The sequence below is a fragment of the Schistocerca nitens genome, chromosome 8 (genome assembly GCF_023898315.1).
Source record: "Schistocerca nitens isolate TAMUIC-IGC-003100 chromosome 8, iqSchNite1.1, whole genome shotgun sequence".
Taxonomy (NCBI): Eukaryota; Metazoa; Arthropoda; class Insecta; order Orthoptera; family Acrididae; genus Schistocerca; species Schistocerca nitens.
The window spans coordinates 331,452,960-331,597,138 of record NC_064621.1 but is presented as its reverse complement, the minus strand read 5'-3'; the positions used below and the strand labels follow the sequence as shown (position 1 = coordinate 331,597,138).

The window sequence follows — 144,179 nt, the reverse complement described above, 5'->3', positions numbered from 1 at the left end:
GGTGTCTATTTAATTATCATTTCATTTCTAGCAAAGTTGCATGGTCATCCACGGTATGTGTTCTTTCGGGAACAGATACTACCGTCATATATAGTTAAAATATGGCTTCCCGGCCATTGACCTTTTGTGTGAACGCACACGCTATGCCCGAACTCGTACGGGATTTGGTAGATTAATCTGCCACGAGTAATGAGTATGATGGGCGAACATCTATTAGGCGCACTACGAATGTAGTGGTGTGGACATGTTGGGAATGTGGATCTCACGGGGAGCGTGCAAGGGATAAGTCCCTGCAGACGCACTATCCTCTGTGCCTTCGGTGGCTCAGATGGATAGAGCGTCTGCCATGTAAGCAGGAGACCCCGTGTTCGAGTCCCGGTCGGGGCACACATGTTCAACATGTCCCCAGTGAAGTATATCAACGCTTGTTTGCAGCTAGGGTGTCTATTTAATTATCATTTCATTTCTAGCAAAGCTTCATGGTCATCCACGGTATGTGTTCTTTCGGGAACAGATACTACCGTCATATATAGTTAAACATAAAGTGTGCTTTATTGTTTTTAGATTTTTATAAAGCGTTCGATGTAGTAAATCATGAATATCTTCTACAGACATTGAAGAAAATAGGTTTCAACGATAGGGTCATACAGTTGACTAAGAACATAGCAACTGGAATAAATGCTAAAATAGCGGTGAACTGTCAATAATCCAGGCCGATGCAAATACAACGAGGTGTTCCTCAAGGAAGTCGTCTGTCCATGTCGCTCTTCACCATTTCGCTAGAACCTTTCCTCCAACATGTCCATGCTACATTAAAAGGCTTAACATTATCAGGAAATAAAACAGTTATAAGAGCCTATGCTGACGATATAGGGGCCATTATAAGGAATAATGACGAGGTAACCACGCTAGCAACAGTGATTGATTCGTGCTGTAGAGCATCTGGAACCAATGCAAACGAAAAAAAAAAGTAAGATGTTAAATCTCATAGGTTTTGATAATATCAACGTCGAGTGGGCAAAATTAGTCCGACAACATAAAACACTTGGGATCACCTGACAGCATGCCCCATGAAAATGGCGGCTCTGAATTGTAAAGTTACAGCAGATAAAGTGCAAGATATACGAACCAAGTTCAAAGAACACAGTATATCAACTCATGCATCCTTGCTAAAGCTTATTATGCTGCCCAGCTGTTTATAACTACGGATAATGATAGCGAGGAGAATAATGTGCAAATCACCAACTTTTTGTGGAGAGGTGAAGTGTTCAGAGTACCTGCTAAAGTAGACACTTTAGATCCTAAAGATAGTGTACTAGGCTTAACTGATATAACGGATAAAGCCTCTGCACTTTTTATCAAAAGGCAATTCAATTTAATAAGAGACTCGCGAGAAAGCATAACCAGCCAACTTTTCGAGATCATTAAAGCTCGAAACCTGCTTCCCCTGATTGACGTGCAAAATATCAATAGTCTTCTACAGCATGTAAGAATTTTCTATGTTGAGTTTAGTTATGTAAGTGTCGAACTCAGGCAGTCACGACACTTAACATCAAGAGCCTTAATGCGGGAACGAAAGAAAAGTGAAGGAAGGAACAAAACGACAGTTTCCAAACATTAAGTGAACTGAGATTTGGAAAAACATTAGTTCTAATGTGCTCACGTCTAATATAAAACGTCATGGTACAAGACAGTTAACAACATAGTTAGCACCAATGAAAGACTGCGCGCAATCGGACTCTGAAACAAATTTATGTCAACTATGCCATCTACTTGACATAATAATTCATTGATATACTTGCAGTGGTCGCATGAATAGTTGGAAGTGGACTGTGGAGCAAATAGCTCTGATTACAAGAACATTTCCTGAGTATATATCGCTGTCATTGATACACAGGCCTGAAGCACGCTATTTCCCAGAAGCAAAAAATAACGCTTAGTACTGGTTGCTGGTAAATTTTGTTAATTACGTCCTTAAAAAATTAGTAACCGATAGCATCATAGAGATCAAGGTACACATGCTGTGTGAATTCCATATTATTAGAAGGTATTCGAATCACAAGAAAAAGTTCGGTAGTGTATTAAAAATTGAATTTGAAAGAATGGGCATTGGTTAATATAAAAAAGAAGACTGTGTTGACAGTGATGTATTGTAGTTACCTTAAGGATATTATTTAAAATTTTGCTGTATATTTTTGGTGTGTGCTTTTGCCACTTCAGAGAGCAGTTTCTGAAATTTGTAAGCTAATGTGCAGAACTTATGTGACGGTCAGATTTTGTGTCTAATAGTGTCAAAACACAAAACATTAAAGGTGCACTATTGGCTTATATGAGAAATCTGGAGATTGACAGTTTTTATGGAAATGTCTTTATTGATTGGTTAAAACCATAAGATTCTATCTGATATAATGTAATATTCAATGGCTGGCACATTGCCCTGTTCACTTTTGCACTGTGATGTGTAAGTCAGTTTTGCTGTGAAAGACTTATTATATAGGTCTGATCACTTTAGATACATAACCTTCAATTAATGTCCACAAAGTGTAGTTGGAAGACTAGCCAACTTTATAATATCTCCTTTCCGCCATTCTCAAGTATTTCAGAAATTGTCTAACATGATTATTAAATTGTTTTATATTTAAAATTATCCCACCAACTTGCTGATATCCTTCATAAAGAGCTATTTATGTTCCTGTAAAGATTGGAGCACATGTAATTCAAAGTGCAGATTTTATTTCTTCATGTTGAAGTGTGAATGTCTTTTAAAAAAAAATTCTTGATGTTTAATTCTTTCTGGTAGTTTAGTCAGTAAAACAATCTTCTGTTGTCTTTTTTTAACATCAGCATAATTGAAATGATCAAACTGTTTTTGTTTAAATCACTTCATGTATAACATGTGTACATAGTTAGTACATGAACTTAGAATGTATATGGAAAATGTAACAATGTTTTTTAATAAATGTTTTTATAAAAATAAAAGTGGTTAACGCGCGCGTTAATGCCATGCAAAAGGACACGAGTTCGTCGCGCACGGATGGGTGAAAAAAATTTTTTTTTCCTCTTCATATATGCAACATGTTCTGAGACATTGTTATTCGTGTAAGTTAAGATTTTTCTGCAATATTCGTTATTACTTACATGTAAGAGCGCACTTCCTCAGTAATGATTTCGTGATTTCTGTGTGCTTAAAAAACTAAATATGATATTGCTGGAGATGAAATTGCTATGAGTGAAACAACCAACAGTGTATTTCACATTTTTTTTTTGTCAGAAATAATTCTCCATTTTTTGCGAATATGTAGCGATTTCCTAGTTGCGGTTAGACAGGAATCTAAGAGCACAACATTGCTGGGAATGTAACTAGCAGCAATCATCTTCATTATCTTGCTTGTCACAACTGTTTATCTGCGAACGAATCCTCAACAACAGTAGACAGAGATGAAAGATCTTTGGCGTAATATTTTTTGACTGTTGCACCATATACGAAACATTTTCATTCATGAGATGCATGTTATAAACTTAGACGAACTGCAGGAGCACTCGAAAATGCGATTTTTCAATTTCTGTTTTTAAGGCCAAAATCGTTGACGTATCATATAGGTAAGTGGGCTACTTAATCATTTGGATCTCTAGGAGCGAGTTACAACCACATTCTGTTTATCTTCTTATTCTTTTAAACTCTCAGAATCATTTTTTCGGGTGTTTTTATAAATGAATTAGTACAATGTGGTACTACACACTATTACTAACTCTAGAATGAAATCCAATCTGCCAGGAAGTTTCATATTCCTAACTTATTTTCCGAGACGTAAAATCCAAAACACGATGTCAGTGTGAATGAGAATAAGATGACATAATGCGGGATTTACGACAATCTGCAGGACACAGTCAAATACGCTGTCGTTATTATGCATACATGGAAAAATGTGGTCAGGGAAATTGTAAAAATTTCTATGCATTTCAGCTGAGAATCATGGAAATGAGTATACTGGGCCTGATACTGTTAAGGAGGAGGCAAGAGCGATGAAGGCGGGCACGTCAGCTTGATGAAATGCGGTGTCATGCGTTATGGCAACGTAAACGCAGTTTTCGGTACTTGGAAGAATAGCGCGCCTGTGTCATCTGCTAACCGCTTTGTGTTCATGGTGCTGTGCGCGCTGCAGTGCGCATGCGCGGATCTGCGACCGCTTGCTTTTGATTGGCTTGCGTGACGCGAACCGACAACAGCGCTTCGGTTCTCTAGACCCGAACGGTATCTCTACCGAAATGCATACTGAATAATGCAGGGGCTCTAATTCGAGTACTAGATCGTTCAGTGCTCTTGAGTACCGAAACGATCGGCACAATGGCGGAAAGATACAGAATGGGCACCCTGAGGATGGGCGTATGAGAGCCCAAAACCGTAAGGACAACAAAGCAAATTTACAACTGAAGCGGTTTTTTCAACCTCTAGTACAATGCTCAGTTGCGGATGCTCGGCCAACAGGATTGTTTTACTACGCAGAGGACTGTATTTAGAGTGATGTCATTACCAGGATGCATGGGCTGTTGATGAATGGTGTCATATTGTGTTCAGCTACGAATTGTGGTTATGCACTACCCCGACGACCATCGTTGGCATGCAGGGCAGAGACTTCAAATGAGGTGAGGTCCCACACTTCCAATGTTTTGGAGAAGCACAGTGGTATCACTCCTAGCTTTATGATGAGGGGAGCCATGGGGTATGACCTCAGATCACAGCTGGTAGTGGTCGAGGGAACTTGGACAGCCCAGTGTTACGTCATGGATATCATACATCCTCATGTGTTACCTGTTATGCAGTAGTATTGTGGTGCCATTTTTCAAGATCATTATGTCTATCCACATATGGTACGTGTCTCTATGCACTGTCTGTGTGCTGTTAAGGTTCTCTTATGCCAATAAGGTCCCCTGCTTGGACTCTATCCGAGAACTAGGATCAAAGGTATCAAGAACCAGTGCCAATAAGGTCCCCTGCTTGGACTCTATCCGAGAACTAGGATCCGAGGTATCAAGAACCAGTTACAACAGTTGTAGGTTAGCTTACATCAGGGATGGATACAACCACTTTATGACATCCTTCTGAACCTAATCAGTGCATACATCCAGGCCAGAGTGGGTGCAATGACCTACTGATAAGTTGCCCATACTGCAAAATTATTTGTAAATTTGACCGATGTTGTAATCACTGCAGTAACATTACACACCCCATCAACACATAAATCCATTTCTCTTGCTCCACCCTTCTGGGTCCTTCATATTCTTTTTTTTTCTTTTTTGTACATGTGTTTAAAAACTAAGATCGATATAGAAAGCAGCAGAAAATTTCAATCAGATTTAATACATTGGCCGAAAATGCCTTATTTTATATTAGAATCACATTGTAACAAGTAGAATTTAGAGTAGAATGAACAAACTATTTTCATATGAAGCAGTCGATCTCAGATTTATGAAGAGAGTGGCGAGTTCAATATAATAATATCAGACAGTGTACTAATAATTGTTCGACAGTATCCGTACAATATCATACCTGTCTCAATCTAGTATACTTGATTGCAGCCACTGACGTGCAATTAAAGTCTGACTTCAGGAACGTTGCGGCGTATCGTAGGCTAGTCACTGCCGTCGTGGGGCAGCGAACAGCCATATGGTGAGAAGGGTGGCTGGCGGCTGCGGCTAACAAAGAAAGCAGAAAGTAACTCGACACAAGCGCTGAGGAGGCGCGCGCACCCCAGAGCGGCCGGGCGGTTATTTATAGAGAGCGCCTGGTCTGGCAGCAGACACACGCCGAGCATGTGTGCCGCACAGCCCCCTCCCCCCAGACACACGTGTGCCAAGCACCCTCGGCCACCCCTGCGATGAGCCACACGTCTCCCCAGGTGGAAGCAGCCGCCCACGTCCCCACGCTCTGCCGTGATATTCCCCACAGGGCTCCACCATCCGGAACCCACATACCTGCGCAACAGATGTGTCGCTCCGTCAGTAAAAACCGATAAATGTTATGTTCCGTATTATCATTTGGATGGCATATGTAAGTATCTCAGTCAAATTTCGATCGTTAACGTCGGAACTAATCTGTTTCCAAAATATTTCTTATAGGCATTGTTGAATAGCAATTATTAAGGTTGGGGACTACTTAATGCTACACAAAACTGTTTTTAGTTTCATTTGGATTATCGATTTCGTTCACATTCTGAGGACCCTTGGGTCATTTGTACTAAAGGAAATGGCTCTGAGCACTATGGAACTCAACATCTTAGGTCATAAGTCCCCTAGAACTTAGAACTACTTAAACCTAACCAACCTAAGGACATCACACACACCCATGCCCGAGGCAGGATTCGAACCAGCGACCGTAGCAGTCCCGCGGATCCGGACTGCAGCGCCAGAACCGCTAGACCACCGCGGCCGGCTGTACTAAAGGAAAACAACTACAGACATTGGTGAGCAAAAATTAAGAACGAAATTAAATTTCGCATTTTGATCTAGAAAACAGCCAAAGTAACGAAATTCAGTTTTTATTTTATTTTATTGATGATCGATTTCGGGTATTAGAACCCATTCTCAAATCATCCCACCAGGAAAGTTTTTGCATTCCGTGATAGCACGCAAATCATGTTAATATTGTATATACGAGGGTGAGTCAAATGAAAACCTTAAATATTTTTTAAAATATTATTTATTGTGCAGAAGTGGTACAAAGCTGTATCACGTTTCAACATAATCTCCCCCACGCTCAATGCAAGTCCTCCAGCGCTTACAAAGTGCATAAATTCCTTTAAAAAAAATTATTTTGGTAGACCGCGCAACCACTCATGCACCGCCTGGCGTACCTCTTCATCAGAATGAAAATGGAACTTCTTTCCTCCCATTGCGTCTTTGAGTGGTCCAAACATATGGAAATTACTTGGGGCAAGGTCTGGTGAGTATGGCGGATGAGGAAGACACTCAAAATGCAGGTCTGTGACTGTTGCAACTGTTGTACGGGCAGTGTGGGGCCTTGCATTGTCATGTTGCAAAAGGACACCTGCTGACAGCAATCCACGTCGATTTGATTTGATTGCAGGCCGCAGATGATTTTTTAGGAGATCTGTGTATGATGCACTGGTGACAGTGGCCCCTCTAGGCATGTGCTGCTCCAAAATGACGCCTTTTTCGTCCTAAAAGAGAGTCAGCATAACCTTCCCTGCTGATGGTTCTGTTCGAAACTTCTTTGGTTTTGGTGATGAGGAATGGCGCCATTCTTTGCTCGCTCTCTTCATTTCCGGTTGGTGGAAGTGAACCCATGTTTCGTCCCCAGTAACTATTCTTGCAAGGAAGCCATCACCTTCTCGTTCAAAGCGCCGAAGAAGTTCTTCACAAGCATCAACACGTCGTTCTCTCATATCAGGAGTCAGCTGCCGTGTCACCCATCTTGCAGACACTTTGTGAAACCGGAGCACATCATGCACAATGTGCTGTGCTGACCCATAACTAATCTGTAAACATGCTGCAATGTCATTCAGTGTCACTCTGCGGTTTTCCTTCACTATGGCTTAAACTGCTGCAATGTTCTGTGGAGTCACAACTCGTTGTACTTGACGTGGACGAGGAAGGAGCATCTTCCACAGAAGTCACACCATTTGCGAACTTCCTATTACATTCGTAGACTTGCTACTGTCACAAACACGCATCACCGTACTGAACCTTCATTAGTCGATGCATTTCAGTAGGTTTCACACCTTCACTACGCAAAAACCGAATAACAGAACGCTGTTCTTCCCTGGTGCAAGTCGCAAGAGGGGCGGCCATCTTTATACTGATACTGCTACGGTATGTGTGCATCTGCAGTGCACTGCCACCTGCAGGCCATTCTGCACGCTGTGTGTAGCACGCTTACCAACTTGCAGGATAACGGCGCGAAATTTCGATTTCTTATTACAAATTTAAGGTTTTCATTTGACACAAACTCGTACTTGCGTCTAAGTCAAGTTTTTCAATGGCCGTTGTCATGAAAAAGTATGTTTATGATGTCAGTGGCCACTGAAAAACTTGACTTGGACACAGGCCCGTACAGTATTAGCGCGGTGTGCGTCCAACCACGAAATACACCATTTTTTTCTGGTTGGATGATTTGAGAATGTGTTCTGATGCCCGAAACCCATCATCAATTAAATAAAAAGAACTGCATTTCGCAACTTGGTTGTTTTCCATATCAGACTGGTAAACACAAATTGCTGTCCTGGTATTAAACCAGCATGCTGGAAGTCCAAAATTTCGCATGGTGTGTCGCACCAAAGCAACATATCTCAATGAAACTTGGGCCGTACTCAGAAAGAACTGTTACAGCTTAGAATAGTATAGTAAAATACACTACATTGTCGGGGGCAATGTTCATGGGGACTTAATGTGTTTCCACCTCTCGCCATATGAGAGTATGTCGAGCATTGTCGAACATGATTGTTTCGGTGGTCCAGGTGCTATCGTTTGAGAAGAGATAATTTTGCGTGGACGTACTGATATGCAAACATGGTACATGGTGCACTGTATACTAACCAGTCAACATTATTGTGACACTGTACACGTACCCCATGTGTGTCTTTTCATGGGTGCTTTCGATCCAGACTTCAATTTTATTGATAACTATGTGCCAGTGCATCGAACAGCGGAGCTGGACGAGCTCTTGGAACGAGAGGATATTCGACGAATGGACTGCCCAGCCCGTTCCCCCGACTTAAATACCATCGAGCATGTGTGGGATACGTTGTGGAGACGTACTGTAGCGTGTCGGCATGCACCATGTCATCCAGCAGTTGTCAACCGCGATCGTAGAGAAATGAAACGCCCTGCCACAAGAACTTCTTGCCGACCTTGTGGCGAGCAAGGGAGCACGTGTCATGGTTACCACACACCCGATTAAGAACCATGTCCCGCTTTTTGCAATGGACAGGAGACCATCACGAATCTAGGCGACTTCAGCGTAGTGATCATCTGTGAATAACTGTGTCATTTCTGTTGGTCTTATTGCGTACTTCTTTCACAGAAATGAAGCGTAATAACATAGAGATTTTAATTATGACTAGAATACATGAATTTTTTAGAAAGTCACGTTTTTGTGAACGGAACAGGGTCAAATTATATTAAAAAATGAAATTACAATGTTAATGCTGTTTTTTTTCAGGATTCTAGTACAGTGTAGTCAGCAAACAATCGCAGTTAGAAAATAGTAAATACCGACTTTGTTTGCTTCACGCGTCAGCACGAACTTGACGAGTGCTTTAGATTTGGAGGAAGAAAGATAACTGGTACTTCCTGGCATATTAAAACTGTGTGCGGGCCGAGATTTAGCCACAGCCTGGGGTAATTTCCTAATTTCCAGAATGGGATTTTCACTCTACAGCGGAGTAGAGGACGGGGCGTGGGTCGTGCTTGGGTAGCTCGGTTGGTAGAGCACTTGCCCGCGAAAGGCAAAGGTCCCGAGTTCGAGTCTCGGTCGGGCACACAGTTTTAATCTGCCAGGAAGTTTCATATCAGCGCACACTCCGCTGCAGAGTGAAAATCTCATTCTGGAAACATTCCCCAGGCTGTGGCTAAGCCATTTCTCCGCATTATCCTTTCTTTCAGGAGTGCTACTTCTGCTAGGTTCGCAGGAGAGCTTCTGTAAAGTTTGGAAGGTAGGAGACGAGATACTGGCAGAAGTAAAGCTGTGAGTACCGGGTGTGAGTCGTGCTTCGGTAGCTCAGATGGTAGAGCACTTGCCCGCGAAAGGCAAAGGTCCCCAGTTCGAGTCTCGGTCCGGCACACAGTTTTAATCTGCCAGGAAGTTTCATATCAGCGCACACTCCACTGCAGAGTGAAACTCTCATTCAAGATAACTGGCCTTCGAAAATGGTTTCCAAAATACCAATCATGAGATTCTACACAAGCTTCCAGTCAGCCATGTGAATACTGATGCAGTAGTTTTAGCTTTTCGATGTTTTTGCAATAGACTGGAAGCTTTTACTGACCCTGGTGCTCGGAAATTTAAAAAGAACCTTTGAATAACAAATAATATTTCCGATCCGAATTCAAAATATTTGTTAATTTACTTTTACCCCGTAAGTTAGTTCAGACATGTGGAAAGCAGACGAGTACCGGTATCTACCATTTTCAAACTGCGATTGGTCATGGACTGCTTGCTGGCCTACTAGACCCCTGAAAAAATAAAAAATAGGACCATCAGCATTCAATAAGGGGCATTCGAAAAGAAAAGAGCCGGTAGCTGTAAAATGAAAGTCGCTGAATGGACCATAATGTCATAGCATACAGTGGATTTGGTCGCTATAAGAGCGCTGAGGCCCCAGACTAGCCGCTAGAAAAAAAAATGGCTCAAATGGCTCTAAACACTGTGGAACTTAACATCTGACGTCATCAGTCCCCTAGAACTTAGAACTACTTATACTAACTAACCTAACGACATCTCACACATCCATTCCCGAGGCAGGATTCGAACCTGCGACCGTAGCGGTCGCGCGGTTCCAGACTGTAGCTCCTAGAACCGCTCGGCCACTACGGCCGGCCTAGCCTCTAGAGGGACATGGTTGCTCACCCACGTGCACGCGTCCACTGTACTCAGTAGATCCGAAAACAGCGAAATGGAGGCTTCACGAGAAGAGCTACGGGATTGAAATGCGTTTCCTTATAAGGGAAGGAATGTAGGGAACAGAAATTCATCGAAGCACGCCACAAGAGTACGGAGGACACTACATGTCCGTTGTAGCCCTAACACTTAATCCGATCTCGGAGCAACGATAGTCACGGTAACACCCGGTCTTCAATAATTAGGGCATCGGCCTGCTGGAAAATGGTGTTGGTAATACGGTGTGGTGTTCCAGATCTTGTTTTATTGACCAACGACGTCGATCCTTGCTTAAATCCCTTGTGCTACGCCTTGATCCTTGCAGTGGAGATGCAATGTTCTTCGTAACCTTGTACCCTTCTTTAATGAATTTTCGTTTTCTACACTCCTTCCGATGTCTGAAAACGCACTGTACTTGTTTGCTCATCTTTGGAACCTCTACTTCACCTATGTAAGCAAGACCGAGTGCAGTTGACACTTGCACGTGTTTTCTTTTCCACCACGTGGATGTGCGTCCGCGACACTTTAGCGGCGAGCTCCGAATCTCAGCGCTCTTATACGGACCACACCTTCTACAGTATGCAGTGGCAGTACGACAAACCTCAGCGGTTTTGATTTTACAGTGTCCGGCTCGTTTATATTTGAATGCACCTAATATAAAGGTATAGATGTCCTCTTTTAGACTGACAACAGGGGTTGTACACTTATGCAAGAGGAAAACCCTGTCAGGAAAAGTCGAAAAAGTTACTAAGAGACATTCGTCAAAGGTGGGCCTTGTCTGTAATTACAGGTTACGAATATTTTAGGTAGTAATACGTTGTCTTTATTCATGACATTTTATTTTTCTGTTTCTGTCGAACGCTTTTCCGAGCTACAACTCCATTCTCAAGAGCTTCAGTGATGCTTTTTGGGAGTTACACCTTCTTCAAACTTGAAAACGAAATGTTCATCTTCTGCATTCGTGAAAAAATTATGCATTTGCACTAACATTTCATATAATTAAATATGTTTATGTATATGCAGCCATGATGAACATTTCGTGTCCGAAAGAAGGAGATAAACTGAAGCAGACACAACACCCTGAATTGCCGTTGTTGTCCTTGAGGATGAATTTGGAGCTGCGAGACACATTGGACTAAAACAGAAAATTTAAAATATTGTGACTCAAAAAATGGTTCAAATAGCACTAAGCACTATGGGACTTAGCATCTGAGGTCATCAGTCCCGCCGGCCGGAGTAGCCGAGCGGTTCTAGCGCTACAGTCTGAAGCCGCGCGACCGCTACGATCGCAGGTTCGAATCCTGCCTCGGGCATGGGTGTGTGTGATGTCCTTAGGTCAGTTAGGTTTAAGTAGTTCTAAGTTCTAGGGGACTGATGATCTCAGCAGTTAAGTGTCATAGTGCTCAGAGCCATTTGAACCATTTTTTTCATCAGTCCCCTAGACCTAGAGCTACTTAAACCTAACTAACGTCACACACATCAATGCCCGAGGCAGGATTCGAACCTGCGACCGTAGCAGGTGCACGGTTCCGGACTGAAGCGCCTAGAACCACTCGGCCACAGCGGACGGCTTATTGTCACTCAAAATGACGTATAGTAATAAAAAAAATTTCTTATCTCATTCGAAAAATTAGCTGATCCAGATACACACACATAACTCCTCGACAGGCATGCGGATGCATAAAATCTTTCGTCCTCTTGCGCGGAATACAGTAGGGCTGCGAGTAACGAGGAAATTGACGAGGTTACATCAGTGGTGAGCAGCACTTGGGAATATCGGTAGGACGAGAAGCTTGTCCAGATGGCCGAGAAAGCTGCCGGCATGGTAGATCAGCGTGCTCGATCAGACAGCACGGTACCCTCCAAAACCAAAACAAAATAAAAATAACCAGCAGTTAAGTATTCAACCACAACTTTGAAGGGATGTCATGTGGCGTCCGCCCAGAACAAGTGACGAGAAGATGACAACAATCATAAACAAAATTAAGGAAATAAAGGTGGTTAAGGCAGCCTTTCTAGGCAAGAGGAGCATCCGATTCGAGTCCCAGTCTGGCACAAATTATCAGATGAACTTGTTGAATTATTTCAATGCCCAGAGCAACTATATCACACAAATTTCCCTTTAATTATGAATGTAAGGCTGCTTAAGTCGATCATTGGAGATGTCCAAGAGAACAGACTCTAGTTTTGTTGAGTTGTTATAGTCTCCAATCCGAAGACTGGTTTGATGCACCTCTGGCCTGCTAGAGTCTCTTCTTCTTCTTCGAATAATTACTGCAACCTACATCTTTCTGCATTTGCTGACTGTATTCATCCCCCCACACTTCCCTTCAGTGCTAAATTGGTGATCCCTTGATGTCTCAGAATGTGTCCTATTAACCTTTCCCTTCTTTTAGCCTAGCTGTTCCACAAATTTCATGTCTCCGCAGTTCTATTCAGTACTTCCGCATTAGTTACTTGATCTACCCATCTAATCTTCAGCGTTATTCTGCACTACCACATTTTGAAATTTTCAATTCTCTTTTTACCTAAACTGTTTATCGTCCATGTTTCAATTCCATACATGGCTATACTCCAAACAATTAGCTTCAGAAAAGACTTCCTAACATGTAAATCTCTACTCGATGTTAAAAAATTTCTCTTCTACAAAAATGCTTTTGTTGCCATTGCCACTCTACATTTTCTATACCCTCTACTTCTATCATCAGTTATTTTGCTGCCCAAATAGAAAAACTCATCTTCTGCTTTAAGTGTCTCATTTCCTAATCTGATTCCCTTAGCATCACCTGATTCAGTTTGACTATTCATTATTCTTGTTTTGCTTTTGTTGATATTCATCTTATATCCTACTTTCATGACACTGTAGATTCCATTCAACAGCTCTTGCAAGTCGTTTGCTGACGCTGACAGAATTACAATGTCATCGGCAAACCACAGAGTTCTTATTTCTTCTTCCTGACTTTTACTTCCTACTCCAGTTTTTCCTTTGGTTTCCTTTAATACTTGCTCAAGGTACAGACTGAATAACATCGGGGATAAGCTACAATCCTGTCTCACGCCCTTTTCAAGCACTGCCTCCCTTTCATGCCCTCGTCTCTTATAACCGCCATATAGTTTCCGTACAAGCTGTAAATAGCCCCTCGCACCCTGTATTTTACACATGTTACCTTCATAATTTCAAAGAGTGTATTCCAGTCAACACTGTCAAAGGTTTCTCTAAGTCTACAAATGCTATAAATGTAGGTTTGCTTTCCTTAACCTATCTTCTAAGATAAGTCGTAGGGTCAGTATTGCCTAGTATGTTCCTGTATTGCTCCGGAACCAAATCGTTCTTTCCCGAGGTCTATTTCTACCTGTTTTTCCATTCCTCTGTAAAGAATTCGTGTTAGTGTTTTGCGTCCATGACTAATTAAACTGATATCTCGGTGATTTTCACTGCTGTCAGCAACTGCTATCTACAGAATTCGAATTATTACTTCTTCTTGAAGCCAGACTGTTTATCACCTGTCCCCATACGTCTTGCACACCGGATGGAAGAGTTTTGTCAGGCTTGGCACTCCCAAGGCTAACAGTAGTTCTGAGGGAATATCGTCTACTCACGTGGCCTAGTTTCGAGTTAGAGCTTTCAGAGCTTTGCCAAATTCTTCTCGCAGTATCATCTCCCACCTCATCTTCATCTACGTCCACTTCTCCTTCTATAATATTGTTTTCAGTTTCATCTCCCTTGTACAGACTCTCTATATACTCCTTCCATCTTTCAGCTTTCCCTTATGTGCTGGGACTGGTTTACTATCTGAGCTCTTGATATTTATACAGTTGCTTCTCCTTACCCCAAAGGCCTCTTTAACTTTCCTGTTGACGTTATCTATCTATCCCTAGTGAAATATGCTTCTAAATCCTTACATTTGCCTTCTACCCATTGCTTCTTTGCGATTTTCATCTTCCTGTCAGTCTCATTTTTTAAACGTTTGTATTCCCTTTCGCCTGCTTCATTTTCTGCATTTTCAAATTTTCTCCTTTCATTAACTAAATTCAATATCTCTTGTGTTATCGAAGGATTTCTACTAGGCCTTGTCTTTCTACGTATCTGATCGTCTGCTGCCTTCACTATTTCATCTCCTACAGCTACCCATTCGTCTTCTACTGTATTCATTTCCGCTATTCTAGTCAACCGATGCCTAATGCTCTCTCTGAAGCCTTCAGCAAAAAATGGTTCTTTCAACTTGCCCAGGCCCCATCTCCTTAACTTCCTACCTTCTTCCAATTTCTTCGATTTAAAACTACAGTTCATAACCAAGAAACTGTGATCAGAGTCCTTATCCGGCCCTGTAAATGCCTTACAATTTAAAATCTGGTTTCTAAATCTCTGTCTAATCAATATATAATCAACCTGAAATCTTCGCGTGTCTCCAGGTCTGTTCCACATATACAGCCTTGTTTTATGATTCTTAAACCAAGTGTTAACGATGATTAAATTATTCTCTGTGTAAAATATCTTACCCGCATTCCTATTTTCTTATTCATTACTAAACCTACTCCTGCGTTATCCCTATTTTACTCTGTATTTGTAACCCTGTATTCACCTGACCAGAGTCCTGTTCCTCCTGCCGCCGAACTTCATGTATTGCCACTATATTTAGCTTCAACCTGCCCATCTCCCTTTTACAATTTTGTAACCTATCTGCCCGATTATGGAATCTAACATCCCGCGCTCCGATCCGTATAATGCTAGTTTTTTTTCTGCTGATGACGTCATCCTCTTGAGTAAACTCCCCCGGAAATCCGGATGGGGGATTATTTTACCTCCGGAATATTTTACCCAAGAGGATGCCGACATCGTTTAACCATACAGTAGAGCAGCATGTCCTCGGAAAAAATTACGGCAGTAGTTTTGCCTTGCTTTCAGCCGTTCGCAGTACTATCACAGCAAGGGCGTTTCGATCGATATTACAAGGCCAGATCAGTCAATTATTCAGACTATTGCCCCTGGAACTATTGAAAAGGCTGCGGTCTCTCTTCAAGAACCGCACTTCCTTCTGGCCTCTTAATAGATGCCCCTCCATTGTGGTTGTACCCACAGTACGGCTATCTGTATCGCTGAGGCACGCAAGTCACCCCACCGAAGGCGTTCATTCCATTATTTTATAATTACACATTGTAATTATTACTGTGTGAATGTTAACGTTGAAAATAAGTTGTAGCTTTTTATTTCGTAAAAGTCAGAGAATTAATTGAAATACCTTGAGTTTATATAACAGCGTGAAACAAATATGTATTCATTACGTTTTCACTGGTGGCGTCAGTACGACGTACATCTCGACACAGATAGTCTGGTAGTTTTGGAGTGCACCGCTGCCAATTACAGCCTTGTACATACTAGCCACGAAATACGTGTATGTTGCCCCCATGTAACTTCATCACTGTCTGAAGTGTGAGATAAAACTATACCAACAGAAACGTATTAATAATGTGATATGAGGTGAATTTCTGTTTTTGTTTCTCCGTGTAAAATACGTTTTGTAATTAAATCATTATAAAAACGTTTGGTGATAAACTTTTGTTAAAGAGGCCTAACAGAAACAAACTCTGTATATATTTTACAGTAAAACAGTTAAAACTGTAGTTCATTTCTTCTCGCCATTCTGTTGTATCTTTTTTCAGAGGCCGTAAAAAAGGAACACTTTACGTGTTCTCTCGTTACATTTTCAATATCGCTGAGCAGAACCACACTCAGATCGAGTTTCCAATCATTTCCATTTTTTCTTTACGTATATTTCTTTCACTTAAGTTTCATGTTAGATTAATCGATTAATTACCTTCGAACAATGAAATCTGCATTCGCTCATTGGCTTCATGTATCGCACCTCACGATATTAGTAGTGGTAACCCGATAATTACGTGAATACGTAATTTTCATCTTTAGACAGTAATCATTAATTTCATTTATCTATATTTATTGCTCTTGTTCGCCGTCTTTGAACGTTTCTCTCATCCATCATGGAACCGCATAACAACTAGTCTTTTATTTGCCGTGACGTACTGGGAAAAGTTTTTATTAAAGTAAAATCGTGGCTCTTTCTCTTGTACTATATATTCTACAGCGAAAGGCTTCACAGCTGCTGTTTTTGTAGTTTTGTCATGTCATCAACTTGGTCTACAGCCACCTGCATTTTGACACTAAGCTCGGTCTGCTGTAAACTCATAGCTTCAAAAATTTCGGTTAAGGTACGGATCTGTTCTGGCATATCCTTAACTGTGGACTTTAAGTTGTCAATGACTTGGCTCATGTAATTTAAATCTTCGCGTACTACCTCTATCGCCGGCCGCGATGGCCGTGCGTTTCTAGGCGCTCCAATCCGGAGCCGCGCTGCTGCTACGGTCGCAGGTTAGTTACGTTTAAGTAGTTCTAAGTTCTAGGGGACTGACGACCACAGCAGTTGAGTCCCATAGTGCTCAGAGCCATTTGAACTACCTCTATCACTTGATCCGCTACCTCTCTTCTTAACTGGGTCAGTTGAGTCGTCAGGTTGTTTTGCATGTCGGTCAGGTTCTTCACGTCATTTTCTATTTTGTCCATTTGTGTCGTAATATTTTCTACAAGCGTATTTACATTACCTATTTGTGCTGCAACATTATCTATCTGCGTGGTGACATTTTCTGTGTGAGCGTGCATTTGTGCTGTAACATTTTCTATGTGAGCGTGCATTTGTGCTGTAACATTTTCTGTGTGAGCGTGCATTTGTGCTGCAACATTTTCTACACGTGTGTTACCAGTACCTATCTGAGCTGTGACGTGACCTGCAAACTGTGACATTAAATTCGTCTGCATCTCACTAAACACGCGCATGAGGTCTGGTTTTACTGGGTCTTGTTTATTGTCAGTATTCGTGTCTGTTTCTGTAGTCGACATGTTGTCGCCCGTCGCTTGCGACTGAGCACTGCCGACTGTGTTTTTAGTATTCGCAGTACTTTCTGCCTCAAGGTTATGTAAAGGTTGGACTATGGTTTCCTCATCTGACGAACTATCCATGGTTTTGGTTTGAGATCTGAGTTTCAGCATGCCGATTCACAACTCAGAACAGCGTGCAGTCGAACTTAACTATCACTACAGCTCGTACTACACGTAAATAATTCACAGATGGCTTTGCGCTCGTCCGTGGAAATTCACGTGGTAAAATATATCTCTGGCAAAACCGAAGACTGATAAATGACTCTTTTCTTTTTCGCGCGCAATTAATAAATTTTATCCGTCATCTTGTGATGCATTTACATATAATAGCAAATGAACTATTGCAATTTTTGCGTAAAAAAATAGACAATAATTTGGAAAAAAGGAACTGATGCATTCTACGCAGTGGGTGTCGAAAAAATGAAAAAAACAATCCCACATTTACTTTCAACTAAAGCGTAGTGGTGCTGCTGCTCTTACCTTACGTGTTTTTTTTTCGGACGGTTTTGTAGTCAGAAGAATTAACATTAAATGGTCCAACACTTTTCTCTCAAAAATTGGTAATTTCTATGGGTTTTTTCTTTTTTGGTACGCAGCTCGCGTAATATGCAACAGAAACAATGAGTTGCAATAGCAATAATGGATGGCAAAAATGGCTTAAATATTTCAACTAAAATTTCTACTGATTTTTACTGAAATAATCGTCATGGCACTCGGTCGCCACTGTAACGTACCCTCTCTGTTATTGTTCTTTTCTTTGTTATTGTTTTTTGTTTTGTTATTGTAGTTGTAGGGATATGAAATTATTGTAGCGGTTTGCTTATTCAGCCGTCCTTCGGAATTTTTTGTTATTAAATGGAGCCTGTAATTTGCGTAATAAATATTTCGCATGAAGTGCGATTTGCGGCATAAACAAAAATTAATTGCGGAGATGCAATCCACAGAATATTAACAGAGAAGCTTTAGAACAATGCGCACGACTGACTAGACACATTCAGAGGGTACATACATTCGCGTACGAGTGGTTGCGATCTGATGAGAAAGAACTATCTTAAATTTTTTTGTGTAAAATAATTACGTCGTAACACACTCGGAGATTGCGAACGTACAATCAGGGTAGAGGCACGTACTTTCTATCATTCCCCGTGGCCTGGGGAAAAGAATTGCAATTATTTAAATTTAAGAATATTTCTTTTTCAATCGGACTCCTATTTTTATACGGAAAGGAAGATTGCAGGTTCTGAATGTCTCGGTAAAAACACATCGAAATTAATCTTAGCGGCCACCAAAGGGTAGTAGTGAGCACAATCACGTACCTCTACTGTTGAGCAGCGCCGTCGTAAAGATCGTCGCCTCCATCTAAAATTCACCTTCTCGAATTAACAGAATAATTTGTACTCCATTGGTATGGGATTTAGGCTTGATCTCGACAGAAATTATAAAACGCATTTTTCATCATTTAACACCTTCATTTAACACACACACACAGACATGAAACTATACAGCACGTCTTTACGCCAGCACATCAGAACAAAATGGTAGTTAATACTAGAAGTAATAAAAGAATCTCGAAATTAGTCCTTTGTCTCTCAATGATAAAATTGTTTTTTAGAGTATTCCTCTGGTATGGCAGTCGAACAAATTTTCTTCTTGTATCTTTGAGATTAAATTACAACATTTTTTAGTTCCTTTTCACGGTCTAGGGCCTTGCCACGGTTCGCGCTGTTGCCCCCGTCGGAGTTTCGAGTCGTCCCACGGACATGTCCGTAGCTTAAGTTACTTTAAGCTAGACTATGTAGTGTGTAAGCCTAGGGACCTATGATCTCAGCAGTTTGGTCCCATAGGAACTTACAACAAACTTCAAATTTTCATATTCTCTTCCTCCCTTTGGTCGACTGTGTAATTTTAGACGATAAGTAAGTGTAGCCATCTTGGGACGGCTCTATACGCACTTAAGCCGTAAGCTGGCCTCTGTGGATCACAGTTTTCCTCTTTACTGATGAATGAGCACCTTCCATACTCATACTTCGATTTGCCTTGCAGATTGGAAGCATCCTGTTTTTCTTTTGAGTTCATATTACATGGAAATATGTCTTCAGAGACATGCTTCGAAGGACGTGTACTGTTCCACACAAAATTTAGACCAATTTAATGATATAATTATGGTATCTGGCTATACTTCTTAAAGGAATTCAACAAGTGAAGAACAGTAATATCTCACTTTACGACACGTAATACTAATGGGCATAAATAGCCACTTGAACAGATTTTGTGAACGAACTAAGGTGTGGAGGTGTGGAAAAGTGGACATTCAACCGTATAAATAATTTTAAATTAGTGGCAAGGAATATTCATACATTCGATAATATCCAGTCACTTTAAACATTTATGTAATTTGGAATTAGTGACCTGCATAAGTCCTAGATGGCAAGTGACTGTGTTAGATACTTGTCTAACAGTGATTCGAAATTAATGAATGAGTTTAATTATAAACTTCAAGAATTATAGTTAGCGTCAGTAAGTGATAATTGATATTTTTATACCACAGTTAATAATGCACTAGTGTCAATGACCTCTAACTAGCAAAGCCGTAGTAAACCAATTATTTTGTAAGTCCACACAACCATTTCCTGGTTCGATATTAGAAATCACACATGAAAGCTATGTACCAGTTCTTACACATTAAAAAGAAACATTAACAAGAAGCAGTTTGTTACGAAAGAAAAAACCTCGTACAGCAAAAGTATATCTTCGTTCATATCAGTTGACTCTCCTATGAACTAATAACTTCATTAACTTCAATAACCAGTTCTCTCAGTATGCGAAACCAGTGTGTTTACAATTTGAAAATCAAGTGTTCGAAATGTATTGTAATTCGGCAGCTTCAGTAATAGCTTCATTGTAATTATACGATGACTGCACATTTCTTGTTTATGCTGGACACACGTTTCAAACTCTCTCTCTCTCTCTCTCTTTCTTTCTTTCATTGTTTTCCACACCTCCCGATTAAACAATTAATGTATTTAGGTAGCCACGTGTGTTGTAGTACGTATATAAATTGGCAGGTAAACTGAAAAAGTTCCTTTTTAGTTCTTGACAATAAAAGAATACCAATTGTAAGACAAAGGACAAGTAGTTACTATTCCGTTTTTAAGCACTGTGTAGAGAGAGACCACTATGAATATAAAACAGTACAGCATCCTGTTTATCAATCGATACACAACTGGTGGATATCTAGTCCAATAATTAATGCACAATACATACCGTCAAGTTCATGATGTTGGTGACGCTTTTGTTTTACACGGTGGTGTATATCCTTAGACCCTTCCTCTTGATCGTAGGTCTGTTTGTACGATCACATTATTCTTATTCAATGGCAAGCTCTTAACTCCTGGCTACTAACAACATTTCAGGTTCACCTCCCATTAAAAGAACTATGCCAGAAGAACTATTCCTCACACCATTTATCCATTAATAACCATGGATAGTTCGTCAGATGAGGAAACCATAGTCCAACCTTTACATAACCTTGAGGCAGAAAGTACTGCGAATACTAAAAACACAGTCGGCAGTGCTCAGTCGCAAGCGACGGGCGACAACACGTCGACTACAGAAACAGACACGAATACTGACAATAAACAAGACCCAGTAAAACCAGACCTCATGCTCGTGTTTAGAGAGATGCAGACGAATTTAATGTCACAGTTTGCAGGTCACGTCACAGCTCAGATAGGTACTGGTAACACACGTGTAGAAAATGTTGCAGCACAAATGCACGCTCACACAGAAAATGTTACAGCACAAATGCACGCTCACACAGAAAATGTTACAGCACAAATGCACGCTCACATATAAAATGTCACCACGCAGATAGATAATGTTGCAGCACAAATAGGTAATGTAAATACGCGTGTAGAAAATATTACGACACAAATGGACAAAATAGAAAATGACGTGAAGAACCTGACCGACATGCAAAACAACCTGACGACTCAACTGACCCAGTTAAGAAGAGAGGTAGCGGATCAAGTGATAGAGGTAGTTCAAATGGCTCTGAGCACTATGGGACTCAACTGCTGTAGCTATCAGTCCCCTAGAACTTAGAACTACTTAAACCTAACTAACCTAAGGACATCACACACACACCCATGCCCGAGGCAGGATCGGAACCTGCGACCGTAGCAGCAGCGCGGCTCCGGACTGGAGCGCCTAGAACCGCACGGCCATCGCGGCCGGCGATAGAGGTAGTACGCGAAGATTTAAATTACATGAGCCAAGTCATTGACAACTTAAAGTCCACAGTTAAGGATATGCCAGAACAGATCCGTACCTTAACCGAAAATTTTGAAGCTATGAGTTTACAGCAGACCGAGCTTAGTGTCAAAATGCAGGTGGCTGTAGACCAAGTTGATGACATGACAAAACAACAAAAACAGCAATTTGACGAATTTTTAGAGGAAAAAGACAAACATATCAACCATACTTTAGAGACGGAACTAAAAAAAAGCAATAACTCATACTGTAGAACAGGTGTACACTACCCAGAACACGTCCGTAACTAAACTACAAACTGACCTAGCTCAGTTACAAAATACTCTGACACAGGACTTACCCGACTGGAAAAAACATGTAGACGAGCAACTAAAGAGTAAACACCCTACACAGAACGAGAGAGAACAACAGCCAGAAGAGGAATTTGATGACAGACGCACAGGTAAGAGTGACGATGCGGCAAACAGTTATCTTTATCCCGATGTACCCGTGTTTTCACCTAACCAAGGTCGCAACGGTAACCGACATTACCGCGACGAACGAGAGACACCAGACAACCGAACCAACTTTGTCGGCTGTTCTGTTAGAGGAAAGCCTTATAAAACACAGGCAGTTCCAAGTGTTTATCCCCGAAAAAAATCCGTCCACCCGATAATTTTTATAAAGTCATTTAAGAATGTGTTGCCTAAGACCTGGTCTGTAAAGCAAAAAATACCGTATGTAACTGGATATATACAAGGCGATGGTGCCCTATGGGCAATGGAAATGTCGGAAAACTGTCAGACTTTAGAACAATTTGAAGGTGCATTTTTATCTAAGTATTGGTCACAAGGTGTACAAGAGAGATTAAGGAAAGCTTTGTTCAACCTGGAGCAATACAATCCAAAATTTGGATCACTCCGGAAGTCTTTTGAAAAATTCTTAAATAAAACGCGGTTCTGGGACGAGCCCGTCACACACACACACACACACACACAACCTGAAGGCAAAATTACCGTTCAGTATCCGAGAAAAATTAGTACAAGTACCAGAGAGCAATCTCGAATATTTCCTATGTATTACATTCTATCGATTTAATTAATGAGGATGCCAGGCAAAATCAAGCCCACCAAAACAATTTTCGTCGCAGCGGTAGCAACCAGCCTGCGCAGCGCCAGCCTCATTTCGGCGTCAACAGTGTAGCGTGCGCGGCTGAGTCGCGACCGGCTTTTGTCGATCGCGCCCCGACAGCACAGACGCCAGGCCCGAGTTCGGGAGGAAATTACGGCAACAGCTACAGCCAGACATACCATCCACAGTACAATAGAAAAAGAAAAAACGGTGATAGGAATTTTTCTGGTTCCAGAATGAGATTTTCACTCTGCAGCGGAGTGTGCGCTGATAATCTGCCAGGAAGTTTCATTTTTCTGGTTATTCCGATTACCGAAAACGTAACTGGAACAGAAATGGCAATGAACCAGTGGGGAAACAGTTACAATAATTTCCAACCTGAATTTAGCCGCAACCACACGGGGGATCATCAAAGTAGACAGTGGCAATATCCAGTTAACAGCCAAGCCTATCAATCTCAAACACTAGGTGACAATATGCCGCTAAACTCAGGGCAAAACCACGACAGCAATACTCAGCTAAGGAACAACATGTCAGGGGTAAATGTAATTGAAGTCGCAAACGAAACACAAACAGATGTGACCGCGGAGCGTTAAACTGAACATGCCCTCATTATGCTCCCCAATCTTGGCCATAGATAGTAGTGGGGGCGATCCATACTGTCATGATAGTAAATTATGATAAACAGCTACATGGTGTTACCAGATTTGCAGTCAGAGAAAAGGTGTTACTCGAAACTCATGTGAAATCTTCCTTGTGAGCTCAGAAAAGCGCTAAGTGGCAAATAAAATATACTGGTCCGTACGTAATTGTACATATGCCGCACGACGGATGTTATTTACTTGCATATCCTCACAATAGCAAGATCAAAGGACTGTATGCACACATACTTAAGAAAATTCTACTATAATTAAGCACCATACGCCATACCTATTAATGCAGACGTATAAAATAAGTTACTGTGGAAAAGAGAGCGAACACGATTAGGATAAAGAAAGTACATCTTATGCAGCTAAGTGAATAAGAACTTTTCACTATTATTGCTTATATTTGTCAGTGAACGTGGACGCAAGACACAGGTAAGCTAGGACATACGCGTCAGTTGGTGACTAGCGATGTTTAACACGAAGTGTACTTGTAAGTTTTGACGGAATGTTTTTGTTTGGTCACAGTGGTATTTTAGTTTTAAGTTTATATACGGAGGTACCTGGAGCGAACAATTAGCACAGACCTAGGAACAATATAGATGTAAATTTTTTTTATGCCATTTGTGTATCAAAGCAATAAGGTACAGGGTAAATTACAGAAAAATATTGGACTCCCTAAGGTGCAAAGGATAAATGTGTGACGCAAGTACACTATAGGTTGCTGAGAAAGTATTGTGTGTTTTCGACGTATCCACAGCACGAGGTTTTATCTATAAACGTATCGCATGGAAAATGATGTTAATTTTTTTGGATGCTGCAATTATAAAAATGATTTCTACCTGTTAATGAAAGTTTAGCGTACTATATATTATACGCACAGTAACCTAATCTAAGGAAAGTGCAGCTAAAGATAGGATTCATGAATAACAACTTGTGTGATCTTACTGTTATACAGATAATTTTTTTTTCAACTTTATATACATGTTTGAATGCAAGTACGATGTTGAGATACGATTAGTGAATGTTAACTGAGGCAAACATAACCCCGTCTCTTATAACAAAATAAAGGAGTATGTACAAGGTAAGTTACGGTAAACCAACTAGCCGAAACAAATGAGGTAACGCCGAAACAAACAATTAATTACAGGTGGCGCTCGGCGAGATACTGCGAGATTTCAATCGGCGGAGAAAAGCCACTAAGTTCCATTAATGTCACTATGACTGACGATTGACGTAATAAAACATTACCAAGATCACTGAGAAATACACTACGTGACACTAAGTAACGCCAGAGGATTTTAATAATCTATTTTTTCAGTATGAAAACACTATGGATGTATGCTTACTTTAGAGGGATGCAGTACACTTATTTTTTTGCTATGTTTATAATATTTTGTCCAGTCTGAGCAGAAGATATTTGATGGAAGGAAAAAGTAACACAAACATGAACTCAAAGAAACACCATAACGCAATAACAGACTTTAGAGGCAGTCGCGCACAGCAGCCAAGCTTCATTATTAATCTGTTGTTAGTACTACCTAGCAATTTAAGTATAGTGATTTATTTATGTATGTATTTTTTTATTATTTGTTTGTTTATGATGTGTGTAGCATGCGTTGTTACAAACTTGGGTGACGAAAGGACGAAAAAAAAATCCCCCCCCCCCCACATAGTAAATCGCGGGTAGAAAATGAACAGATTTTGCCTCATTTGGGGACAACTTCTAAAAAACTCTTATAGTGCGTTCATGTCCTAGTGTTGTCACTTCAGTACATAAGTGCATCAGTAGTACGACATAAACTTAGAAAGTGCTGTTGTTCTCAAGCGTGTTCTCCTATGCTCTATGAGATGTCAGGCAATGTCGTGAGCGCAAAATGTAGTATTAGAGGCACGTACTCTCTGAGAACACAGTCACCTACCAATTTATGTAATAAAATGTTGTGAGCAAAAAGTACGCCGACGTAGTTCCGTATAGAAGCACAGGAAAAATTAACGAACGTGGGCATTTATCATAAAAGCCAAGCTAGTGGTATCATGAGCTACAGTTTTGTTTCTGAACGAACTGGATAATGAACAGGACAGTGTATATTTACCCAGTGACAATGAGTTATTCAGTGTCAGTGACTTGTGAGTTATACGCAAATAGACAAGCGAAAATACTTTTCATATGACAAACCTTTTTCTTCGAGGTAAAAGAGAGATACTGAATCGAGGAAGCCTGCTACGGTACGAGTGTTTGTGCACTATATACTTTAGAGCGGTGGGCCCACGCAACTACTGAGCTCCAAACGGCGCGCAGCGTGCCATCAAACTGATTGTTGCGTCTGCAGTTATGCGCATCTGCCGCATTGTTGGCTAACGGCGTAACATAGGACAATTTAAATGCAAAGCAATATCTACGTTTAAATGGATACCCAACAAAGTGCCAAGACTTGTAGAAAAACAGTTCCCTGACACACTAAATGAAGTCTGACTACCACACAGCTCATGATTCACGTCCTACGTTACCTTTGAACAACGCTATATATATATATATATATATATATATATATATATATATATATATATATATATATATATATATATAACGCGAAAAGGATGTCACTAAGCAGAACCTGGCGTTGAAGAGGGAAGCAGTGGAAAGCACAAGCAACTCCAAGCAAGAACTAACGCCTCTTGCTGCCCCAGACACCTCTGCTAGCCCCACACCCTAGATCCATACACTCCAGTAAATTTTTTTTACTCAAGAGACAAAGACTTATGAAAAATTAATTTTTTTGTCAACATGCGAACGAGAAGGCTGTTTACACGGCGATATATTATGTATAAAACAATGTAATACCCTTGTATAAAACAATGTACAAAGAGATAATAAAATAATTTTGTGTATACTGTACGACAAAAATAAAAAGAAAAAGAAAGAAGAGAAAGAAGGTAAAAGGAGTATGTAACAATTCTGTGTATAATCACCCAGATGCGATGATTTTATGTGAAATATGATGTAAAGACAATGTAAAACATTTTGTGTGTATAGTATGTAAGTTTGTGTGTTTTACGTGTGTTCTGTATATCCTAATGTATATGTCTTGTCCTCATTGCCTTGTGTCAGAACTGGCATCAAAACCATATTTTTAGAATGAAGATTTGGGAAGAAAGACACTGACAGTGCAGTCCCATTACGTGTGTATAACAGTCAAGTGTTAAGTGTTTGGGCTCATTGCCCGGAACATCGACATTTCTTCGGACAATTCGCCCAAGGGGGCGATGAGAAGGAACTAAAAAATGTTGTAATTTAATCTCAAAGATACAAGAAGAAAATTTGTTCGACTGTCATACCAGAGGAATACTCTAAAAAACAATTTTATCATTGAGAGACAAAGTACTAATTTCGAGATTCTTTTATTACTTCTAGTATTAACAACCTTTTTGTTCTGATGTGCTGGCGTAAAGACGTACTGTACAGTTTCATGTCTATGTGTGTGTTAAATGAAGGTGTTAAATGATGAAAAATGCGTTTTATAATTTCTGTCAAGATCAAGCCTAAATACCATACCAATGGAGTACATATTATTCTGTTAATTCTAGAAGGCGAATTTTATATGGAGGCGACGATCTTTACGACGGCGCTGCTCAACAATAGAGGTACGTGATTGTGCTCACTACTTTCCTTTGGTGGCCGCTAAGATTAATTTCGATGTGTTTTTGCCGAGACATTCAGAACCTGCAATCTTCCTTTCCGTATAAAAATAGGAGTCCGATTGAAAAAGAAATATTCTTAAATTTAAATAATTGCAATTCTTTTCCCCAGGCCACGGGGAATGATAGAAAGTACGTGCCTCTACCCTGATTGTACGTTCGCAATCTCCGAGTGTGTTACGACGTAATTATTTTACACAAAAAAATTTAAGATAGTTCTTTCTCATCAGATCGCAACCACTCGTACGCGAATGTACGTACCCTCTGAATGTGTCTAGTCAGTCGTGCGCATTGTTCTAAAGCTTTTCTGTTAATATTCTGTGGATTGCATTTCCGCAATTAATTTTTGTTTATGCCGCAAATCGCACTTCACGCGAAGTATTTATTACGCAAGTTTCAGGCTCCATTTAATGTCAAAAAATTCCGAAGTACGGCTGACTAAGCAAACAGTTACAATAATTTCATATCTCTTCAATAACAGAAAAACAATAACAAAAAAAAAACAAAAACAATATCAGAGAGAGGGTACGTTACAACCGCGCGGCTACCCCGCGCAGCTAAGTGTATATGACCTAAGATTGAATTATAGAGACTGAACCCAATCTCCACCAACCAAATTTTGATGGTTGTTCACGGATATTTTCTGAATATGTCTGTGTAAGGGCTCCGTGGGTTTCACTGACTGGTTGCGGGGTAATAGACTTCTGTTTCATCTCTTTGTATCTGTATTGCAGTGGAAATACCAGCGCTACAGTGCAAAAATCAACGAGTTGCACTGCTCTTCTTGTTTGGATATAAACTTGTTCCACTCACTCATGATATTTACTGTTGACAACAGCAGTGATCACTTTATTCTTCGCCGTCAAGCTTACATTCATTACTGATTTGTTCCGTCTCGGATTTGTTAGGCATTGTTAGTTGAACTTCGACGTGATGCACAGTAATGTGAGGAAATATGCTGGTGAAAGACTTGGTCGGTAAGCACCTCGTGTATAGATTCAGTGAATGCAATGGAAGAGAGGCTTACCGACGGTAAAGCAGCTGCTCCGGCAGTGAAGGCAACCAATCACAACACTTGCGGTGCATCTGTGCTTCAGCCCTACAAGAAACCGTAGATTTCCTTCTTGCGATGATTGCATATTTCAGGCTTTTTCCTACTGTCAAGGTATTTACTCGTGAGCAAAGGTAACTGTGGTAATGAACCTATTGCTCTGTAGCGAATCACTGCAGGCTAAAGGTACCTTATACCAAAGTCTCAGAAAATATCCTATAGCGACCTTAGAAATGAATTCGGTGAAGTCCTTGTTCATACAGTACAATAAAAAAATAGAAACTTTCTGATAGGGTGAAATTTGCCTACTAAACTGCCATTTTCAATTTCAAACAATTCACGTTCAGTAATTCGTGAATTTGTCTTTTCCGATTAACTGCACAAATTCCCTGTAGTTGTAGTCACCTCTGAATGCTTACGGGCGTTTTCAGCCAATCAGCGCACTGCCGTTTAAGTGTCCATGCTTGCGGAAAACTTTAAGCGACACACTCCTCTGGGAACGCTTGTCATGACTGGAAGCGGGTTAGATGTGGCGCCAGCTGATCGGTAATACTGGTGAGAGCGTTTCATTTATGGCACTTATTCGAAGTAGTTATCCATAGGTAAGTTTCTGCAGTTAAATGCATCCCATGGCTTATTTTCATTAATTCCTCGTGCTAAACGTGTTATGTATTGTGTAGGTGAATTGATATTCATACTCCTGGTATTAAAAAAGTTCCGAATCCCTGTGCTTTCATATCTGAAGTCGGTTAGAGAGTCGTGTTCTTGTCATTTATTCCGAAATATTATGCAGTCAGTTTTGACACTCATCCCTTCAGTGCAGGTCATTTACATTTTTTTTTTTTTTAGCTGTGCACACGTTTCGGTGTTTCTTTTGTGATTCCCAGAATTTTCGGTTCATGTTTGGCTGAAAACGCCCGTAAGCATTCAGAGGTGACCACAACTACAGGGAATTTGTGCAGTTAATCGGAAAAGACAAATTCACGAATTACTGAACGTGAATTGTTTGAAATTGAAAATGGCAGTTTAGTAGGCAAATTTCACTCTATCAGAAAGTTTCATGTTTCACTTGCGTCCTCTGTTTGCTTGATCTGAAATCGATTATGTTTTTACATTTACTCTCATTCCCACTTTCGTAGATCATACAGCGAATATTTGCTTACATTTTAGTGTATGGCTTTCTTGCCGCCATTTCGTGGTCTTGTATCTGAGTTGTCAGCATCAAATAATCTATAGTGCTGGAGACAATGATGTGAAGCACAAACGGAAAAACTGCAAAACCATCGTTAAACAACTACGTTCCGAGCAGGTTCTTAAGGCATGATAAAGACTCACCGCGGTATAACAACCGTGTTAAAAGAACTGTTACGAAAACAAAGAGAGCTTCAATACGGATTCAAGATAAGTCAAAAATCTAGGTGAGAAACAGTTGCTGAACGAAGCGCGAAAAGAGCTTAAGGAGAGCAATAAGGCCGGCCGCTGTGCCCGAGTGGCTCTAGTCGTTTCAGTCCGGAACCGCGCTGCTGCTACGGTACCAGGTTCGAATGCTGCCTCGGGAATGGATGTCTGTAATGTCCTTAGGTTAGTTAGGTTTAAGTAGTTCTAAGTCTAGGGGACTGATGACCTCAGATGTTAAGTCCCATAGTGCTTAGAGCCATTTGAACCAGTTTTGAGAGCAATAAGAGATGCATTCAGTGATTAAAATTTTGTCAACCGATCTGAGTAAAGAGTTTTTGTTCTTAGATAAAATCAGTAACCGGTTCGAAATTCTCTGTTCATTCACTCAGTGACCATCCACGCGCACCGAAACGGTAGATAACAGACCCAAATACTAAATTCAGTCTTTCGACATAGTTTCACCGCGGAAGAATCATTGTTCGAAAGTCGAATGACAGATATTGAGATAGTCAATATCGGAATAAGAAAGCAGCTGCAGTCGCTTAGTAGTGGAAGGACATCGGGACCAGATGGGATGCCTGTAAGATTCTACAAAGATTATAGGAAAGAACTTGCTGCCCTTCTAGCAGCAGTTTATCGTAGATGAAGGGATCCTAGCGTCCGCGAAAAGGTGAGGGCTATTCTTGTTGTGTACGATTTCGTGCGGTGGGCAACGCCTGTATAAGACAACAAGTGTCAGACGCAGTTGTTAGATCGGTTACTGCTGCTACAATCGCAGGTTATCTCTATTTAAGTGACTTTGAACAGGGTGTTATAGTCGGCGCATGAACGATGGGACACAGTATCTCCGAGGTACCGATGAAGTGAGGATTTTCTCGTATGACAATTTCACGAGAGTACCGTGAATATCAGGAATCCGGTAAAACATCAAATGTCCGACATCGCTGCGGCCTGAAAAACATTCTGCAAGAACGGGACCAATGACGATTGAAGGGAATCGTTAATGTGACAGAAGTACAACCCTTCCCCAAATCGCTGGGCTATCAACAAGTGTCAGCGTGCCAACCATTCAAAGAAACATCTGCGACATGGGCTTTCGAAGCCGAAGGCCCACCCGTGTAGTCTTGAAGAGTGCGCGACACAATGCTTTACGCATTGCCTGGGCCCGTCAACACCGACGTTGGACTGTTGATGACTGAAAACATGTTGTCTGGTCGGGTGGGTTTTGTTTCAAATTCTATCGAGCGGATGGAACCTCCATGTCAGCAGGGGGCTTTTCAAACAGGTGGAGGCTCTGTAATGGTGTGGTGTGTATGCCGCTGGAGTAGCATGGGACCCCTAATACGTCTAGATACGACTCTGACAGGCGACACGTACGTAAGCATCCTGTCTGATCATCTGTATCCATTCATGTCCACTGTGCATTAAGCAATTCCAGCAGGACAATGCGACACCCAACACGTCCAGAATTGCTACAGTGTGGCTCCAACAACACTCTTCTGAGTTTAAAAACTTCCTCTGGCCACCAAACTCCCCAGACATTACTGAGCATATCTGGGATGCCTTGCAAAGTGCTGTTCAGTAGAGATTCCCATCCCCTCGGACTCTTACGGATTAATGGACAGTTCTTCAGGATTTATGGTGTCAATTCCCTCCAGCACTACTTCAGACATTACTCGCATCCATGCCACGTCGTTTTACTTTACTTATGCGTGCTCGTGGGGAATACCAGATTATTTGGCCCTTCAGTGTATACCGAAGCAGCAGAGGTCCCTCGTATTCCAGAGCCGTTCGAGGCCTGGTTTAGAGCGCTTGCACCATTGGGCCCGCGGATCCCGCATTGTAGTAACCACACCCAACAGCGGGAACGCCTTGGGCTGCGGATCGGAGCCGCCAGGCGGGGAAGCCGCCGGCGGTGGAGCACGCACCACCGGGTAAACACAGGATGAGTCGGACGACAGACCAACAACAACTGTCAACAACCGACCACGACCGACTATGAGCGACACGAGGAAGAGATAAACAACGGAGGCTTGTGGAAACCACAACACCAAACACCAAACGTAAATCCACTCGGAACCAGAGCCAGGCAAATGTCAACAACGAGCAACAACCAGAACGCAATACCGCGGAGGTAGAAATTAAATCCAGAGCGAGTACCAGACTGGCTGGACGAGGATTTTTTTTTCTTTATTGTATTTCAATTCCCCATCGGGGCGGGCTGGCAGCAGCATATGCGCTGCTCTTCAGCCGAAAGACATAGAACAAACAATAGAAGACATTTAAAAATAACAAAGGAGAGAATATGGTGAACATAGATATGAAAAAAGGGGGAACATCACGGAAGGCAATAGACAAAAAACGGGGCGACTGTAAAATGGAGATAAAAAACTGTTTAAAAGTAGCACTCACAGAAAGCCACACACTGCGACAATTAAAAGAACACAAGGCACATTATGACTGGAGCATAAAAGGTATCGACGGATGGCGTAGCACATAACAAACACTGACGGCGAATCTCAGAGCAGTACACAAAATCACACCTCTTGACGCACAGGAGAAACAGCACGAAACACAACAATAATGTGGCACACTGACGACGATCAAAACAGAGGATCTGCCAGGCGCAAGGAGATGAGGGAGACCAGGAGAAGGGAGGGAGGGGAAGAGATGGGGGAGATGAGCGGGGCCGCGCTGAAGAGGGCCAGGTAGGGAGGGATGTGGGAAGGAAAGAGGCAAGTATGGGGTGCAGGGTCTCAGGGGAGGGGGGGAAAGGAAGAAAATCCGCTCTAGGAGAAGGAGGGAAGAGGAAAAATGGGGCCCTGGGGAGGGGCCAGGTTATGGTTGGAAGGAAGGGTAGATGTCATGGCAAAGTTCGTCATCCGGGAGGGGGAGCCGTTGGAAATTGCCCTGATGAAGGAGATGGAGGGTGTGGAGGTGACGGGTGTGGAGGTAGGGAGGGATACAGCAATAGAGGCGCGGCAATGGTCGGGGGGTGGAGAGGAAGGAAGGAACCAGAGGGTGGGGGGCGGGGGGGATCAAGCCTGCAGACAATGTAAAGGATGCAGAAATGTTGGAGGAACAGGAGGAGGTGGGGGAAGGGGATCAGTTCATATAGGAGCCGTGTGGGGGAAGGAAGGCGGATATGGAAGGCAAGGTGGTGCACATGGCGTTCAAGGATTTGGAGGGCCGTGTAAAAGCGGGTGGGGGCAGAGATCCAGGCAATGCTGGCATAACAGAGGATAGGACGGATGAGGGATTTGTAGGTGTGGAGGATGGTAGAAGGATGCAATCCCCATGTCTGGCCAGACAGGAGTTTCAGAAGGCGGAGGCGGGAATGGGCTTCCTGCTGGATGGTCTGGAGATGAGGGGCCAGGTGAGGTGTCGGTCGAGGGTGAGGCCAAGGTATTTCAGGGTGGGGGTGAGCTGGATGGGACGACCATAAAGGGTGAGGTAAAAATCGTGGAGTCAAAAGGAGCGAGTGGTGTGGCCTATGATGCTTGCCTGGGTCTTTGAGGGGTTGAGACGGTGGAACCACTGGTTACACCAAGTGGTGAACTGGTTAAGGTGGGTTTGGAGGGTACGTTGAGACCGTTGAAGGGTAGGATAGAGAGCCAGGAAGGCGGTGTCATCAGCATACTGGAGAAGGTGGACTGGTGGGGGTGGCTTGGGCATATCAGCTGTATACAAGAGATAAAGGAGAGGGGAGAGGACAGAACCCTGGGGAACACCAGCCGTGGGATAAAAGATATGGGAGTTGGTGTTGTGGAGGGTGACATAGGAAGGACGGAGCGAGAGGAAGGAAGCGACCAGATGGACAAAATTGATAGGCAGGGCGTAGGTTTGGAGTTTAAAGAGGAGACCGGGATGCCATACACAGTCATAGGCATTTTGGAGGTCAAGGGAAACAAAAATGGCAGAGCGACGGGAGTTGAGCTGGAGGGAGAGAAGGTGAACAAGGTTGAGGAGTTGGTCCTCAGCAGAGAAGGAGGGTCGGAAGCCACACTGGGTAAGGGGGAGGAGGTGGTGTTGAGCAAGGTGCTGATGGATACGGTGGGAGAGGATGGATTCGAAGACCATACTGAAGACGGAGGTGAGGCAGATGGGACGATAGGAAGAGGCGGCAGAAGGGGGTTTGTTGGGTTTGAGGAATAAGAGGACACGGGAGGTCTTCCACAGGTCAGGGTAGAAGCCAGTAGAGAGGATGACATTATAGAGATGGGCGAGGACAGTCAGGAAGGAATAGGGGCTGTCTCAAAGGTGACGGTAGGTGACACAGTCATGACCAGGGGCCGTGTTGCGTTTGGACCGGAGGATAAGTTTAATGTCTTGTGCTGTGATGGGAGTGCTTATGTCGGAGGGGGGCAAATGCCCCAAGTACTGGGCACTAGGTGCAAGTGGAGCGACCGAGGTATCGGCACGTTCCATGACGCTGGAGAAAAGAGAATAATCAAAGTGGGGATCATCGGGGATAGAGAAGAACTCGGAAAGGTGGGAAGCGAAGTGTTTGGCCTTACTGAGGTTCTCAGGAAGGGGGCGATCGTTATGGAGAAGGAGTTAGTGGGGAGCGGAAAGGGAACCAGTAAGGCGATGGAAGGCGGACCAGTACTTGGAGGAGTTGATAGGGAGGGTGGCGTTGAGTCGTGTGCAGGTCTGGCGCCAGTCTCGGCATTTCGTTGCTGTAATAAGGTTCCGTACGTGTCGCTGTATTTGCCGGTGGCGTTGGAGTGTATACGTCACGAGTGCGCAGGAAGGAGCGATAAAGGTGGCGGGATTCACAGAGGAGGAGGACAGCCCATGGAGGGAGAGTGGGACGGTGTGGGTGGATGGTTTTAGTAGGAACATGGGCCTCCACAGCGTCAGTAATTACCTTCTGAAGGAAGGACGAGGCGTGGATGATGTCGTCAGGATGGCGATAGGTAAGAGGGTGGCTTTCGACCTGGGTGGAGATGGAGTCCCGGTAGGCATCCCAGTGGGCACGGTGATAGTCATGGACGACCTTGGGACGGGGTGCAGGGTGCGGTGCCAGAGGGGGGCAGTGAGCAGACGTTATGGTGAGAAGGACACGGAGGTGATCGCTACCTGTGGGGTCAAGGACGGCGACAGCAATACACCCAAGGAGGTTGGCGGAGGCAATGACAACATTGGGGGTGGTGTCACTTTCCGGTCGGATGTGCAGGGGAAGGGGAACAAGGTCACCTTGGATTGTGGAGAGGAACTGATGCCACCGCCGAAGGGCAGCAGGAGTGCGGCTATGGATGTTGAGGTCGGCGGCAATCACATAGGTGGAGAAGGTGCGGTCAATGTGCGAGATGAAATCATAAGGAATAGGAGCAGTGGAGCGGACATAGATGGTGGCACAGGTAATGGTGAGGGAGGGGAAGAAGACGCTAAGGTGTTCAGTGGGATCATTGAGGAGAGGTTGTGGCTGGACGGGGATATGCTTAAGGTGGCCAATCGCGACTCCACCCTGCACATGAGGACCAGGAGCGTCAGTGCAGTGGAGGACATAAGGAGAGGTGCTGATAGAATGGTGGGGTTGGAGAAAGGTTTCGTTCAAGAGGAAGGTGTCGACCTGGTGGTGGGAGAGGGTGTGCATGAGGAGGTATTTGTTGGAGCAGAAGGAGCGAATGTTCTGGAAGAGGATGAGATACTCGTGCCGCACCATGGCAGGAAGGAGGGGGGGGGGGGGGGGAAGAGAGGGAAGGAAGAGACTTAAACTAGGGTGTCGAGGTGGGTGAAGGTGAAGTGGACTCGGTTGTGGGAGTAAGTGGCGAAGGTGTTCAGCTGCAAAATAGAGCGAGCGGCAAGGGAGATTTGTTGGAAGGTGTGGGGACGCTGAAAAGGGTGAATGTTTTGGAGTACAACGGTAAGGAACTGGATGATGTCCTCGGCCGTGGGGGGTGGACGGAGGGAATTGTGGGGATGGACAGGGGGATCGACGGGACAAACTGAGACTGTAAGCTCAGAGGTGGCTGGAGGGGGTTTAGCTTTACACTTATGGGAGTAGGTGGGATGGGGGCCATTGCAGGTATTACAGGAAGGAGGAGCATCGAGGTTGGGGCAGTTCTTAAGAAAGTGGGAGGCCTTGCAATGGGGACAGGTGGGGGGGTTTTTGCAGTTGGGAGTCAGGTGGTCATTGTACATCAGGCACCACTGGCAACAGTAGGATTCGGGAGGGGATTTGGAGGATTCAACAGGGTAGCGACGGTGGTATATCAGGGCACCCTGGGTGAGGAGATGGTCAATGGATGGGGCGGACTCAGAGAATACCCGCATGAGGCAGGTGGGACCAGAGGCATTGTGGATACGGCGGGCAGAGCGGATTTCCAAGTCCGGGTGGGAGTTCAGTTCTGCCAACACTTCATCCTCTGTGATCACCAGGCTGAGCTTGGTGATCACAGTGGTGTAGGTGGGGGGGGGGGCACAGGGAGGCTGGGGCTGACGAAGAGTGGAAGTGGAAAGGAAGGGTGTCAGAGAGGCGTGGGGGCCAAACATAACTCATGGGAGTTTTCGCAGGAGGTCTGTGTGAAAAGATGGGGACAGGGACTTGATACGGACTGCGTCCTGCGGGGAATGAGTTGGGAGATGGGAGCACCAGGTAAGTACTTTCGTATCTCCATGGTGAGGGTACGAGCGTCGAGGAACTTAGGATCGGTAGTTGACAGGACAAAGGTGTGGAGGGTGAGGGCCGAGGTATGGGTGGCAGGAGGAGGGGTGGTGTCCATGGAGACGGCAGGAGGAGGGGGAGGTGGTGCTGACTTGTTGTGGGAAGTGGCGGGAGCAGAGTCGGTAATGACGCGCTTTTGGGGTTTTTTGGAGACTGGAGGCTGGGAGGAGGGGAGAGGGATGGGGAGGAGAGGGAGGTGGCAGGTGGCAGATCCCTGTGGCGTAGTGGAGGCGCTGGGAGAAGCAGCTGGTTCAGTGGTGGCGATGGTGGCCCGGCGTGACGTGATGCGTGCGGGAGATGCAGATGACGAAGCGACGGGGTGGGTGAGAGAGGGGAAGCTCACCACCTGAGGGGCGGCAGCAGAGGCGGCAACAGAGGCGTATGTGAGGGCGGGGGTAGTAGTGGGAGCTGTTGAGGGTGTGGAGGCTGGAGGAAGGGTGTAGAGGTGTGGGTATACAGCAGGGGAGGAGATAGGGGGATGGGTAAGTGGGGGAAGGGGTGGGGAGGTGTAAGGAGGGAGGCCAGGGGCGGCACTCCAGGAAGTGACTGTGGAAGAGGGGGAGGGGGAGGTGTAGATGACAGTGGAGGTGGGAATACTCATTGCAGACGAACGGCGACGGACAGACGGACGGGCAGCAGGCGGCGGCGTCGGCGGCGGCGGCGGCGACGGACAGCGAGCAGGCAGGCGGACGGACGGACGAACAGATACAGCAGCAAGCGGCGGGCGGGCGAGCGGGCAGACAGACAAACAGACACAATCTTCGAAGACGGAGATTCCAACCTGAGAGTAGCCCAGGCTTTGCAATCTGACGCTTTCCAAGGGGGGGATCCAACCCTCTAGATGCGCTGGACTACGGCAGAGCGGGTTCCTATATACGAAACCGGAGGGAGCGGCTATTGGCCGCTGTCTGCACGTAGCTTAGCGGTGGCGCCCTCGCTGCGCGATAGCCGCTGCGCGGAATAGCCGCCACGGAGGCGGAGCCCTCTATGGGCTGACCAAGTCCATTTGTTCCGCCGCGTGTTCGACTTCCGCGGCGGAAGGTACTAGACGCATGACCGCTACCAACTTGGACTGAAACTTACTGTCCCGTAGCCAACTTTATGACAACTGTGGAGTGGTATCAATAAGTGATACCACCAGGAAGGGCCGTAGGACAGATGCACATAATTATAGGCCTTCATCGTTGACATCAACCATTTGTAGAATTGTGGGAAACATTTTAAGCTCAAGAATTGGGCCTTTTTTTGGAGAACGAAAATCTCCTCTACAAAGGTCAACATGCATTGCCCAAACAGACACCTTACGAAACTCAGCTCGCTCTGTTCTTCCGTGAGATCCATATTCCTGTACACAACAGCACTCAGGTAGATGCCTTGTTCCTTGATTTCTGGAAGGCGTTTAACACGGTATCGCACCACCGTTTACGAGCTTACCGAATATCGTACGAGATTTACGACTGGATTCAAGACTTCCTTGAAGACAGAACTCAACATATCGCTTTTAACAGAACGAAATCGACAGAGGTAAAGGTAATTTCCAGAGTGCCCAAGGACGTGTGACGGGACCGTTAGTATTTCAGTGTATATAAACAATCTAGTAGGAAGCGTTGGAACCTGTTTAAGACTTTTGGCAGATGATGCGGGTGTCTATCAGAAAGTAGCAACGCCAGAAGACGATACAGATCTGCAGAGGACTGATGAATGGTGCAGGCTCTGGCACATAACTCTCAGCATAAATAAATCTGAACATACACTCCAAAAGAAATCCGCTACTGTTCAAATACACTACTGATAACAACTTGTTGAAAACGGCATCTGCCGTAATATACATAGGAGTGACTATCTTGTTGTTGTTGTGGTCTCCAGTCCTGAGACTGGTTTGATGCAGCTCTCCATGCTACCCTATCCTGTGCAAGTTTCTTCATCTCCCAGTACCTACTGCAACCTACATCCTTCTGAATCTGCTTAGTGTATTCTTCTCTTGGTCTCCCTCTACGATTTTTACCCTCCACGCTGCCCTCCAACGCTAAATTTGTGATCCCTTGATGCCTCAGAACATGTCCTACCAACCGGTCCCTTCTTCTCGTCAAGTTGTGCCACAAACTCCTCTTCTCCCCAATTCTATTCAATACCTCCTCATTAGTTATGTGATCTACCCATCTAATCTTCAGCATTCTTCTGTCGCACCACATTTCGAAAGCTTCTATTCTCCTCCTGTCCGAACTATTTATCGTCCATGTTTCACTTCCATACATGGCTACACTCCATACAAATACTCTCAGAAACGACTTCCTGACACTTAAATCTATACTCGATGTTAACAAATTTCTCTTCTTAAGAAACGCTTTCCTCGCCATTGCCAGTCTACATTTTGTATCTTCTCTACTTCGACCATCATCAGTTATTTTGCTCCCCAAATAGCAAAACTCCTTTACTACTTTAAATGTCTCATTTCCTAATCTAATTCCCTCACCATCACCCGACTTAATTCGACTACATTCCATTATCCTCGTTTTGCTTTTGTTGATGTTCATCATATATCCTCCTTTCAAGACACTGTCCATTCCGTTCAACTGCTCTTCCAAATCCTTTGCTGTCTCTGACAGAATTACAATGTCATCGGCGAACCTCAAAGTTTTTATTTCTTTTCCATTTTTCCATGGATCGTAATACCAACTCCGAATTTTTCTTTTGTTTCCTTTCGAGCGACAATAAGTGGATTGTCCACATAAAACAAATAACAGGAAAAGCAGATGCCAGACTGAGATTCATAGGAAGAATATTAAGGAAATGTAACTCACCCGCGAAGGAAGTGGCTTACAAGGCGCTTGTTCCACCGGATTCTTGAGTGCTGTACGTCAGTCAGGGACACTTACCAGGTAGTACTGATAGAAGAGAGGGAGAGAGAAGGCCAATGAGGAGCGGCACGTTTCGTCACGGAATCGTTTAGGTGGCATGCGAACGTTGCACAGTTGCTCAACAAACTCCCGTGGCAGTAGCATCCTTTCAGACTGTCTGGCTACAACTATGTACATTAACTTTACTGTCTTAGCTGCAGCAGAAGTATTTTTTCCCTGTGGTTTGCTGTTGAAATTTCCAGAGAGTACGTTCCGGGAAGTGTCTGTCAACATGTCACTTCCTCCCACATACATTTCGTGGAATGACCACCACGAAAAATTCTAGAAATTAAACCTAATAAAGAGGCTTAACGACAGTCATTCTTCCCACACGCAATTCGCGAGTGGAAAACGGAAGGGAGTATCAGTTAGCGGTAGTAGAAGTACCTTCTGTCACACAGCGTCAGATGACCCGCGGAGTACGATGTACCGTAGATATAGATGCAAGGTGCACTCTTTGTCTACCTAAAAACCAAAGATAACGAAGTAACTCAACTTGCAGATTGGTTCCGCCTACTTACAGTAATTAATACGCCGTTCTCTGTACGCTTACTTGTGTTGTGAAGGTAAGTCTTAATATCGATCGATGAGTGAAGAAATTCTGTTGCTAGTGCTACAATGCGTGTGTTTTCATGTTAAACACGCTAAATTACTGTGAGCCTTGCATTAATGTGCTTAACATTACTTAATAATTCATACCTATTCAATTCTTTCGAGTAGCATCATCTTCAAGCGATCTTGATATGTGTTGCAGCAGTTAGTAGGTTTCATATTTGGGTATTCTGGTTACGTTAAGGAGCCTCGATCCCCACAGCATAGTGATCAAGTTGATCAGTATTACATTTAAACTGAAACGTCCCCTTTTGAAAAATTATGCAAGACTGTGCTAATCCTGACACACAATATTTTTAGTGAAACGCAATCTGACTTTCAAAAATTCCTACAAAAGAATGGCCCTGACTAACATTAACCTATACCTTTCACAAATCACTTACCTCACAAAAATCTTCGTTACTCGAACTACAGCAATACAGCAAGGGCCACTACTGCCAGCTAAATAAAAGATTCAAACTACGGAAGGCACTAACTACTGATAGGCATAGTTAGGAAATGAAAGATTTTAGTAGAGAACAAACAATGTATTTACCTTAATAGTGTTGCAAAATCATTATATACATAACAGATCATGACATCCAGTCTTATAAATTTCCAACCTCCGCTATCTCTCTCCCCACATCCACCACTGCTGGCGGCTCACCTCCAACTGCCCAACGCTATGCGCTGTTTACATCCAGCTGCCCAACACTGCAATGGCAGACAACAATGCAAACTAGCCACAGACTGCACACAGCACAGCCAGTGATTTTCATACAGAGCGCTACGTGGCGTTACCGATAAGAAAACCTAAACAGCCAACTTACATAGCCCCCATGCTCCCCACAAAAATTTTACAAATTGTTTTGGACTGTGGCCAATACAGATTTGAAGAAATTTTTCATAATTACAATAACAAAGATATCAATTGCACACACTTATTGATACACTGTTGGTCAAAAGCTAAAATTTTCTCACAGTCCATAAATACAGTCCTGATCGTTCATCACAGTAAAATAGCATTGTTTTTCTCAAAGTCTGAGCAGTAAAAGAAAATGCACACGGAAGTAGTGGATTTCCATGCAGTCTTGAAGAAGTAGTGTTGTCCTTCCAACGGAAAGACAGTGCTGACTCTTGACATGCAGACAGGTAATAGGCCACAACAGAGCAAACCCACAGCAGAATCAGTCGAAGTTTTGAAGAATATTGGTAGGTAGGTCATCACAGAGCAGACCACTGTAGTCTTTTTAGAGATTACGGTATTGGTGGGCCACCAGAGGTGCAGACCCACTGCAGTCCTTGTAGAAATAATGGTGTTGGTGAGTCATCAAAGGTGTAGACCCACTGTAGTCCTTGTAGAGATAGCTAGCAGCCATCTGTTGCGGCTGTGCAGGTGCACAATCACCATCGAAGAGTCTTGTACTATATAGCAAGTCCATAAACCTCCATTTGTGCACTCACAAAGTTTTTTTTTAATTGTCCTTAGAACCAGCAATGCTGTTATCCAGTCCCTTGCTGAATTATTAACACACGTGCAAACACTATCAGTCCCTACTTCTCACATATTGTCCATATACTACAGAAACGCGTGCAGTGAAATGTAACTTACAAGTTGCTTAATTTGATGAACTAGTGTCAATTACAATTTGATAACATAAGAATACAATAACAAAGGTACAAAATACATCATTAAAGAACATAACAATACAGATAACATTTGTAGTAAAAGAGGCTTTACAAAAGAATAGAAATAAACAGATACATCAGTGTTACAGGAATTATAAGTAAATATATAAAATAATGAGAATAGTTTTCGAAACATTAATTTCACACTTGAGCATTGAAACAGAGCAGAATTAATAATGTCTAAACATCTCTACAAAGTAAATAACATACTATTAGAAAAATTCTACAACATAACTCTTATTAGCTAAACACATAAAGACAGGAAAAACACAAATTCACATAGCATAATAACAAAGAAGTACAGGACAGGGTTTGTTTTCAGTGTGACATTTGGTACTGCAGTCCAACCCAAAACTTCATTCCGCAGAGCTTTCCTCTTATTTCAACATTTGTTTCCACCAAAAAAATCCTATCCAAACATGCTTTCTGTATTCTGTTCACATCCTCTTTCAAAAATAGTTTTTCTCCACTGTACACTACTTTTTTGGCCAAACCATTTTCTTATAGCTTCTCAATGCATTTCTTCCAATTTATCATAGTTTCTTATATAGTCTACCCCCTATTAAGCTAACTTAAATCTACTGAGCTCAGATATATATACCAATGGATGAGGCAATGCAGCAGCACATAACAAATTAACACAAACCGCAAGGACAAAAAAAATGCAAATTGGCAAAGCAAGCAGCACTAAATCTAAATTAGCAGACAAATTGCAATATTACAACTAATATGAGCCAATGTGCAGCAACAAGAAAAATAAATCAGTAGTAAAACTGGCTTAACAGAGTAATACAAAGTGGAATTTAGTAGCACTGTGCCTGGCAAACAGCAGCAGCAAACGCAATAACTTATATCTAAACATGACAAAGCTCAAGCAGAAAAAAAATGTTACACTAAAGACAACAATGCAGAAAAGGGAAATATTTATTCACATCTTAATATCTATGTCATTAAAGTGGTGCACCACAAGAAGTTATTCTACCAAAAAAATTACCAAGTAGTTGAAAAGAAAATTATGTATGCAGTAACTGTTATTAATCCCTTCTTACTGTTCTTTCCTTTCCAAGTGCTCCTTTTTCGAAGAATGTGGATCATAAAATTATTATTTAATAGATCTGTTGGCAGAAAGTGTTCACATTAGCAAATGCATTTAATTTTATTTTATAAAACCAATGCTGCAACACAGCTGGAAACCAGATATCAAATGAAATAAGCAACTATGAAAAGCAAAGCACAAAAATATCATTCAGTAGTCATGAGGCATTTCGTAAGTTAGTAGAAATTCTCTCAATTCTCATAGAAAGACACTTGTCATAATCAGGTGTGCAGATGTACGAATATTTCCCATCAATTCATAAGCATTTCAGTAAGTAGCACAAAGTACGAGTAATCATATGTTTTCAAGTAATGAGCGTGTCATATTTGCAATGATTTCTACAAAGGAATGTCAATAGCGAGTTTAATGATCTCTTTTTTTCTCCACCTGTGCCTCTGAAAGGCACACACTAATGGCTTTTTTTTCCAGGCAACTGTCGCACAGCTGGGTGTCCACGACACATTACGTGAAGGTGGTCATTTAACTTTCTTACCGAAATATTTACGACACCAGTTTGCACTACAGTGACAGTCTCATATAAAATTTCACACATCGAGAATTTGCGTTACAAATGTGTAGAAACAAAATCCTATAAATATAACAATGTCCAAAAATTTTCGCCGGCATTGTGATACCTTCACGCATTTACACACATTTCATAACTCTTAAAGTACGATTCTCAGCTTATTGATCATAAACATACCTCAACAGCATAATACACATCGTCATTGTAATAATTACATCATAACACCTCAGTCAAATCTCAAAAACGTCGTAGCTTTCTGCAATAATTTCAAAACCTAAAAAAAATTCTCTGCTTATTTAAATAGTGTCATCTACCTCAAATGTACTTCAAAAATCGTGATCCCATACCAAATATATTATTCAAAGCCCTCATAGTATCACAATGGTTCCGAAAAAATATGAACAATTCACAAAGTACAGACAAAATACAATTTCATAAGCGTTAAGTTATCCATCTGTGTAATTGCGTAAACATGTGTCACTGATGTAGTAAAAAAATGTTTGTTTCTCTGTTAAATAATCAGATAGCTGCGTAATTTATGTGTTAGAGAAATATGGTACCGATGTGTAAAGTTGTATAAGCAAATACCATATTAGCTAGGGCTCCTTGTGCTTGCCAAACACATGGTACACAAAGTAGGCGTGTACCCCCTGAGGATAAATGTAATTATACCCTCAGGTGTTACAGATTACAGCAACTGAATTAAATGTATCACAGAAAACTTTCTTTGTATGTCAAAAATTTTTAAAAAATAAATGGTTTAAGTACAAAATTAATCGCTCAAATGCGTGTCCTGTAGCGCTAAATTGTGCGTCTTGTTTTAACATAATCTCTGTCATTACTTAATGGTAAAAAATGTGCCAAGTGTCGTAATTATCGTCGTCCGTAAGCAAAGTTCTGTGGAAGTCAATGTACTTACCTCGTAATAAACAAAAGCGAAATGCTATGCGTATAGATATCGTAGTTATTACGTACAGTACCGTGATCAAGAAAGTACTACACTGTAACGTATTGTTGTGCTACAAAAAAGACTGTCTTATTGTAGCTATACCACAAAGTTACTACTAAAACATGTTTTACTTTCCAGAAGAATTCAGAAAAAACTGTGCAGATATAAAGCAGATACAGCACAAAAGCAACAATGTAAATTGTGTCACACATTAGTAGCGTCGTGATATAATCGTGTAGCTGTCAAAGAAACCAAATGCTAAGTCATCTTTAATCCCACAGAAAGTGCTTCAAATAAAGAATGTATTTTCTATTAAACCAAAATGTTGCATTAAAATCTCATTAGCAGTACCAGTATATGTACTAGGTATGTAAGCCTTATAGTCGTTACGTAATCGTGCAACTAACAAGCAAGGATGTACAAATAACAACATTGTGTCGTCTGTTCACTATAACAATGCATTCGTAATTTCTGTTGAAATAAGTTCTCTTGGTTCTTGACTGGATATTTAACTTCAAACATTGTTGCATGTTAAAAGATTCAAAGTCTGACAAAGCATACTAGAAATGTAATGTGAAAAGTTATATGGCAAAGACAAAGTTAAAAAGCAGATTATCTTTCAATAAACGGTTCTACATGGGAAATGTGGTGCAAGCCTTTACTCTTACTACTATGCAGAGCTCCAGCTTCAATGGATTCATCGTGTGGTATATGTTGGTAAAGAATATTGGAATTTTTCTCAAGGTTAGCATCTATGTTATTTTTCTCTGAGCCAGCTGGCGCAGGGGGCTGCCTGCTGTGTTAGTCATTGTCTGTCTCTTTGTTGGCGCGCGTCGTTATTAGGATTAGGAGACCTAACTTCTACAAATTCACCTTGTCGAGAGTGCCCTGCTCTGTTTGAATCACGCCATTCTCATAAAATTCAGGTCTGTCGTTATGATTATATCGTCTGTCGTCATGTCAGTAGATTCCACAGTTTCTTTCTTGTCGGTTACGTGATGGAGAATTTCTCCCTGAATCGTAACTGCGCGCTGAACTGTTGCATCTGAAATTATTCTGTCTCCCTTGACAATAATAGTTCTGGTTACCATATTGTCTGTTTCTATGATTGTCTCTGTCATATTCATTACTACGTAAATGCGAACTTTCTCTGTAACTATTACTCTGCCAGTGGTTGTCATACGGGTGATGTCTGTTTTGGTCACGATTTGTGTTGTGAGAATAGCCTTGTCGTGTCCATTTATTATTTCTTTCATCGCGGAATTGTGACGGATGTGACCTGTAATTGTTGTGTTCCTGTTTTCGCGTTCCGCGATTGTCAGTGTCAATTTCGAATTCTTGTAACAGTCCCTGAAAAGCTTCAATGTCGTCTTTGCAACGTCCTGCCAAAATAATATGTCTTAAATGTTCAGGTAATTTGATTAAGCAAATGTGGATGAGTTCTGAGGGGCTGTATGGGTTTACAGGTATTGATTCTTGTGCAACATGTCTTCAAAATGTTTCACAAGACTGGAAAATTCAGATGGTTCGAAATGTTTCATCATTATGATGCTATGTTTTACTCGGTCTTGTGTAGTTTGAGACCAGTACGCTGAGAGGAAGGCATGATAAAATTCTCCTTCACTGTGGCAATCGTGAATGACTGATCGCATTCTTACAGCCGGTTTATTCTCTAAATAGCCACACATAAATTCTAATCTGTGCTCTAATGACCAGTTGGGAGGAAAACAATGAGAGAATTGATGGAGCCACGCTTGTGGATGAATGTCGTTGCCAGAATTCTTAAACGTTTTGAATTTACGTGTAGTAATGAACAGCTTATAGTCAAAATCATCGTGTCGGCGAGTAGCATATCGGTCACTGTTACGTCGTGTCGGCGGTTGCATCTCAAAATTCGGTGCACCTTGCGAATTTCTTTCATAATTTCCGAAATGCCCTGTGTTATTATTTTGTGGTTTTTCCGTATTTCTAAGTCCCTCTTCCCGTGTTGGAGCGCGAGTGTCCTCTGAAATATGTAATTTTTGTATTACTTGTGCCAACTGATCTTGTGCTTCCCGGATTTCTCTTTGTTGTTGCGTATTAATTTGATTCTGATTTTGTTTGAATTTCTTAATTTGTTCATACTCTTCTGTGTCAGTGATGGCTACAGGTCTTGTATCATTCAGATCATCATCTACCTTTGCAGATAAGTTAGTGAATGATCAGAAAGTTCGGCTACTTTCTCTGATAATGAACTAATTTCCTCCATGTGTCTTTCTGAACCCATTTTCAGAGTATCTACTGTGTCCTTTAAGTTTTCCTGAGTTTTTGCAAGTTGTGTAACCGAATCGGTAGATGCAACTGAGTCAATTTTAGCTTGCAAGGTCTCATTATTTTCATGAACAATAGTTTCCAGTTCTTTTATGGCTGCTTCGTGATTCTGTAATGCATTTTCATGCCGCGGAAAAATAGGTTGAAAATGCTCACAAACATGTGTTTTTACGTCATTACAGACTTTTTGACATTTCGATTCAATGTTACGTGACTCATTAGTTAAATCTTCACGTGTTTGTTCTAGTGTGGTGTCTAACTTCCGAAGATTTTGTTCCATTGTGTCTAACTTTTGAAGCTTTTGCTGTGTTTGTCTCTGGTGTTGTTCCATTGTGTCTAACTTTTGAAGATTTTGTTCCATTGTGTCTAACGTTTGAAGATTTTGTTCCATTGTGTCTAACTTTTGGAGATTTTGTCCCATTTGTTTCTGATTTTGTTCAAGCGTTGTGTCTAACTTTTGTAGCCTTTGTCCCATTTGTTGCATTAACTGTAATAACAGTGCACTGGTGTCTGAAACATGTTCCTCAGTGCTATTCGGCAGTGCATTTGAACCGGCAATATTCGCATTTTGAAAAGCAGAAAATGTGTCTTGACTTATTTGAGAAAACGGTGAGGACGCAAAACCTGAATCTGCAGTATTTGCAAGATTGTGTCCTGTCATTTAGGATTCCTGAGGCGAGCTGTTGCCGACCGATCGATCGATAGTGCTTCGCTGTTCACTATTTGTTTCACTGTCTACGCCATTGTTTGCCGCCCGCTCCATTTCCCTATGCACAATTACCAAATTACTGTGTTGAACATTAGTTAATTCATTACACGGTGGCGCTAATACACTGCTTTCGTCTTCACTGTCATTTCTCAGTTTACTTTGGAGCCTAGTATTACGTTTTTCACACGCCATAATTGTCACAATATTTCACACGATAACACAGAAAACCCTATTTGAAGAGCAAAATAAGAAAACACATTAACATAGCAATGGAAATAATATCTACTTAATTGCAAGCGTAGCTGCGAAATACTTCGTGCAAATCTACATGCATGTCACAACTGTTTTACTGTACAACAATGAAAAACTACAATTGTAAAGGAAATTCTCTCTATGATTACGCGCTAGCAATAAACAAAAGCTACACTAATTACACAAACTACAAGAAAAAAATCAGAAGATTCCAGTGAGGTATCCTCGGCTAAGGGTCGACATATGAAACATCCCCTTTTGAAAAGTTATACAAGACTGTGCTTATCCTGACACACAATATTTTTAGCGCAACGCAATCTGACTTTCAAAAATCCCTACAAAAGAATGGCCCTGACTAACATTAACCTATACCTTTCACAAATCACTTACCTCACAAAAATCTTCGTTACTCGAACTACAGCAATACAGCGAGCGCCAATACTGCCAGCTAATAAAAACTACTGAATGTTCTAACTACTGATGGGCACAGTTAGCAAAAGAAAGGTTTTGATAGAGGACAAACAATGTATATACCTTAATAGTGTTCAAAAGTCATAATATATATAGCAGTTCATGACATCCATTCTTAAAAATTTTCTGTCTCTGTCCAGATCATCCGCTCTCAAAAATCTGCCATGTCACTTCCCCACATCCACCACTGCTGGCGGCTCACCTCCAACTGCCCAACGCTACGCGCTGTTAACATCCAGCTGCCCAACACTACAATGGCAGACAACAATGCAAACTAGCCACAGACTGCACACAGCACAGCCAGTTATTTTCATACAGAGCGCTACGTGGCGTTACCAATAAGAAAACCTAAACAGCCTACTTACAAACCGCACACGCTATGCCTGCCGTTCATTATATTGCGCATTTTATGTGAGTGCGAGCTACTCATTCAATTCCTTTTTGATTATCGAAGGCATAATCTTACAAAACCGATTATTGGATCACAAGCACGTCTATAACACGGCACAGTTTCACTAAACCAGAGTTCAATGATACTACTTGTATTAGTTATTCAGTTTCTCAAGGAGTAACTACCTTACAAGAATAAAACTGCGTATCGGACCGGAAATGGAATCCGGAACATTGTCTTTCACGGGCAATGTTCTTACCGACTGGACTATCTACGTGCGTGTCATAAGTCTTCATATCCCTACTGCTGCCAGTGCCAGGGCGTCTCTCCTAGCTTCCAAACGTTACATGATTCTTCTGCCTTTTCTGCATCTGTGCTCGACACAGTTACATACGGGGGGTGGATAAAAACATGCGAACACCACAGCACTTTACCAAGCCCAGAACGGTGTAGGGGACCGTTTGGCATTCAAAACAGTCTCCAGTCGTCTCGGAGTCTCGAATGATTTTAAAGGCCATATATTTCTCTTTCACGCAAAATAGTGCCAAGTTCATGTAAAGATGATGGATAGCAATCACTAATCCTTCTCTCGAAAACAGCCCATTAAGTCTCAATAATATTGAGATCTGGAGACTGTGGCGGCCACGGGATATGCGACAGTTCATTCTGATGGTCACAAAACACGTCCTAGACGATGCGAGCTGTATGAACAGGGTCTCTGTCTTCTAGGAACCCAGCGTTAGCAGTGGGGAACAAATATTGTACCATGGGATGGACCTGACCACCCACGTAATCCTTGGCACTAATGCGACGATGCAGATGTATCTTGTAACCCATGGAATACCACGATATGACATATCGAATCATCACCGAAACCCACATTTCACTCTCCGGAAGTAAACTCGGTCAGAAGTCAGAAACATTGTGAAACAAAACCCATCCGACCAACTGACTTTCTTTCATTGGTCCATAGTCCAGGCTTTATGGCTTCGGAATAACGTTTTCCCTTTACGGTCTTTTGCATCAGTGATGAGTGGTTCTGGAAATCCATCTCGCCCTACAGTTCTGTTTTTCTGGAGGTGCGTGTCGTTTTCGTGCCGACAGAGTTCGCGAGTTCTGCAGTGACTTGAAGCTGTCGTCCTCTTATTTTGCTCCACAACTCTCTTCAATGACCTTCTGTCACGATCACTCAATACATACTTTTGTCCGCGTTGTGACTCAGAAAATGGTGTCTTTCCACTTTCCCTGTATGTGGTATAAATCTTCAGTATGGTGCTTCTTGAAACGCCAAACACTTCTACTACATTGGTTACCCTCTCAACATACGAGCACCAACAATTAGCCCACGTTCGAATTCACTTAGCTCCGATATAACGCACTCACAACTACACACAACACTGTTCTGACCACTACTGACACTTGCAACGTATTAAAGACACATCAGCGTCACCTGCAGGTCTGACTAGCGTCTTCATTACGCTCAACCATGCATTTCTCGCACTGTTCCATATTTTTGTCCGACCCCCGTACGAGAAACTGTATCCTTTGTTGTTATGGTGATTGCGTATTAGGGGCGGGTGATGACCCTTTCCTGGATAAGCCAGATGGTAAGAACATTTTTCACGAAAGGTAAGGTTTGGGTTTTGTCTCCCGGTCCGGCAGTGAAAGTTGAATTCTCTACGGCAAAATGAAAGATGCATTCCGGGGTAAAACATCGTTTGCAGGATGGTCACTGCATTTTCCAAAGGCAGAATTCTTACTCCGTGGAATATCTTTGTGTTTTCCAAATGGTTACACACTTTCATCCCACGTCTTCTGAAATATTCCAGCCAAATTCATGAAAACTTTTGAGTTTAATGTGTGGTAACACCAATCTCTACAACTTGGCTGTATACAGAGTGCATCAAAAAGAATCATCCGATCTGGCATGTCTACATTTCTGAAACTAATAAGCATATACAATGATTTTTGTTTTTTGATGAACGGGAAACTCAGAAGGTCTTTTTTTCATACCTTCTCATGGATGTTCAAGATACCACTCTTGAGATGCACGCCATATGTCAATGTGGTATTCGAATTGTTCCCACACTGCAAGGAGCATGTCTTGAGTTACAGCTTACACAGCTGCTGTTATGCGGTATCTCAGTTCATTCATTGTTGTTGGTAATGGAGACACATAAACAGTCGTTTAGAAACCCCTACAAGAAATAATCACATACAATCAGCTCCGGTGACCCTGGAGGCCACTAACGCAAGGCTGAATCAATTAGTCCAGTGCGACCGATCCATCGTTCAGTAGTCCTTTGATTTAAGGATTCCCGCACTTCCAGTTGTCCGTTTGGCGGTGCGTCATCCTGCTGATTAATGAAGTCGTTCGAATCAGTCTACAACTGGAATGAGATTTTCACTCTGCAGCGGAGTGTGCGCTGATATGAAACTTCTTGGCAGATTAAAACTGTGTGCCGGACCGAGACTCGAACTCGGGACCTTTGTCTTTCGCGGCAAGTGCTCTACCATCTGAGCTACCTAACACGACTGACGCCCCGTCCTCACAGCTCTGCTTCTGCCAGCATCTCGTCTCCTACCGTCCAAACTCCGCTGCAGAGTGAAAACCTCATTCTGGAAACGTCCCCCAGGCTGCGGCTAAGCCATGTCTCCGCAGTATCCTTTCTTTCAGGAGTGCTAGTTCTGCAAGGTTCTCAGGAGAGCTTCTGTAAAATTTGGAAGGCAGGAGACGAGATACTGACAGAAGTAGAGCTTTAAGGACGGGACGTGAGTCGTGCTCGGGTAGCTCAGATGGTAGAGCACTTGCCGCGAAAGGCAAAGGTCCCGAGTTCGAGTCTCGGTCCGGCACACAGTTTTAATCTGCCAGGAAGTTTCAGTCTACAACTGTTGAAAAAGAAAGTTCTCAGGCACATCGGAGATATGTGCTTCCGGTAACGGCGTTCTCGGCAAAGAAAAACGGACCATACATCTTTTCCCCGTGAAACTGCACGAAACATTAAATTTTGGAGATTCCCTCTCATGTTGTACAGCTTAATGTGGTTGTTCGTAGCCCATATTCTCAGATCATGACGGTTCACCTTTCCATTTAAATGGAATCACTAAGCAGTACACGTGGATGAAAACTGGTTCAAATGGCTCTGAGCAAAATGGCTCTGAGCACTATGGGACTTAACATCTGAGGTCATCAGTCTCCTAGAACTCAGAACTACTTAAACCGAACTAACCTAAGGACGTTACACGCATCCATTCCCGAGGCAGGATTCGAACCTGTGACAATAGCGGTCGCACGGTTCCCGACTGAAGCGCCTAGAACCACTCGGCAACACCGGCCGGCGAAGAAAACTGTCATCTTCCTTCTTGACAAGAACGAAATTACAGAACTCCACGCGTTGTTTTTTGTCACCTTCACGAAGAGCTTGCAGTAGCTGAATTTTGTATGGTTTCACATGTAAACGTCGACGCAACAGACGCCAGACGGACATAGAGGGCATGATGAGCTGTCGAGCTGCGCGGGGAACGGATTTCTGCGGACTCCTTGTGAAACTATACCGGATGCGTTCGACTTTTGTGTCAGACACTCGGGGAGGGCCCGACGATACCTTTACTCAAACACTCTGTTTCTCGGAATTGTTTACACCATCGTCTAATGCTCTGTGCTGTAGGAGGATCCACTCCATACCTAGTACGAGGGTCACGTTAACAGTTATTACTGACCCACACTGCGCAAAACGTAGAACACAAAATGCTTTTTGTTGTCCTGACATCATTTTTACTTGAACTGAAGTGGGCGCACACTGCTCCTACCCAGCGGGAACCTTGCAAAAATCGAGAGTTGCACTTTCCAACAGTACGTTGTTCACGCACATATCTCAAATAACATACTAGTTATAATTTTTTTAAAATCGGATTATTCATTTTGATACAACCTCCATAATAATATTTTCTGTCTTCGTTGACATAGGAATGAACTGTGTTTATTACTCACGCCTTCTGTTATTTGGTGTACCCTTCAGACACGGATACAACAATGCCCGACCGACACGTACCCGAGACGGACCTCTGGGCATTAGCAGTGCGATCTCCAGGATGGTGCCACTGGCAACAGGTGTTTCGCAGAAAATGGAGAAAAACTGGAGCAGACCGCGGCGAGACTCCGAGTTCTTGTGAGCAGAGGGAAGCGGCGCTGCCCCAGGCCATGCGCTCTAGCAATGTCGCTGGCTTCCCGTGCGACCTCAGCTCCGTAATCTCGCTTCACCGGATGTCCTCTGCTCACATGCCTTTCTTCTCACGAGAGAAATACTTCTGCCGTCGCCCGTACGTGTCAACGTGGGTGGCCGTCAGGGATTACGAAAGTATTAGTGGAAACATTCGTGGTAGCTGAATGCGGCGCATACTTCCCTTCTTCTTCACCAGTTATCCAGTGAGAAACAGGTTCAGAGGACGGAGGAGATATTCAGGTGGCAGAGACGAGTTACGAGCATATGTCATCCAGGGGATGAAATGGAGTCATCAAATAACCGATTCCATAGCAGCATATTTCATGAGTTCTTATACCATCCAACTCCGGCTGATGTTCGCATCTAACAAAGATGATCATAAAATTATGATGTCGACATGTAAATTTAAAGCTCCCCGTTTATTGTTTGTGTATTAACGAAAATGGGTTCAAATGGCTCTGAGCACTACGCGACTTGACTTCTGAGGTCATCAGTCGCCTAGAACTTAGAACTAATTAAACCTAACTAACCTAAGGTCATCACACACATCCATGCCCGAGGCAGGATTCGAACCTGCGACCGGAGCGGTCGCTCGGCTCCAGACTGCAGCGCCTAGAACCGCAAGGCCACGTGTATAAACCATATACTGTATCTATCATTTAACGATATTATACGTATAACTGAATATATCAGAAAAACACCTCAAACCAGACTCTTTTCTAATTTAGTTGCTTTTTATTTACTCCTTTCTTCGAATAACACACACAACAAGAGAGCCGGCCGGAGTGGCCGTGCGGTTCTAGGCGCTACAGTCTGGAACCGCGCGACCGCTACGGTCGCAGGTTCGAATCCTGCCTCGGGCATGGATGTGTGTGATGTCCTTAGGTTAGTTAGGTTTAATTAGTTCTAAGTTCTAGGCGACTGATGACCTCAGAAGTTAAGTCCCCTAGTGCTCAGAGCCATTTGAACCATTTGAACCTACGGCAAAAGGACTCCCGCCCCTGACTGGAGTGGTCTGATACTACATTCCCCATTAAAGATAGGAAATACACATACACGCAGCCTTTTTTCTACTGGACCTTTCTCCTCGTCCATCGTTTATCAGTTTGCGATCGAGACACCGTAAGCTTGTGAGAATTCAAATTAAAATTACACCCTAATTAGAAGGCATATTCATATTTAATTTCATTCCTCATAATCTATGTTTTTTGAAAGCCTGCCAAACTTTCTTTCATGATTTAAATTATAAAGCATTGGATCAGTTACAATTTTCCATGCATACAACAAATCGTTTCGGGAATGCATTCTCATTATCAGCGGTAAATAATAACATTGTTTCAAAAATGTTTCAAATGGCTCTGAGCACTATGGGACTCCACTTCTAAGGTCATCAGTCCCCTAGAACTTAGAACTACTTGAACCTAACTAATCTAAGGACATCACACACATCCATGCCTGAGGCAGGATTCGAACCTGCGACCGTAGCGGTCGCGCGGATCCAGATTGTAGCGCCTAGAACCGCTCGGCCACCCCGGCCGGTAATAACATTGGTGTGTTACGTGATGTCTACGTGTGTGTTGTCCTGCCTCTCTTGATCAGCATACACCTATTTGTGGTTTTACTGCAATCAAAAGTGGAAAGAAGGAAACGTGATTTTTTACGTAGTATTTTTAGAAGATAGTATTTCTTGTCTATCTACTCTGTGCCTCCTTCATTGTGCAGAAATCAACACACACACGGAAATCATTACTCACTCTGTTTGTTTATGTGAAATCTTTGTCACGTATTTTGATTTCATATAAACAGTGTGAGTGGTGGTTTGCGTGTTGTAACATATTTCTGATAAAACCACAAACATGTATTCTCGTGCTTGAATGAATAGTCCTTAAGAGACGTGATAACTAACGTAATATTTCCAAATTTTATTTCAGTTAAATTGTTTGTGGACTTACAGCAACTACATTGAGTGAAGAGTAAAAAAGTATTTATTTTAACGGTACTTAGAGAAAGGCAAAGATTTCGAAAAATTAACATCTGTAAATTTCACCTATGATACTAATCTAATGAACAGGAAATTTAATCAAATCATACAAAAGGAATCACTTCAGTGTGAATGGATTTTTGCGCAGAGAACCTGCAAGTAGGCAGACAAAAAATGCTCTTTTCTAACGTTGGCACGTAAAAAATCAAAAGACTTATTTTGCCTGATTTTCCAATTGCAGTAAAACCACAGTATGACAGTGTCGGTTTAACGTAATTCAAATGTGGGAGTACGGCGAGGACCAATAGCACAGACAATGAAGATGTGTTGTTAAAATGATTGCAGGTCGCTAGAACAAGGAAGGAAAGAGTTTACAAGTGCATAGCTTTATCGAGAAAACTTTTAACAGTCCAATCAATTGTATGCCGCCGGTCGGGGTGGCCGAGCGGTTCTAGGCGCTACAGTCTGGAACCACGCTACCGCTACGGTCGCAGGTTCGAATCCTGCCTCGGGCATGGATGTTTGTGATGTTCTTAGGTTAGTTAGGTTTAAGTAGTTCTAAGTTATAGGGGACTGATGACCTCAAATGTTAAGTCCCATAGTGCTCAGAGCCATTTGAACCATTTTGAATTGTATGCCAGAACGCGCGATCATAGACTCCTCATAAACATTTTCGATATTCGTAAAAAATTTTTCAACACACCTGTAAATGAAACTGTAATATTGTTTCCGACTCCCTAGTCGAATGATAAGCGTCGTTGTCTTCGATACAGAATGACCTGGGTTCGATTCCCAATATATCCTCAGATTTTAATGAGATAGGGAGGTATTTATGGGCCCAGCCTCGTGAGTCCATATGAGAAGACTTTTCAATAAAGAAGCAGCAGTATAATCAGGAGTCATTCACTGGTAATGACAGGTGGAGGGATTGGAACATGCTGATCATATATCCCACGATCATTCACGGCTCCTCGTACGGCAGTCGATCAGTCGGGACAGGCTTCAGGCCTAATGCGTAAGTGGTGTTTGCTTTTACGTTTTACCGATTGTTGTACTCGCCACCATAGTAATGAATGTGTGTAATTAGGCAACACCATTCTTGTATAATTTAATTAACTCACTGCACTTGGTGAGCATACAAAATAAGTTTTTTTATCCATCCTTGCGATCGATTGTCTGTGATACTTCGGCTGTTCACTTACGTAATAAAATGAAGCACCTGCAGCCGTCGTTTTGATGTTACTATATTATATTTTATTATATTCGTAACATGCATAAACACTTAATGATAACATCGTCAGCCCACTAACCATGCAAATACAAAGACAGATTAAAACCAGAGTGAATGTACAGTAATCATTTGAAAAATGTCTACAGATACATCCATTGTCCAATACTTAAAACAGAATTGCATATAGTATACCACAATGAATTTCCTTTCTATACGTTGTACAGATGTACTACTCGTACTTATTAAAAAATATATAAGTTGGTCAGTTAGGTAATACACTAAACTTCAAAATCCTGAAGTAACCTAGAAATCTGCAAAAATATCTCTAGAAAATGATAGATACATGAAAGAAACTAGAACAACATCAGAACTAAGTAAACCAAGGAATATAGTGCCATGTGCAAATATATCTTGTAAAACGAAAGCATCAACAGTATCTAAGTGTCAATACCGGTAAAGTTATCAAAGTGACACTATAAATATATCTATACGTCGTGGCGAAGCTATAAAATGCAAAGGTGAAAATCGTATAGGGCATATTTATGTCTTAAGCATAAAGGTAATGTCCAAGAACGCGTCATAAGACCAAACATGGAAAACCACCTATGTCATACAACACAGAGAAAATAGAAAACCCAAGGTAATGTTCAGGGTGACAATATAAACCATGTATGTGCAATTAGTCCTTGCAAAAGCACAGCATCAATAAACTCTAAGTGTCAATATAGGTAAAGCTATCAAAATGACAATATAAATATGCTTGTATGTCATGCCAAAGCTACAACATGCTGAGGTGCAAACTGTATAGGGACATACTTACCTCACACGCATAAAATGAGTGTCAAAAACGTATCAAAAGGACCAAATATGGGAAACCACCTATGTTGTAAAATATACAGAATATATTAAAAACCCCACAATATACTGATCAGTGTGAACAACATTCATGCGTGAATGCATCCTTATATCATGTACTTCCATAACACAGATAGCAAAAGACAACTACTAACTACTACTACTCTAACCGGTGTAAATGTCAATAACTAATAGCATACCCGTATATCCACGTGACATGTAGCGTCTATAGATCACAGTTTCTTCTTTTTGGATTAAATTTCCTACACGGATGCTCAAATTATTGTAACATACAATATGTGCTCGTATGGTGCATACAGAAGTATCTGTAATCTGAATTGAAGGATTTTACTGTTGCAACTATCAGCGTTCTTCTGAATAAGTAGTCACCAACAGATGACAAAAGATTTGAAGACAGCATTCATTGGCCATTCTTTTCGAACTTCATACGGACGTTTGTGATAAAGCTAGGCTTTCATCCATTTGTGCAGATTCCGATATCCCACAGGCATCTCTTACAGAGCGCTACGTCAAACATAAAAAAAGTAATTCCATTAGAATTCTCTTGTCATTGTGTCAATGCGATGGCAGTCACGTGGCATAGGCACTGTAAGTTTTCGTATACTCACATTCTTAAGAGGGGTACGTAGTTTGCTAAGTAACATAGCGTGCAGTGCATAGTTGGTTGAGTTTCAATAATTAGGTTTACAGAAATGTAGGATGACGTCTGATTTGTTATCAGGCGACACACTGTAACAACTTGTTCCGGCTACTGTTTCCTGACTAGTCTGACCTCAAATATGATTCATTTTACAGTTCCACAATGAAATTTTCACCCTGCAGCGGAGTGTGCGCTGATACGAAACTTCCTGACATACGAAAACTGTGTGCCGGACCTAGGCTTGAACTCGGGATGTTTGCTTTTCTAGGGCAAGTGCCCTACCAACAGAGCTACCCAAGCACGACTCACGCGCACTCCTCATAGCTTTACTTCCACCAGTACCTCGTCTCCTACCTTCCAAACTTCACAGAAACCTTGCAAGACTAGTAGAGACACGACCTAGCCACAGCTTGGGAGATGTTTCCAGAAGGAAATTTTCACTCTGCAGAGGAGAGTGCGCTGATATGAAACTTCCTGTCAAGTCTCGGTCCGGCACATGGTTTTAATCTGCCAGTAAGTTTAAGCTTTACAGCTGTTCAGTCGAGATTCCGTAACTCCTTCCACTTATATCTCGTAAGAAGTAATATGCCACGTGCAGATCCAAATGACGTATAGTATAAACAGTATTGATTCTGTAATCGATCTATTTTCAAAAGTTTATTCAAATAGTTCAAATGGCTCTAAGCACTATAAGACTTAACGTCTGAGGTCATCAGTCCCCTAGAAAAAAAATTGTTCAAATGGGTCTGAGCACTATGGGACTTAACATCTGTGGTCATCAGTCCCCTAGAACTTAGAACTACTTAAACCTAACTAACCTACGGACATCACAAACATCCATGCCTGAGGCAGGATTCGAACCTGCGACCGTAGAAGCAGCGCGGTTCCGGACTGAAGCGCCTAGAACCGCTCGGCCACTGCGGCCGGCAAATTTTATAGATATTAGTGTTTATGTATGATCTCACTCGGGCTTCTTAGACTTCCGATGTCGGCCTCCACAAAATCGGCTGAATGACAGAGGGATAAGTTCAGTAGCTCATCTTGGGTTCGTCACCCCTACACGATTCCATCATGTACACCAAACTATTCGAATTCACTTTATAACTACCTATGGAGACAGTATCAGTGCTGAAGAACTATCACCAGACTTCATAAAGTCTGGAACCACAAACATAGGCCACATACAATTACGTAACAATCTTTCTACCACACTAACGCAGAAGTAGGAAGTTCCTCAGTTGTCAGTTTTTTTATCTTTTTATTTCATTTTATTTATTTTTTTTTATTTTAGCAGTGAGAATTAGTTAGGGAGATATTTAGAGAAATAAAATGAGCTTCATTTGGATGGAACTATTTTACTGCACGTGAAATTCGTCAGATTTAAAATGACTTACGAAGTACCAACTGAACTAACTGATGCTCTAAGTGTTGCCCCACTGACCACTGGTCTCTTGCTTCTCAGTCTCAGTTCCTGGCGACACTGACGACGCAGCACTCTCCGCTACAGCAACTGCTGCATGCTGCGTTCCCACAGACTCTTTATCTGCCGACAGCCTTTAATCTGCATATTGGTAAGGCGCTGTAAGGTCGGTTTGAGGCAGATAATCAGTTGGGGTAGTCATGAGCGGGTCGGTAATACTCTTTATAATGGTTCAAAAATGCAGTCGATGTCCAACCAACAACTTCTTGAATTCATTTAGGAAGTTCACTGTTGACACCTGAAACAATAGTTATAGAACGTGTTATGAAATGCAACTGCTCATTTTTTCCCTGAAAGAGGCACAAACGTTATAACATGACGAATGAATCCTCAGTGTGACAGTTTATTACATCAACACAAATTCACAAGCTGCTGGGCATGGTCACAAATAATTACAAGTTCAACTGTAAGGAAACGCGGCAGAAATTTTTCCAAACTCGGCTTAGTACTCGTGATGTATGAACTCCAAGTTAATGTTCAACTCGATCAATTTTTCGGCGAACATCACCTCTAGTAAACCACGAAGTAAATTGGTGGAATATTTTCGGTCCAGTATAGCTTCACGCGATCCAAATCCTAAGTTCAATACCGCACAGGAAAATAAAGTTTCAAACTGAACAGCCTGAAATTATTCAATATTTACATGCACTAAATTCACAGTACTGCAAACTTGAAGTCCACGAACTGGACTTAGATCAAATTTTAACCATCCAACGACATTTACTCGGAAATTTACCCGTTATATAAGCCATACACTATGAAAATTTTTTAAATCTGTACAGTTCCCAAGATGCATTTACGCTAAATGTGGTTACCACGTTGAGCGTTACTGCTCCCAAGAACGATACAGTTTCTTCCTAATAGCACTCGCAACATCGGTCTACCGTGTCTGCCCCCACCATTATCGTTATATAGACGCTAGCTCCACTCCGTCTCCCTCCCCCCAAATATAGTGGAGCACTTAATCATCTCACTAAACAGTTATCAGAATTCTGGCTAAATTTAGCTGTACAAGCTACTTTAAATCTAAATACCAGTTGAAAACACTGATAGGCCAATCAAAACGGTACCAAGAACCTAATTCTTATCATTTCACCCAATATAGTAAGTGATTATTACGACGTCTCACTTACAGTCATTTTTGGGCAATAAAAGGAACTGCCTTATAACTAACAACAGACAGGCATTCAATGTGATATTTTGAAATGGTTAATTTTCTTGTCGTGCACTTGTAATTTACCTACCTTGCACAGTTTGCTAATAATTAAGGTAATAAGCACCATAAAGTTTCGGATGGCGGTAACTACATCAAACAGAAATGAATCTGTAACTGTAAAGCTTTATTATCGTTACTATGTTGTCCGCCCCTGGTAGCTGAGTGGTCAGCGCGACGGAATGTCATGCCTAACGGCCCGGGTTCGATTCCCGGCTGAGTCGGAAATTTTCTTCTCTCAGGGACTGAGTGTTGTGTTGTCCTTATCATCATCATCATCATCATCATCATCATCATCATTTCATCCCCATCGACACGCAAGTCGCCGAAATGGCGTCAACTCGAAAGACTTGCACCAGGTGAACGGTCTACCCGACGGAAGGCCCTAGACACACGGCATTTTCATTTCCATTCCTATGTTCAGTCTCGCTGTATGCTGCTGCATGTGTCTGCCTGTTAATTACATTGATAATTCATTATGTGTGTACTGCATCTAATGGCTAATTGAAGAAATACTAGATATATTTTTATATTCATTCGACAACGCTAGAAAAGCACTGCCGTTCAAATCTTACTTTTCATGGTAATTTTGTTTGACTTATATTAACTTTCTAATACATTACACAGTTTTGTCTGATAAAAATGGAATAGCACTAAAGCTAAAATTAGATCTATTAGTAATTTACAGCAGAAATTTTTGCTTCTAATCATATCTCCAATGATTTATTTCATTTTCTCGAATTCTTCATTCAAATACTGGATATTCCGGACTTTTATCCATTCTCAGTGTCATCAATACAGTTACGCCTGCCATTTTGCCTGGGAAATCATAGCTCGCAGTGCAGGTGTTCACTTACCTACACGGATTGAACAGTCTCCGCTATGTCGTTACCCTCTACCCAGCCTGTCTAAGTGAAGTCAGAAATGCATACTGCATTGACAGTCGGATTACAGTCGGTTACACCCACTCTGACACGCTCAGTGTGTCTCATCAAGAGATGTAGTATTTTTTTATTGTTATATCAACACAAAAAACAGCAGTACTGGTTAGTAAAAAGAACAATACAACGGACTCATGAATTTTATGTATAGGTACTTGTCTATGATTGTTCACGATATATCAGTATCACTCAGTAATACAAAGTAACAAAATATTATATGATAGAAAACACTTCGAAAAACGTTAACACTTTTATAGTATGCACCTTGTTCATCTATTTGCAATTCATTAAATCATCAGCCGTAAGAAACGTTAAACATCCCATCGACTTGAAGATCGTTACAGATAAAATGTGACAAGGTCTATGACACGTTATGACTATGTAAGTTAAATGGAGTACAGACAATATGCAGACAGTATGCAGATGTTACTTCGGTATGTTCTTATCAGGATCACTGACAAGAAAAAAATTGTATGAAAAGGAGAAGTTATGCCCATGGTCACATTGAACATAGCGCAGTCAGTATGATATTTCATAGATATAAGATGTTTGGGAAGGTCCTATCAGGTTAAATAATATGTAAAAGAAACAATATTCTATAAATTAAATAAGGCTAGTACACTTACCCGTCTAGTATTTGGCCACAAATTTTAATGTGACCAGAAGTATTACGTATTATATAAATATAGGATAAATGTAACGTCTTGTCATGTCAAATTACAAGTTACGAAATCGTCATGTAAACAGGTTAACACAAGCCTGCATAAAAAGCCTGGAACTTAGTGACATTAACTATAGTACAAGCTGTGTATTTCAAAATTTGATAATAAGGGTGACTATAAGTTCTTACTGGGACAACTGTAATGCAGAAAAAAATATGTAAATAGCATAACTCAGTGCCACTTACCTGCCAGGTATTTAGTCAGATTAAGTGTAGTACAAACAAAAATGTGTAGATATTATGTAAATTCAGCATGATTATGTGGTCTTATCATGTAAACAGGCAAAGACAAGCTTGCCTGCCAAAATGAGACTTGCTCACATTAAATGTCGTACAAAATGCATGTGTTGGTGTTATTTAAATGTAAGATGACTGTAAGAACTTCTCAGGTCAAATGAAAATTTAAGAAACTAGTTTATAAACAGGATAAGCCAAGTCTACCTACCTGCTTCGTATTTGCTTACAATAATATATAGTACAATTAATTCGTGCAGGTATTACATACAGATCACTGTAGGGTTTCACTGGATTAAGTGACAAGTACAAATTAAAATGGTGTAAAAAGACTATGACCACATAACTGCATGGTACTTGATCATTTTAATTACAGTGTGACCCATTTTTGTACAATCTATAGAAATATAAGATAAATTAAGAGTAAAAATAGTGTTATACTAATAGGATAAGGCCTGCCTGATGCTTGGTCACAATTAAATAGAGTGCAACCAAAATGTGAAAGTACAATTTAATTACAGTGTAACTGCAAGGATTTACTGGATCAGACGACCAGTTAAGAAACTATTATTTAAACAAGATACAGCAAGTCAACCTATTTGCATGATTTTATCACGTTACGTACATTACAATCAATGTGTAAAAACTTTACATAAATATAGAAAGACTGTAAAGTCTTATCAGGACAAAATTCAGATAAAGAAAAATATTACGTAAGCAGGATCAGGGTGTACCACCTAGCACCTATTTGTGAAACTTATGGTGACATGTTGTATGCACCGCAGTTCAGTTAAGGATGTTTTTGAATAAGAGAGTGTTATAAGGAACTTACGAAGTCTAAGGCTTCGAAGTGTTGTTTCCGCGGAGCGGAGTCTAATTATTTTGGCAAATGCAAAAGGGAATAGACTTTTACTGCTTGTTTTAAAGGTTCAATGCAGTGTTAATTTGATGTAGTATGTTAATTAGTGTGCTCTTCGCCCAATTTTGGTTTCAGACTTTCTTTGAATATGAATGGCAGAGCTTTTGTTAAATCAGTGCAATTTTAATTGTTCTTTTATTCGGTAAATGTCTCAATCTGGTTTTCAGTTATGTTGCAGATAGTCACGTAGTTAGTAAGCTCTGCATGGTCTTGAAAAACCTAAATCACGAGTTGAATTTGTCTGCCGCGTGAATTATTTGCTGTTGCAGAAATGGTCTGGTATGTGGGGCAGATGGGGTTTGTCGCCTTGGTGGGCAGGCTGAGATCGTGTGTGTGTTCGGCGTGTTTACTACCCTGGCTTGCAGCCTGATCATCTTCGAAATTTCTTGGCGGGTGCTCTTTACTCGTTTGTTCCGAGTACCACCGTGTATAAGCCGCGCTTCCATCCTTTAGTTAAATATCCAGCCTGTCCGCCGGAACGGACGAGATCTTTTAATAAGTAACTCAAGGCGAATCATTAGTGTTGTGTAAATTTTGGTTACGTAAGCAGTGAACTTGATAGTGTGCTTATGGTGGTGACTATCTATGAACCCCTTGTAATCAGATCTAAATATTATCTTTAAAATACTGTTTGTTATATTAATTCATGATCTGAGCACATAGTTTTTCTAAATTTGGTGAAGGTGAAGGACATTTAAAGACTTGATCTTTCGTAATTCCATTTGTATTTACAAAAATAAGAAAAAGGGGGCAGACGGTTAAAATCAGTTATACTTTTTCTTAAGAGGACAAAGGTCCGAATTAAATTTTTATATTGTCATTCTGATTCTGTAATTCTGTAATAATGAAATTTGTTCCTTAGTTGCAATTAAAATTATGTACCAACCACAAGTTTGTCCATCAGCAAAGATCACTAGCTTCCTATCTTCTTTGAGTAGCTGTGGTTAAATTGCAATTTTGGTTACTATATCACGTAACTTTAGCAATAACACTGCTCAAATACGTTAGCGTCGATGGAATTATTACATTGTTCTTTCATATAAAACAAAAGAGGCGCTCTTGGAGTCCTACTTGCTTCTCACTTCTTCTTCTGTCACTATAAACATTAGATCGCCATTTTTGTACGTCTGAGATATCTGTCAATAATGATGTTAATACTGAGTTACATGAATTATTATCTTATTGAACGCACATCTTAATCATCAAGAATTATCTATTTGGATTTTTTGATGTTTCATCTGATGAATTCCGCTGGGCAGTGACAGGTTGGTGGTACTGAAGCGGTACTATTAGTACTCTCCGTTTAAACCATTTGCGTGCCAATGATATTTGCGTCACTAGACTGATTGTCATGGCACACTGTGACTTAATAAAAAATTTCTATTTTTTACACTCATGAAATATGGCCTTTGGATATGAGAACGGGCCCATTTGTGTTTTTTAATGTGTCATTCTTCCCATATTCTGTGTATACTTCCCATGAGTTTGTGATTGTATGTAGTTTGGAACTGATGGATCTAGAAAGATGAGAACTAATCAAAGATAGAGGTGTAGTAGATATGTCAAAGTGTAGCCTGTGGGAATGGTAAGCCTGAGGGCTTCGTAAAAGACCGACAGAACTGAGAACAGAGGGTTTAAGGTGGCTACAACCAATGGCAGACGTCATCGATACAGTTTCGCATTGTTCCGTGTACATGGGGAGCCTATCGAACCACACGCACTGCTGCCCGAAGGAGAGAAGGTGATCGACCACGGTCAACTCAACAGCATATGACGCTACATTGTGCTAGAGGAAACAAGGGACCCACGTCAAACACTGGGTGGAACTGCAACCACAATTAACAGGACTACAGAGCATGCAATTTCACGCTCCACAGCGGTACGGCGACTGCATGAGCGTTGTCCCTTTGTCCAACGACCAGTATATTTTGTTGACATCCGCACATTGACGGCAACATTTGGGTTGGCGTCAAGAGTACAGGTACTGGAGCAACAAACAGAGGGGTCGTGTGCTCTTCTCGGGTGAGAAAAGATTCAGTCTGAGCAGTGATCCTGGAAGTTCCTCATATGGCGAGAGGTGGGAACACGTAATGCAACCAGAAACATTATCGAACGTGACGTGATAGTTTTGATGGCTCACTTGCTACGGTGTGATGAGACATGTTACATGAGCAACTGACCTGCAAATCTTTGAACGTGGTGCACACACCAGTCCATGTTGTTGTGACACTGTACTCCTTCAAATGGTTCAAATGGCTCTGAGCACTATGGGACTTAACATCTGTGGTCATCAGTCCCCTAGATCTTAGAACTACTTAAACCTAACTAACCTAAGGACATCACAAACATCCATGCCCTAGGCAGGATTCGAACCTGCGACCGTAGCAGTCGCGCGGTTCCGGACTGAGCGCCTAGAACCGCTAGACCACCGCGGCCGGCTGCACTCCTTCCTCATGTGCGTCTTCTAAGGGGTGCATTCGGCCCTGACTTCATTTTTACGGATGAAAATACGCCATCGCGTTGAACACGACCGGTGAAGGAGTTCTTGAAACGAGTGTGTATTCAGCGAATGGACTGGCCTGCCCTTCTTTCAAGTTAAACACCATGGAGCACGTGTGTGATGCGCTGGGGAGACGTATTGGAGGACGTCCACTATGCACCAGCGACCGTCCATCTGTTGTTAACGGCGCTGGTGAAGGAATGGAAAGCCCTACCATAAGAACTCCTCATCAACCTTGTGACCAGCGCGGAAGCTCGTCTCAGAGCACGCAAGAACGCGTAGTTGTCCGTGGTGACCGCACAGCCTAATAACAACTATGCTCCGCCCTTTTCAATAGCCAGGGTCCAACATAAAGCGATGTGAGTTTCAATAAAAGTGTTATTTTTCGCCGGCCGAAGTGGCCGTGCGATTCTGGCGCTGCAGTCTGGAACCGCGAGACCGCTACGGTCGCAGGTTCGAATCCTGCCTCGGGCATGGATGTGTGTGATGTCCTTAGGTTAGTTAGGTTTAACTAGTTCTAAGTTCTAGGGGACTAATGACCTCAGAAATTGAGTCCCATAGTGCTCAGAGCCATTTGAACCATTTTTTTTTTTTTTTTTTTTTTTTTTTTTTGTTATTTCTCTTCGTCTCACTGTGCATTTCTTTCAGTCACCTTCTGTACTGTAGTGTACTTCTATGTATGGTCCATGCTTCAGCGAGCAGTGGTGTTATTTGGCAGTGACACATCATACGAAAGTTAGTTTAGTCCGTGAGTTTTGCACACTTGTGTATCTTTCACGTGTCGAGACCATATCTTCGAGGTTTACATTATCTTCCAGCAAGATGATGCAAGATCGCGTTTTGACCGCGTTGTTCTGACGCAGCATGATACAGAGGATACTGTTGCCCTGACTAGCACGTTCTCCAGATCACTCATCCAATGAAAACATCTAGGCTTGGGTTGGCGACAGGCTATCATATCACCACTCGACAGCAACTACTGCTCATGAACACTAGCTGAGAGTTGAAGCAATGTGGAATATGTTACACGTATCGCCGGCCGGAGTGGCCTGGCGGTTCTAGGCGGTTCAGTCTGGAACCGCGCGACCGCTACGGTCGCAGGTTCGAATCCTGCCTCGGGAATGGATGTGTGTGATGTCCTTAGGCTAGTTAGGTTTAAGTAGTTCTAAGTTCTAGAGGACTGAACACCTTAGAAGTTAAGTCCCATAGTGCTCAGAGCCATTTGAACCATTTTTTTGTTACACGTATCTGTGATGTAGGCTCGGTTCAATTCGACGTCGAGCTGTGCACTTTGTATACTCAGGAACGGAGCAGGTTTAAGGCCGAAGCGACGTACGCCGCCGCATGGGGCGCCGAGCTAAGAGGGCGCCAGAGAAACCACAACAGCAACAGTTTTCCACAGGGCGTATAGAAAGTAATACCAGTAGTTTGGGGAGCCGAGATGCAAGGTTTGTCGACAGTGCGTGACGCAGTTAGTAGCGTAAACTGATATGGACGAGGCAAAAGAGAGGAGTGGGGACCAGGGACGCCAAAGGAAAAGTCGCTTGTGTTGAAAAATGTTCTCAGAATGGTCATGCCCCCAAATCTCGTTCCTAGGCGCTTCAGTCTGGAACCGCGCGACCACTACGGTCGCAGGTTCGAATCCTGCCTCGGGCATGGATGTGTGTGATGTCCTTAGGTTAGTTAGGTTTAAGTAGTTCTAAGTTCTAGGGGATTGATGACCTCAGAAGTCAAGTCCCATAGTGCTCAGAGCCATTTGAACCAAATCTCGTACGAAAGCAATAATGTATTCTATGTATGACGGTAGTATCTGTTCCCGAAAGAACACATACCGTGGATGACCATGCAGCTTTGCTAGAAATGAAATGATAATTAAATAGACACCCTAGCTGCAAACAGGTGTTGATATACTTCACTGGGGACATGTTGAAAATGTGTGCCCCGACCGGGACTAGAACCCGGGATCTCCTGCTTACATGGCAGACGCTCTGTCCATCTGAGCAACCGAGGGCACAGAGGATAGTGCGTCTGCAGGGACTTATCCCTTGCACGCTCCCCGTGAGATCCACATTCCCAACATGTCCACACCACTACATTCGTATATGATGGGCAAACATGTATTAGGCGCACTGCGAATGTAGTGGTGTGGACATGTTGGGAATGTGGATCGCATGGGGAGCGTGCAAGGGATAAGTCCCTGCAGACGCACTATCCTCTGTGCCCTCGGTGGCTCAGATGGATAGAGCGTCTGCCATGTAAGCAGGAGATCCCGGGTTCGAGTCCCGGTCGGGGCACACATTTTCAACATGTCCGCAGTGAAGTATATCAACGCCTGTTTGCAGCTAGGGTGTCTATTTAATTATCATGCATGGTCATCCACGGTATGTGTTCTTTCGGGAACAGATACTACCGTCATATATAGTTAAAATATGGCTTCCCGGCCATTGACCTTCTTGTGTGAACGCACACGCTATGATCGAACTCGTACGGGACTTGGTAGATTAATCTGCCACGAGTAATGAGTATGATGGGCAAAAATCTATTAGGCGCACTAGGAATGTAGTGGTGTGGACATGTTGGGAATGTGGACCTCATGGGGAGCGTGCAAGGGATAAGTCCCTGCAGACGCACTATCCTCTGTGCCCTCGGTTGCTCAGATGGATAGAGCGTCTGCCATGTAAGCAGGAGATCCCGCGTTCGAGTCCCGGTCGGGGCACACATTTTCAACATGTCCCCAGTGAAGTATATCAACGCCTGTTTGCAGCTAGGGTGTCTATTTAATTATCGTTTCAATAACGTATTCTTCCTACTATATTGTATAACCACAATAAGTAAAACTTCGTTATTGTTTTCCTTCCTAGTGTAATTTTAATGGAGCGCAGCGTACATTCGTTTCTATTAGGACTGTTGATCGGCGATATATTTTTCACCGATATATCGATAGCTAAATGGCGATATCGAGTGTCGATATTTTTAATTTATATTATATTTTTTTGCAATTTTTGATAAACATTTCAAGTTGTTGTTTTGAAGTTGTACTAGAACATAATTTTACTTTCGCTGTGTGAAGGAGTCTTGCTACTTTTTCAGCTTTAATGACGTCCAGTCTTTCTCTTTAACTGTCTGAAGCAAGTATAGACGGCACAAAGAAGAAGTCCGATTGAACAGGCGGAAGGCGGTGTGAATGGAATAACAAGGTATCAGATGCGAAGAGAGAGCACACCAGTTGCGTTAAAAAAAATTAACGCAACTAGTGTACTATTTATTCACATCGCCATTCTTCAAAAACAGTTGCTGAAACTGATGAACGAAAAGCTAAATGACAAGAGTGGTCTTCGTGGTGGACGGTGACTTGTGAGGGGAAATGGTGACGTAATCGGTGCACAGCGCTACCAACAGAAACTGCAACGTTTAAATTCAGCGTACAGTTTTGACACTACAGTTGCTAGGTCGCTAGTACTTCCAGAAATGAAAAAACAGGGAAGTAGACATGAAGTGTTCCACACAATTCCAGTATGTGACGAAATCGAACGACAGACCCATCGGACACGCTTTATTGTGCCACTTACCTGCAGTTACTATTGTTAGCAAAGTGGTTATCGCCAAGCGTGAACGCTCATCATCTTCCTTTCAACTCTTGCTCTGAGGGGTACAAGCAGGCTGCTAACTCGTTCGTGTACGGAATATCTCATAGTAAATCAATAGTTAAATATACGGCTCTAAAACTGACAGTATATTTATAATATGCAGCCCCTTTTTTTCTTTGCTGGTACGTCGATTTTTTTACGACGATGTATTTATATATTGATCATTCTTTACGACTTAGCGAGGACTGATAATACACTATTGGCCATTAAAATTGCTACATCAAGAAGAAATGCAGATGATAAACAGGTATTCATTGGACAATTATATTATACTAGAACTGACATGTGATTACATCTTCACGCAATTTTGGTGCATAGATCCTGAGAAATCAGTACCAAGAACAACCGCCTCTGACCGTAATAACGGCCTTGATACGCCTGGGTATTGAGTCAATCATAGCTTGGATGGCGTGTACAGGTACAGCTGCCCATGCAGCTTCAACACGATACCACAGTTCATCAAGAGTAGTGAGTGGCGTATTGTGACGAGCCAGTTGCTCGGCCACCATTGACCAGACGTTTTCAGTTGGTCAGAGATCTGGAGAATGTGCTGGCCAGTGCAGCAGTCGAACATTTTCTGTATCCAGAAAGGCCTGTACAGGACCTGCGACATGCGGTCATGCATTATCCTGCTGAAATGTAGGGTTTCGCAGGGATCGAATGAAGGGTAGAGCAACGGGTCGTAACAAATCTGAAATGTAACGTCCACTGTTCAAAGTGCCATCAATGCGAACAAGAGGTGACTCAGACGTGCAACCAATGGCACCCCATACCATCACACCGGGTGATACTCCAGTATGGCGATGACGAATACACGCTTCCAATGTGCGTTCACCGCGATGTCGCCAAACATGGATGTGACCATCGTGATGCTGTAAACAGAACCTGGATTCATCCAAAAAATGACGTTTTGCTATTCGCGCACCCTGGTTCGTCGTTGAGTACACCATCGCAGGCGCGTGCAGATGGTTATTGTCTTGCAAACGTCCCCATCTGTTGACTAAGGGATCGAGACGTGGCTGCACGATCCGTTACAGCCACGCGGATAAGATGCCTGTCATCTCGACTGCTAGTGATACGAGGCCGTTGGGATCCAGCACGGCGTTCCGTATTTCCCTCCTGAACCCACCGATTACATATTCTGCTGACAGTCATCGGATCTCGACCAATGCGAGCAGCAGTGTCGCGATACGATAAACCGCAATCGCGATAGGGTAGAATCCGACCTTCATCAAAGTCGGAAACGAGATGGTACGCATTTCTCCTCCTTACACGGGGCATCATAGCAACGTTTCACCAGGCAACGCCGGTCAACTGCTGTTTGTGTATGAGAAATCGGTTGGAAACTTTCCTCATGTCATTACGTTGTAGGTGTCGCCACATGCGCCAACCTTGCGTGAATGCTCTGAAAAGCTAATAATTTGCATATCACAGCATCTTCTTCCTGTCGGTTAAATTTCGCGTCTGTAGCACGTCTTCTTCGTGGTGTAGCAATTTTAATGGCCAGTAGTGTATATATTCAATGAAGATCCATATATTGGATTCCGGTATTCTTAAAAATATCAACAGTCCTAGTTTGTATGTTGTTTCTCATTTTTATAAACCTATTGATAGTGACTAGTGAATGGAATCGGATATAGTCATCAAAGAATTTACGTGAGCATTTGGCTGAAACAGAGTTTAATGTTAAAAAGAGTGTGTTTGTTGGTGCTCTCTACCAGTAACATGGCAAATGTGAAAAAGTTCATGAGAATGATACCAGAGCTACTGAGAACGACTCAATTGTTCCTGCTCGTGCTAACATTTACTGTGCTGTGAATTACTGGCAGGCAAGGGACCGTGTTTGGATCAGCGTCTCACCAGTGTCGAGTGGCGCCCTGCAAATGCAGATCGTGGCAGCTGCACGAGGTACACGCCGCCTGAGAGCGGCTGACGAGGCGGGGCGCCGCGTCCTTGCAGAGCACGCGCGCAAACAATACGAGCGGCAGGCAGCGAGGCGAGAGCGCACGCACGTGCGTTTCGCGTGTCGCCTCACGCGTGCCGACGCGACGTGCTGCCGACCACCACCGCAAGGACGCGTCAAGGCTGTCGCGGCTCACCTGTCTGCAGGCCCGCGTGCGAGCGTAGCTGCCCTACACGGGTACTATCCTGCTGCTCCCCGAATGCAAAAACGTAAACTCTGCTATGCAAGTTGAAACGTTCTCCACAGCGGGAACGAGTTAATAATTAAAGGTTACGAGGTATCTCTTTTTCAACCTGAATAATTATTACACTGTAGCGCCAAAGAAACTGGTATAGGTACGTGTATTCAAATTCAGAGGTATGTAAACAGGCAGAATACGGCGCTGAGGTCGGCAACGCATGTAGAAGACAACAAGTGTCTGTCTCAGATCGATTACTGCTGCTGCAATGGCAGGCTATCAAGATTTAAGTGAGTTTTAACGTGGTTTTATAATCGGCGCACGAGCGATGGTTGCAGCATTTCCGAGGTACCGATGAAGTGGGGATTTTCTCGTATGACCATTTCATGAGTGTACCGTGAATATCAGGAATCCGGTAAAACATCAAATATCCGATATCGCTGCGGCTGGGAAAACATCCTGCAAGAACGGGACCAACGGCGACTAAAAAGAATCGTTCAATGTGACACCAGAAGAGCAACCCTTCCGCAAATTGCTGCTGATTTCAGTGTTGGGCCATCAACAAGTGTCAGCATACGAACCATTCAACGAAACATCATCGATATGGGCTTTCGGAGCACTAGATCCACTCGTCTACCTCTGATGACTCCACGACACAAAATTTTACGCCTCGCCTGGGCCCATCAGCACCGACATTGGACTGTTCATGATTGGAAACATGTTGCCTGGTTGGAGGAGTCTCGTTACAAATTGTATCGTGCGGATGGGCGTGTACTGGAATGGAGAGAACCTCATGAATCCACGGAGTCTGCATGTCAGCAGGGGACTGTTCAAGCTCTTTAATGGCGTGGGGCGTGTATAGTTGGTAAAACATCAAATATCCGACATCGCTGCGTCTAGAAAAACATCCTTCAAGAACGGGACCAACGGTGACTGAAAAGGATATGGGACCCCTGATAGGTCTACATACGACTCTGGCAGGTGAAATGTACGTAAGCATTCTGTCTGGTCCTCTGCATCCATCCATGTCCATTGTGCATTCTGACGGACTTGGGCAATTCCAGTAGGACAATGCGACTCCCCACAAGTGAAGAATTGCTACGAAGTGGCTCCACACTTCCGCTGGCCACCAAACTCCTCAGACATGAACATTTTTTAGCATATCTCGGATGCCTTGGAAAGTGCTGTTCAGATCTCCACCCCTTCGTACTCTTAGGGATCTATGGACAGCCCTGCAGGATTCATGGCGTCAGTTCCCTCCAGCACTACTTCAGACATTAGTCGAGTCTATGGCACGTCGTTTGCGGTACTTCGGCGTGCTCACGGGGTCCCTACACGATATTAGGCAGGTGTACCAGTTTCTCTGGCTCTTCAATGTATAAAAACTGTAAGGCGGAGTGGATCACTCAGGCAGTTGTACAGAGAAATGTGACAAAGGTATTTCCACGGGGACCAGTCTACGATGCTGTATTTTGGCACGAAATTTCAGAGCGTCATTGGACTCCTGAAACCAAATAAAGAAGTAACTAGAGTCATAGTATATCCAGCCTCTTGGCGGGTCTACACTCTGAATGGAAACGAAGTGTAACAAAGCACTGGCCCTGGCGCAGGACTCGTTTCTGTAACAGAAACTGCATGTGTTAATAAAAGAATTACATACAGAGTGCTAGTGATCATGTTTTTCCCTGTAACCTACAAAATGGTCATTGAAACGAATATGTATTTACTGTTAAACTTAAGATAGTTCATTCTTTCTGCAGAGTTATGATCATAATTTATTTAGTGACTGACTTTACGCCCGTGCTTCGCAAAGGAAGTCAATGAAAGGCTATCGCATACCGTCGCTTTTTATAGCGCCTTGCCTCAGTTGATAAAAACGCAACCGTTTTGGGGTTGGTTTGTCAATAAATTCGTTCTCCCTTGCCGAGAATTCAAATACAATAGAAAGAAGCACAGCAACTTCGTTAAGTTTTTAATACTGAAAGCGAATCATTAAATCCATACTTCATCGCCAAGTAAATTCAATGATAGTTTGTATTCGTAAAGATAAGAATGAGGAGCTTAATTCTGTCACTGACGTAAACTTCCGCCAAGTACTTGTGTCACTGAGGTAATAGAACAGCACTACGTTATTTGTCCGTTGCTGTATTACGAAATCAACTGCATTACATAGTGGTTCTTTGGTCTGCTACGCAGTCGTTAAGGTAAACGCCCGAACTACTAATATTGGAACTATCAGATCTATTATTCACGGATTCTGATGAATCTTAGGTATGTTGTGGAGCCACCTGTCCTTAGAACTGAGCTAGCAGCTTTTCATGCGTCTGCTCCTAGATACCGAGAAAATCGATGTTGAAGTTTTTTGCGTCTCTCCTACACCTGTAACGTTTATCGCTTTTCCATCAAACGAGCGTAGCGGATACCACACTGGTGGTTGGCGCTCAACCCTACGTACATTTTTTCCCAAATTTCATTATCAAATAATATACGTCATGAAAAGTTATTCAGAAATAACTATTTTCGTCTTACTACCTCAATAATCACAGCAAACGTTCTTCCAAGTTGTGTTCCGTTCGTTGCAGAATCTTTGTACTCGCTATCGCTTGCGTCTCTTGCTCTGCTAGAATAGAATACTTAGCATTTGAGCAAGCGGAACAAAAAATTGTTGAGCGCCATGCACGCCTTACATGTTCACTGATTTTTCAGAAGCGATATCGCAGAACACAGTTCTTTCCAATTCTGATTCTTCTTTCTTCGATTAGCCTCGATGTAAACCATTTGTACTTGATCATTTATGAGAAAACTGGCGCACTAAATTGAAGAAGAATTAAATAATGCATTTTTCTGGAATCTTTCCTCGAAGCGACTACTCTATTAGTCTTCCGTAAGTCGGGAACATTTTGAACTTTTTTGTGACAATTTAAACTTACCTGTAAAAATTAACATTTGGCAAAACTGAGTACATTTGGGTGGGATAATTGCTACGGTGCAGATAGATGCTTGTCTTTCATTTGATCGTTAAGTGTCTGACCAGGTTGCCCTCCACACCGAGATCTTCCCTGATTTCTCGCTGGTCACAATCACACATTTTTAAACTTAGGATTCAACTCGTCAATTTTTCGAACATTCCAACCAAATTTCCCTGATGGATAGTACATTCATATGAATATGCATGGAAATCTCTTTCATGACGCAGTTGTACTATGCTGTACAGTGAAAGAATAACAAATGCTCTTCAAATCGGTTTCGCTCCTTGTTCCGCGATGAATCTGTTGAACGTCGTTTGGTACTGGGAGCCAGTTTGATCCATATTAATTACATAACCGAGATCAAAATTACGCATGACTACTTTCTACTGTACCTGGTATCCTTCCGCTGCTGCTAATACTTCTTCTATTATTGAGAATTCCTAGGGAGGTGAAATATTTGGAATTTTAACTGTGAACCACAATCTGAATACATATTGTAAGAAAGTGTGCTGTAATGATTGGTTTATGACTTGAACTGCTACTGCGAAAATAACTGTTTCTGAATAATTTTTCATGCAATATACTGCTTAATGTTATTGTGTATGATGAAATTGAAAAGAAAATGGTATAAAGGGAGGGTTTGATCCGCAGTGTCATCGCTACGCTCGCTCGGTCGAAACACAATGAACGTAATAGGCATAGCAGATATGCATTAAACTTCAGTACAGATTTTCTAGGGAACTAGGGGCCGTCGCATGAAAATTCTCAAGCCAGGTACTGAGGACAGCTCCTTCTACAACATGTCTGAGGCCCACCAAAATACGTGACTAACAGGTCTGATGGTTCCTTATAGATTGAGCAGGCTCCTAATACTTTAAATTGGAGTATCTTTTCTTTCTGTCTGTTTTTCATTTCGAATACAAACTATACGTTACCCCAAGCTACGCTCAAGTTACCTCTGATAACCTTGAAAATGTGGCTAGTAGTTTTCGAGATTAGCGTGTCCAAACAGACACGATGATTTTAGATGAAACTTGAACTAGCGATACATTTTTTCGTGATCCAATTTTTATGAAATTAATCTTGTAGGTTGCCCCAAGCTACGCTCAAGTTAGCTGTGAAAACCCCATGAAATTTCGTCTAGTAGTTTTGGAGATGAGCGCGTTCAAAAAGTAAATTTGATAGTTTTACAGACTTGTTATTCGTATAGATAGATTTTCCAGCGCGTTGTAGCAACGAGTCATTTTTTTGTAGCACATTATTTTTTTCTATGAAGTAACTCATGTGTACACACCAACTATGAACAAATCAGTTTAAATGAAGTTTGTATCTACATCCATACTCTGAAAATCACTGTGAAGTGCATGGCAGACGCCACACCCCTTTATACAAGTTACTAGGCCTTTCTCCCATTCCAATCACATGCTGATAGTGGGAAGCATTATTGCTCAAATGCCGCCGCGCATGCTACAATTAGTGTAGTTTTGTCTTCGCAGTCCTTTTGGAAGAGATACAGAGGGGATTGTAGTATATGCCTAGATCCATCACATAAAGTTTGTTCTACAGACTTTCTAACTTGTTTTTCACCAAATAATCTGCATCTATCTTCAATCGCCTGCCTTTCAGCATCTCTGTGACACTCTCGCACGGCTCGCACAAACCTGTGACCATTCGTGCCACCCTTCTCTGTACTCTTACAGTTCCCTTGCTAGTCGTATTTGGTATGTGTCCAAACACTTGGGCATTGCTAGCATGGACCCATACTTGTGTTTTGTCTTTCGTAGACTGATAACACCTCTCTAGTATTTCACCAATGGACCGCAGTCTCCCACGCTTCACGTTCGAATGAAAACTATGTGATCCACTTCATGTCACTACAGACCATCTTCGTACCACTTTCAAATCTTAACAAGATCAGACTGAATATTTGCGTAGGTAATTTCAGACAGTACTGTTGTACCAAGCATATTGCAACAAACGGTGTATTTCTATCGCTGCTCGTTTAGTTTTTATTGCCGTTTCAAATATACCGGTCATTTTTGAAACACCCTGTAGATATCTGCATCGTCTGCTAATTTGGAAATCGAAGAGCACGGCATCTACCAGGCTGCTTTGACCCATATCATAGCACGCACATGCAGAGAGTACTGCTCTAACAGTTTTATATGTAATCAACCAAGCTTTGAATAATTTTCTGCTCTTGGCTAGTTACATTTTATAACCATGGTGTGGTCAACTTCGTACCTAGGTACCGATCCCTCAGTAAACCTGATCTGGGTTACGCTTTGTAACGATGGTGGTGTGACCAGCGTTCTACGTAGTTACTGATTCGTTAGTAAACTTTATCTGAGGATGGTTGTTAGTCAGCCGAAACAGGACACAAGCAATTTGAAATTTCATTTTTATTGCGACTATTAAAATTTTTCACAAGTAACACACATCACAGTATCTCCTTTATCCTATGATGAAATATTTTATAAACGTGTTATTTTGTAAGTTACAGAATAAAGATTTTATCTTAAATACCCTGTATAATGGCTGATCGTTATACGGTAAGGCTCTTCTGAGTAATCTAGATATACCAGAAAAGTAGTATGGGACTTGTGAGTTTGCCTTCATATAGACACTTTGTTTATTCTCCCGTAAGTGGTTTCCGTGATAACTCGCCATAAACAGTGCTTTTTATTATTATTATTTTACTTTTATATTTCTTACATGTCGCTTTTTTCAAAACCCACTGTATGCTTCTCATATAGTATGTCGTATGTTGGCCTTGATTTGCTATGTAAGTGGTTTGAAAATATATACTTAAGCATTCGGATTCGCGCCGTGCCATCGGCATTATAAATGATGTATCGGGCTTCATCAGACCATGCAACGCTCTTCCACCGTGATAACGTCCAGTGCCGACGGTCACGTGGCCATTTCAGTCGTAGTTGCCCATGTCGTAGCGTTAACATTGGCACATGCATGGATTGTCAGCTGCGGAGGCCTATCGTTAGCAGTGTTCAGTTCACTGTGTGTTCAGACATACTTGTACTCTGCCCTGTATTATTAAAGTCTGGTGTCAGTTCCGCCACAGTTCGTCGCCTGACCTGTTTTACCAGTCTACCCAGCCACGACTCCCGATATCTGTAATGAGGGATGGCCCCCCAAACCCACAACTTCTGGACGTGGTTTCACCTTGGTTTCGCCACTTGTTGAAGACACTCAACGCAGCACTCCTCCAACACCCGACAGATCTTGCCATCCCGAAACGACAGATGAAAAGATTTTACGATATAAAGCTTATAAGTTGTATCCTTGGTGTGCACTATCTTTGCTACGTGCACAGATAATATCTTTAGTTCGGGTTTCGAGAACATGACACTTCCCACCACCTCCTGCGGGTGGTAGAACCGGCGATGAGGGCACTGGAAACAAGGGAATATCTTGGGGCAGTGTTCCTCGACGTCTCCCGAGCGTTTGACTCGATGTGGCGCGACGGTCTCGAGTTCAGACTTTTTGAACAAGGGATACCGACATCTCACATGACGCTACTGCGGTCTTACTTGTCTGAACGAACCTCCCACGTGAGGTCCGACGACGGTACGTCCACAGACCAGCAGAAACGTGCAGGCGTGCCGCAGGGGTCGGTTCTCGGCCCCTCGCTGTACTGCCTGTACACTACCGACGCCACGAAAGTGGGAGTTGAACTGGCGCTGTAAGGGGATGATATGACCCTGTTCAATCGCAGCATGAACGTCCAAGTGCTGAGAAACCGCCTCCAAAACGGGTGCAACGCCTTGGGCTCAAGGGCAACAAAATGGCGGCTGAAATTCAACGCCACGAAGAGCCAGGCAGTTGTCTTCACCCGAACACTTCTGCCGCCAGGGCTTATGCCAGTCGAAATCCTGGGAGAACTTATCCCATGGAGTGGGACGGCGAAATACCTAGGGGTTACCCTAGACCGCAGGCCCACCTGGAAGCATCACATTCGTGATGTGAGAGCAATAGGACGCCTTCGCGCCCTGTATCAGCTGCTAAACCCGCAGTCGCCATTGCCACCGCAACACGGCATCACGCTATACCTAACACTGGTTCGCCCACTGTTGGAGAATGCGGCCGTGGTCTGGGGGAGAGCCGCAGATTCTAACATTGTGACTATGCAGCGGATACAGAACCGCCCCCTGAAGACTGCTATGCATCTTCCGAGGCGCTACTCGACACGCCAACTCCACGAGGACACCGGGATCCTGCCTCTCCGAGACAGGTTTCGCGTCATCGCCAGGAAGTTCTACGATAAAGCGAGCCACTCCCGCAACCGGCTCATCCGTGGACAAGGCCAACAACCTCATCACAGGCCAACCACGCTTTGGCCTGATCTGCTGAGGGATTAAGTTTTACTAATCCCCCCTTAGAGTGTGTCTTTCTCTTTTTCAGGTTACACCAGCAAGGACAAATCAACAGGAGTGGTAAGATATATTCTCTCTCCCACAGGAACCGTAGGAATGACAAATTTTGTCCAAATTGCACCATCTCGAGCCAAGGATAGGCTCGTCCTTTTCAGCGTCAGCGTCAGACGACATGTACTCATGTCAGATAGTCTTATATTCTGACAGAATGTAAGTTGTGTACATGTCTCATCAATTTTTATAATTACGCTACTATCTTAATGAAATGTTTGTTTCATTATGTTTATACACCCTATGCTTCATTTTTGTATTTTTGTGTTTAGGAAACTTTTGCAGTGTTACTTGAAAATGGCCCTAAGGCCGAAATTGAAATCGCAATAATAAATATTTCATACAGTCAACGGCGACTATGATGTCTTTTAAAAAACATCTCCGAAATGCTCGTGCCGAGCTTCCGGGCCATCAGTCTGCCCTCGGTCAAACTCAGACAGATCGCGCGCCTTCCCCATTCTACACGCGTACAGCACGCTCACTGATAGGTACTACAGGTACCGTGCGTGTGTCTGACTAGCAGTCATTCGTCGCCAGGTGACGCTGCTATCGCCTAGACTAGTTTATATCGATAGTGGCTCGGTGGTCATAATGTTCTGGCTGATCATTGTACGTCCATCGGTCATACTTGTGCTAACAGAATATCAATGTAAAGGAAGTAGACCTGCAAATTCACAACCAAGATCTCTTTAGATATTGACTTATTCAGTTCCATTCAGATTCTTTCCGTAATCGTTAATGCGAGTGAGTGATTTTCTACTTAATTAGAGTCCTACAGTAAAAAGAAAAATCGGTACTGTGATGAAAAATTCATTCCAACAAACAGCTTTTGCGTGAAACAATTAGAGAGAAAATTTAATTTACTGCCGGCCGGGTTGGCCGAGCGGTTCTATGCGTTTCTGACTGGAACCACGAGACCGCTACACTCACAGGTTCGAATCCTGCCACGGGCATGGATGTGTGTGTTAGATTTAAGTAGTTCTAAGTTCTATGGGACTGATGACCTCAGAATTTAAGCCCCGTAGTGCTCAGAGCCATTTGAACCATTTTAATTTACTTATTCATAGTTAGTGTTTATAGATTGCAGTTTCCTTGTTTACTTAAATATACGTCCGGTTTAGACTGGCGTTCGCAATATTTTCGTGCTACAGTTCATAACACCAGATTCGTCTGACTTAACTAAAATAATGTAATGCTTTCTTTTCATACTGACTGTTGTGCGGTTCGTAGACGAGCTTGAATGCCTAAGCAAATCATTACTTCCACGATCACGGTCGAAATTTAGTGAACTAAAGGAATGCAAGTCATACAGCGGTTATGTTCTATTTGGTGGAGAAATTCTGCTTCTACGGATGGTTGTGTAAAATGAAATGGGGCACCCTGTGTGTCTGTCAAAGTATGTTACCAGCAAGGGAAACAGAAACTTCCTATCCGACGTACTCACTTGTTTGTTCGCTTTTGGTCCCTGTTCAGTCAGCAAGGCGATGAATAATGCCTTAGTTCTGAAACTGTCAGCATGGTGAGTGGACATGATGATGCTTTTGCACTCCCTAGGTCGGCCAGTCTGCACGAGATGTGAGTGGCGGTTGAGCAGTCATGGATGAGAAAGGTTACCTAACGGTTTCGGTGTCTCTTAGTAACCTTCGCACAACACATCGCCGCCATCAGCAAGGCCAAAGCGGATGCTTCATGTCATCACTCAGGAGCCTCTAAATGAACTGTTCGCAAGTGTCTCTCTGCATTTGTATTCTGAGTGTTGAGTGGAGGGTGCACAGTGTATCATTACCGTTACCCCTTTCTTATTTTATCTGTGCGTGATTTGTGCCAAGAACGACTGTAGTTACGCGTCCATATAACCATAAATTTCCTTACTTTTATGGGTATGATCGTTTCAGAGAACAGCAAGAATATCAAAGGATTCCAGTATTTAAAGCAGAGGACGACGGAAAAAGTACACTGAGGTTCTCTACGAAGAAGAGAAATTGTCTGCTGGGCTGATAGTAAAACAAATGGACGTGGTTAAGGAGGACACGGGCGATCGAATAGAATTTCATGTAGTTTTAGAAGTCTTCGGACTTAACAGGGCAGATTGGAGGTACAAATTTCTTCAGAACACTTAAAATGATTACGCGAAGCGTCAACCAAATGATTATTCAAGTAGAATTTAGTACTTGTTATGGAAAATGTTATTTCCATTTACTGGCTCTTAAAACTGGAAACATAATAGAGTAATTTGATTACACTGTGTACTGACAGTTGTAGTTAAATTCTTTTTTTTTAACTTATAAAATACGTATTGAGGAATGCAATGTAAATATAATATTTATGGGTATCTCCACTTCTTGGTATATAACTTTGATATTTAAAGTTGAAAAACAAAATCTGCTATCTTCCTACCCTAATATTTTCTTATTTATAACCGATTTTCAGCTTTTGCTTGCATTCACAAGACGCACTATTGTAGGAACCAAACAGCACAGGTAGAACCTCTGGTCATGACATTAGGTGAGATATATCATATCAGGTGTTCATTATTCACATTGTGCACCAAGCACAGTAAATTAGGGGGTTGTATCTTAATTTACAAGATGGATTGTATTAAATACAACACATAATGAAGACACACAATATTAAAGCATTCACACACACGTTACATGAATATAATACTAAATGTTGCAAGGAAAAACAATTTGATTGTAATAAAAGAAAGTGGAGATTATTTTGTTTGTTGGGATTGAGGTCTTAAGCTTCACATGAGCCAAACAGCCAGCCACACACTCCCAGACCTCAGTCCCAATGGAGAGATGCGGAGGAGTCTCTACTGGCAGCGAGTGAGCGCATTGGGTAGACCCGGACATGGCTCATGTAGGCACAAATGACGCCTGGCACCTTTGTTCAGAGGCCATTCCTACAGCTTGCTAGCTGATTTATCGAAGACACATAGTTTCACCTGCAGAGTGGAAACAGAGCTATCGTTTTTCAGCATCGTTCGCAGGACAGACTGCGGTCCTCTGGTTTGGAGCAGAGTGGAGGATCTAAATCCGAAGCTCAGACGTTTCTGCGGCAGTATCTGATGCAGGTTTCTCAACCTCTGCTATCTGGCGGAGGATTGGAGGGTACAACTTAATAGGTCAGGCGTGCACCACACGCCAGAAGCTACTACTAGGATAGCTGAGTAATGTGGCACACACACGTGTGTTTCTTAGGTTAGACAAATCACTTCACCATCCTGATAACATGCATTCTGAGTCCAAACAGAATAGCTTTCTTCACAGCCAATCGGTGAAATAAAATGTTAGTATGGTATTAGTTATGTAGTGGCAACTTCTGCCCCTGAATGTAACAGTATCACCAAATGTAGCAAAAGAGGTAGAAGGCACCATATTAAGACTCGTCCTAGCTTAAAAGCGATTTATTGTTTCAAACTACAGTGCCCCTGTTCCTTTCGATCTGCGTCACTGGGTCCCACAATGCTAGGGACACCACTTCGCTGTCTGCAAAATGGCTCGGTACAGAATGGCTGCCTCAGTGACCCGTGCACACACTGCTGTGAGTCGGCCTGGTACGGCAGCGAAGTTGCGGCGGCGTCAGGATGCCAGCAGTTAAGTCAGTGGTCTGGGACCCAGCCAACTCAGCGCTGCTCAGTGTGAGTCGCAGGCGGACAGCCGCGTGCTTCTCGCTGGCGTGGCTAAGATCGCGGCGACAGCAAGCACCCGCGATCTGAAGTCCGAAGCTGCAGCCCTCGCCTCGGGATGCCTCTGGCGTGTGTTGGAAGCCAGGACGATTGCCCACAGTAGCGAGCCGTGGAGTGGCCCACCGCTGGCTGGCTACGGACCCTGCGTCATCCCCAGAGGGTCGAATCAGCGACCCGCCGTGGACTGGAACGCTGACGCCCCATCTGCTGCTGCGTGTATCTGGTGGTGTGACATGCCCCACCGTCCAGGAGAACTGCCACACTTGAATCAATCTCTTTAGAAACCTGCACCTATTTATACGCGGCTGTGCGCCTCTGTTTTGCCATACGCGACGCTTTGCGTCACATAACACGCTAGGCTGGCCAGTCGGTCCTTTCTGCCTGTGATTTGCAACATGCAAAACAGCTACGTATACTCTTTCCGCAATTCGACAGCCCTGTGGCGTCTATTCTACTTCGCACCTGTTGGTATGCGTAACTCACTGCAATCCGGCCTGCCCCTGGCTGTATTTGTGCTCAGAATATTGCACAAAACTAACTTTCCCTATCCTAAACGGTGGTGCTGCTATAGTTAACTGCAAGAGCCTCTATAGGAAGGTTCCCGAATTGATCTCGCTTATAAACGATAATAATGGCCACATACTACTTGAAACAGAAAGCTGGATGGATCCAGAGATTAGTGACAATTAAGTTTTTGGGCTCGAATGTTTATAGCAAGAACAGACTGAATGCTGGTGATGGATGCTGGTGGCAGAGGCTTGTTTATAGCAGTAAAAAATACAATTATATCTGGTGAGATTACAACAGCCTCAGGATGCGAAATAATTTGGGTGAAGATAAGTATTAAGTGTGAACAAAACATGGTAAGCGAATGCTCTTATAGACCACCTGCCTGAGCAACAAAAATGGTTCAAATGGCTCTGAGCACTATGCGACTTAACTTCTGAGGTCATCAGTCGCCTAGAACTTAGAACTAATTAAACCTAACTAACCTAAGGACATCACACACATCCATGCCCGAGGCAGGATTCGAACCTGCGACCGTAACGGTCACGCGGTTCCAGACTGGAGCGCCTAGAACCGCACGGCCACACCGGCCGGCCCCTGAGCAACAGTGGTGGCGGAATAGTTGCGGGGAAACTTGGAGTATATTTCGCGCACATTTACTGGTCATGTTAAAGTTTTAGGTGAGATTTAAACTTACTATCTACAGACTGGGAGATTCCAGTGGCTAAACGGGTAGTGGGGTCATAGAATCATGTGAAATTGTTTAAGTGCCTTATCCGAAAATTATCTTGAGCAGCCGACTCATCACGATAACAGTTTAGGCCTGCTGGTGACAAACAGACCCGAACTTTTCTACCCAGTTAGCACAGATATCCATGGTCTAGGGGTAGCGTCTTTCATTCATAATCAAAACGTCTTCGGTCCCAGGTGAGAATCCTGCCACTGCTTAAAATCTGATTAATAATCAGCATTGACGGCCAAAGACTTCCGGTATAAGAAGTCACCCTCATTCTGCCAGGTCCTTGTCAGAGAGGGCGGAGGAGCGGACAGAGGTTCAGGGCACCCTATTGTCCTAGGGGTGGAAAACTGCCCCCAAAGGCTGAAGAATCAGCAATGATCAACGGCATAAAGATGCAGAAGGCAATGGAAACCACTGCATTAAAGACACGTAACGTACACTCTTTGACATAAAACTTGACCGGCGGCCGGCCGCTTCAGAGGCTAAGTCCGCGCCGATCGCGACATGGGACGAAAAAACTGGCCAACTCGCTAATTCTCTAAGTCCGGTTATCTGCACAATCTGGCAACACTGTAGACTGCGGAACTTCCTGGAGGAAAACTTGTCCCATGATAGAGAAGCTCTATGCTGATTACGCCTGTGGTCTAGCGGTAGCGTGCGTTGTTTCTGTTCATAATGGCAGTGGATCGAGAGCAGCTGGCATAAAATATTTTTATAGCCTCTTCTGTCTGAATGCTGAAGACGTGAATGTAATGGTAGCGCAGATTCAATCTATTTCGCTTTGTGACACGCCGATATCAAAATTTTATCCAGTAACGATTTTGCGGCAGATTTCCTGCAGACTGTCCTCCTCTGGACGCCGTATGCGGCAAAGCTCCGGGGTCCATTTGCTGGCTACTGGCAGCGGCCGTGGCGACAGCAGCGGCGCTGCACTCTCCCGTTCTTTATCGAAAGCGCCTGCTACCGCTCATCGCTTTTGATGATTTAAAACGCTTTATTATTAAATGTTGCTCCACAGAAAATTTCTACAATTTCCATTCACGCTCAAAAGCAACGGAGACAGACGCCCTGATTAGTAGACATTAATCGGCAAGAGCTGAGTATGGCCCGAAATTAATTTTATAGACTGGGACGAAATTAAACCACCTCACTACATTCGATGAATTTATAAATGCTTCATACCTCGTTTCTTTTCCTTTCAAACTCAATTATTTGCGCAACTTTTGGTCAATGTTTGGATGTTTTCGTCAAGCCAGAGTGAGCGTCTGTGGTGTAAAGTGTATTACAGTTCTTGTTTCACTCATTATGGTAAGTCTATGCGATAAACTGTGTGAATACCTTGCAATGCATACTCTGTAGCAGTGCAGGAACACTGCACATTTGGAGTTCCATGTATGAGTTCATGAAGTATTTATTGTTGATCGGAAGTGATAGTTAAGGTCATCGGATTTAAACCAGAAAAATTTGTCGTTTTGAAGGTTTCAGAGAACGGAAAGGAATTGCTAACGCCGGTGTTAGAAAACGTCTACAGTTAAATGCTATTGCAAAAATTTAGAAGAAGGGAACTATATTAATGAACATGTGCACTTCATAAACAACCTTCTGACATGTTAGACCTATATGACGAACAAAGCTCAAATTTATATCGTTGACAGTCGGTTTGAATCTTTTCAGGGTCTATTTTACAGTGAAGCACCTTGGAATTTGCAAAGCAGAAATCCATGATATTAACTCAATTTACTAAGTCGAAATCGGACGAAGATTGATGTTTAAAGGCATTCTACAGATTTCGCATAAGAAATTTTTACTAGAAGTTTGCAACTCCATTAATTAAAATGGAAAATAAAAGGCTGTAGTCAGCGGCTTCTACCGTGATTCGAACTGCTATGTCTTATAGTACAAGCACTGCAACGCACAAGGGAACCTCTGAGCTAACGACACACTGGCGGCCAGAGGCGGAATATAGTCACTGCGATTTTGCCTGAGCCTCAAAACGCAACCTTAAACACACGAACAGAGGAGGTGGAGATTACTGTTTTAACGTCCCGTCGACAACGATGTCATTAGAGACGGAGCACAATCTCGGATTAGGGAAGGATGGGGAAGGAAATCGGCCGTGCCCTTCCTAAGGAACCATCCCGGCATTTGCCTGAAGCGATTTAGGGAAATCATTGAAAACCTAAATCAGGATGGCCGGGCGCGGGATTGCACCGTCGTCCTCTCGAATGCACACACAAACAGGTGTTACTTATGTGAAGAACGCCGTTCTTGGAGTCCAGAAATTAAATATACTTTCTAATTGTGTCATCTTGCAGTGGATTATATCGTACGAGTCTTCGATGTGGAAAACGAATGTCAAGTGAATTTAGCGAGGTAACGCCGACCTACACCCGGAAGTAAATGCACTATCAGAGTGTTGACAAATACCTGCTACGACGCTGCCATTTCTAGGCTCTCTGACAAGGCAGCTCTTCAGCGAAATGCTTGCCGTGATTCTCCGATACGGTTCTTCAGAGTGGAGACGCGCGCGCACGTTTGGTTTTTATGCGGCGTTCTCCCCTGATGGTTTCTGACGTCGCCTTGTGGGCTATGTATACATATGAGACATTCAGTTATCATTAATCCAGAATGATACAAGTTTCAGCTTCCGGCGTGGAAGAAGGCTGTTGACGCCGACATTATATCATTTCAACGTAGGGAAAGCAAAACGGATCATTCAATGTTTCTCATTCAACATAAAGCATGTGAGATAATTTTCCGTAACGTTCATAATCATCTAAAAATACAAACGAAGTAAAAATACACCGGAAGCTTATTCGAATTGAATATAACGCTTTGCACCTCGATGTCGAATTTGTCCACTTGCAATCTTTTGCAGCATACACATAGAATGTCATGATTACCACGAGAATGAAGAAATATGTTGGTAAGGATGGAAGCAAGAAGAGACGCAGGCAACAAATATTCTATTCCTCATGGCATTCATTTCATTTGACACGTAAGAAGAGGTAAAGCGGGAATTTACTTTCGTTAACACGAAAGATATGCCGCACATATTGATAACGAGGAAGTCTGCGTCTTCATACGTTTCCTCCTTGAAATCTTGTTTGACCCCGTAACGATGAACAGATTCCAAATGCATGTCTCCCTTCCTGGGTTGTTTTTTGTGTTTTATTGCTTGGAATTCCTGAAGCAGACCACTGTGCCTTCCCCCCTCGTGGGTTAGGTCTCAAAACTAAACCGCTTTGTATCCAATGGCATAATTTATTCAGACAGCATCAGCATAAGACTATCAAACAAAGCCTTCCATTTACAGTTGCAGCACTCTAACCAGCACTGACCAAAGTGTAATCCACGGTCATGGTCCTAAATTACCAGCTGTCTGCTACTGTGGCAAAGTCCGTACTACACTTCCGATTCCGCAGCACCATTTTATCTGGTAACACTGTGTAGTTGCACAGTTGTGCTACCAGGTCTGTCCTCACACTGTCAACTTTATGCATCTCACTTCTCCTGTAGCGTAGATCACGAGGAGCCGAAGTAAATGAGTGTATTCTGCATGACGTAACATTCAGTATTCTCTTCTTTCATAGCCACTCTTCATGTGCATCGATACCAAATAGGAATGCGAAAACTCTTGCGAGTGAGAGAATGACAATAACAATCGTAACAAGAACAAGCAAATAATGAATGATGTGTATTCCAACGCAGAACGAGAATGGCTTTAAATATAAAAATCTGTATCTATATCTATATCCATATCTATTGATCTTTGAGTTGGCACAATGCAAATATATTCTTAGCATTTAGTTACTGAATTTAGTTCTGGATGTTTGCAGAGAAAAGGAAAAGTCGGTACTTCTCGCTAGTGTAATATAATGTGAACCAGCAACTACCCTTTCCTTAGAACACGACTCAAGCAGGTCCTCAAGTAGGTAGCAAGGCACTGCTGCATTCTGTTCCCTGACATTGCTCTGATGACGGTTAATGCAGATAGTTCCGATTATGAAATACAAAACGTATTGCAGGTTAGTTCCTAGGATAGTAACATTAAATTTGCGTTGTAGACGGCACAAGAACGTGACGACTATCCATATTACTCATCAATATAAAAAGACAATATTTTGGGAATTTAGCAGGATTACTCAAAATGAATTCTGAAATTGGATGACTGACTGCACAGGTGCTAAACGTCGTCAAGAGTATACGATGTCCTAATCGCATTAGGAATATGAAGATCGTCTTCGACAGCTCGCAACTTTCACATTGCTATCTCCACCCTACTCTAGACAGCCCTCGGTGGAGTTGCACTACGTTGCCGATGTTATGGAAGGCCTTCAAACAGACAACAGACCACATATTGAAAAATACAAGCGAATTCTCTTGCAGCGTAAGCTTATTGTAACTAATCTAAAAATTATTGGAGAGGAACATTGTCCTATTCAAAAAAAAGTAAAATGTTACACACTGTTGACGTCAAACGGACATTATCTATGTCCTGTCTTGTGTCCTACTCATCTATAATATCAAGTGTACTATGAAAATGATTATATATAATGGATGATAGGGTAATGCATTGATACCAGATGGTGGGGGCCGGCCGGTGTGGCCGTGCGGTTCTAGGCGCTTCAGTCTGGAACCGCGTGACCGCTACGGTCGCAGGTTCGAATCCTGCCTCGGGCATGGATGTGAGTGATGTCCTTAGGTTAGTTAGGTTTAAGTAGTTCTAAGTTCTAGGGGACTGATGACCTTAGAAGTTAAGTCCCATAGTGCTCAGAGCCATTTGAACCATTTGAACTACGTATTTAACACAAAATGACATTAAACATTAAAGTTATTCACGAGCAGTTAGTTGAGAATATGTATGAACATTAAATGACCGACGAACTGAAATAATATGACGAAGAGTTCAGCGCTCACTGGGAATAGAGCCCCACACATATCGTTGTTGACTACACACAAAGAGACGTCAGCTACCGAATTTTTCTCCACCAGCTGCTCAGAATAGCATCTTGAACTTACAGTCATCTCGCAAATAGTTCTGTGTCTCACTGGGAGTTAAAAACGTCAGATATCGTTAGTGTTGACAACGAATGAAAATACATTAAAAATCAAAATTATTATCCACCAGCAGATAGGTGTTCTCATGATAGAGCTTGATAATACATAATTAAATCTTTAGTGCCGGGCCAGGATTCGATCCCATTCACGCGTAATATGTGAAGGTGTTGAGGAATCTGCAGTTTTGAACAAACAACAAATTGTAGCCGAGCTGTATTGCCACGAAGGGATCAAATTCCGCGTTAAGGGCGGTCTGAGTTGCATTCCCAGTTTAGAACCAATTTTATCGACATACAGAAGCTCAAATAAAATATGGAATAAGTGTCCTGTGACCATACATAGCGTTTGTGTCGTCACTTGAAATAAATAACTAGTATAAGAAAGGTTACTGGTGATAGAGTTTCTACATGTCGCCACTCCAGACTTTATTGTGGTTCAACCTACCGTCTACTTGGTAAAGAAGGAATATCATCTTTAATGTGAATTTTCAGACCACGCAGCCATTATATCTCCTTCACTTGGTGTAGCCAGGAGAGAATGGAATCTGTCTCTCCCTCACCCAGCGCATACATTCGACTATTTTGTAATCACAGAAATAAAATCAGGTATCTGCCACCTACACACAACTGCCAACAGTGTAGGATGCAAAAGTTTAAATAGGAAGTGTTCCTTTCCACTTCAGCTATTCTATTGCGCTATCTGTTACTAGAAAACGTCGTTCAGTCCAAAAGAAAAGCTGTAACTGTTTGTCTCTCAGAAGTCAAGACCTGGCCATATGCATAATCTCACAGTGCTGTGGAATCCAAAAGTTCTGGAGGAATAGTTGCCGAGCTCTGGAGCTGCTGTAGCTAAGTGTCAGCTTGTAGCATAGATAAGATGTCGCGAGTTCGAATACATTCAGTGCTACATTTTTGAAACGCAATTCTGCTCTCTGCTGAAGGTATCAATCTAATGGAACTTTGAACATAATTCCCTTCACTTCTCAACCCAAAGTAGTCGCATGTGGAAAAAGGGCTAACTACTGTGACATTCTTCCCCCATGAACCATGGACCTTGCCGTTGGTGGGGAGGCTTGCGTGCCTCAGCGATACAGATGGCCGTACCGTAGGTGCAACCACAACGGAGGGGTATCTGTTGAGAGGCCAGACAAACATGTGGTTCCTGAAGAGGGGCAGCAGCCTTTTCAGTAGTTGCAGGGGCAACAGTCTGGATGATTGACAGATCTGGCCTTGTAACATTAACCAAAACGGCCTTGCTGTGCTGGTACTGCGAACGGCTGAAAGCAAGGGGAAACTACAGCCGTAATTTTTCCCGAGGCCATGCAGCTTTACTGTATGATTAAATGATGATGGCGTCCTCTTGGGTAAAATATTCCGGAGGTAAAATAGTCCCCCATTCGGATCTCCGGGCGGGGACTACTCAAGAGGACGTCGTTATCAGGAGAAAGAAAACTGGCATTCTACGGATCGGAGCGTGGAATGTCAGATCCCTTAATCGGGCAGGTAGGTTAGAAAATTTAAAAAGGGAAATGGATAGGTTAAAGTTAGATATAGTGGGAATTAGTGAAGTTCGGTGGCAGGAGGAACAAGACTTTTGGTCAGGTGATTACAGGGTTATAAATACAAAATCAAATAGGGGTAATGCAGGAGTAGGTTTAATAATGAATAAAAAAATAGGAGTGCGGGTTAGCTACTACAAACAGCATAGTGAACGCATTATTGTGGCCAAGATAGACACAAAGCCCATGCCTACTACGGTAGTACAAGTTTATATGCCAACTAGCTCTGCAGATGATGAAGAAATTGATGAAATGTATGACGAGATAAAAGAAATTATTCAGGTAGTGAAGGGAGACGAAAATTTAATAGTCATGGGTGACTGGAATTCGTTAGTAGGAAAAGGGAGAGAAGGAAACATAGTAGGTGAATATGGAGTGGGGGGAAGAAATGAAAGAGGAAGCCACCTTGTAGAATTTTGCACAGAGCATAACTTAATCATAGCTAACACTTGGTTCAAGAATCATGATAGAAGGTTGTATACATGGAAGAATCCTGGAGATACTAATAGGTATCAGATAGATTATATAATGGTAAGACAGAGATTTAGGAACCAGGTTTTAAATTGTAAGACATTTCCAGGGGCAGATGTGGATTCTGACCACAATCTATTGGTTATGAACTGCAGATTGAAACTGAAGAAACTGAAAAAAGGTGGGAATTTAAGGAGATGGGACCTGGATAAACTGAAAGAACCAGAGGTTGTAGAGAGTTTCAGGGAGAGCATAAGGGAACAATTGACAGGAATGGGGGAAAGAAATACAGTAGAAGAAGAATGGGTAGCTCTGAGGGATGAAGTAGTGAAGGCAGCAGAGGATCGAGTAGGTAAAAAGACGAGGGCTAATAGAAATCCTTGGGTAACAGAAGAAATATTGAATTTAATTGATGAAAGGAGAAAATATAAAAATGCAGTAAATGAAGCAGGGAAAAGGGAATACAAACGTCTCAAAAATGAGATCGACAGGAAGTGCAAAATGGCTAAGCACGGATGGCTAGAGGACAAATGTAAGGATGTAGAGGCTTGTCTCACTAGGGGTAAGATAGATACTGCCTACAGGAAAATTAAAGAGACCTTTGGAGAGAAGAGAACCATTTGTATGAATATCAAGAGCTCAGATGGCAACCCAGTTCTAAGCAAAGAAGGGAAGGCAGAAAGGTGGAAGGAGTATATAGAGGGTTTATACAAGGGCGATGTACTTGGGGACAGTATTATGGAAATGGAAGAGGATGTAGATGAAGATGAAATGGGAGATAAGATACTGCGTGAAGAGTTTGACAGAGCACTGAAAGACCTGAGTCGAAACAAGGCCCCGGGAGTAGACAACATCCCATTAGAACTACTGATGGCCTTGGGAGAGCCAGTCATGACAAAACTCTACCATCTGGTGAGCAAGATGTATGAGACAGGTGAAATACCCACAGACTTCAAGAAGAATACAATAATTCCAATACCAAAGAAAGCAGGTGTTGACAGATGTGAAAATTACCGAACTATCAGTTTAATAAGTCACAGCTGCAAAATACTAACGCGAATTCTTTACAGACGAATGGAAAAACTGGTAGAAGCGGACCTCGGGGAAGATCAGTTTGGATTCCGTAGAAATGTTGGAACACGTGAAGCAATACTAACCTTACGACTTATCTTAGAAGAAAGATTAAGAAAAGGCAAACCTACGTTTCTAGCATTTGTAGACTTAGAGAAAGCTTTTGACAACGTTAACTGGAATACTCTCTTTCAAATTCTGAAGGTGGCAGGGGTAAAATACAGGGAGCGAAAGGCTATTTACAATTTGTACAGAAACCAGATGGCAGTTATAAGAGTCGAGGGGCATGAAAGGGAAGCAGTGGTTGGGAAAGGAGTGAGACAGGGTTGTAGCCTCTCCCCGATGTTATTCAATCTGTATATTGAGCAAGCAGTAAAGGAAACAAAAGAAAAATTCGGAGTAGTTATTAAAATTCATGGAAAAGAAGTAAAAACTTTGAGGTTCGCCGATGACATTGTAATTCTGTCAGAGACAGCAAAGGACTTGGAAGAGCAGTTGAACGGAATTGACAGTGTCTTGAAAGGAGGATATAAGATGAACATCAACAAAAGCAAAACGAGGATAATGGAATGTAGTCAGATTAAATCGGGTGATGCTGAGGGGATTAGATTAGGAAATGAGACACTTAAAGTAGTAAAGGAGTTTTGCTATTTAGGGAGTAAAATAACTGATGATGGTCGAAGTAGAGAGGATATAAAATGTAGACTGGCAATGGCAAGGAAATCGTTTCTGAAGAAGAGAAATTTGTTAACATCGAGTATAGATTTAAGTGTCAGGAAGTCGTTTCTGAAAGTATTTGTATGGAGTGTAGCCATGTATGGAAGTGAAACATGGATGATAACCAGTTTGGACAAGAAGAGAATAGAAGCTTTCGAAATGTGGTGCTACAGAAGAATGCTGAAGATTAGATGGGTAGATCACGTAACTAATGAGGAGGTATTGAATAGGATTGGGGAGAAGAGAAGTTTGTGGCACAACTTGACTAGAAGAAGGGATCGGTTGGTAGGACATGTTTTGAGGCATCAAGGGATCACAAATTTAGCATTGGAGGGCAGCGTGGAGGGTAAAAATCGTAGAGGGAGACCAAGAGATCAATACACTAAGCAGATTCAGAAGGATGTAGGTTGCAGTAGGTACTGGGAGATGAAGAAGCTTGCACAGGATAGAGTAGCATGGAGAGCTGCATCAAACCAGTCTCAGGACTGAAGACCACAACAACAACAACTGTGACATTTTGTTCTATTCAGGTTTTTCAGGTTTAATAGACAGCAGGCAGCAGATGCATCTCGAAGATGTGCAGGGAGAGCGCATCGTGCCATAATATGTCAGAAAAGTATTTTCTACATTAGCCGTCGTGTGGTAGTGATATTTTATTCTTCTTCAAACTTTGTTTGACAGCTGTAACTCAGAACCAGTTTTCTACATGCATGTAATCAATAAACTGCATGTGCATTGTCAGACTGCCATAGGTAACATCAGAGAATTCGCATATATCGTTGATGATTAATTTCCCTCTCATGTTTACTATTGTTTTAACAACACTAAAGGAAACCTTACGAAAATTGTGCACTGTATTATAAGAAATGAAATAAAACTAACCATGATAACCTTACGACGAATGTATCTGTACACAAGCATGCCTCTATCGACACGAATTAGTAAAATACTACTCACTTACATTTTGATTGGGTCTGTGTTTAATTGGTATGCTGTGTCATACTCAAGAGGTATGCAAATGTGGCATTTCATAAATATAGTTACGTATTCCTAGAAACCCAAAATTCGCTTGTCAGCAGCGGAAAGAGGCCTTACCTGTTGTGCAGCATTGTAAGTTTTTCAACATTGCACTATGAGCTGAAAGCATTTTCTTGCGATTTCCTTATTGATGTTTGATCTGACTGCTTGTAGCTCTTTCACAGAAGGGATAAAAACGTTACAGTCAGTGAGACTGGAACTGCGAACCGTAACAGACGCTTTTTCACAGGTCAGCGCGTTATCACAGAGCTGGCGAGGAGGTATGGGTCTGAGCTTCCTATAACGAGGCCAATAGTAACTAGAACTCGTAAACCGCTATTTGAAGGTCGAGATTAGTTGCGGTTTCCACCTGCAACGACTTTCCTGGGCTGAAAACCGTAAATTTTCAATCTTTTGTTACCCTTCAAGCGATAATAACTCAGATTATTCAATGGAAATGACAGGTAAAATCAAGTGAACTTTGAGGCTTAATTCCGTGCACACCAGGAAGTAACTCGTCGATCACAGAGTTGCCAAACATACGTTGCCTTGTTGCCAAATCTCAGTTACAGTACCAGCAGGAAGAAGACGAACCGATGTGATCCTACAGCGGTCTGTGAAGTGACCATAGCTGGTGTCTCCAAGTCGCGGCTGCTAAGGCGTGGAATACGTAATGCGTCTGATTCGCTTTCTGTAACTAGTTTTAGGGACTGGAGCGTAGTTACTAATAATACTCAGAACTGACTGCAAACTGAGCACCATAAATCAGTAACTCTCATTGTTGTTTTTATATTTCTTTCATAAGTGTACTCAAAACTAACAAAGTCATTCACAGGCGTTTTCGTGCCTCGCCGATAGTCGAGCACAACATACAAATAAAATAAAAAATAATATGTGTGTGTGTGTGTGTGTGTTTGTGTGTGTGTGTGTGAGAGAGAGAGAGAGAGAGAGAGAGCGAAATAAAAATCAATGAGAGAGAGTGTAAAAAATTGTTGTAAAGAAATTGAATCATGGTATTTAAAGAAATCTTTCATTAAAATGACACGTTCCACATCATTACGAAATGTCGTATTCATGATCTGTGGAACAAGAATTAATCTAATGTAATCTAATCTAATCCAATCACATCATATTGATGATTAGCCATGAAGAGTCATGAATTACCGAAATTTTGGCCAATACCAGTAACCAAATCTAAACTTGAAAATAAAAGACGACAATTTTTGTAATAAACCGTGACTCCTATCAAGACCCTTTCGTCCCTGTTATCTAACCACGAAAGATGTCTGATATACCTCCATTCTGAAGTAACAAAGTGTGCATGCATTTAAAGATGAAGTGCATGATGTGAAGTTCTGTGACGGAGATACGAACCCAACACGTAATCCGATTGTTAACTAAGAAAAATCAAATGTTACGTATCGGTTTTTCTTACGAGCCGCTAGGTGTCTGAATCTAAAATAAGGATACAAACTTTTGTGCCTAAGCGACAATCGAACTGCACACCTACCGTGCATCCACGAATATAGCTTAAGTATCAGTTGCTTACTCACGAACAGTAAGATGTGTGCGTGTTTGACCAGAAATAACGACACCTGTTGCGATTGTTGGAAACACATGAACAGACATTGAAATTGCGCGTTAATTTTCACTAGCAGGTGGGTGTGCACTTGATAAAGCTAGAAATGAAATTATGAATATTTTTGTACTGGATCAGGTTTCAGACCCACATACTTACCTTTGGAGGAGACCTAGAGAAGATTGCAGTCTTGGGAAAAGGAACGAAATGACTGAACTATACTGTTCCAAGAGATTCAGATCCTCGAAAGAGGAGATACGAATTCGAATCACAGTCCAGCACCAAACTTTTAAACGTCTCTAGTTCAATCAAATACAAGTAAAATAAGAGTCCTGTCCCTTTAAATGGCTATCGGTTCATCAAATAAAATAAAATTTTCTAATGTAAGTAAGCTTACTGGCGACTGTATTTCTGTTTACCATGACTTCCGCTGTGTCATTTCCCAACGTAAACCGGCTCTGCCCAGTTGGTAATGAAGGAACGTGATGTTTAATGCGGATTCTAGATTATAACGTCTTTCTCTTGAGGTTACCAGAGGTAAAATAAATCTGTTTGTGCCTCTTAAAAGTAAATGCCTGAACCCACGCATTGCACCTGTGATAGCTCGTTCCACCATACCATTGTGGCCACATTACCCAGCCCCAAGAGTGTGCTGTAACGGATGATGTGCTTAGCTTACAAAATTAGTCACGGTGGAAAAAATGCGAGTCTATTAAATGGTCAAGTAGAAGCAAGCTTCTGACGCAGAGATTATGCTATTCTCATGTCAGCAGGATGTAAAGACTCTTCTAGGCATCATAGGCTGGATGTGAAGCCATTTTGATTTTTCACAAATTCAGCAAATTTCTTAGTTCGAGAAAATCCACTGTGAAGTGTGAAGTTGCCGGATAATTCGATTATTACTGTTATTATTACTATCATTTTATTCATACCGCTGCTGGAACACGACCGTAGTCTTCAGGTAAACCGCGAGACCAGCTAATACGACGTCTGGCGACCGAAAGCACTTATCGACAAAATTTTTATCGCCCCTTTCCTCTCGGTGCTGAAGCTATGAGTGTAATTCAAGCGAATCTACAATATCATATTAGCTGGTCTCGCGTTTTACCTCAAGACTACGGTCGTAGTCAAGAGTAATGTACTAAGACTGGAGTCAAGACTTCCTCTGGGAAGTGCCGCAGTCTACATGTTGCTAGATCGAGCATATTGCCAGACATAGAATTCTGAGAAGAGCACGACTGTATTGTCCACCTTACGTGAACGACTCGGCGGTCAATTTTTTGGTCTGAGACTGTATCTACAACACATATTGCACGCTGAAGACGCAGAAGAATTTAAAAAAAAATGTAGTTTATGAGAGCAACGTTAACCATAGCGTTCGAAGTATTCATAGTATTGTATACGTGTGTGTAAACGCCTTCCAATGACCACTCAAGAAAGACAAGGATACACAGTCTAGCTCCAATATTATAAATACGCCTCAGTTTGTGGATGAACTCAGACTTAGGTTGATAATAATTGTGAAAATTTAGCAGCACTGTACCCATTGGTGTTAAACTCGTTTTCAACCAATGATTCCCACAGCTACAGGGATACTACTTGTGATACCTCTTAGACAAAATACTTAAGCAGTGTTATCAGACGAAAAGATCAACCTGACACAAACTGTGGGAAGTTTGTTTTACAACCTTTGTACCTGGATATTCAGCTTTTTCCTATTTGAGATATCTGTGAACGTTGCTGCTTAAGACGATTTAAGCAGAAACTAAATTCCCTCAGCTTCGACAATGTTTAAAGAAATCGTCTTATTGGCACTAAATCGTGGTTTGTGAATTGTTTACCGGCCGTACTCTGCCGTATTTTGCCGGTTGGAAGGCAAAAGCTTACTGACAAATTTCACACAGAAATTACTGTTACAGTGTACTTATGGAGCCAAATGAGTGAATTGCGTATTTTCCGGTGAGAAAGAGCACTGGCAAACAGTCTTCGCTACATTAGGTTATTTAAACTGGTGTCACTCTGAGCTAGAATTTATGGTCAGCGACTAAGTGTAAGGTCAACGTTTCGGATGCGAGTTTTGCGACTGTGAAATACTTTCCTACATTATAGAAGCGAATATTAAATTTGAACTAATATTGAGAAAATTTTGTACTTGGACAGCTTAGAATGAAAATACTTCTTTTTATTTCAAAGGGAAACAATAGATTTTCTAAAACACTGTCTGTCATACACAACTTGAAACAGGTCATGTCGACCAAATCATGTGGAAGAACTAACAGCAACGTATATCGGAAGGCAGTAAGATCTCTTGCCTTTTGGATTGTCAGTATTCGATAGCCATTTCTAGGCGAAAGTAAATGAAGAAAGGCAGTGCGTTTTTGTTACCAAGTAACGTCTTCGTCAATTACTTTAGTTTTAAAGTAATCTACGAGTAATTGCTGGTGTTTGATATTAACATGAAAAGGATTCCGTAGACAGGGAAAGAACCTGTTCTTGGGAAACTACATCTATAGTGACCAAAAGGCATTATATGATGTTCAAGCACTTGTGTTACAGCAGCGGCATGAATAAAATGATATTAATAATAACAGTAATAATCGAATTATCCGGTAACTTCACACTTCACAGTAGATTTTCTCGACTTAAAAAATTTGCTGAATTTGTGAAAAATCAAAATGGCTTCACATCCAGCCTATGATGCCTAGACGAGTCTTTACATCCTGCTGACATGAGAATAGCATAATCTCTGCGTCAGAAGCTTGCTTCTACTTGACCATTTAATAGACTCGCATTTTTTCCACCGTGACTAATTTTGTAAGCTAAGCACGTCATCCGTTACAGCACACTCTTGGGGCTGGGTAATGTGGCCACAATGGTATGGTGGAACGAGCTATCACAGGTGCAATGCGTGGGTTCAGGCATTTACTTTTAAGAGGCACAAACAGATTTATTTTACCTCTGGTAACCTCAAGAGAAAGACGTTATAATCCAGAATCCGCATTAAACATCACGTTCCTACATTACCAACTGGGCAGAGCCGGTTTACGTTGGGAAATGACACAGCGGAAGTCATGGTAAACAGAAATACAGTCGCCAGTAAGCTTACTTACATTAGAAAATTTTATTTTATTTGATGAACCGATAGCCATTTAAAGGGACAGGGCTCTTATTTTACTTGTACTTGATTGAACTAGAGACGTTTAAAAATTTGGTGCTGGACTGTGATTCGAATTCGTATCTCCTCTTTCGAGGATCTGAATCTCTCGGAACAGTATAGTTCAGTCATTTCGTTCCTTTTCCCAAGACTGCAATCTTCTCTAGGTCTCCTCCAAAGGTAAGTATGTGGGTCTGAAACCTGATCCAGTACAAAAATATTCATAATTTCATTTCTAGCTTTATCAAGTGCACACCCACCTGCTAGTGAGAATTAACGCGCAATTTCAATGTCTGTTCATGTGTTTCCAACAATCGCAACAGGTGTCGTTATTTCTGGTCAAACATGCACACATCTTACTGTTCATGAGTAAGCAACTGATACTTAAGCTATATTCGTGGATGCACGGTAGGTGTGCAGTTCGATTGTCGCTTAGGCACAAAAGTTTGTATCCTTATTTTAGATTCAGACACCTAGCGGCTCGTAAGAAAAACCGATACGTAACATTTGATTTTTCTTAGTTAACAATCGGATTACGTGTTGGGTTCGTATCTCCGTCACAGAACTTCACATCATGCACTTCATCTTTAAATGCATGCACACTTTGTTACTTCAGAATGGAGGTATATCAGACATCTTTCGTGGTTAGATAACAGGGACGAAAGGGTCTTGATAGGAGTCACGGTTTATTACAAAAATTGTCGTCTTTTATTTTCAAGTTTAGATTTGGTTACTGGTATTGGCCAAAATTTCGGTAATTCATGACTCTTCATGGCTAATCATCAATATGATGTGATTGGATTAGATTAGATTACATTAGATTAATTCTTGTTCCACAGATCATGAATACGACATTTCGTAATGATGTGGAACGTGTCATTTTAATGAAAGATTTCTTTAAATACCATGATTCAATTTCTTTACAACAATTTTTTACACTCTCTCTCATTGATTTTTATTTCGCTCTCTCTCTCTCTCTCTCTCTCTCACACACACACACACAAACACACACACACACACACACATATTATTTTTTATTTTATTTGTATGTTGTGCTCGACTATCGGCGAGGCACGAAAACGCCTGTGAATGACTTTGTTAGTTTTGAGTACACTTATGAAAGAAATATAAAAACAACAATGAGAGTTACTGATTTATGGTGCTCAGTTTGCAGTCAGTTCTGAGTATTATTAGTAACTACGCTCCAGTCCCTAAAACTAGTTACAGAAAGCGAATCAGACGCATTACGTATTCCACGCCTTAGCAGCCGCGACTTGGAGACACCAGCTATGGTCACTTCACAGACCGCTGTAGGATCACATCGGTTCGTCTTCTTCCTGCTGGTACTGTAACTGAGATTTGGCAACAAGGCAACGTATGTTTGGCAACTCTGTGATCGACGAGTTACTTCCTGGTGTGCACGGAATTAAGCCTCAAAGTTCACTTGATTTTACCTGTCATTTCCATTGAATAATCTGAGTTATTATCGCTTGAAGGGTAACAAAAGATTGAAAATTTACGGTTTTCAGCCCAGGAAAGTCGTTGCAGGTGGAAACCGCAACTAATCTCGACCTTCAAATAGCGGTTTACGAGTTCTAGTTACTATTGGCCTCGTTATAGGAAGCTCAGACCCATACCTCCTCGCCAGCTCTGTGGTAACGCGCTGACCTGTGAAAAAGCGTCTGTTACGGTTTGCAGTTCCAGTCTCACTGACTGTAACGTTTTTATCCCTTCTGTGAAAGAGCTACAAGCAGTCAGATCAAACATCAATAAGGAAATCGCAAGAAAATGCTTTCAGCTCATAGTGCAATGTTGAAAAACTTACAATGCTGCACAACAGGTAAGGCCTCTTTCCGCTGCTGACAAACGAATTTTGGGTTTCTAGGAATACGTAACTATATTTATGAAATGCCACATTTGCATACCTCTTGAGTATGACACAGCATACCAATTAAACACAGACCCAATCAAAATCTAAGTGAGTAGTATTTTACTAATTCGTGTCGATAGAGGCATGCTTGTGTACAGATACTTTCGTCGTAAGGTTATCATGGTTAGTTTTATTTCATTTCTTATAATACAGTGCACAATTTTCGTAAGGTTTCCTTTAGTGTTGTTAAAACAATAGTAAACATGAGAGGGAAATTAATCATCAACGATATATGCGAATTCTCTGATGTTACCTATGGCAATCTGACAATGCACATGCAGTTTATTGATTACATGCATGTAGAAAACTTGTTCTGAGTTACAGCTGTCAAACAAAGTTTGAAGAAGAATAAAATATCACTACCACACGACGGCTAATGTAGAAAATACTTTTCTGACATATTATGGCACGATGCGCTCTCCCTGCACATCTTCGAGATGCATCTGCTGCCTGCTGTCTATTAAACCTGAAAAACCTGAATAGAACAAAATGTCACAGTAGTTAGCCCTTTTTCCACATGCGACTACTTTGGGTTGAGAAGTGAAGGGAATTATGTTCAAAGTTCCATTAGATTGATACCTTCAGCAGAGAGCAGAATTGCGTTTTAAAAAATGTAGCACTGAATATATTCGAACTCGCGACATTTTATCTATGCTACAAGCTGACACGTAGCTACAGCAGCTCCAGCGCTCGGCAACTATTCCTCCAGAACTTTTGGATTCCACAGCACTGTGAGATTATGCATATGGCCAGGTCTTGACTTCTGAGAGACAAACAGTTACAGCTTTTCTTTTGGACTGAACGACGTTTTCTAGTAACAGATAGCGCAATAGAATAACTCACGTGGAAAGGAACACTTCCTATTTAAACTTCTACATCCTACACTGTTGGCAGTTGTGTGTAGGTGGCAGTTACCTGATTTTATTTCTGTGATTACAAAATAGTCAAATGTATGCACTGGGTAGCCGAGGCAGCTAGTTCATGGTGATTCGGTCAACCAAGTAAATGAATTTACTGAACCTGCTGCAAATTACCACAGGGAGCCTGTGTGTCAGAATTCTCATCCAGTTTGGCGCAACTGCGTTACGATAGAAAAATGACTCGCAGAGAAGAGGATTTCGTGGTCTGTTGGACGGATGGTAGGTTGTTATACCTATGGTCTGGGTTCGATTCCCACTTCCGTCAATGATTTTAGATAGGGAGAGACAGATTCCATTCTCTCCTGGCTACACCAAGTGAAGGAGATATAATGGCTGCGTGGTCTGAAAATTCACATTAAAGATGATATTCCTTCTTTACCAAGTAGACGGTAGGTTGAACCACAATAAAGTCTGGAGTGGCGACATGTAGAAACTCTATCACCAGTAACCTTTCTTATACTAGTTATTTATTTCAAGTGACGACACAAACGCTATGTATGGTCACAGGACACTTATTCCATATTTTATTTGAGCTTCTGTATGTCGATAAAATTGGTTCTAAACTGGGAATGCAACTCAGACCGCCCTTAACGCGGAATTTGATCCCTTCGTGGCAATACAGCTCGGCTACAATTTGTTGTTTGTTCAAAACTGCAGATTCCTCAACACCTTCACATATTACGCGTGAATGGGATCGAATCCTGGCCCGGCACTAAAGATTTAATTATGTATTATCAAGCTCTATCATGAGAACACCTATCTGCTGGTGGATAATAATTTTGATTTTTAATGTATTTTCATTCGTTGTCAACACTAACGATATCTGACGTTTTTAACTCCCAGTGAGACACAGAACTATTTGCGAGATGACTGTAAGTTCAAGATGCTATTCTGAGCAGCTGGTGGAGAAAAATTCGGTAGCTGACGTCTCTTTGTGTGTAGTCAACAACGATATGTGTGGGGCTCTATTCCCAGTGAGCGCTGAACTCTTCGTCATATTATTTCAGTTCGTCGGTCATTTAATGTTCATACATATTCTCAACTAGCTGCTCGTGAATAACTTTAATGTTTAATGTCATTTTGTGTTAAATACGTAGTTCAAATGGTTCAAATGGCTCTGAGCACTATGGGACTTAACTTCTAAGGTCATCAGTCCCCTAGAACTTAGAACTACTTAAACCTAACTAACCTAAGGACATCACTCACATCCATGCCCGAGGCAGGATTCGAACCTGCGACCGTAGCGGTCACGCGGTTCCAGACTGAAGCGCCTAGAACCGCACGGCCACACCGGCCGGCCCCCACCATCTGGTATCAATGCATTACCCTATCATCCATTATATATAATCATTTTCATAGTACACTTGATATTATAGATGAGTAGGACACAAGACAGGACATAGATAATGTCCGTTTGACGTCAACAGTGTGTAACATTTTACTTTTTTTGAATAGGACAATGTTCCTCTCCAATAATTTTTAGATTAGTTACAATAAGCTTACGCTGCAAGAGAATTCGCTTGTATTTTTCAATATGTGGTCTGTTGTCTGTTTGAAGGCCTTCCATAACATCGGCAACGTAGTGCAACTCCACCGAGGGCTGTCTAGAGTAGGGTGGAGATAGCAATGTGAAAGTTGCGAGCTGTCGAAGACGATCTTCATATTCCTAATGCGATTAGGACATCGTATACTCTTGACGACGTTTAGCACCTGTGCAGTCAGTCATCCAATTTCAGAATTCATTTTGAGTAATCCTGCTAAATTCCCAAAATATTGTCTTTTTATATTGATGAGTAATATGGATAGTCGTCACGTTCTTGTGCCGTCTACAACGCAAATTTAATGTTACTATCCTAGGAACTAACCTGCAATACGTTTTGTATTTCATAATCGGAACTATCTGCATTAACCGTCATCAGAGCAATGTCAGGGAACAGAATGCAGCAGTGCCTTGCTACCTACTTGAGGACCTGCTTGAGTCGTGTTCTAAGGAAAGGGTAGTTGCTGGTTCACATTATATTACACTAGCGAGAAGTACCGACTTTTCCTTTTCTCTGCAAACATCCAGAACTAAATTCAGTAACTAAATGCTAAGAATATGTTTGCATTGTGCCAACTCAAAGATCAATAGATATGGATATAGATATAGATACAGATTTTTATATTTAAAGCCATTCTCGTTCTGCGTTGGAATACACATCATTCATTATTTGCTTGTTCTTGTTACGATTGTTATTGTCATTCTCTCACTCGCAAGAGTTTTCGCATTCCTATTTGGTATCGATGCACATGAAGAGTGGCTATGAAAGAAGGGAATACTGAATGTTACGTCATGCAGAATACACTCATTTACTTCGGCTCCTCGTGATCTACGCTACAGGAGAAGTGAGATACATAAAGTTGACAGTGTGAGGACAGACCTGGTAGCACAACTGTGCAACTACACAGTGTTACCAGATAAAATGGTACTGCGGAATCGAAAGTGTAGTACGGACTTTGCCACAGTAGCAGAAGCTGGTAATTTAGGACCATGACCGTGGATTACACTTTGGTCAGTGCTGGTTAGAGTGCTGCAACTGTAAATGGAAGGCTTTGTTTGATAGTCTTATGCTGATGCTGTCTGAATAAATTATGCCATTGGATACAAAGCGGTTTAGTTTTGAGACCTAACCCACGAGGGGGGAAGGCACAGTGGTCTGCTTCAGGAATTCCAAGCAATAAAACACAAAAAACAACCCAGGAAGGGAGACATGCATTTGGAATCTGTTCATCGTTACGGGGTCAAACAAGATTTCAAGGAGGAAACGTATGAAGACGCAGACTTCCTCGTTATCAATATGTGCGGCATATCTTTCGTGTTAACGAAAGTAAATTCCCGCTTTACCTCTTCTTACGTGTCAAATGAAATGAATGCCATGAGGAATAGAATATTTGTTGCCTGCGTCTCTTCTTGCTTCCATCCTTACCAACATATTTCTTCATTCTCGTGGTAATCATGACATTCTATGTGTATGCTGCAAAAGATTGCAAGTGGACAAATTCGACATCGAGGTGCAAAGCGTTATATTCAATTCGAATAAGCTTCCGGTGTATTTTTACTTCGTTTGTATTTTTAGATGATTATGAACGTTACGGAAAATTATCTCACATGCTTTATGTTGAATGAGAAACATTGAATGATCCGTTTTGCTTTCCCTACGTTGAAATGATATAATGTCGGCGTCAACAGCCTTCTTCCACGCCGGAAGCTGAAACTTGTATCATTCTGGATTAATGATAACTGAATGTCTCATATGTATACATAGCCCACAAGGCGACGTCAGAAACCATCAGGGGAGAACGCCGCATAAAAACCAAACGTGCGCGCGCGTCTCCACTCTGAAGAACCGTATCGGAGAATCACGGCAAGCATTTCGCTGAAGAGCTGCCTTGTCAGAGAGCCTAGAAATGGCAGCGTCGTAGCAGGTATTTGTCAACACTCTGATAGTGCATTTACTTCCGGGTGTAGGTCGGCGTTACCTCGCTAAATTCACTTGACATTCGTTTTCCACATCGAAGACTCGTACGATATAATCCACTGCAAGATGACACAATTAGAAAGTATATTTAATTTCTGGACTCCAAGAACGGCGTTCTTCACATAAGTAACACCTGTTTGTGTGTGCATTCGAGAGGACGACGGTGCAATCCCGCGCCCGGCCATCCTGATTTAGGTTTTCAATGATTTCCCTAAATCGCTTCAGGCAAATGCCGGGATGGTTCCTTAGGAAGGGCACGGCCGATTTCCTTCCCCATCCTTCCCTAATCCGAGATTGTGCTCCGTCTCTAATGACATCGTTGTCGACGGGACGTTAAAACAGTAATCTCCACCTCCTCTGTTCGTGTGTTTAAGGTTGCGTTTTGAGGCTCAGGCAAAATCGCAGTGACTATATCCCGCCTCTGGCCGCCAGTGTGTCGTTAGCTCAGAGGTTCCCTTGTGCGTTGCAGTGCTTGTACTATAAGACATAGCAGTTCGAATCACGGTAGAAGCCGCTGACTACAACCTTTTATTTTCCATTTTAATTAATGGAGTTGCAAACTGCTAGTAAAAATTTCTTATGCGAAATCTGTAGAATGCCTTTAAACATCAATCTTCGTCCGATTTCGACTTAGTAAATTGAGTTAATATCATGGATTTCTGCTTTGCAAATTCCAAGGTGCTTCACTGTAAAATAGACCCTGAAAAGATTCAAACCGACTGTCAACGATATAAATTTGAGCTTTGTTCGTCATATAGGTCTAACATGTCAGAAGGTTGTTTATGAAGTGCACATGTTCATTAATATAGTTCCCTTCTTCTAAATTTTTGCAATAGCATTTAACTGTAGACGTTTTCTAACACCGGCGTTAGTAATTCCTTTCCGTTCTCTGAAACCTTCAAAACGACAAATTTTTCTGGTTTAAATCCGATGACCTTAACTATCACTTCCGATCAACAATAAATACTTCATGAACTCATACATGGAACTCCAAATGTGCAGTGTTCCTGCACTGCTACAGAGTATGCATTGCAAGGTATTCACACAGTTTATCGCATAGACTTACCATAATGAATGAAACAAGAACTGTAATACACTTTACACCACAGACGCTCACTCTGGCTTGACGAAAACATCCAAACATTGACCAAAAGTTGCGCAAATAATTGAGTTTGAAAGGAAAAGAAACGAGGTATGAAGCATTTATAAATTCATCGAATGTAGTGAGGTGGTATAATTTCGTCCCAGTCTATAAAATTAATTTCGGGCCATACTCAGCTCTTGCCGATTAATGTCTACTAATCAGGGCGTCTGTCTCCGTTGAGCGTGAATGGAAATTGTAGAAATTTTCTGTGGAGCAACATTTAATAATAAAGCGTTTTAAATCATCAAAAGCGATGAGCGGTAGCAGGCGCTTTCGATAAAGAACGGGGGAGTGCAGCGCCGCTGCTGTCGCCACGGCCGCTGCCAGTAGCCAGCAAATGGACCCCGGAGCTTTGCCGCATACGGCGTCCAGAGGAGGACAGTCTGCAGGAAATCTGCTGCAAAATCGTTACTGGATAAAATTTTGATATCGGCGTGTCACAAAGCGAAATAGATTGAATCTGCGCTACCATTACATTCACGTCTTCAGCATTCAGACAGAAGAGGCTATAAAAATATTTTATGCCAGCTGCTCTCGATCCACTGCCATTATGAACAGAAACAACGCACGCTACCGCTAGACCACAGGCGTAATCAGCATAGAGCTTCTCTATCATGGGACAAGTTTTCCTCCAGGAAGTGCCGCAGTCCACAGTGCTGCCAGATTGTGCAGATAACCGGACTTAGAGAATTAGCGAGTTGGCCAGTTTTTTTGTCCCATGTCGCGATCGGCGCGGACTTAGCCTCTGAAGCGGCCGGCCGCCGGTCAAGTTTTATGTCAAAGAGTGTACATCCACAGGACATGTGGCCTGTGAGTGAAGAAGTGTCATGATGAGCTCTCCATTGGCAAAAAGATTCAGGAATAGTCTCCCACTCGGATCTCCGGGAGAGGACTCCCTAGGGGGAAGTTACCATGAGAAAAAGGTTGAATAATCAACGAAAGGATAACGTTCTATGAGTCGGGGAGTCGAATGTCAGAAGCTTGAATGTGGTAGGAAAACTAGCAAACCTGAAAAGGGAAATGCAAAGGCTCAAGATAGATATAGTAGGGACCAGTGAAGTGAAGTGGAAAGAAGACAAGGATTTCTGGTCAGATAAGTATAGGGTAATATCAACAGCAGCAGAAAATGGTATAACGGGAGTAGGATTCGTTATGAATATAGTGAGGTGGGGCAGAAGGTGTGTTACTATGAACAGTTCAATGAGAGGGTTGTTGTTAACAGAACTGACAGCAAACGAACACTGACAACGTTAGTTCAAGCATACAAGCAGACGACGCAAGCTGAAGGCGAAAAGGTAAGGAAAGTGTATGAGGATATTGAAAGGGCAATACAGTATGTAAAGGGGGATGAAAATCTAATAGTCATGGGGGACTGGAATGCAGTTGTAGGGGAAGGAGTAGAAGAAAAGGTTACAGGAGAATATGGGCTGGGGACAAGGAATGAGAGAGGAGAATAATTGAGTTCTGTAACACGTTTCAGGTAGTAATAGCGAATACTCTGTTCAAGAATCACAAGAGGAGGAGGTACACTTGGAAAGTACTGGAAGATTTCAGTTAGATTACATGTTGGTCAGACAGACATTCCTAAATCAGATACTGGATTGTAAGGTGTATCCAGGAGCAGAAATAGACTCAGATCACATTATAGTAGTGATGAAGAGCAGGCTGAAGTTTAAGACATTAGTAAGGGAGAATGAATACGCAAATAAGTGGGATACGGAAGTACTAAGGAATGACGAGATAAGGTTGAAGTTCTCTAAGGCTATAGATACAGCAATAAGTAATAGCTCAGTTGGCAGTAAAGTTGAAGAGGAATGGACATATCTAAAAAGGACCATCACAGATGTTGGGAAGGAAAACAGAGATACAAAGAAGGTAACTGCGAAAAAACCATGGGTAATAGAAGAAGTCCTTCAATTGATCGTTGAATAGAGGAAGTACAAAAATGTTCCGGGAAATTCAGGACACAGACATACAAGTCGTTGAGAAATGAAGTAAGTAGCAAGGGCAGGAAAGCTAAGACGAAATGGCTGCAGGAAAAATGTGAAGACATCGGAAAAGAAATGATTGTCGAAAGGGCAGACTCAGCATACATAAAAGTCAAAACAACCTTCGGTGACATTAATGGAAAGGGCGATAACATTAAGAGTGAAACGGGAATTTCACTGTTAAATGCAGAGGAAAGAACGAATAGGTGCAAAGAATACGCTGAAAGCCCCTATGAGGGGGAAGATTTGTCCGATGTTATAGAAGACGAAACAGGAGTCGAGTTAGAAGAGATAGGGGATCCAGTACTAGAATCAGAATTTTAGAGCATTGGAGGACTTGAGATCAAATAAGGCAGAAGGGATAGACAACATTCCAACAGAATTTCTAAAATAATTGGTGGAAGTGACTACAAAAGGACTATTCACGTTAATGTGTAGAATGTATGAGTCTAACGACGTACCATCTAACTTTCGGAAAAGCATCATCCACACAATTCCGCAAACGGCAAGAGCTGACAAGTGCGAGAATTCTTGCACAATCAGCTTAACAGCTCATGCATCCAAGTTGCTTACATGAATAATATACAGACAAATGGAAAATAAAATTGAGGATGCGCTAGACGACGATCAGTTTGGCTTTAGGAAAAGTAAAGGGACGAGAGAGGCAATTCTGACGTTGCGGTTAATAATGGAAGCGAGACTAAAGAAAAATCAAGACACGCTCATAGGATTTGTCGACCAGGAAAAAGCGTTCGACAATGTAAAATGGTGCAATATGTTCGAAATTCTGAAAAGAGTAGGGGTAAGCTATGGGGAGAGACGGGTCATATATAATATGTGCAACAGCCAAAACGGAATAATAAGAGTGGACGACAAAGAACGAAGTGCTCGTATTAAAAAGGGTGTAAGACAAGAATATAGAGTTTCGCCCCTACTGTTCAATCTGTACATCGAGGAAGGAATGTTGGAAATAAAAGAAAAGCTGAATTAAAATTCAAGGTGAAAGGATATTAATGATAAGATTCGCTGATGACATTCCTATCTTGAGTGAAAGTGAAGAAGAATTACATGACCTGCTAAACGGAGCACAGAGTATGGATTAGTAAATCGAAGAAAGACGAAAGTAATGAGAAGCAGTAGAAACGAGAACAGCGAGAAACTTACTATCAGGATCGATGCACACGAAGTAGGTGAAGTTAAGGAATTCAGCTACCTAGGTAGCAAAATAACCAATGACAGACAGAGCAAGGAGGACATCAAAAACAGACTAGCACTGGCAAGAACGGCGTTCCTGGCCAAGAGAAGTCTACTAGTATCAAACATAGGTCTTAATTTGAGGAAGAAATTTCTGAGAATGCATGTGAGGAGTACAGCATTATATGGTAGTGAAACATGGACCGTGGGAAAAGCGGAACAGAAGAGAAGCGAAGCGTTTGAGACGTCGTGCCATAGACGAATGTTGAAAATTAGGTGAACTGATAAGGTAAAGAATGAGGAGTTCCTACGCAGAATATGTGGAAAACATTGATAAGGAGAAGGGACAGGATGACAAGACATCTGTTAAGATATGAGGGATTGACTTCCATGGTGCTGGAGGGAGCTGTAGAGGACAACAACTTCAGAGAAAAAATACATACATCAAGTAATTGAGGACGTAGGTTGTAAGTACTGATCTGAGATGAAGAGGTTATCACAGGAGAGGAATTCGTGACGGGAAGAATCAAACCAGACAGAATACTGACGACAAAAAAAGCACAGAATAGGGAATCGGTGATCATAAGGCAGTTATAGCATCACTGAATAGGAACATAAAGCAATGCAGGAAGATCTTTATGTTTAGCGAGCGACTAGGGACAGGTCATCAGCCAGCACTGATAATGTTGAGTGTCAATGGACAAAGTTCAAGAACATCGTGCAATACGCATTAGACAAGTATGTCCCGAGCAAATCTGTGAGGAATGGAAAAGACACACCGTGAACCCACAACCGTACTAGGGAGCTGCTACGAAAGCAAAGACATCTTCACTTCAAATTTAAACGTAGCCAAAACCTCAAAGGTCGACAAAAAGAAATGAACCGAAAACTAGCGTAATAAGGGATATGCGTCAAGCGTTCAACGAGTACGAAAGTAAAACTATAGCTACCAACTTCACAGAAAATCCTAAGAAGTTGTGGTCTTATGTTAAATCAGGAAACGGATCGAAGGCATCTGTCCAGACACTGTGAGCATAATGACAATGAAACAGAGATTTACCCAGAAATGGCCGAAGTACTAAATGTCTTCTTCCAAAACTGTTTCAAGACAGACGATCACATTGAAACTTCCTGGCAGATTAAAACTGCGTGCCCGACCGAGACTCGAACTCGGGACCTTTGCCCTTCGCGGGCAAGTGCTCTACCAACTGAGCTACCGAAGCACGACTCACGCCCGCTACTCACAGCTTTACTTCTGCCAGTACCTCGCCTCCTACCTTCCAAACTTTACAGAACCTCTCCTGCGAACCTTGCAGAACTAGCACTCCTGAAAGAAAGGATATTGCGGAGACATGGCTTAGCCACAGCCTGGGGGATGTTTCCAGAATGAGATTTTCACTCTGCAGCGGAGTGTGCCCTGATATGAAACTTCCTGGCAGGTCACTTGACATGACGGGATATCAGTTCCACTCCACTCAGAGTATGCGAAAGAACTTGCCCATGTTCTAGCAGCAGTGTACCGTAGATCTCTTGAGGAGCAAAGCGTTCCTATTGACTGGAAAAAAGGACAGGCCACGAGCGTTTTGAAGAAGGATCGCCGAACAGACGCACAAAACTGTAGGCCTGTGTCTCTGACCGGACTGTTGCAGAATTTTCGAACGAGTTTTATGCTCGTGTTTTATGACATTTCCGGAGACTGAAAATTTCCTCTACAGGCACCAACATGGGTTTGAAAACAACGATCGTGTGAAACCCAGCTCGCTCTCTTCGTCCACGGTGCACAGAAAGCAATAGATACAGGCGCTCAAACAGGTATCGTATTCTTTGACTTCCGAAAGGCATTCGATATGTTCCACACACGCACCAAAAGAACAAAATACGAGCATGTGGAAGATCAGATCAACTGTGTGGCTGGATTAAAGAGTTCCTAGCAAACAGAACACAGCATGTCACTCTGAACGGAGAGAAGCCTTCATAAGTAATACTAACCTCGGGAAAGCCCCAGGGGAATGTTATAGGATCATTACTTTTCAAAATAGACATAAATCACCCTATGGATAACGTCTTATGTTCCATGAGGCTTTCCACGGCTGATGCTGTTGTCTACAGAGAAATCACGACGCTAGGAAATTGTAGTGAAATGCAGGAAGGCCGGCAGAGGATCGACAATTGCTGCAGGAAGTGACAATTGTACTTCAGCATAAACAAATGGACTGCGAGTACAGACAGAAAGACTATTTTTGTACGATTACAAAATTTCAGAATAATCACTGTAAGCAGTTAGGCAACGGCCTTGCCGCAGTGGATACACCGGTTCCCGTGAGATCACCAAAGTTAAGCGCTGTCAGACGTGGTCGGCACTTGGATGGGTGACCATTCAGGCCGCCATGCGCTGTTGCTATTTTTCGGGGTGCACTCAGCATCGTGGTGCCAATTGAGGAGCTACTCGACCGAATAGTAGCGGCTTCGGTCAAGAATACCATCACAACGACCCTTGAGAGCGGTGTGCTGACCCCAAGCCCCTCCTATCCGCATCCTCCACTGAGGATGACACGGCGGCCGGATGGTCCTGGTAGGCCACTCGTGGAATGAAGACGGAGTGCTGTAAGCAGTTACTTCCATAAAGTACGTAGGAGAATGCGTACGGAGCGATTTGAAATGGACGACCACATAACATTAATCGCGAATAAGGCAGATGCCAGATAGATTCATTGGAAGAATCCTCAGGAAACGTTGTCCATGAATAAAGGAAGTACCTTACGAAACACTCTTTAGACAAATACTGCAATATTGATCGTCAGTACTGAATCCGTACCAGATCGGTTTGATAGAGGAAATAGAGAAAAGTCCAAAGAAGAGCAGCATGTTTCGTCACTGATTCATTCAACAAGCGCGGAAGCGTCAAGGAGATTCTCAGCCGACTCCAGCGGCAGACGCTGCAAGAGGGGCGTTCTGGGTTAATTTGTGGTCGACTGTTAGTGATTGTACGTTCCTTGAAGAGCGTACCAATACATTGCTTCCTGCTATGTATATTTCACGGAAAAACCATGAAAAAATTAGAGATTCGAGCCCCCACAGAGGCTTACCAGCAATCGTTCTTCCCTCGAAACCTATGCGACTGGAACAGGAAAACGGGCAAGTAACATTGATACACAAAGTACCATCTGACACACCGTTAAAGTGGCTTGCAGAGTGTGGATGTCGACGTAGATGATACCATCCATATAGTAAACTGCATTTTCTAACTGTAATTTAACGTGAGTGAAGAGCACCTGGTCAGCCATTTCTCACTTCATGACCAAAGATTCTGTGTATCTTGATAATATATTTGTTTTTAATGTTTGGTTTCCTACGCACAAATGTCTCTTTTTACGCTTTGGTTGTTTCTTGATGACGGCCCAATAAGCGTAAATCGATTCAAAACAAACAAAAATTATTGTGTAGAACAAGAACTTAGTGTGTTCGTTTTCAATCTTAAAAAACCAATGTAAAAGTAGTTCAACAATTATATCAAGAGCCATGGTTGCAGTAAGTAAGGAGAAAAATATCGCTTTAGATGCTGTCTAGTCAATTCATCCAGAGCCCAGGATAGCAGAGCCCAGGTCATGGCATGCCCCTACTGAAATACTACATAGACAACCCACCCAGCAATACTGAATGGCAGCTTGCATCGCCACAAGAAAGGCGTCTTTCCGTAGCAATTTACATTTGTGAATTTTATATACAAGATAACAGCAGTGGAAAAGCAACTAAGAAATGACAGTAACTGCTTCAAGGGTTTTCGATAATTACACTCAAATATAACGTTGGATTTTATTGTGTTGTAAGTAGTATTAAACCCTTATTGATGCGTTATATTTTCATGTCACCCAATTCTGTTGAGTCACTTCAGAACTAGGTGCTTTATTCTCATTCTTGTTAAGTGATCACAGGTAACCTATCAAATCTTCAGATACGGAAACAAATAACTTATTTTTCAGCCATTTATAATTCTTAACTTCAAGAAAATAGTGATTCCAGGTTCACGAGATGAATCTTAAAACGAATGTTGGAGAAAGCCTAGTAAACTCCGAAAGTGGCGAACTGGATATGTGACGGTTTGGTGTCATTCACGAATCTTTGTAATTCGTTTTATAATCAAAAGGAATCTTCTCTGTAGTTGAGATCAATAATGTACGTTTGTGGATGGTACTCAACCCAGAGAAAGCATTTCGAATCTTCTTGTTTTTTAGGGTGGGAATTCAAAATACGATACTGTATCACCCGCCATTTCTTCAAATTTACAGTTTAATTTATTAAATTAAGCATTTTCTAAAGAATTTAACTGTTTTCATATAGTTAGAATAATTTAAAAAGGAGGTGTAATGAATGTAGATGCCGTTGGTAGCACTGTTGAAAAACATTTGCTGGCAAAAAAGATCGATTCTACTTTTGAGTCAACAGGTGGTGTTTTGTGTACTGTCATCCTAACCTCACTTTCCCGTCTCCTGTACATGTGCTCAATGCAATGTCTAATCGTCATTCTAAAAACTCTGCTGACAGTTTTTGTTATATTTGTGGTGAATTTGTGATCAAAAAACATCAAAGAAACATTACAGTCTTCGTAAGAAAGGTTTATCTATCATAATTTGGATCTAACCTTGGTGATCAAGATAAATCTTGGGCGCCGCATAAGGTATGTTATGTGTGCGTTGAAGATCTGAGAAAATATCCAAAAAGGAGAAAAAAGTATTTAAATTTGCTGTTCCTATGATATGGAGGGAGCCAAGAAGTCATCCGATGATTGCTACTTTTGCAGTGTTGATATTACTGGTCATAATTTGAAAAACAAGAAGGTAATAAGCTACCCTAGCCTTTCATCCGCCATCCGACCAGTAGGGCATGGTGTAGATTTGCCGATTCCTGAAACACCAGATGATTTAAATCCTATGCCAAGAGACGTATTTTCTGATGTACAATGTGATTTAGATGATGTTGAATTCCATTGTAATACAGAAAGTCTAGACAGAAAATTGTTTACTCAGACCGAGCTTAACGATTCGGTTATGGATCTGGTCTTAACGAAAGAAAAAGCTGAATTGCTTGGCTCTAGATTGAAAGGAGAGAACTTATTGGCAGTTGGAACCAGCATATACAAGTATAGAAAGAGAGAGCAGCAATCGTCCAAGTTTTTCAATACGAAGGTGATTTAGTGTACTGCTCTGACATTCCCAGTCTGATGAATGAGTTTGATATTGAATACAAAAAGGAATACTGGAGGCTGTTTATTGATTCATCCAAAACTAGTTTAAAGGCTGTTTTATTACACAATGGTAACATGTATGCATCTGTACCTGTTGGACATTTTGTGCATATGAAAGAAAGCTATGAAAACCTAGAAATAGTGCTAAATAAAATAGGCTATTTTGCTCATGGTTGGATAATATGTGGCGATCTAAAAGTAACATGCATGCTCCTTGGTCAGCAAGATAGTTTTACCAAATTTCCATGTTTCTTGTGTGTTTGGGACAGTAGGGCTAGGGATCAACACTGGTGAAGAGAGAACTGGCCTGTGAGGGAGTCTTTAAAATCTGGTGAGAAGAACATGTAACCTCCCAGCAAAAATATGTTAAATAAAAATGCAAAATGGAGCCAAGCGTAACCTCCCCACAAAAATTAAGGAATGAAAATTGACCATAAACCAACAACAATATTAATTAAATAATGAACCATGAACGAAATGTAACCTCCTAACAGAAATAATAATATCTGGTAAATTTTATAAGGACAGCAGCGCTGACCTTCGGCCCTGTATTCTGAATAACAAAAGCAAAAATTCTTACCTCAATAAAAACTGCAACTATTTCTGCTCTTATTTATCGACACAGCTTCGTGCAATGCTGGCGCATATTTTTTTTTTATTATTCTTGGAAGCAATGATAATGCATTGGAAAAATTCTTTAAATTGAAATGAATGCTTTTTCTTCAAAAGAGTTACTTTATATTATAAAAATTATTATTGGGGCAGTTTTTGAACAAATTAGATTACAATTAACATACATTATTAATTATGCGCAAGGCTGCTTCTTTACCTTCTACAACAATACTCATCCTCCAGAGTCCTGACCAGAGTCGCGAGCAGAGCACACAGCCGACGCATGCCGACTCCCGCCGACTGCCCCTGACCACTCGCTACTAAAGCCGACCGACTACTACTGTATCCGACTGACTACTACTGTCGACTCGCGCAGACAAGCGCAGACTAGCGACAAGCAACAACTAACAATAAACTACTCTCTGGTCAGAGATTCTGTCATGCCTCGCCCATCGCCTGCGAAGCATACACCTTACATAACCCTCCACTGGGGGGGCAAAAATTTGGGAGCGATGGTGAGTCAATTGGACTTGCCATGAGCAACAAATTTTTCTTAATTAATTAACTTTACAATCACAGAATATTTACAGATATATAAGTGCAGAACATGAAATAAAATATAGTGCACACGCACTGAGTACAGACATATCAAGCAATGGCAAAATGTATACACAATGAGTACAAAACATATTAACAAATGGCAAAAGTGCACACGCACTGTAGTAGTGAACATATCAGGAAATCACAAATGTATAGGCAACGAGTACAAATCATATTGAGAAATGACAAAAGTGCACACGCACTGTAGTTCAGAACATATCAGCAAATCACAAAATGTATAAGCAATGAATACAAATCATGTTAGCAAAATGACGAAAGTGCACACGCACTGTAATACAGAACATATCTGGGAATCACAAAATGTATACGTAATGAGTACAAATCATATTAACAAATGGCATAAAGTGCACACGCACTGTAAAACTTTCTAATATTTTTACAACAAATAGACATAATGAGTACAAATCATATTGACAAATGACAAAAGTGCACACGCACTGAAGTTCAGAACATATCTGGGAATCACAAAATGTATACACAATGAGTACAAAACATATTAACAAATGGCAAAAGTGCACACGCATTGTAGTTCAGAACATATCAGCAAATCACAAAATGTATAAGCAATGAATACAAATCATGTTAACAAAATGACGAAAGTGCACACGCACTGTAATACAGAACATATCTGGGAATCACAAAATGTATACGTAATGAGTATAAATCATATTAACAAATGGCATAGAGTGCACACGCACTGTAAAACTCTCTAGCATTTTTTTACAACAAATAAACATATCAAGGAGTGAAATAAAGTGCACATGCACTATAGAAGTCTTTAATATTTTCAGGACAACTGATCTTATTAACAAATGAAAGGAAGTGCACACGCACAGTATGTCTTTATCATTTTACAAGAATTAGGAAAGGAATGGGAAGGATTGAGTCATGGTTGTAGCACTTTAGGTTGCACGCAGCTGCACTGAAAGTCCATTTCTTTCTACAGGAGCACAACACCAAGTGAGACAATCTGAAGCTCTTTTCCTTGAAGTATTAATCAGTGTAGCCAAGACACTAAAATGTCGTAATAATATTCCATGCTATCATTTTGGTAGTACACTAGGTACACCAAACAGTGGGACCATAATAACATCTCCATCGCTCAAGGTGGTGGACAGCATGTCGTGTCAACACCATGTTCTTGTAAAGTAGACCAACGTAGAATTAGTGCAAAAACCAAATATAGTGCTCCATGATCATGAGGATAGACAGTACAAATGGATATTGCAGTAATTTCTGGTAATTAGGTCAGAAGGTGAAGGACATTAAGTCACATAGTAGTCTTCATTGAGAATTACACTAGTCTAACAACTGATTTGAGTAATTGGTGGCACTCATCGCCCAGTTACTGAACATTTCTGTACCATGTATGTAGTATTACAGAATAATGTTCATAAAATTACCTGAATATAGTAATTATTGGCACTCATTAACCAGTTACAAACCATCAGAAGTCCTCATTCAAAACAGAAGCTAATGAATGGCATAGTATTAACATAATTCACTTAATTATAGTAATCATTGGCATCATAGGTAATCTTATTACAATAAACAGTGGCAGAATGTGTATAGTATATTCTTGTTAATGCTTGTTAATTCTGATCCATTTACTCTTCATCACGAGGTATTGCATCCTCTTTCGTTCATTCCGAAGGTGAAATTCCCATTTCTGTTTAATTTATTTCGTTTACACGTTATTTCTTTCTGAAAATGATGAACAAAGATTAATGTCTTGCATTTAATTCACATACCCATTAGATAAAAACTGGTTTATAGTAACATAATTGAGCATACAGCATAGCACGACAGAAAACGTAATATGTCAAAAACATTGACAGTGTTCAGAAGCAAAAATGTACACAGTGTATCACAATGTAGCAGCAAAAAAAAAAAAAAAAAAAAGTAGTCACGATGTTTAGCTATCATAAGGCAAAATGTTAAAGTCAACTGGTGTTTGTTATATCTTAAATATTTCATAGTACATACAAACAAAACAGGAAAACAATCATACATACATAAAATGGAAAATATGCACGGGCTAGGGTGTATAACGACAAGAAATGTGATCTTGTTTGTGTACAGCTTGTATGTTGTGTAGTTAATAGAGGCGAGAATTGAAGACTTTAATAGAGAGAAAATTTGATAAAATTAATATATCACTAGATAGAATTGCATAATTATTCGTAAGATACGTAATTTTATCTGGAAAATGTGCACTGTCTAATGTGTAACGACAAGAAAAGCGACCTGCTAACCTTACCTTGCCGGGCACTTGCCAAGAAAAAAATGCGATAATCGTCAGTAAGTAGTCACATAAATATAATTGCATAAGTGGTCATAAAATGTGTAAGTTCATCTGGAAAAATATGCACGGTCTGATGTGTAACGACAAGAAAAGCGACCTGCTAACCTTACCTTGCCGGGCACTTGCCAAGAAAAAATGCGATATCATCAGTAAGTAGTCACATAAATATAATTGCATAAGTGGTCATAAAATGTGTAAGTTCCTCTGGAAAAATATTCACGGTCTGGTGTGTAACGACAAGAAAAGCGACCTGCTAACCTTACCTTGCTGGGCACTTGCCAAGAAAAAATTACGATAATCATCAGTAGGTGTTCATGTGAATATAATTGCATAAGCGGTCATAAAAAATTAGGAAATGGCATTACAGTGTGATAAATCATAAAGTATTTTCATTCAATAAAAGGTTTGTCGTTCGACACGTGGTGGTTCCCTTTGGTTTTTCTGGTTCTCAAAGTTTCGACGTGTACTACATTGGGGTGAGGAATGCTGCGAATCCGATATGGACCTGCATATAGAAGCTCAAATTTACTGCATCTACTCTTTCCTTTGTTGGATAAATAGTGTGTACGTACTAATATCTTCTGTCCAATGTGAAATTCACGGCGTGTACAAATCTGTTTTTGCTGTCTTCTCCGGCGCTCTGCGGCACGTTTGATGTTGTTCAGCGCAATGTCAATTATTTCATGGTGTCGTAGTCGACGAGATGTAGGAAATGTTACTAATTCTTTAATTTTGTTAGGTGGTTCAACATTTTTCAGTATAACAGACGGAGATAGCATAGTAGATTCATTCGGTATGGAATTAATTACATCTTGGAATAAGAGTATGTGTGTGTCCCAATCATATGTTTTTTATGGCAGTAAATTCTACACAGTTTACCAATTTCTTTCATTAATCTTTCACAAGGGTTCAAAGAAGCATGGTACCTGGATACATATATATCGGAGAAATGTTTCTTGTTCGTAACATACGTGTCCATATAACAGATCGAAACTGTGGTCCATTGTCGGAAATTACTTTCAACACATGCCCTACACGAAATAGAAAATGTTTTACAAATGCATTCGAAACAGTTTTAGCAGTAGCTTTGCGTAATGGAGTGAAGGTAACAAATTTTGAAGTGAGTTCAACAGCGACAAAGATGTAGCAAAAACCTCTATTAGTTCTGGGAATCGGACCAAAAAGTCTATAGCGGCCATGTGTCTCAATTTAACAGGTACAATGGGATGTAATGTAGGAATATGTGAAGTCGTATCTGATTTAGCTTTCTGGCAGATTTTACATGGCGCTAAAACTCGTCGAATACGTTTCTCCATGTTGGCAAAATAACAGTTCTGTCTCAGTATAAGAAAACATTTTCTAGCTCCGTTATGTGCGTAACTTAAATGAGTATACCAGATTAATTTGTTAACAAGTTCGTCAGGAATGCATAATAACCAATTGTTGCTGTCAGGATGAGAGCGGCGAAACAGAATGTCATTGCGTACAGTGTAATTGTTTCTAATGGTAACATTATTCCTATCTTGCCAAAGGTGTTTAATCTCTTTCCATACGTTGTCTTTATTCTGCTCTTGTGCTATGTCTTGTAATGACGACGAAATGAAATTTTCAATTGCAACTTGTTGAATGTACATGACGCTGAAATTTGCTTTGCAGAAGTTGGTTGCGATGTCTTGCTGATTGTTGCTGAGAGAACGGGATAGTGCATCTGCTACAATATTTTGTGTGCCGGGAATGTGAACAATTGTAAAATTAAATTCCTGTAGCTAAAGTTTCCATCTGCTTAATCAGTCGTGTGTAAATTTAGCCGAAAGTAAAAATTGTATCGCTCTATGGTCTGTGTAAACGGTCGTATGTCTTCCATAAAGAAAATGCCTAAATCTGGTAAAAGCCCATACAACACATAATGTTTCAAGTTCTGTAACAGAATAATTTCGTTCAGCAGGTGACAGAATGCGACTTGCAAAGGCAATGTTTTTAATTACTGTAGAACCATCTTCTTCAATTTCCTGAAAAATATGTACGCCTAAAGCGGTGTTAGAACTGTCGGTGGTAATGGAAAAATTTCTGGTAAGATCTGGGTGCGATAAAAGTGGTGCATTCAAGAAAGCATGTTTCAAATAACATTCTCGTGAACAAGATTCTGCGTGTCAAAAGTATTGCTTACGTTACTGGAATATGCAACCTGTACTGTATTTAATCAAATTCTATCTGATGTGTTATTATTTTCAGGAGGATGCTGTGGCATTTCAACTATTTGTACTGTTCTATTATTTCTTCCTGACGTATTACTTTCTGGATGATACCTACTGTCTGGTTCATTCATGATTATTTGTTGTTGCTGATGTTCTTGCTGCTGATAAGACCTACTGTTATTAAACGTACGCTGAAAATTGTGCGCATTATTTTTACGTCTGTCGTGACAGTCATTTCTATACGGCGCATTGCGATAGGAATTGAAATAGTATGTTTACTGTACGTACTGATTCCCTTGTTGCTTTGCGTTACTATTTGTTGGAGCTGACGCTATACGTGTACGCGGCGAAACGTTAAAGCTCGGTTGACCTTGTACATTACATTGTTGGTTAGGTATGCTAACCGGCTTGCTTTCATGCTTTTGCAGTGAAAAAACTCTATTGTTACTAAAATGTGTTCGCTATTGATGATTATTTTGACGATAGCTGAAAATGCTGTACATACTGATGATTACAATTTTATCTGTTATTAAAGTTCTCGTGGTTATCATTTCTGGAGTGTCTAATGATAAATTGTCACTTTCGGTAAAAACTTGTCATATCGGGTTTTCTTTACACTTTTCTTAATACTAGGTAGAGCAATAGTTGAAGAGCTGTTTTGATAGATATAAAGGATAGTAGAAGAGAAGGCAGCAGTGCAGAAAACTAAAGATGAAACAGCACTACTACGGCTCGGGGCCATGTGCACGCTACGGCACATACTCATTAAAGCGTAATGAATCCCCTGAGGTCTATTACGCGCTGCTAGTAAACTTTAGCTTTTGTGTTACAGTCAATGCCGGTGAAAATTCAAAAACAAATTGCTGTATCCATGCTAATTGTAGTTTCTGTATCACAGGCAATGCTACTGAAAATACAAAAACAAATTGTCGTATACGGTTCAAAGCGTGTACCTGTGCTCTGTCATTTTTAAATACCTTAGATTTTCTTACGGATAAAAATTGCTCGTAATCGAGGTTATCGTCTCTGACTTTGTGAACAGGTTCAGGTTTGTGTGAGAATCTGTTTGTCTGTGTCATTTCGGATTTTAAGTCGCGTAGCTTTTCGGATTTTAAGTCGCATAGTCTCTGTAAATTGCTTAAGTTATACTGGCTGTGTGAGTATAACAAATGTTCGGAATGTGCCGTATGCTGTGACGTGTTGGTGACTGAAACATTTTTCATTTCTGTCACTTTAATACGTTCGTCAGTTTGGTTGTTCTGCTGCTCACATTTCTTATCGACTTCCGTATTCACAGTGTGTGAAAGTTCTGGTGACTTCAAATTAAACTCGTCGCGTAACTGTGTTGAGTTTTTAGGACATTCTTCAGCGACTGCACTAATTTCATCTCTAACTGATTCTGTTGTGGCTGCATGTGTATTATTTAGTTCTTGTGCAACAGACGTAATTTCTTCATTACTGTTCCTAGCATGAGCCTTACTTTCTTCACATGATTGTTCTTTAATATCATGGCGTTGCACGGTAACGGCTGTAATCTGTTCACTAAGTTGTTTGTTCTGAAGTTGTTTGAAGTATTCGTTTTGTTCTTTCCTGAATTGTAGTAAAAATGCCATAACTTAATCCAAACTAACATTACCTACTCTATTCTCTGTGCTGTTTGATGGCGTACCTGCAATTATCACGTTTTCTGTAACCATTTGGTCATTACAAAATTGTTAAGGCTTTCGTGGCCACTTGTTGACAAACTGCCTATTGGCTTCTGTCTCGGGTTCTTCGGCCGACGTTCATCTAATGATTTTTCTGACGTTTCGCCAGCACGAGTGGCTGGCATTGTCAAAGCTTCACCCTCCATTGCCGGTGGTGAACTGGAGGCGAGCTCGCGGCCGCAGACTATATGTACCTGGCGCGCCAACGTCCGAGGGCTTCTCCGCGGTCATTTCCGGTGCGGTTCTCCTCTTGCTACCTGCGACGGTCGTTCGCTGCAGTACGGGAAGCCAGGATCCGTTTACCTTAAGGCTTTCCTCTTTCTTGTTGAAACTGTTCGCGTGTTTTGGGATTTCTACAGCTTCTCTGAACAAGCGCGTGTGATAGTGCTTCTCTACAGCCAGAACTTCCGTGTCGGCGAATTTTATTACGTGGTCGGTCTCATTCAGTGCGTGCTCTGCCACGGCCGAATTTCTCCACCTGCCCCAACCTGCAATGTCGCTTATGCTCTTTGATCCTGGTGTTAATGGATCGTCCAGTCATTCCGACATAAACTTTTCCGCATGTGCAAGGTATACGGTATATTCCCGACATTGCAAGTGGGTCTCTTTTCTCCTTCGCCGATCTAAGACACTCTTTGATCTTCCTTGTCGGTTTGAAAATCGTCTTTACGCCGTGTTTGCGCAATATACGGCCGATTCTGTCCGTCACTCTGGGAATGTATGGCAGAAAGGCCGTACCCGACATTTCTATTTCTGGTTCCTCACTTCGCCGAGTGTTTAGCTCTGTTACACTTCTAATGTAATTTGTGGAGTACCCATTGCTCCTCAGAACAGTTTCCAGGTGTTGCATTTCTCGTTTGAGGTGTTGAGGCTCACATATTCGTCCTGCTCTCGTTACGAGCGTACTAATCATGCCTCTTTTCTGGCTCGGGTGGTGGTTTGACAGTTTGTGCAGGTATCGGTCCGTGTGTGTCGGTTTTCGATACACGCTGTGTCCCAGGTTTTCGCCGTCCCTTGTGACCAGCACATCTAGAAATGGCAGTTTCCTGTCCTTTTCTACCTCCATGGTAAATGTTATGTTGGCATGGAGGCTGTTCAAGTGTCTCAGGAATTCACCGAGCTGTTCTTCACGCGAACAGTTTCAACAAGAAAGAGGAAAGCCTTAAGGTAAACGGATCCTGGCTTCCCGTACTGCAGCGAACGACCGTCGCAGGTAGCAAGAGGAGAACCGCACCGGAAATGACCGCGGAGAAGCCCTCGGACGTTGGCGCGCCAGGTACATATAGTCTGCGGCCGCGAGCTCGCCTCCAGTTCACCACCGGCAATGGAGGGTGAAGCTTTGACAATGCCAGCCACTCGTGCTGGCGAAACGTCAGAAAAATCATTAGATGAACGTCGGCCGAAGAACCCGAGACAGAAGCCAATAGGCAGTTTGTCATTTGGTCATTCTGTAATTTTTGAATATGTTTGCTAATCGGATATGTACTGTTAGTCACTACCTCGGAATCAAATAAATCTGTCCTACTTTGAGTATACTGTTCATTTTCGTTGGAAACAATTATCTGTTCGCTACGTAAATTTTGCAAACCGGGTGTGTCAAGCTGGGCAGCGTTCATTGTAACAGAACGTCCCGCGTCATCAATTGTCGTCAAATTAACAGACGACACAATTGAATTTATTTGCTCATCACTAGGATCAAACTCAATATTTGTGGTCGGTACGCACTGATTGTCTGTAAATGGAGGATTGTCATCATTACACTGAGTGTCGCAAATATTATCGGTCAAATTATTTGAGTCGGCTATTTCACTCATTACACATCGCGATGTACTGTTAACAGTTTTTCGCGGCATTTTTACACAAATCAAAATTATTCACAAATGAAACAAAGACAATGCAAAATGCAACAAACACAAATACAACAAAGAGCAACAAATTGCCGATGATCTGTGGAAGAAAGAGTGACAAATTAGTAAATGCGTTGCGCCAAATACTAATTACATTTAAGTAAATAAGAGCAGATATATGACTACTTATCAGACATCCTGGCCGGATGTCGCCAAGTGTAACTTTCCAAAAAAAATTATTAAATGAAAATTTGAAATTTAAAATGGAGCCAAGCGTAGCCTCCCCAAAAAAATTAAGGAATGAAAATTGACCATAAACCAACAACAATATCAATTAAATAATGAACCATGAACGAAATGTAACCTCCTAACAGAAATAATAATATCTCGTAAATTTTATAAGGACAGCAGCGCTGACCTTCGGCCCTGTATTCTGAATAACAAAAGCAAAAATTCTTACCTCAATAAAAACTGCAACTATTTCTGCTCTTATTTATCGACACAGCTTCGTGCAATGCTGGCGCATATTTTTTTTTTTTTTATTCTTGGAAGCAATGATAATGCATTGGAAAAATTCTTTAAATTGAAATGAATGCTTTTTGTTCAAAAGAGTTACTTTATATTATAAAAATTATTATTGGGGCAGTTTTTGAACAAATTAGATTACAATTAACATACATTATTAATTATGCGCAAGGCTGCTTCTTTACCTTCTACAACAATACTCATCCTCCAGAGTCCTGACCAGAGTCGCGAGCAGAACACATAGCCGACGCATGCCGACTCCCGCCGACTGCCCCTGACCACTCGCTACTAAAGCCGACCGACTACTACTGTATCCGACTGACTACTACTGTCGACTCGTGCAGACAAGCGCAGACTAGCGACAAGCAACAACTAACAATAAACTACTCTCTGGTCAGAGATTCTGTCATGCCTCGCCCATCGCCCTTACAAACATTCTACGCAAAAACATTGTAAATCCAAAAGCCGTACTCCTACCACCTCTACATATAAAGTTAGGCCTAATGAAACAGTTTGTAAAGGTTTTGCCTAAAGATTGACCAGGTGTTAAGTATCTCTGTCAAAATTTTCCACATATTGGAGAAGCTAAACTAAAAGAAGGCGTCTTTGTCGGACCTGACATTAGAAAATTGATGTTTGATGTTAACTTTGAATCCACAATGACCTTAAATGAGAAAGAAGCATGGGTATCATTCACGCAAGTCGTTACAAAGTTCTTAGGACATGAGAAAGAGCCAGAATATGTCTCTATTATAGCTAAAATGTTAAAGAAGTTTAAAACTTTAGGATGTTTAATGAGCCTGAACGTTCACTTTTTGAACAGTCACCTTGATTACTTCCCGGGAAATATGGGAGATGTTAGTGAGGAGCAAGGAGAGCGTTTTCACCAGGACATTAAAGTGATGGAAAAACGCTACCAAGACCGCTGGAACATCAACATGATGAGGGACTACTGTCGATCACTTCACCGAGACGTACAGTAAGCGACTCTAGTAGAAAAAGCTACACAAGAAGCTTCAAAGAAAAAAGAGAAAGAAAATACAAACCAATTCCATCTGACAAGTGAAACCTCTATTAACACATATCATAGTTTTAAGTAGCGTAATGTAAATACAAACCATGCTTATATTGTAACAAAGCGTTTCATTAATTTCCCCGTTTACCGTTTAGCATAGGCTTTTTATACTATATAATAAAAAGCATATTGCTCGAAAACTATGGGTGGTACAAAAAAAACTAAGGCTAGATTTGGATTCAGTTCATAAAAATCTATAAATATCAGCTGTCAAAGCTGATTTCAGTTTGCTTTCGAGAACGTCAGTAGACCAGACACAAAATAGTATGCTGAGCAAGAGGTAAGTTACTAATCTTTCAGGGAAGATCTCATGTTGCATTCTTGTGAGCAAAACGTACGTCGTTTTCAGGTGCTGTATTAAATAAGCAGATTAAGTTACAGTGAATAGTGAAGGTTTATTTTTTCCGCGTTGAGCAATGTTTTATTTCGTAGCTATTTCAAATCAGATATTGCAATTCATGTTATGTAATTTTCATAATGTACTTCAATATCGTGGGTCAATTAAATAGTTTTCTCTGAGAAAATAATTAGTTTCTTCTGGCATTTAATTGGACTCATTATCATTATTTCAAACTCAGCATTTCACTAAGATTTACGTTTTGCTTCACGACATTGCTCACACGCGCAATACATGGCCATCCAACAGTCAGTTTTGCTCAGCAGTTAAATACAATATCTAAAGCACACGTTACACGGGGAGAAAGTTTTTGAAAAAATAATTTTCACTATTTCATACATAGGTAAATTAATAGAAAACTTAAAACACCACTCCAAAAACTTTCTCTTGGCTCCAGACATGAGGTTCATGCCAATTGAGGAATATATTTTAAAACGTACATACTTAACAAAATACATGACTGAAATGAAGGTACTGTGATCATAAAAACGCAATATGTATAACAGCTACAGAAGTCCTCTGCGTATGGTACCTTCTTCACTGGTACACAATTTCGGCCGTTCATGGATGCGCCGCAATGCAGACAACCACAAGTACACCTACGTTTGTAAGGTAGCATACATATACTGCAAGCTTGATTTTTTCCTCTCACAAATGGCACAAAAATAATGCATATTCCGCGATGTCATATTTGATAAAACTATAATAATTAACAGACTATCGAACTTTTGTGGATAAACACAGCCGAACATTAGAAACTACCATAAATATGAATACTTATTCATGTTACATGCTCGAGTAAAATCTCACCAAAGGTCAATGAAACGGGTGGAAGGGCTGAAAATAACACGTAAATTTTTTAATTCAGAAAATATGCGTTATTGTAACGGACAGTTTTAAAGCACCCACCAATCTTTATGGCCTCTCTGGTCTGAACTGGATGCTTTACCACACGTGTGCTTGCCCGGGATTCAGTGATTTGAAACAAGTGATGCACAAGTGGATTTCGTTCGTGGGTTCTCTGCCGCGCCGGATGAAATTACTGCGTGTTAGTCAGTTAGTCACTCGTGATATTCTGCAACGCATCCAAAGCCTATGTTATTGGGTTCAACAAGAATTTGTATAAAAACCCGCGCGAGCATGAAGTTAATTGTTACTGGAAGGGAGCTAAGCTGTAGTTAACAGACAAGAATTTTCTTATGGATCGTATAAATCAAGACATGGAAAAGCTACAGCTCAAAGAAAGATACAAATACTGTTGCCTTTCAACTATCTCTCTGTCTGTCTGCCCGTCCGAATACTACTCAGAGCTGGGATGTTTAAATAGTGTTATTAATCGCATATTAAAAACACTGTTTAATACATATTCTAAATAAAACATGGTTTTATTAAAGTGTTTTAATCAATGTTTAAAACAAATTTTAAAAAATCATTTTTACTTATTTTTATCTGACTCAAATGAGGGGTAGGGGCTGTCAAATCTTACCAAAGGGGCAGGGGGGCTCCAAATTTTAAAGGAAAACATAATTAATGGACGTCCCCGTAAGCTGTACGCAAAGAAAATGAACGCAAAAAACTGCTATGACTAGGACAGCTTGCCGGAGTGTTTGATGACGCTTCACACAGAGAGCACGCCACTTCCACGATGTCGACGCTACCGCCGAGTCATCGGGTCAGCCACGTCACTCATAACATAATTAGTATAAAAGTACACAAGCCTGAACAGTGAATTTTCACGTGCGCTTGTTTTTCGTTTTTGTTTCGTTCTTGCTCTGTGCTCTTACATGATGCCACATTTCTGCACTAATTTATCACTATCGGATATTGTTTAGTTATGTTGTTCAACGTTATGTTTAGTAAAAAAAGACGCGTCTGAATACGACAAGTACATATTCTAAACGTAGTAGGATATCTCTTTGTGAGAAGTGGGATATTTAGTTTCTGTTGCTCAGTCTAAATTCAAATTGGTAAGGTACGCAAAAATTAAGCTGAGAAAAAAATGTTGATAGAAATCCTGTATATCGCCTAAAAGACAACTACTAGGATTAGGAAAAAAAATCTACATCAGGAAACCAATACGATGGAGACAGTGAGGCGGTTCTACATATGCGACTAAGAGAAAATAAAATGCAATGAATGTTTCTTCAAAACCATGACACAACTACGGGAGTATCTTGTTAATTGGATTTTTCAAACAGGTGTGTGAGACCTAGCCTACGTCAGCTCCAACGTGATTAAGGGAAGATTTCATAAGACCACGAACTGCCTGCAGATAGCTTTGTCGTGTTCACGACTCGTTGCGCTAGAAAAGTGGATCCCCTCCACACGGGCACGTCGTCACAAAATGTTTTACTGTCGCCTCCAAGCAAAGCGTCAGTAATTCTAACTTCGAATAGCAGTGTGCGCTCCTGCAACAAGCTAAGGTCGTCACCAGAGTGGAAAACATAATCACGATGGCCACAAAGGAACTTGAACCACCGTATGAACATACGATGAACCCTAACAAAATAATGCATGAGCCCTAACAAAAAACATCGCAACAAAGGCGTGCGTTTGCTCGCAATGTGCAGTTTTATGCACCTGGTAGCCGGCCGGAGTGGCCGAGCGGTTCTAGGCGCTTCAGTCTGGAACCGCACGACCGCTACGGTCGCAGGTTCGAATCATGTCTCGGGCATGGATGTGTGTGCTGTCCTTAGGTTAGTTAGGTTCAAGTAGTTCTAAGAGCCATTTTAACCATTTTGCACCTGGTAGCACACTGAAGGTGTCTTCTGTTCTTAACTGCTTACCACGGATGTGTTCATTGTAGCTGACATTTGTTGCCAACAACTGAGACGCGTTATGGACGCGTTATGGGAAAAACGTTCAAGAAGACAGCATGACATGTTGCTACAGCACGAGAGCGCCAGCTTTCAATTTGTAGATTTTCACAAAATATTTGCCTTCCACGCTCCTTATCGAGTAACCACCAAGAAAATTTCTTAACGGACGAAACTGTTCTTAAAACTTAGTTCCACTACATCGTTAACTTCGAACCAGTAGGTTTCCACACGGGTGGAATCGAAGAACTTCCTGAGCGTCTACAGACTGTTTTAGATCAAATGAGAGAATATAGTATTTGTGATTAATTTCTCTCTTATTTTTATTTGTTTTGGTCCATAAATTAACTAAAAACGCTGTAAAATATATACGGTACTAATACAAATGAATTACAGCTTATATTACAAAATTTCTACGGAAATGTATCAAATGGTTCAAATGGCTCTGAGCACTATAGGACTTAACAACTGAGGTCATCAGTCCCCTAGAACTTAGAACTACTTAAAAGTAACCAACCTAATGACATCAAAACCATCCATGCCCGAGGCAGAATTCGAACCTGCGACCGTAGCGGTCGCGCGGTTCCAGACTGAAGCGCCTAGAACCGCTCGGCCACATCGGCCGGCCGAAATGTATCTTAATTAAAATATCCGTGTCAAGGGTGTGTCCAAATCGTCACTAATTAGTAACATATTAATCACCTTTTACCTGTGTTGTTTCATCTGTTGGCTCCACTGAGTTAACTGCAGAAATCAGACAACGTGTCAAGACACTGGGAGTCTGACGTCTTTTAAATGAGGCATGAAAACGTTGATACACCGTGTGCTTCTCACTTTTGAGTCAAAATCGCGTAGTTTTCAACTGATAGTTAATCTTGTTATGTGTGATACTGAAATCGATTCATAAATCACTTGGCAACCCTTTTTCGGTATACTGGAACAGTAACTGTAGTTTTGAAATGAATAAAAAAAATTAAAGAAGTTGCGTCTAGTAATTGTTATTATCGTATCCAAATTGACAATATACTAGCAGAAAAAAGAGATAGAGCATAACAGCACTTCTGTATCCCTAACAGAATGCAATAAATCACGCCAACAACATATGGGTTCCCATTCTACATGTAGGTAAGTGCTTGCCAGCAAAGTAAAATCCAGGAACTGTACACCAGCCTTCTATACAATGAACATTGGTGCCCACGTTCTGTTCAACAGCAAAGCCAAGAGTCTAGCTTTAGAAAAACGTGGAATTCATAGGATTTCCTACAATCTGTGTGGTAAATTTTACGCAGGTCAGTCAGGTGGCGCTGTAACTACCAGATTGAACATGAAAGGAGTTGGACGCTGGAGAAGGAAGATTCCATCTTAGCTGAACGTCCTCTGAATGAATGTCGTTCTTATGATATTACGCGGCGGTGCTGAAAAATGCCTCCAAATATTTTATTCTGTTCTCAGTATCAGTTGATGCATTATATGTCATACGTATGTGTTACTCAGTTGACATCCGGCACCATTGACGCAAGTTGCAACTAACTGCCGCTAGAGAGCTCCGAATTGTAGCGTGCAACATGGCGGTATGTAACGCACCTATGTCAGCGTGAAAAAAGCAACGTGATGTAATAGAACTTCTCACCACAGGAAAATTCGTCCACACTTGGAATACCGTCTGCTTCAGCATGATAATGCCACCTCACACAAGCGATGCGACATCTGCAACAATCCGACGCCTTGGGGTCACGATTATCTATCATCCTGCATACAGTCCCGACTTGGACCCCTCCAATTTTCATCTGTTTCCAAAACTTAAAGAATACCTTCGATGACTTCATTTTGACAGTGATGAAGTGGTGCAAGCAGAGGTGAGGTTGTGGCCCTGTCTACAAAGCTAAGCATTCTGCAGTGACGGTTTCAACAAACTAGTCACTTGTTGGGGCGAATATGTTGAGGAATAAATTTTCAGACATGAAGAATAAAGATGTTGAATGTTAATTAACTCTGATTTACTTAAAAATCTTTAAGAGTTTTCACATTAAAAATTCAGAGACACTACTTTTTAGCACGCCCTCGTAAATGTTATACCCTCCATATAGTAATAAAGACAGAAAAATAACGTTACTACAAATTGTCGCTTCAGTAAACACCAATCACAGAATCCTGGCGCTATATTTAATGATCAAATACAGTTCCATGACTGTGCAGGTGCAAGCTGTCGCCAGCACACCGGTTGGAAAAGATGAAGCGAAGATCGATAGTAGGCGCTGGATCAAGCGCACCTATCACGAGAGAGGCCAGAGTGGCATCGACAAGCAACACGCCGCCAACGCCCTCTCGACAGCAAGTATTTAGGCCGCCGCCACTGACGGAGGGCCTCACTGTCTCACCTAGTCTACGACAGTGCATAGCCTTCAGATTGAGAGTGGCAGTGAAACTAAAGTTTGTAATAGCAAGATTACCGATATTGTCTGCAACAGGAGTATTACGGATGTGCTTGTACCACAACACATGGACTATATTAAAGTTTAGTAACAACTATCTGCTCAAGTAAATGAAGAACAGTGTTAATCCATTAGTACATTTGTGTTGTAGAAAGAGGATACCAGCCAGCCTTAATAACATCCTCTGCTTTGCTTCCATTACTGTACAAGACTCTACAGTGGCGACGAGCATGGGATACTACAGTTACTTACCCTTGCTAAAGTAGCAGCAGCCAGTTAATATTTTTCTCACCAGAGGATAATACGCTTGTTGGAAATAGTACCAGTACAGCTATCACGCACTCAAGCTCCATTGTTTTCTTCCTACTCTCTACCCCCCTTTACTTCCTCTTCGTAAAATTCATCAGTTATTTTGTCTGTGTAACATAGTAGTCTGTGTCAATACTCACTTGTATACTGTTTTGACTCTTACATTCTTATACTTTTAATCTTTGAGTATAATCTGACATAATCTTTGTTTATTCATACCACTTTCCTGAATATGTACTTTTATTTTTCATGTAGATATACAGGGTGGTCCATTGATAGTGACCGGGCCAAATATCTCACGAAATAAGCATCAAATGAAAAAACACAAAGAACAAAACTCGTCTATCTTGAAGAGGGAAACCAGATGGTGCTATGATTGGCCCGCTAGATGGCGCTGACGTAGGTCAAACGGATATCAACTACGTTCTTTAAAATAGGAATCCCCATTTTTTATTACATATTCGTGTAGTACGTAAAGAAATATGAATGTTTTAGTAGTACCACTTTTTTCGTTTTGTGAGAGATGGCGCTGTAATAGTCACAAACGTATAAGTACGTGTTATCACGTAACATTCCGCCAGTGCGGACGGTATTTGCTTCGTGATACTTAACCCGTGTCAAAAAGGACCGTTTACCAATTGCGGAAAAGGTCGATATCGTGTTGATGTATAGCTATTGTGATCAAAATGCCGAACGGGCGTGTGCTATGTAAGCTGCTTGGTATCATGGACGACATAATCCAAGTGTCCGGACCGTTCGCGGATAGTTACGTTGTTTAAGGAAACAAGAAGTGTTCAGCCACATGTGAAACGTCAACCACGACCTGCAACAAACGATGATGCCCAAGTAGGTGTTTTAGCTGCTGTTGCGGCTAATCCGCACATCAGTAGCACACAAATTGCGCGAGAATCGGGAATGACAAAAACGTCGGTGTTGAGAATGCTACATCAACATCCAACATCAACATCTATTGCACCCGTACCATATTTCTATGCACCAGGAATTGCATGGCGACCACTTTTTCAAAAAATATTTGCCTTTCACGCTCCTTATCGAGTAACCACCAAGAAAATTTCTTAACGGACGAAAATGTTCTTAAAACTTAGTTCGACTACATCGTTAACTTCAAACCAGTAGGTTTCTGCAGGGGTGGAATCGAAAAACTTCCTGAGCGTCTACAGACTGTTTTAGATCAACTGAGAGAATATAGTATTGGTGAAATCTATCGTGAGCTATGTGCCGGACAGCATATTTCATGACAGGTGGATTTTTCGTGGCCCAAAATCCAGCGACCTTGGCGGATTAATGGAAGGTGCGGCCTTAGGGCAGGAAGGATAACTGGCCCCCATTTTATCGATGTCAATCTAAATAGTGCAATGTATGCTGATTTCCGACGTAATGTTCTACTGATGTTACTACAAGATGTTTCACTGCATGACAGAATGGTCGTCGAAGCACCATACCATGGCCCGCACGTTCACCGGATCTGACGTCCCCGGATTTCTTTCTATGGGGAAAGTTGACGGATATTTGCTATAGTGATCCACCGACAACGCCTGACAACATGGTCAGCGCATTGTCAATGCATGTGCGAAAATTACGGAAGGTGAACTACTCGCTCTTGAGAGTTGATATCCGTTTGACCTATGGCAGCACCATCTAGCGGTCCAAACATAACGCCATCTGGCTTCCCCCTTCAAGCTAGACAAGTTTCGTTCTTTGTAGTTTTTTCGTTTTACGCTTATTTCGTGAGATATTTGGCCCGGTCACGTTCAATGGACCACCCTGTATAGTCAAATGAGGTCCCATATCTTTGGAAAAACAGTTTTTATGCAGCCATAAACTCTCGCTGATGTTGTATGGATTATCTGCTTAGCCTCAAGTTGCCTAAATAGCGCTGGTTCACAACGAACTATGACTTTAATATTATTGTGGAACATCAATACTGTTTATCTCATACTGAAATTGGAGGAGCAGACTGCATAAGTATCAGGTATCACTGACTACCAACGAAATAAATGGAGCTGCACAATGCATAAATCCTGCGTGCACATTTCTTGATCTCACAGGAAGACAAATATTGTACCGTCATTTTAGCACGTCGAGGCATGACAGCATAATTGTGATTACGCCCGCCACTGTGGCCGAGCGGTTCTAGGCGCTTCAGTCCGGAAGCGCGCTGCTGTTACGGTCGCAGGTTCGAATCCTACCTCGGGCATGAATGTGTGCGATGTCCTTAGGTTAGTTAGGTTTAAGTATTTCTAAGTCTAGGGGACTGATAACCTCAAATGTTAAGTCCCATAGCGCTTAGGGCCAATTGTTGATTACATGTATACTCGCAGAGTGCGAAAATACTTCCTAATTTTTAGTGTAGCTGTAATCGCTAATGACACCTTCGTGAGACTATCCCATCGATCAAAAAAACTTGTGATCACCTGTGCTGCCCTTCTCTCTATAAGGTCAGTATCCCCTGTTGGTGTTAACTCGTACAGGTCTCTCAAATTTGAGGAGTACTCTAGGATGGCTCGCACAAGTGATTTGTAAACAATCTCACCGCCTCCGTGCATGTCTGAACTCTGAAGGACATGGTATTGTCAAGATATAGATACTGTACAGAGACACATACGATGTAACCATCAATGACGCTCCTAACCATCCTACCAGATATTTAACTTTATTTATGCTGTCGCGCAACGCATGCCAAAATACAAAAAGTGTCGTTGGTGTCGATGCCATCATTGTGCCAAGATGATTTTTTTTTCCTTTTTATCGTATAGTGATTGAATCTGGACGTAGGAATTAAAGTAATGAGACAACAGTTATGGAGAATGGATTTGTAACTACAGAAGACAATGGTTCAATGGCTCTGAGCACTATGAGACGTAACATCTGAGGTCATTAGTCCCCTAGACCTTAGAACTATTTAAACCTAGCTAACCTAAGGGCATCACACACATCCATGCCTGAGGCAGGATTCGAAGCTGCGATCGTAGCGGTCGCGCGGTTCCAGACTGAAGCGCATAGAACCGCTCGGTCACAGCGGCCGGCAGAACAGAATGAATGGGCTACACACGATCAGGTCAATTTCGTTCATAATCAGCGGGACTAAACAAACACTCTAATATAAATAGTACATATTAAAACTTGGGAATATAAGCACTATTAGTGGTACCTTGGACCGTAGGTAACAGAGACCGAGCACGACGCGATTATATTGAAACCTGCGCCTCCATACTAACTAGTGAGGCTTCCATTTGCAGGTGACTTCTGGAGTATTGAAAAATTCGCCATAACTATAGGAATTTCGGTAAAGGTTTGTTTATTGCAATGGAGAAATCTCACGCAGCTTTTGCTTGCAACGAATGTTTGTGAAAGGAAACTCGGCTTTTTGCCCTCAGTCACATGACTTAGTTGTTGGCTTGATACCTTAACGCCGGCCGCTGTGACCGAGCGGTTCTAAGCGCTTCAGTCCGGAATCGCGATGCTGCTACGGTCGCAGGTTCGAATCCTGCCTCGGGCATGGATGTGTGTGATGTCCTTAGGTTAGCTAGGTTTAAGTAGTTCTAAGGTCTAGGGGACTGATGACCTTAGATGTTAAGTCCCATGGTGCTTAGAGCCATTTGAACCATTTTGAATCATTAACACGGCAGAGATAAGAGAGTTCAAAAAATCGTTCAAATGGCTCTGAACACTAGGGGACTTAAGTGCTGAGGTCATCAGTCCCCTAGAACTTAGAACTACTTAAACCTAACTAACCTAATGACATCAAAACCATCCATGCCCGAGGCAGCATTCGAACCTGCGACCGTATCAGTCGCGTGGTTCCAGACTATAGCGCCTAGAACCGCTCGGCCACTCCGGCCGGCGATAAGAGAGTGAACGGTCTGTATGTACCTATGGCCTAAGGATAGAACTACGCCAACGATACTACATAGATCAACTAAAGAGTTTCCAGCGACGCAAAAATGGAGATTGTTTACTTCTGGTGCATTGTCAGTGAGTACTGCATTTGACAAGAGGAATCTGATGCGAAAGATTGATTATAGGTGGTTATAAAGAAGCTACGTAAAACATGCCTTCTCACATGTGTAAGCAGAGTCAAGAGACTTTCAGAAACTTCTAATCCGTGAGGATCCGAAATTACGTATTTCCCAATCTATCTTCAGCTACTTCGTTTCTACACGACTGTTGGTCGAGAGGTTACTATTTCGCATCTCAGATAGAACAATGACACAACTCAGAAATGCAATACTTTGGAAAACTCGATTTAAAGAGTTAGTTCTATAAAATTGAAATAGTTAAAGCGCCCTTTAAACTTCACGTAAGTATTGTTGGCACGTTGGGGCTTCATACGTATTTCCAGTGACATAAAGTAAAATTGCCGTTTTTCGTCTCTTGTCGCTTTTCTTGCCGAGGTGTGGTTTGTTCTCCGGTACACTGCGGTCACCACTCCTTAACTGTGTTTCAGGGCCACATGGCTGTTGGCAGCAAGGGCTTTGTCTTTGTTTACAGCTGACGCGAGCGTCACGGTGCCCACGCGTACCCCACGTGGTCGCGCAGGGAGGCTCACCGCCTGGGCCGACGAGTCATTTAAAAGGCCCGAAATAGCAGGCAAAGTGGGAGAGTTCCAGTGACGTCATCGCCACGCGGATATGGGCGTGCTCGGCGTCCTCGCCGCGGGCGGTGGGGAGCTGCCGCGTTCCAACACACGCGGTGCACAGTGTATGTATTCAGGTACATACGCTGTCTCACAGTCATGTTATTATTAGGGACCTTCACACAGGAAGATTTATCGGCCATAAAGATCAGTTAGTCGTTAGTGCAATCAGTATCAGTATTTTAAACATAGCTGCGCAACAGCAACGGTTCCACGTATTAAGATTAAAAAACAGCCGACCAGTTGCAAAGGATAAAGTAATCTTTACCTAGGTTTCGATAGATTTAAATCTATCTTCTTCAGAAGGCGGCAGTATTACATTAACATGGAGTGATATGTCATTGTCGTTTTTACAAACATCTGCATAGCTCCATTAGTCCAAATAAAATATAACCCTGAGGATAGGGTTTGTCAGACAAATAAAAATAAGTACATGGAAAAATGTCTTTAGGACACGTTTACGCTGCAGATTCGCAGCTCGCACTTCGCCCGCAAGCAGTGGGCCACAATCCTGAAAACCTGGCCAGAACTCCAAAATCTGCTCCCATACGGCCAAAAATGGGTATGATGGGGTTTCTCACCTTTCTGATAATGATTTTTGTATCATAACGAAAAATTCAAAATGGCGGATCAAATATATCGAAAAGAATATGGAAACAAATTAATGAAATGGTCATAAAATGTCTTCAGACAACTTTTATCATTTTAATGGTAAACTCAATTAGAATACTGCGTCTATTACTGTCATTACTACGCTAGTAAAAGAAATTGAAAGTTTCATAAACCTCCTTAATCTTATTCCTCTTGTGCTTTTTCTTCTTTTCTTTTTCTTCTTCTTCTTCTTCATCTTCTTTTCCTTCGTCATCTTCTTCCTCACCGACATTTGTCTGCTCTTCATCATCCTCTGTAGCAAGTACCAAGAGGGCAACAGCTCCCAACTACAAAGTTTTCACTTTCCTGGGAGCTAATATCCGCAAAGAATAAATATGTAACAGTAAAATATAATTTAACAAAATTAAATTTATCATGCTAAAGCATGTGGATATGAAATAATGTAATCAGTTTGTAAAAAGTGCTTTTTATGTTTCTAATATATTTGACATACATTTTCTCATAATTATATATATATATATTTTAAATATACATTCTTATATTTAAGAATTATACTTTTATTTTATAATAGCTTATTAGCAATGTTACAGAAATAAGGACTGTGTAGTTATGTGTGCACATGAGTTTTATTCGTATTTTAGTAAAATTTTTAGTTGTATTTTATCGATCCCGGCCGAGGTTCGAGTCCTCCCTCGGGCATGGGTGTGTGTATTTTTGTCCTTAGGATAATTTAGATTAAGTAGTGTGTAAGCTTAGGGGCTGATGACCTTAGCAGTTAAGTCCCATAAGATTTCACAGACATTTGAACTTTTTTTGTATTTTATCATTATAAATTACGGCATTTTGCGACTGTCACTTAGACAGTCGCTCAAAACTGGAGTGGCGGCTGTACTCTGCTCATCATAAGAATAAACCTGATGTAAACATTACGCCATGTATTCTTCCGCCTTTGCTTGAATCTCACTCGATTTCGTTTTACGCGGAGCGGAAGCCGAGTTGCGTCCAGTACAGTCAAGTACGATCGTAAGCATACGTTTTATGCTGCTTTACACGCGCATAGAATGAGCAATAAGCGGGACAGCGACTTTACCGGCGCGTTGAACGTGGACAGCACTGGCCAGCCAGGTGGTCCAATTAACCTGCAATGATGTGAGCAGTTGCAGTTCAGACGTAATAAGAGACGAGCAAAGAAACAAAATAGCTTCGGATGTCATTTAATTTTTAAAGAGAATGAAATAATATTCCGCAAAACTCTAGCACTATCGCACACTTCTTAGGTGACCAGATGAAAAGCATAAAATTCCTTCGTTCTCACCTATTGTTATTACAAACAGGTGTGATCAATATTCCTAACTTAAACACTGTGTAATTTTTCTGAACGAGCCATGTGTGACGCAAAAGCGTTCTGCAGGGATTTCACCATACTTTTGAATACCGAAACTACTGAAGGTGTTAATTACAGTCAGTTGTCTCGTAATCTCTTAGCTCTTTCCTTATCCGAATCCGAGAAATACATTTCAGTTCTAGAACTGCCATCTGCTTCGTTGATAACGAGTCGATCAACAACAGTATCTACGAAGCCAACCAGGCGCCGCATTTCCTTCTCTTCTTTTATGACTTACCGTTCCATATCCCGCCAGCGTTCGACAGTGATATGTGGAAAAGCTGCGTGCGTTGGTTCCAGTACGTCTGGTAGCTAAACAGTGTTGTTATTTCTCGGGCCAAATACCTCAACTTGGCTTCACATTGGTTCTGCTGTGTTCATATCTTAATGGTACAGTGGCAAATGTAAAAATGCAGTTTTTATATCATGGACTCGATGCTGTGGAAATGATTGTTTTACATGTTTCTACGACACTTATCACTCTGTTTCGCTTGACTACAGCTGTGTATTTGATTTTTCATATTCGCCCTAAAAAATTAAATCATTATATTTTCTTAACATAAGCTTCCTTTAATAACAATCTTTCAGAAAATATCGATAATTAAGAATTTATATTTGGAATGAAAACAGGAATTTCGCATGCAATATGTTATTAGAAACAAGAAGATGTGCATTACTCTTAAAAAATGAGAATGAATCAGTAACTTATTAACTTCCTACGCTACCGATTCTGCTATAAAACCAATATGTATTATTCCTGAACTGTATCAACTACAGCCCTCGGAAAACTTCAAAGCCAATTGTTTCTGTAAATTTATGAAAAACCTTCAGAACAAGCTATTTCTCGGCACATTTTAACCGTCTTCCGCAAGCGTGTTGCACTACGGAACAGGAAGCAGTCTCAGCGATTTTTATACTACGCATTAACAGCGTGACAATCAGAGCACAACAATGCACAGACCGTGACTGTACACGATTTTTGAAATAAAAACTACGTACCTAAAGCGTGATTAAGAAAAACGTTGATGGCTGTTAATACATTATAACATCTTAAAGTTTCATTTAAGGTAACTTATTAATAATATAGCTAATACATAAGTGCCAACGGCCTTGCCGCAGTGGTAACACCGGTTCCCGTCAGATCACTGATGTTAACCGCTGTCGGGCTGGGCTAGCATTTGGATGGGTGACCATCCGGTCTGCCGAACGCTGTTGGTAAGCGGGGTGCACTCAGCCCTTGTGAGGCAAACTGAGGAGCTACTTGATTGAGAAGTAGCGGCTCCGATCTCGGAAACTGACGTACGGCCAGGAGAGCGGTGTGCTGACCCCATGCCCCTCCTTATCCGCCTCCATTGACGCCTATGGGTTGGGGATGACGCGGCGGCCAGTCGGTCCCATTGGGCCTTCATGGCCTGTTCGGGAGGAGGCTTTTTTTAGTTAATACTTAAGTAGGACCTACTTCCAAGAGCGTAATAACACCAGTGAACGTGTGCTTCGGCTGCAGACCGATCATCGCGTTTGTGTTTGTTTACATCAGGTTTATTCTTATGATGAACGTAGTAGTTGTGTTTTTTAACACTAATTCGCGAGGATAGTTTTAAATACATCCTGACGAAATCCGGAAGGAACAGCTGGCTGTTTCTAAGAACCGATATTCAATAATCCCAACGTTACTCTCGCTAACCTATTAAACGAAACTTCCTAACTCTGAACTTTTTTATTTATGAATAATGTGCGGCAAGGCCCTGGCGATGATGAGACAAGTCCACTGAGCCTTATCGGAGCATTTAAGGCAGGACCTTCACCGGAATGGCGTGGCAAGTGGCGTGATACGAGGAATGCCTCCAGCTTGCAACTTCATATGAAACGCACACAGTCTAATGGAGCAGTGCTGGACTGACGCTAAATTACTGTCACATGCCTTGTCACGCCACTGCCAGATCAAAGCGGCTTGTTCCACGTTTGCCACACGCCACGTTTGTGTTACTGACCATTTACGTACGTTTCTGCTTTGGTTGTGGGGTTGTTACCGTACCCAGGAAAATGTGAAACGATGCTAAGTTTGCTGGCCTAGTGGAGAAATATCCACGTATTTACGATCACAGCAGTGCCGAACAACGAAAGGCATCTAGTAACTGGAAAGAAAACTTATGTCTTTCCCGTTTTCCAGAAGGGTCGTAGGACAGATGCAAGTAATTAAAGCCCTATACCGTTGACGTCAGTCTATTAGAATTACGGAACATGTCCAAGAATAATGACGTTTTCGGAGCACGAAAATCTGCTCTACAAAAATCATCATGGGTTCCACATATTGCAAAACTCAGTTAGCTCTGTTCCTCCAACAGCGCTATAGACAACTGCTCTCAGGTTGATGCCATGTTCCTTCACTTCAAGAAGGCATTTGACACTGTCTCACACTACCGTTTAGAGGGAAAAAGATTTGCGACTGGATTCAAGACCTCCTTGCACACCGAACTCAGCACGTCGTCTTACAGAAACAAAATCAACAGATGTGGTTGCAGTTTCCTGAGCATGCCAAAGAAGTATAACAGGACCGTTACTGTTTACAATGTATATAAATGCTCCAGCAGAAAGCGTCGGAGGCTGTTCAAGAGTGTTCGCAGATGAAGCGGTTGTCTGTAAGAAAGTAGGAAATCCAGAAGACAGTATCGATTTGCTGAATGACCTGCAAAGGGTTGAAGAAAGGTGTAGGCTCTGGCAGTTGACCCTGAAAGTAAATAAATGTGACATATTGAGCATACATAGGAAAAGAAATCCACTGCTCCACAACTGCACTATTGCTATTGATGCGACAGCAATTCTTCCCACGCGACATTCGCGAGTGGAACAGGTAAGGGGGGGGGGGGGGGTCAATCAGTGGTACCAGAAGTAATCTCTGCCACATACCATTAGTTGGCTTGCGGTGTATGAAGTAGATGTAGAATACAGCAACAGGAACTCCCTAAATCAAGCGTAGGTAAGAAATGCATGTGAAATGCCACAGACATATACAACAACTGAAATCCATTTAATTTATTTGTGGAAGAAAATGAAGGTATACAGAACTAAATAGAATTATGTAAAGTGGTTTTCTATAAAACGTGTCTGCAAACCTTTCTACTAATTCGAAGGATCAAATGTAACATCACATCCTTTTAATGTGTAGCTACATAGATATTTTGTTCTGAAAAGACAACGCTTCGCTTGGACTAAGAAAGAAACTATAAAACTATAACTACAAACTACTATATTTAGTGAGTTATTCACTTCCATAGCATTCTTTGTAGGTCGCTATTGGTTTCTGGCGCTTGATGTGAGTTCTCAATACCGTGGTCTACATTGCAGCGCACAGATGACTTGGAACATACGCCATCATGGCTGCGTGCAGTTATGATACAAATAGCTTCAACTATCACAACGATTTTATTCACGTTACAATTTATTGAATTAAAACACCCGGATCTTCGACACTAACATATCAAAAGAACATTCCGCAGCCCTTCTTCCTCTAGGTAATCCTTAATTTGATATAGGCCTTTCATTAAGTGATTGTCTACGAGGATATACAGAGAAAGGTCGGTAATTGTTCTTTTGGCCTATTAGTGACGAAGATCCAAATCTCAGATACTTCAACAAATTGTAACATCAATAAAATCTTTGTGGTATTTCAAGCTATTTGTTTTGTCAGAGGAAAATCTTCAAACGCAGCAAAACAACAATGAAATTTCCAGTCTTCTTCCGGCAAAGGTTTAGGTTCCGGAAGCGGAAGTGCGCCTCTAAACACGGTCTTCCTGAAACAATTTTTTTTAATACTGTCTCATCACTCTTTCTCTCATACTCTCTGCCGTCAACTGATAAAAACAATCCATATATGCAGCTAAATACAGCCAACAAGATATGAACTGGAACTATAAAAATGTTGTTCCAGATTTAGCAGGTGCTTTAACCTGGCGCTCTTTCCATCGAAGGTACTAATACAGTTCGATAGATTCCACAGTTACAGTAACGATCAGCTGTTTTCTTGCATAATTATGGACCGGTGTTGGTAAATATTCTGGCTCAAGGTGTTCTCATACTGCCCTTGACGTTCATGTCATAGTTATTCGAATGATAGTGTGTCTCCAGAAAAAATAAAAGGAAAGTGGATGTAATTCAACTTTTCAAACACTTGAAGGCTGAATTCACATGACCGGAATGCTTGCGGAATGTCAGCTGCGTGATAAAGTTTTGAGAAACTCCCACATTCAAGTTTTGGCAAGTTTTCAAAAACTTCTACATTTCTGTTATTGTTGACTTGTGACATCGCGCTTCTCGAGCGCAATCTAGCAGACAGAAAGTTTCAGTTGCAATTATGCCGAAATCTGTTAATGAGGTTTCTTTTCATACAACTAAAGACAATACAAATCACATAACTACGAAAATTCAAAATGTGATTTCTGAAGTATTCCTGTCGAGACTGATCCATGGTTGGATACCTGGAAATATGTCTAATATACTATACATTGGTATACGGATAAGTCTGTCATCTGTTAATTATTTTATTGTAAACATGCATAAACAAGTGAAATGAATGGCTGATATGATTGAAGCATAGGTGGCTGCATGCGTTATAATTTCTTACAAGGTGTGACAAAGGATATTGTCCTCACTCTCATTTTGTGAACAAGTAGCAATAATGACATCGATTCCTTTGCATCGCTTGAATTAAGCCACATTATCGCTTTCGTTAACTACGTTATTGGAAACAGTGATACATCGATAAGAATAAAACACTGAACAAAACACGTTTAGTAAGTGTTGCTCTAAAACGAATTGTGTGAGTCAGAAATAGTGCAGTAGTTTGTTTTATTATGTGTCAGAAAAATTTACAGATAATAATCAGGATAGAATAAAAATGTCAACAAAATTCTACTTGTAAAGGGAAATGCATAAAGGAAGCTCATATTCTGCCTTGTGTAAGACCTCAGATTTTGCTTTCTTGGCAAGGCTCTTTACCAATCTCACTAAAATCTGGTTAGCCATTGCATTTCTGTTTCTAGCTGCTTGCACATTTTTCTTCTTTCATCAAAATATGCGACAGTCTGAAATCTTTTCGCAGCAAATGCTGGTGACAACCAGAACATAGTATCCTTCAAGATTTTTTGAAACATAGTTACTTGAAATAATAGCGGTCGTAAAACAGTATTAAAATTTATATGGTAAAAAACAGACAAGACCACATGCAATAATTTAATTTTTAAACGGTGACTGGTTTCGATCAGTGTTTGATCACCTTTACTCTGTAAACGGAGTAACGTGCAAGTTATTAGCGGTCGTGTAAAAAAAATGCTACGATAAAAATTATATAACTACAATATAAGAAGAATACCCATTCTGACTGCTGGGATAGTGCCACGGAGTATGGTCCGCTCTAAGGTGGCGCGAAGAACAACTGCTGCATGATGAGTGGTTGATATCCCACAAACAGCGAGAGGTCCGCTCACCGTCTCCAGCATTGCGTCAGTAATAGACAAACAGTCGTGAAATATTAATAAAATCATTATAAATACAATTACAAAATGAAATAGATCATGACCACAACTACTTAAACACAATGAAGAGAAAAATAAACTGGCACTCTGCCTAATATCGTGTAGGGCCGCCCGCGAACAAGCCGAAGTGGTACAACACGACGTGCTATGGACTCGTCCAACGTCTGTAGTGCTGGAGAGAATTGGCACCATGAATCCTGCAGGGATGTCCATAAATCGTAAGAGTACAAGGAGATGGAGATCTCTTCCGGACAGCACGTTGCAAGGCATCCCAGATATGCTCAATAATGTTCATTTCTGGCTAGTTTGGTAGTCAGCGGAAGTGTTTAAACTCAGGAGAGTGTTCCTGGAACCACTCTGCAGCAATTACGGGTGTGTAGGGTGTCACATTGTCCTGCTGGAACTTTCCAAGCCCGTCGGATTCCACAATGATGCAGGTGATCAGACAGGCTTACATACGTGTCACCTGACACAGTGGTATCTAGACATATCAGGTATCCCGTATCACTCCAACTGCAGACGCCCATACCATTACAGAGCCTCCACTAGCATAAACAGTCTCCTGCTGATAGGCAAGGTCCTTAGACTCATGAGGTTGTAGCCATACCCGTACACGTCCATCCGTCTCGATACAATTTGAAACGGGACTCGTCCGATCAGGCAACATGTTTCCAAACAATCCAATGTCGGTGTTGACCGACCCAGGCGAAGGGTAAATCTTTGCGTCGTGCAGTCAGCAAGGGTTCAAGAGTGGGCCTTCGGCTCCGAAAGCCCATATCGATGATGTTTCGTTGAATGGTTCGCACGCTGACACTTGTTGATGGCCTAGCATTCAAATCTGCAGCAACTTGCGGAAGGGTTGAAATTTTGTCACGTTGAACGATTCTATTCAGTCGCCGTTGTTCTCGCTCTTGCAGGATCTTTTTCTGGGCGCAGCGATGTCGGAGATTATATGTTTTACCGGATTCCAGATATTCACGGTACACTCGTGAAATGTTCGTTTGGGAAAATCCCCATTTCATCGCTACCACGGAGATGCTGTGTCCCATCGCTCGTGCGCCGATTGTAACACCACGTTCAAACTCAATTAAATCTTGATAGTCTGCCATTGTAGCAGCAGTAGCAGATCACTGTTCACCCGTCTCCAGGCCATTACTCTGTAAATAGAGTAACATAAAAGTTATTAGGTGACACATAAAAA

General features: G+C 41.8%; 1 non-coding gene across 1 annotated transcript; it reads left to right on the top strand.

The window, feature by feature from the left end:
- Window positions 1-67,467: 67,467 nt before the first annotated feature.
- Trnat-ugu (transfer RNA threonine (anticodon UGU)) lies at window positions 67,468-67,542 on the top strand. Its single transcript has one exon. It is a non-coding gene; the product is annotated as a tRNA-Thr (tRNA).
- The last annotated feature ends 76,637 nt before the right edge of the window (window positions 67,543-144,179 follow it).